The sequence below is a fragment of the Hyla sarda genome, chromosome 12, assembly GCF_029499605.1.
Source record: "Hyla sarda isolate aHylSar1 chromosome 12, aHylSar1.hap1, whole genome shotgun sequence".
In the NCBI taxonomy this organism is placed as follows: domain Eukaryota; kingdom Metazoa; phylum Chordata; class Amphibia; order Anura; family Hylidae; genus Hyla; species Hyla sarda.
This window is the reverse complement of record NC_079200.1, coordinates 45,150,652-45,294,830: the sequence shown is the minus strand read 5'-3', so window position 1 is coordinate 45,294,830 and position 144,179 is coordinate 45,150,652. Positions and strand designations below refer to the sequence as shown.

The 144,179-nt window shown below is 45.8% G+C and overlaps 3 protein-coding genes across 13 annotated transcripts in view; all 3 read right to left on the bottom strand.

Moving 5' to 3' along the window:
• The window catches only part of LOC130296828 (uncharacterized), a 1,727-nt gene extending 1,487 nt beyond the window's left edge, over positions 1 to 240 (bottom strand). For all 3 annotated transcript variants that reach the window (XR_008849302.1, XM_056548828.1, XM_056548827.1), the window contains exon 1: positions 87 to 240. Coding sequence is in view for 2 of the 3 variants with exons in the window: in XM_056548828.1 (XP_056404803.1) it covers positions 87 to 198 (112 nt within the window). In the remaining variant the exon portion in view is untranslated. The remainder of the gene's footprint in view (positions 1 to 86) is intronic.
• A 33,176-nt stretch (positions 241 to 33,416) lies between these two features.
• Positions 33,417 to 76,644, bottom strand: RDM1 (RAD52 motif containing 1). Of its 9 annotated transcripts, none has more exons than XM_056549185.1 (8): positions 63,850 to 63,868; positions 53,045 to 53,208; positions 52,416 to 52,595; positions 48,609 to 48,731; positions 37,572 to 37,734; positions 35,275 to 35,373; positions 34,169 to 34,257; positions 33,425 to 33,938 (listed from the first exon to the last, which is right to left on the bottom strand). In XM_056549185.1, the coding sequence occupies exons 3-8, from the start codon at positions 52,587 to 52,589 to the stop codon at positions 33,837 to 33,839; spliced, it is 750 nt and encodes a 249-aa protein (XP_056405160.1). In that variant the 5' UTR covers positions 52,590 to 52,595; positions 53,045 to 53,208; positions 63,850 to 63,868; the 3' UTR covers positions 33,425 to 33,836. The 9 variants fall into 9 exon arrangements, with proteins under 9 accessions (XP_056405156.1, XP_056405155.1, XP_056405162.1 ...); XM_056549184.1 differs by lacking the exon at positions 63,850 to 63,868 and adding an exon at positions 63,774 to 63,789; XM_056549182.1 differs by lacking the exon at positions 63,850 to 63,868 and adding an exon at positions 63,305 to 63,448.
• Positions 76,645 to 78,922: 2,278 nt separating this feature from the next.
• On the bottom strand, positions 78,923 to 111,288 carry LOC130297025 (ADP-ribosylation factor 1-like). Its single transcript, XM_056549177.1, has 5 exons — positions 111,150 to 111,288; positions 92,023 to 92,199; positions 90,482 to 90,592; positions 84,892 to 85,016; positions 78,923 to 83,893 (listed from the first exon to the last, which is right to left on the bottom strand). The coding sequence occupies exons 2-5, from the start codon at positions 92,168 to 92,170 to the stop codon at positions 83,732 to 83,734; spliced, it is 546 nt and encodes a 181-aa protein (XP_056405152.1). The 5' UTR covers positions 92,171 to 92,199; positions 111,150 to 111,288; the 3' UTR covers positions 78,923 to 83,731.
• Between the last annotated feature and the right edge of the window lie 32,891 nt (positions 111,289 to 144,179).

Sequence of the window (144,179 nt, the reverse complement as noted above, 5' to 3'; positions counted from 1 at the left end):
ACCTTAGGCCTGGAGATAAAAGTGGTCCTTGAACATAAAAAAGTTATGTGTCAATGCAAACAAAAGAAGCTCCATGATGAACTCACCAACTTCAGGGTCGATGTCTGACATCCTTAGGAATAGTTTCACTGCGTTGATTCCGTCATTATGGCGGATTGATGTGTACAGTGATTTCACGTCGCATGTGACAATGGTCATGTCCTCATCCAGATGTTAGTCTTGCATCCTACGTAGTACATCAGTGGTGTCTTTTATGTACGATGGTAATGTTTCAACAATACCGCGCAGGACCGAGTCAATTAGTTTACAGATAGGTTCACAAATATTGTTCCTACCTGAAACAATCGGTCGACCTGGAGGACAGGTGGGATGTTTATGTACTTTTGGTAACAGGTACAATGTTGCCGCTGTTGGGTTATCCACTGTAAGGTATCCCATCTGCTTTTGTGAGATGATGCCTTTGGATGTCGCTTGAGAGAGAATTATTTTGAGTTCCGCCTGAAGTTTAGAGGTGGGATTAAATGTAAGTTTTTGATATCATGTGGTATCTCTTAGTTGTCTCATCACTTCTTTTTCATATGCAGATGTTGGCCATAACACCACGTTACCACCTTTGTCAGATGGTTTAATCACTATATCTGACATTTGTTGTAACTCTCTGATAGCCTGCCGCTGGCTCAACGAACAATTGTGATGTAAGTGATCTCCACTAATATTCTCAATTTATTTTGTGGCTAACTGCACAAATAAATCAACGTTTGAGAATAAAGAAAGTGGAGGACACTTACGTGATTTGGGAGTGAGCGTCTTAGGGAACCAATCTGGGAGAGTATCATTCTGTTCATCCGTCAAATTTTCCAAGGCCTGTAAGGCTAAATATTCGTCCCTTGATGTGCAGAATGATGCTGATGATTCGTTGTAAAACATCTTTTTAAAAATCAATTTACGTGCGAATAAGTGTAATTCTTTGATGGTGTTGAAGTGGTTAATCCTAGAGGAAGGAGAGAATGTTAACCCCAGATTGAGGACTTCTAATTGTGCAGGTGTTAAGACCTTGTCAGAGAGGTTAATTACCTTTAGATTGGGACGTGCCGTATCCATGGTGTTGGTTCTATTATATCGACGTCTACCAGAAGGACCTCCTGCATTATCCTTTTTCCTCTTATAGGTTTGATTTCTGGAGCTTCTAGTAGATGTGGAAGATGTATCGGATTCCACTTTGACGGATGTCATGGAGGAGATGGATTGTGATCTGAGTCTAGATGTGATTCCTCCAAATTTCCATTTGTAGATTCGATCATTCTGGAAGTCCTGAGTATCTCTTTGGAATTTTCTAGTTTTTTGTGTTTGGATCTGTTTCTCCCAGATTTTGTATGAATCGTCCATTTCCTTCTGAAATGTTTCTATATCCTCCTTGGTAAGAATGTCAAATAATTGTTTCGTTGTTGTAGCAATCTCTACTGTAATTTTTTCTAGAGTCCGTGTATTTAATTCTGTAATAAGTTGGAGGAACATTGTAGAGCATTTGTTGCATACCTCTTCCCATTGCTTGCTAAAGATTTCATCATCACGGCCGTAGGATGGAAAAATCTGGATCCGAAGACCTCTTGTGATAAAGTTCTTACTAATGTATTGTTCTAATGAGGATCTGTTCCACCATATCTTAACTCGTCTATGCAGCAAATTGCTTCCACACATCACATCCACTGATGTTTATCTTCATGCACCTTATTGACATCTTCACGCATCTGTTTCATCCTTTCCCTTCACACCCACACCTCTACACACACATTTAGTCTACACACTTTCATACATTTATTTATTCTTCTGTGGGAGCTATACACTATGGGATATAAAATATATAAATAACTTTTTACACAAACGATTTTTGCACTGTACTAATAATTATTTGTGCCTTTCAGCCTGTTCGATACACATCCCAGGTGGGTATTCACACACACTGCATGCACACCATCACTGTGTGTTTTATTGCACTTTCACTTTGCATGATTTGTTTCACGTTTGTTCACTTCTGTGTGTGGGTCTCATTATTATGCCTTCACTTTAGTAATACCTCTGCGCCTTCATGCCATCACTAGGGCTATGCGTCCCCATATTCAGCAGGCTATGTAGCTCTGCTTTCATTCTGTAGGATGCTACTGTTACCATGGCAATGCGCCTTACCGTTTCTTATGCGGGGCAGTGCTCTCTTTCAGTTTGGATGACGTTGCCGTTACCACGGCTACGCATCCTATTCACTGCTATGCAGTGCAGCCTCGTTCCTATGCCACACACTCTTCGTCATCGTGGGGTATGCGCGGTCATGTGACCTACCCCGGGCACGTGTCCCTGCTTACTTCCGTGTTATTGCGCTGGGTCCAGCACGTTACACGCCTCTGTAGCGGCCATTTCTTATGAGGTAAGAGGTCACACACCTGATGTTCCACATGTATTTATCGGTTATTGGCTCTTTAGGATGTCAGTCAATATGTTCATGCTCCATGATTGGGTCCTTTATACAATAAATACAGCACCGGTAGTCAGTTATAGCCACGCCCCCTGACGAAGCGCAGTAGCGCGAAACGTACGTTGGGGTAAGTGCAGGTGGCATCTGGCTCTACATTGGTTTACTTTCATTCACTTACCTATGCATTTTGTAGTGCTCATTACTGTTATTCATGTGTATTTCACTATTGTTATGCAGCTCACTACATGTATGTGTTTTAACCAGGCTTTCCAATGTTTTTTTAGCCTATGCCCCTTGTATTTTCTCAGTCCTGTGCACCATGCTTGTCAATTTGGATTTTATTTTTGTTGATATATGTATTCAATAAAAATTTTGTCTTTTTTTGATACTTTTTGGCATTTATAAAAGGAACAAACACCACTTTTCCTACGCAGGGAATAGCCCAAGGCTTAGATTTAGAAGTATTAACTCCCTTCCATTTTTTTAACCACAGGGCTCTCCTAGATAAGTTAGAAAGTCCCGCAGACTTTGCTGCCATTCTAAATGATTCCAGAGATGGGTCAGCCAAAAAAAACCTGCTGCAGTTTCAGCAAGGGAATAGATTAGAGAAGGTCTTCCCTAGGGGTCTTATTCTCAATATGATCTTCCAGATGAGATAACCCTACATACAAGGCCCTAGCTACACTTGTAGCCGCAATATTTGGATTAGGCATAGCCGACGATGCCTCCAGGATTTTCCGCAAGAGAACATCTACTTTACGATCCATAGAATCTCTTAATTGAGAAGAATCCTCGAATGGTAATGATAACTTTTTCACAACCTTAGTAACTTGAACATCCATCTTTTGGGATCTCATTCCACAATTCTGTGTCTTTTTCATCAAAGAGAAAAGATTTTTGAACTCTCTGGGAAGGACAACTCTTCTCTTAGGTTCTTTCCATTCCTCAGGCAGAAATACTCGTGGAACACATTGCAGTCTATTGGAGACTGAAGTGTCCGCGCAGTCCTAGAGCCGACTGATTCAGTCTGCGCTGGCCATATTCGGAATCTCCGGGTGGAAATTTTCTGCCCAGAGATTCCATAGTCTGAACCTAGCCTAAGGCTATCCTTCATATAACATAGGGCCAAGGACTCTTGATAGGATTCAGATTATTGGTCAGACTAGAAGGGCCAAATGGTTCTTAGCTGCCCACACATTCTATGTTTCTATTTACTAAATACTGGTCCCTTACTGGTCCCCACAACTGAATGTATACTATATACTGACCCCCATATATGAATTAATACTATATATTGATCCCCATATATGAATTAATACTATATACTGACCCCATATATGAAGTTATACTATAAACTGACCCCCATTTATGAATTTATACTTTATGCTATCCCCATATATGAATTAATACTATACAGTGGTCCCTCAACATACGATGGTAATCTGTTCCAAATGAACCATCGTTTGTTGAAACCATCGTATGTTGAGGGATCCATGCAATGTAAATTATAGGAAGTTGTACCTGTCCCCGCCGCTCCGAACCGTCACCGCTGCCCTGGATGTCGCCCTCCATCGCTGTCGCCGCGTCCCCGTGGTGTCCCCGAGGCTCCGGACGTCTCTGCTTCTCGGGGATCATTGCTCTCAAGTCGACGCCATCACGTCACTATGCACGCCACTCTTACTGGATGACGCGACGGTGTGCGCGGCGACGTGATGACGACGATGGAGAGCGCCAGCGATGCAGGGAATCCCGAAGAGGACGCTCCAGAGCCCCAAGGACAGGTAGGAGACCATCACCGGAGCACAGGGGGCACCGTAAATGGCTGTCCGGCGGCAGCTGAAGCAGTCTGCGCTGACGGATAGCCGTTTATGCGATGGCCCCGACATACAAAAGCATCGTATGTTGATGCTGCATTAAACATGCGATGGCCTCTGAGAGGCCATCGCATGTTGAAATTATCGTATGTCGGGGCCATCGTAGGTCGGAGGTTCACTGTATACTGACCCCATACATGAAGTTATAATATATACTGACCCCATATATGAGTTTACACAATATTCTTTTCATCGGCATGGTTGATAAATATATATACCACATATTAGTGCACAACCCACTCCTGGTGGTCATTAATGTGAACTGTGCGCCAGTTCCCAATCTGTATACAAAGATTTACCCTACCTTAAATAATACTGTAACTGAATATCCCCACACCATGACTGGACAACACCGCCATAACAGCTGAACAATACCACCATACCAAGACTAGATAACACAACACTGCCATACCAGAACGCAGCGATACCACCATATCAAGACTGGATAACACCGCCATACCATGACTGAACAGTACCACCATACAAGCCATCATTTTGCATATGGGTACATTGATACGTGCATATTTTACTGTGTTTTGCTGCTAATTTTCATACCCATTGAAATTAAACAGCAGCTAAATCAGCTGCAGAAAATCAGCAAACGGCAGCAAAATATGTGTTCACATGGGCGGATTTGTTTTCAAACTCATAACATGTTTCCCGCTGCGAGTTTGAATGGGGTCAATAGGGTCTGTTGTGGATTTTCCACAGAGGAAATTCTGCTACAGAAAATCTGCTGTGGAGAGCTCGTCCCCATTCACACTCACAGCGGGAAACACGGTACGAGTTTGAAAACAAATCTGCTCGTGTGAACACAGCCTAAGGGACAGTTCACAGGTGAGCATTTTCTGTGGCAGATTTTGCTGCCCATTGAATTCAATAGGCCCCAAAATCTGCAGCATAATTGGATGAGTGAACTGACCCCAAGGCTGAGCCTCATAAGTCTACAGAAGCTGCAGAGTCCTAGGGGACTGTAAAAATTATAAAAGTACTACAACTCACAATGTGCTCTGTCTGTGCCCCCCTTAGGCACAAGGTTGGAGGAAGCACAGGCTGAACAGACAGATCCCAATGGGAGTTGTAGTTCTAAAGCTGAAGAAGATCCTGAAGGAAAAAACGAAACAATCCTCCTCCCTAAAAGGGGTACTCCACTGCTCAGCATTTGGAACAAACTGCCGTTACGCCCTCTCCCCCTCTCCCGTAGACTTAAATTGAGGGGGCGGGGCTATGATGTCACAAACTCCCGGCGCAGGCTCCAGCGTTCAGAAGTTTGTTCCAAATGCTGCGCAGCGGAGTACCCCTTTAAAATTATCATCAGTCTGCTGCTCTGCCACCCCCTCCCCTTATCAGACACTGTGTGAGTACTTACAGGGGCGGCAGTCACTTATTGTAGGATCAGGGCGGCGAGGAGGGGGTTAATCTTCTCCTTTACTGAGTGTCCTGAGCTCCGTGCAGGCAGATGACAGGCCTGTGTGTGAGGGAGAAGTCTCCACCAATCACAGCTCAGCTGGCAGAAGTCTCCACCAATAAGAGCTCAGCTGGCAAAGGGAGGGGGCGGGGTTAGCTCTTTCCTCTTCCTTTACAGCACAGAGGGCTCAGAAAAATACCGGCCATTGCATAGCCCATCTTTATATAGAAAACATACCAGCAGGGAGTCTAAAATACCAGCCAGGTGGCAATTCTAGCTGCACAAAAAGTTGGTAAGGTTGCACATTTTCACTTAAAACAAGCCTTGTGCAAATATATTTCACTTTTCTATGCCATGATACATTGTCCCCTAAGTATAAGACTTGGTAATAATGCAATAAAACACAATAACATATGATAAAAATATATATATTTTTACTATTAAATCTCAAAATGTAAGATGTTGTGAGATTTGAGCACAGTGATGTCATCTCTGCGTAGAGGCTGGAGGGCGCTGTATCTTCAAATGTTCTGAGATCGTAGCACAGTGATGTCTTCTCTATGGCGAGGCTGGAAGGCGCTGTATCAGATGTGCCGGCTGCTGCTAATCTACTACACTGAGGTCTCCTCACTGGATGAGTCTTCAGGAGAGTCTCAAATGTTATAGATGTTATTGGGAAACTACATAGAAAGCAAAGAAATAAAGAAATACTTAGTATTTGAGCAATAGTAGAAGAGTATGAGAAGAGATCATTGCAGTGAAGTTCTTACCTCAAGAGAGTTCCCCAATAGATGGTATAGATGATGTTCCTGGAGAAGTAGATCTAACGCCTTCTCTTCCAAATCCAGCTCATATCGGCCATGACACAAGATCCATCCGCATCATAGGTGAAATTACTCGTCTTTGGCTCCAGATCATACATGTCGATATCCTCAGGGAATTGTCTCCCCTCCACCTCCATGTCCTCCGGCTGAGATGTTAAAGCCGGGATTGATCTGGGAGCCAAAGCGGGCGGAGATCTTTTGGCCGGTGTTGGCTGGAATGTTATAGCCGCTTTGGTGGTGTCCTTGGTCACCTGGTCAAACTTGCGTTTTCCCGTTCGCTTTCCACTGCTCGCCATCACTGCTGTGATACAACTCCCTCAACAAAGTCAGGGCTGCAGCCGTTTTTGTTAGCCCCAAGATTCTATAGACTTATGACATCACATGTGTGACATCAGTGGGCGTGGCCACACCACACACAGATAATATCATCCTTAGTATCATGTGTATCTGCACTGGGTTTAGTATCTACATTATACAGATTATACATGTGACCTCCAATTGCTATATTAATACAGAACTACAGAAGATTTCATGTTGTGTAGAAACATACATTTCTTTTTTTTATATACATTTTCCAATATATTCAGATCAAGAATAAAATCAGAGAAATACCAATACCAAATACCAATACTCAATAACACTGCAAATACATTTCTTTGGAAGCTTCTTTCGTAAACATTACCGATTGTGGCCAATCCTGGGGAAATGATGGTACAATGTATATGACTTTAATCAGTGTCACTGCAGACCGGTTACTTATACAGTATCTGAGCCAAACAGGCCGACAACCATGTACGTGTGGCTGTGAGCTGCACAATTATATATGTATATATATATCTCAATGGGGGAGATTCATCACTTCACATGTAGAGGAAGAGTGGTGCATTTGCCTATAGCAACCAATCAGATCACTTCTTTCCATTTTCAAAATAAAGAAGCAATCTGATTGGTTGCTATGGGCAACTGCACCACTCTTCCTGTTCACAGGTTTTAATAAATCTCCCCTAATGCATGGGAGGGCTAGCCTCCATACCCAGGGAGGAGACCACTTTATTATTAACATTAAGTACCAAACTAAAATAAAGATGACCACACACTAAATTGGATAAACAGGCCGCGGTCCTCGTTTATTAAGAAAACCAATAACATAACATAATAAAAAACTCAATAATAAATATTAAACCAATGTGAATTTTACCACCTGTCCGCCCAGCCTAGCTGGGTGACACCCTGCTTAACAAACTCCGACCGCGACAAAAGGAACATTAAGAAAACAAGGGAGGGTGGGCGGGGGGTTCTTCTTTGCTTGACTCGCCGGCATCTGACTGGAACCAGGGGCAGCATCCTTATTTATAAACACAGCGAGTTCCCGCCGTTGCCCAGCGACCAATCCCATGCCATCTGAACATCTGGCCAGGAACATCTGCCCAGCTACAGGTGAGCAACCAATCAGCACCCACTGCATGTAAAACAACCATTTGATATCTATCATTTTTTTTTTTTTTTTTTTTTATTAACCCCTATTCCAACAACTCCCCGGGCTGGAGGCGCCTCCCATGTGGCCCTTCACTTAAGGCTCCAGGCCCTTAGCATGGGAGGGCTAGCCTCCATACCCAGGGAGGAGACCACTTTATTATTAACATTAAGTACCAAACTAAAATAAAGATGACCACACACTAAATTGGATAAACAGGCCGCGGTCCTCGTTTATTAAGAAAACCAATAACATAACATAATAAAAAACTCAATAATAAATATTAAACCAATGTGAATTTTACCACCTGTCCGCCCAGCCTAGCTGGGTGACACCCCACAAACATGGATAGCCTACTATCCATGTACCACCAGACCCGCGGCCATTTCAATCAGGGTCTGAAGACCCGTATTGAAAATATCATTTCCAACATCTGACAGGTGCGTAAAGTCATCACGATACAAACCAGGGATGAAACCTTCAAGCTCCACATGCCTAAAGGAAAAACCACCCACCCGTCTCATGAAGCGGGCCATACCTCTATTGACCCTTCTTCTGATGCGCTCCAAAAATATAAGTTCTTTGGACGCCCATAATAAGCGAGGGACAATTTCTGAGAACCCCACTGAGCAAGAAGGCCAGACCAACTGGAGCTCCAGAAATAAAGCCTTTAACTCAGAAAAAAGGACTGCCGTATTTACCTTCCCAATATCATTACCCCCAATATGTAGGATAAATATATCCGGGTATGGCCAGATAGCAGCACGCTTCAGAATAACGTCCCAAATATGACAAAGCTGCAACCCGCTCACACCGCACCAGAAGATGTTGAAGTTCTCCTCCTGAAAACCAAGATTCAACGTATACACTCGTGAAGCTGCTCTTTTAGCCGCCCACCGGATAAAAGAATGGCCTAAAATCCAAACCACTTTTGCAGAAGGACCTAAAAATTAAATCAAGACCAGGTTAGGGCGAACATAACTCAGATATCTATCCGACGACCACCTACCAATTGATTTAATAGCCCGCGGATCTAAACCCCATAAAGAGGCCTCGGTGGCAGCACCAATTCTAAAAGAATGCGAACTGAAATGAAAATTACCCAAACCCAAAAAACAAAGGCATTTCTTCAAGACCCCATTAAACTGACTTCTTGTCAATGGCGAACCATCCAAGTGAATGAAAAAATTTTCAAAACCAACAGGACGAATGGATAAAAACTTGGAAATAGTCCCCCATGGACAAAAGGAAATGCCTTCTACTTTGTTCAAACGTATAAAACATCCGTTACCTGCTATGTCAGTTTTTGAACGAGAAACATAAATAGAGACATGACAATCATACAAAAACACATCAGTATACAGCAAAGGGGACAAACTAACCTTGTTGGGAGAAACCAGCTCGCTAATCCTAAAAGCCCCAAAGAATGCAGTCACAAAAGCAGTCGAAAACAAATGCGCCTCAAAATCGGAAAAACAAACCTGAAAACAAGCAGCACATAACTTCTCTAAAAGACCATAATTAATAGGTCGTCGAACATCCTTCCTATATTTGGCCAACTTTAACCCCTTTAAAACCTGCTTAACCTGAAAAAACGACAAAATAGACTTAACCCCAAACCATTTCTGAAAAAAGGAAATACCCGACAACTGTTTATGGATGTGGCTATGCGACACGTCTTCAGCTAACAAACCTGACACGAAACTGATAGCCAAATCCCCATCTGATCTAAGGTAATCATGACCGTGGTCGACACAAAATTGCAACCAAGACTTCCACGCCTTACTATAGTCCGACCATGTCTTAGGAGCAATAGACTGATGTAGATAATGCTCAGCTAGTCCCAAACCAGCTCCCAAAGATGGTCCGGACAAGCTACCCCTTCTGGATCCGCATCCGGCACCAACTCCCGGAACCTGGAAAACTGAGAGCGAGACAATGCATCAGCTATTACATTGGACACTCCTTTAACATACTTGGCTTTTAACCATATATTTAACTTTAAACAAATCAAAACCAAATGCCTAAGAATTTTGATAACTGGGTCGGAAGCTGAAGACAAACAGTTGACTGCAAAAACGACACCTTTATTATCAGAATGAACAACTATCCTATGGTCCCTAAAGTGCTGACCCCAAATCACTAGTGAAACCAAAACCGGAAATAATTCTAACAAAACAATATTACTAACTAAACCAGCCCTAACCCAAGAATCATGCCAAGGCTCAGCGCACCAATGTCCTGAGAAAAAGGCTCCGAAGCCGAGAGACCCAGCTGCATCCGTGAAAACCCCAAGAGATCCATATTCAACAAACTCGTGCTGCCACACCGAAGCACCATTAAAAACCTGAAGGAATTCTGACCACAACAATAAGTCCTCTCTCAGACTTCTAGACAGACGGATATGCGCTCTAGGCGACTTAAGGCCCCTAGTAGCTAAGAACAATCTCCTACAAAACACTCTACCCATAGGAACCACCTTAGAAGCAAATACCAACAAGCCAAGCAAACTCTGAAGTGCTCTAAGGGTAGTCTTTTTTCTGCACAACATAAAATTAATCAACTGTAACATTCTTTGAATCTTTTCACCCGGTAAATAAAAAACCATGTCAACAGTATCAATTACGATACCCAAAAATTCTAACCTGCTACAAGGGAGAACAGTTTTCTCTGACGCCAAAGGTATGCCAAAATGCTGAGAAATGCGCAGGAAACAAGAAAAAATGTCTAGACAATCATTAGTGCCCTGTCTACCAAAAAACAAAAAATCATCTAAATAATGTAGCAAACCGCCCCCTATAAAAGAAGAAGAAACCACCCATTCTAAAAACGTCGAAAAACTCTCAAAATAAAAACAAGATAAAGAAAAACCCATAGGCAAAGCCTTGTCAAAATAAAAACAACCGTTAAACTGAAAACCCAACGAATTAAAACCCTTAGGACAAACCGGTAGTAGCCGGAAAGCAGATTTAATATCTGCTTTGGCAAGCAAAGCGCCCTGACCAAATTGTCTTAACAAAATTAAAGCAGAATCAAAGGACGCATACTCAACCGAGTATGCCCCAGGGTCAACAGAATCATTCAGCGAACCCTTCAGAGGGTAAGAAAGATGGTGAATCAATCTAAAAGAGTTGGGCTCCTTCTTTGGAACAAGCCCCAAAGGGGATAACCTAAAATTAGGAAAAGGAGGGGACCGAAACGGCCCCTCCACTCTACCTTCCTTGACCTCCTTGTCAATCTTCTCCTGCACTACTAACGGGTTCAGATTAACTGAACGCAAATTATCCACCCAGCAGCAGCCCCGACCAGTGAACTCCGGAACCTCAAAACCAACTGTAAAACCCTTAAATAGCAATTCAGCTTTCGCTTTGTCTGGGTAAAGCTCTAGCCAAGGACGCATGTTTTGCACCTTCACTGGCGTCCAAGCTCTTTGAAAGAGATTCTCTGACTGAGGGCTGCTGCTGAGAAGACAACGCGTTCTTCTTGAAACATCTGGAGAGTGAATGGGTACCCCCACAATGAGAGCACTCGTGCTTGTACTTACAGTTGGACTGCCACTTGCACTGCGACTCGTTGAAGGCAAAACACACCCCCTTCCGAAAGGAAGGAGGCGTGCTGCCCGGCACCTGTCTACTTCTTTGTGGGATCATCAAATTAATCCATAACCCCACATCCTTCTGACCCCATTTAACTGATGGGTGCACCGACAGCTTCTGCCTAAACATTTCGTCATAGATGTGCCATGCAGAACCACCGAAATTGCGGTACGCTTCTAAAATTATATCTAAGTGCTGGAACAGCAATGCACATCTATGTGGAAATTTCTCACCCATGACGGCAGAAAAAATACAAAATGCTTGCACCCAATTATTGAATGTCTTCATTGCCGCCATCCTTCTTCTATCCTCCTCCTTTTCCTTCTCCCCTTTATCTTTGACTGGCTCCTTGAAGGATGGAAGCAATGAAAACATATCAACAAAATCACCTTTCCAAATTTTTTCTTTTACAGATAACGCTAAATGGTACCCTAGTGGCGACACCTCACATGTAATCGCTTCTTTCAAACAAATCTCCGGGACAGATTGGGACATCACAAGAATATTAGAAACAGACGAGACTGACGCAACATCCTGTTTGGAAACAGAAGGATTAGTAACCGTGGCAACCACACTAACAGGACTCTCATTAGTAACAGACACGACTGAGTTAGCAACATCCAAGACAGATGCACTAGACAGCTGAGAGGAAACGGAACTAGACCTCGCAGGATCCCCCCCACTAGCTGTGGGTGGATTAACCCAAGCTGCGGCGCATGACTGCCCAGCACTAGCCTTTACAGCCCCGGTATTATTACCCGGAATGGCAGCCAACATATTAAATAAAGCCGCCATCCCAGATAACAATTGACTACCTGGCAAGTTTTTTAAAGCATCCATCCCAGTCTGAGCACTGTTACCCGCATTGCTGCACTCACCCATGGCCGGCCCAGCAGATGTGTCAGCCACTGGAAGTACAGGAGGCAGAGATCCAGGATTCACAGGGGGGGTGAAAGGAGACCAGCTCCCTGCCAGCGCCCAAAAGGGGGGCAGACCTGCGTAATGCAGAGGAACCCGCACTGGCATCACGGGCCGGGGGGGTGGGAGCTGCTGGACCAACTGAAGAACCCCCTACCGCCGCAGGCTGCTGCTGGGTAGCTACAGACTGGTGACCTGGAGCAGACAAAGAGGACACTCGGGGTAAGCAATCCATAACATTGGCAGCAGGGGCACTAGAAACATACATATTTACATTACCCCGTCCATCCCGACGCCTCTGTCCGCTCTGCCGACCCCTGTCTCCCGATCCTCTGCCCCCGCTGGCCACGGTCGGGGCATAGCGCTTCCTCTGCCGGCTGGCCTGCCTCTTTGAACGCCTCTCCACTATGGGCGCCGCCGGAACAGGCCCTGGGTCACCTCCGGTCACCGGCACCGCCCCAGCGTCACTTCCGGCCCTTGCGACGCCGACGTCAGACACCGGCGACGGAGCGACTTCCGGTCCAGGTCTCGCCGTCCCCAACGCTGCTCCCAGGGACGGCGCTTCTCCGGCAACCGCGCTGCCGCCCTCACCGGTGAGTGACAGGCTCAAGCATCTACGGAGCCATTCCTCTCCCCCGGCTGCTTCCGCTTTCTCCAGCAGCCGCACATACAGCTCTTGCACGGCGTCTGCTGGATTAGTGGCCGAGCTGGGTCCGGGCTGACTGAAATCCATATTCTCCATCCTTCAGGCCGCGGACAAGGGTTCTTCTTTGCTTGACTCGCCGGCATCTGACTGGAACCAGGGGCAGCATCCTTATTTATAAACACAGCGAGTTCCCGCCGTTGCCCAGCGACCAATCCCATGCCATCTGAACATCTGGCCAGGAACATCTGCCCAGCTACAGGTGAGCAACCAATCAGCACCCACTGCATGTAAAACAACCATTTGATATCTATCATTTTTTTTTTTTTTTTTTTTTATTAACCCCTATTCCAACAACTCCCCGGGCTGGAGGCGCCTCCCATGTGGCCCTTCACTTAAGGCTCCAGGCCCTTAGCATGAGTGTGTACATATGTATTTATGGGGAAGAGTTATCAAAACCTGTTCAGAGGAAGAGTTGCTGAGTTGCCCCTAGCAACCAATCAGATCACTTCTTTCATTTTTCACAAGCCGCTTTACAAATGAAAGAAGCGATCTGATTGGTTGTTATGGGCAGCTGGGCAACTTTTCCTCTGCACAGGTTTTGATAAATCTCCCCCTATGTGTCTATATTCCAGCATAACTTCAAATGCCTGAAAATATTTCTATGAAACATGTCACTTATGTCAACTAAAAATATAGTAGACTTAAATTTACCCTAACTTACACCCATTTGCGAGGGTCTGGGTTTTTGACTAAAGTCCCTTGCAAGGCTATGGGACTCCTACAGCTCCACTCTGCATCCTCGGGTGAGTGTGTCAGTCCAGCTTGCAAACCACACCCCTCCTGTAAGTCCCGCCCCTCCAGCAATCTACAACTCTTCTATTTTCAGCCATTTTTTTAACAGCTCAAGGCCCCAAGACACCATTTTCGCCCCATACAACCACATCACAGGCTCTTCAACACAATGGGTGAGATTTATCAAAACCTGTGTAAAGGAAGAAGTGTGCAGTTGCCCATGGCAACCAATTAGATTGCTTCTTAAATTTTTCATAGGTCTCTTTAGAAATGAAAGAAGCGATCTGATTGGTTGCCATTGGCAACTGCACCGCACTTCCTCTGCACAGTTTTTGATAAATCTCCCCCAATGTCTATATCACAGCCCAGCCCCATCTTACTCCACAACCTCCACATCTCCGGGTGAATGTGCCAATCCGACTATAGAGCCACAACCCCTCCCACAAGCCATCCCATCACAAAGCAAGACCCAATTTATTTTTTCGGCCTACAATCTCTTTATCACAAACCAGCCCCACATGAGGATGGGATATGAGATTGGGATATGAGGACGGGATATGAGGTCAGGATATGAAGACGAGATATGAGGTTGGGATATGAGGACGTGATATGAGGTTGGGATATGAGGACAAAGTAAGAAGTCGGGATATGAGGAAAGGATTTAAAGGACAACTGTAGTGCTAGACTTTTATATATTCCTGTGCCCGGGCCTCAAAAATAAACTTTAACTCACCTTCCTACGAGCCCTCGTTGGTCCGGCACAGGCCTCACTGTCCAGCGGGGTGAACCTCGTTCAACTTCCTGGGGATGGGAACGCCGCAGAGTCGTCGGCTTATCACCAGTCGTCGGCTTCGCACCGATGGACCGTGAGGCCTGTGTCGGACCAACGGGGGCTCGTAGGAAGGTGAGTTAAAGTTTATTTTTGAGGCCCGGGCACAGGGATATTTAAAAGTCTAGCACTACAGTGGTCCTTTAATGTCAGAATATGAGGGTGGGATATGAAGTTTGGGATATGAAGGATTTGTGAATATAAAGTCATGATACAATTAGGATTGCCACCTTTATTGAAAAAAAAAATACTGGCAATGATAATTTGCATAATTAATTATTTATTTATAGCTCCACCTATACAGGTCATGTAATGGCACAGGGGGATTAGAAGGAGATTAAAATGGCATGGGGGGTATCAGAGGGGGACAACTGAAATGCCACAGTGGGATCAGAGGAGGGCAATTAAAATGCCACAGGGGGATCAGAGATTGACAATTGAAATGGCACGGGGGGGGGGGATAAGAGGAGGGGGATTAAAATGGCACAGGGGGATCAAAAGGGGAGAATAAAAATGGAAAAGTGGAACAAAAAGGGATTAAAATGGCATGGGTAGAGTAGGGGGGATTTAAATGGTACAGGGGGATCAGAAGGGGATTAAAATTGCAAAGGGGGTTAAAGGGAACAATTGAAATTACATGGGAAAATCAGGGGGGATAAGAGGAGGGGGATTGAAATGGCACAGTGGGGATCAAAGGGGGGATTGAAATGATATCGGGACGTTGTGCCATTTCAGTCCCCCCAATCCTCCAATGCTATTTTAGTTGATCCCCCCGTGTCATTTCAACTGATCCCCCTGTGCCATTTTAATGACCCCCCCCCCCCCCCCCGATCCCCTGCCATATACATTTTAATTGATTTTCCCCTACAAGCCCCCCCCCACCCCTCATTTCTTCAGTCAATCATATGCATTTTAAAGGGGTACTCAAGTGAAAAACTATTTTTTAAGTCAACTGGTGCCAGAACGTTAAGCAGGTATGTAAAATACTTTTATTTAAAAATCTTAGTCCTTCCTATAGTACTTATTAGCTGCTGTATGCTCCAGAGGAAGTTCTTTTCATTTTGAATTTCCTATCTGTCTGACCACACTGCTCTCTGCTGACACCTCTGTCCATGTCAGGAACTGTCAAGAGCAGGAGCAAATCCCCATAGCAAACCTCTCCTGCTCTGGACAGTTCCTGAGACAGACAGAGGTATTACATCACACCATAATGGGTAGAGAGGAGGAGAAAAAACAGTGGGGCGCTCCCTGTGTGGTATTTTATGGAAGAGTAAAAAATGGAAATACCCGCCACCGACACCTATGGTGGCGTACTGACCTTAAGTCGATAGTACACAATGGTGGTGAGAAGGAAATGGCGACAGTCTGCTGCTCTTACCCCTTATTATTCCGTCTTCCCAAGGAGGACGGACAAACATGCAGAGTAGGAGGAGTGAAAAATGGGGGGTATGTTGAGAGCGCTGCTGTCAGATGGCGAAGGTTGAAGTCAAGAAACGGTATGAGCCAGCACTTATGCAGGACTAACTTTTATTGAAAAAAGACGTCAAGACAGTAAAAACAGGACAACGAGTTTCGGCGCTCGCTGGCGCCTTCCTCAGGTCCACAATTATAAACTTGTGCAGTCCTAGCCGGAGTCAATAAAAGTTAGTCCTGCATAATTGCTGGCTCATACCGTTTCTTGACTTCAACCTTCGCCATCTGACAGCAGCGCTCTCAACATACCCCCCATTTTTCACTCCTCCTACTCTTCATCACACCATAATAGGACTCGCTGTATGAACTCCATTCTCTTGACCGGGCGCTGTCCCTTCACAGATCATTACATGAATGTGTTACAATAAGTAAACCTGAGTCAGCTATACTTTACCCAGTTGCATCCTATAACCACGCTGACATATACCAATATATCAAAGGTTAGAAAAACTAAGCTGATTTCTTCCAAAAAACAGCACCACACCTGTCCTCAGTTTGTGTGTGGTATTGCAGCTCAGTTCCATTGAAGTGAATGGAGACAAGTTGTAATAAGATGAACAACCTGAGAACAGAGGTGGCGCTGCCTTTATTTCTGGACATCCTCTTTAAGGGTGTGTTCACACCAGCGTACTTTCTTTCATACTTGAAATTTGAAAGGGGGCGGGCTCTCCACCAGCTGTCAGTGGCAAATTTTTGGCTGCTGAATTTCCGCTGCAGAAAATCCGCCGCAGACCCCATTGAAAACATGCTGCGAGTTTGAAAGGAAATACGCTCGTATGAACGCACCCAGCAGATTTTTGACAGCAGAATCTCCGCTGTTAAAAATCCACCGCAGACCCTAGTGAATGTAATGGGGTCTGCGGTGGATTTTCGGTGGAGAGCCCGCCCATTTCAAACTTTCAAGTTTGAAAGAAAATACTCTAACGTTACATAGTTACATAGTTAGTACGGTCGAAAAAAGACATATGTCCATCAAGTTCAACCAGGGAATTAAGGGGTAGGGGTGTGGCGCGATATTGGGGAAGGGATGGGATTTTATATTTCTTCATAAGCATTAATGTTATTTTGTTCCATAAATGTATCTAATCCTGTTTTAAAGCTGTTAATTGTTCCTACTGTGACCAGTTCCTGAGGTAGACCGTTCCATAAATTCACAGTCCTCACGGTAAAGAAGGCGTGTCGCCCCTTGAGACTAAACTTTTTCTTCTCCAGACGGAGGGAGTGTCCCCTCGTCCTTTGGGGGGGTTTAACCTGGAACAGTTTTTCTCCATATTTTTTTGTATGGGCCATTAATATACTTATATACGTTTATCATATCCCCCCTTAAACGTCTCTTCTCAAGACTAAACAATTGTAACTCCTTTAATCGCTCCTCATAGCTAAGATGTTCCATGCCCCATATTAGTTTAGTCGCGCGTCTCTGCACCCTTTCCAACTCTGCAGTGTCCCTTTTATGGACAGGTGCCCAAAACTGAACAGCATATTCCAGGTGAGGCCGTACCAATGCTTTATAAAGGGGGAGTATTATGTCCCTGTCCCTTGAGTCCATGCCTCTTTTGATACATGACAATATCCTGCCGGCTTTGGAAGCAGCAGCCTGACATTGCATGCTATTCTGTAGTCTGTGATCTACAAGTACACCCAGATCCTTCTCTACCAGTGACTCTGCCAGTTTAATCCCCCCTAAGACATACGATGCATGCAGGTTCTTAGTACCCAGATGCATAACGTGTCCGGGTCTTGTCTATTTAAGGTTCGTATGTACGAGCTCTCCTATACAGTGGGCCACTGCAAAAAACAAAATGGCCGTTATATACCACTATATGGTTTTACAGTAAGGGGTATATGTCGGGGATTAACATGGGCGAATGTTATGAAATTTGCTATGGGTCAATATGCTGGAATTGGTTGTTGGGTTCTATGGTGCCTGATGGGAACAGGAACCCCCCTCCCCCCCATATGTACTTTCAGTGGCGCCCAACTTAATTGACATAGAGGGCCACCCTAATCGAGTCCCAAAATGCTCGGATTTAGATTAATCTAAAATTTTCAGGAAACAAAATAAGATCTGAGGGGGATATTTATCAAAATGTGAGCTGAGACAAAGTTAACATGTAGCCCATAGCAACCAATCAGATCCCTCCTTAATTTTTGAAAAATCCTTTAAAAAACGAAACAAGCCATCTGATTGGTTGCTATGGGCAACTGGTCCACTTATACTCTGCACAAATTTTGATAAAACTCAACCACACGCAGGGGCGGACTGACAACACTCAGGGCCCCCGGACCAAATAAAGCAAAGGCCGCCGGCAAGACTCTGCCCTGGCCACACCCCCATTCCACCCAAATCCCTCCTCATGTCTCACCCCTACACACAAAATATTATACTTACATTACACTAATGGGTCGTTACTGTACTTGATGATCATGAAGTACAAGCCCGCTAGCCACGTCATGGCCATCTGTACATAGCGGGTCCCTAACATCCCTAGCACAAAAGATGGGGGGGGGGGGGTAAATTATAAAATGCTACATACTATATGCCACCAGGACTTAACAGTGCCGCACATTCTGCCTCCTAGATATACCAGTGCTGCACACTGTGCCACCAGGCTTTAACAGTGCCCCACACTGTGCTGCATGGATATAATAATAGAAAAGAAATCCAGCACTTACCATATATTCAATGTAGTTTATTGCATATCATTGAACACATGGTGAGTGCTGGGATTACTTCTCTACTATGTTTTCATCATCCCTGCAGAACTTACAAGCTGATGGGACAGTCAGACTGAACACACAATGATATCAGTGACCTGAGTGACGTCTTCTCTGTTGTCTTTTCTTTTCTTCTTTATCTGGTCCAGATGCCAGGACTTCTTCCAGCTCCATCTTCTCTGCAGAGTCTGACGCCCGGATATCATACATTAGTCACTTTGTCCACAGATCCTCATCCTCCATAAGAAAACAATAATCATTATAACCCTGTCAGATACTGTGCCCCCTAAATATATCCCTTACAGACCCATCTGTCCCCTGCACCCCTAAATCCTCCTTCAGACCTCTCTATCCCCCCGAGACCACTGTGCCCTCCTCCAGACCCCTCTGTCCCGAGACCACTGTGCCCTCCTCCAGACCCCTCTGTCCCGAGACCACTGTGCCCTCCTCCAGACCCCTCTGTCCCGAGACCACTGTGCCCTCCTCCAGACCCCTCTGTCCCGAGACCACTGTGCCCTCCTCCAGACCCCTCTGTCCCGAGACCACTGTGCCCTCCTCCAGACCCCTCTGTCCCGAGACCACTGTGCCCTCCTCCAGACCCCTCTGTCCCGAGACCACTGTGCCCTCCTCCAGACCCCTCTGTCCCGAGACCACTGTGCCCTCCTCCAGACCCCTCTGTCCTGAGACCACTGTGCCCTCCTCCAGACCCCTCTGTCCCGAGACCACTGTGTCCTCCTCCAGACCCCTCTGTCCCGAGACCACTGTGCCCTCCTCCAGACCCCTCTGTCCCGAGACCACTGTGCCCTCCTCCAGACCCCTCTGTCCCGAGACCACTGTGCCCTCCTCCAGACCCCTCTGTCCCGAGACCACTGTGCCCTCCTCCAGACCCCTCTGTCCCGAGACCACTGTGCCCTCCTCCAGACCCCTCTGTCCCGAGACCACTGTGCCCTCCTCCAGACCCCTCTGTCCCGAGACCACTGTGCCCTCCTCCAGACCCCTCTGTCCCGAGACCACTGTGCCCTCCTCCAGACCCCTCTGTCCCGAGACCACTGTGCCCTCCTCCAGACCCCTCTGTCCCGAGACCACTGTGCCCTCCTCCAGACCCCTCTGTCCCGAGACCACTGTGCCCTCCTCCAGACCCCTCTGTCCTGAGACCACTGTGCCCTCCTCCAGACCCCTCTGTCCCGAGACCACTGTGTCCTCCTCCAGACCCCTCTGTCCCGAGACCACTGTGCCCTCCTCCAGACCCCTCTGTCCCGAGACCACTGTGCCCTCCTCCAGACCCCTCTGTCCCGAGACCACTGTGCCCTCCTCCAGACCCCTCTGTCCCGAGACCACTGTGCCCTCCTCCAGACCCCTCTGTCCCGAGACCACTGTGCCCTCCTCCAGACCCCTCTGTCCCGAGACCACTGTGTCCTCCTCCAGACCCCTCTGTCCCGAGACCACTGTGTCCTCCTCCAGACCCCTCTGTCCCGAGACCACTGTGTCCTCCTCCAGACCCCTCTGTCCCGAGACCACTGTGTCCTCCTCCAGACCCCTCTGTCCCGAGACCACTGTGTCCTCCTCCAGACCCCTCTGTCCCGAGACCACTGTGTCCTCCTCCAGACCCCTCTGTCCCGAGACCACTGTGTCCTCCTCCAGACCCCTCTGTCCCGAGACCACTGTGTCCTCCTCCAGACCCCTCTGTCCCGAGACCACTGTGTCCTCCTCCAGACCCCTCTGTCCCGAGACCACTGTGTCCTCCTCCAGACCCCTCTGTCCCGAGACCACTGTGTCCTCCTCCAGACCCCTCTGTCCCGAGACCACTGTGTCCTCCTCCAGACCCCTCTGTCCCGAGACCACTGTGTCCTCCTCCAGACCCCTCTGTCCCGAGACCACTGTGTTCTCCTTCAGACCCCTCTGTCCCGAGACCACTGTGTCCTCTTCCAGACCCCTCTGTCCCCCCAGACCACTGTGTCCTCCTCCAGACCCCTCTGTCCCGAGACCACTGTGCCCTCCTCCAGACCCCTCTGTCCCGAGACCACTGTGCCCTCCTCCAGACCCCTCTGTCCCGAGACCACTGTGTCCTCCTCCAGACCCCTCTATCCCCCCAGACCACTGTGTCCTCCTCCAGACCCCTCTGTCCCGAGACCACTGTGTCCTCCTTCAGACCCCTCTGTCCCGAGTCCACTGTGTCCTCTTCCAGACCCCTCTGTCCCCCCAGACCACTGTGTCCTCCTCCAGACCCCTCTTTCCCGAGACCACTGTGCCCTCCTCCAGACCCCTCTGTCCCGAGACCACTGTGCCCTCCTCCAGACCCCTCTGTCCCGAGACCACTGTGTCCTCCTCCAGACCCCTCTATCCCCCCAGACCACTGTGCCCTCCTCCAGACCCCTCTGTCCCGAGACCACTGTGTCCTCCTCCAGACCCCTCTATCCCCCCAGACCACTGTGTCCTCCTCCAGACCCCTCTGACCCCATCATACCCCTAAACCCTCCTGACTCCTCTGCTCATGGCCCCTTATTGTGGCCTCTCACATGGCCTCTAATGCTTAATGGCCAGTCCAGAGCACAGCAGACAGTATCACACATGACAGGATTAGATACAGAGCACAGCAGACAGTTACACACATGACAGTTTTGCAGACATATGACACATGGCACAGGGTCTCACCAGGTCAGTGTTTCTTGTCTTCTCTCTCCTCTGCCCAGGCGGCTCCAGGAATGTCCGGGGGTTGTGGCTGAACCTTTCCTCTAAGAAGCCTCAGAAGACGGTGCGGAGCACAGGAGCTGAGGCAGGACACGTCAGACGTGCGCACGGTGTGAGGTGTTTTTATTTTGCCCCCGTGAATCCTTGCGTCGGCTCCTCCCCCAGCTCTCCAAAGATTTCCGAAGCTAGAGCTGGGGGAGGGCAGAGCAAGGGGAGAGAGAAGTACACGCCCCCTCCTTCCTCTCCCCTCCCTGAGCTCAGGACGGACGTAGATCTCCACGGGGAGAAGTACACGCTCCCTCCCTCATCTCCCCAAACTGAGGACGTAGATCTCCACGGGGAGAAGTACATGCCCCCTCCCTCATCTCCCCAAACTGAGGACGTAGATCTCCACGGGGAGAAGTACATGCCCCCTCCCTCATCTCCCCAAACTGAGGACGTAGATCTCCACGGGGAGAAGTACATGCCCCCTCCCTCATCTCCCCAAACTGAGGACGTAGATCTCCACGGGGAGAAGTACATGCCCCCTCCCTCATCTCCCCAAACTGAGGACGTAGATCTCCACGGGGAGAAGTACATGCCCCCTCCCTCATCTCCCCAAACTGAGGACGTAGATCTCCACGGGGAGAAGTACATGCCCCCTCCCTCATCTTCCCTGCTTGAGCTCTGTCTGTTTTTACTGTACACGGACTGGGGATGTACTGCAGGGACTGGGAATAAATCTCTGACTGGGGATGATTTCTATGTGAGGAGGAGGGGGTCCCTGTTATGTGTGTGCGTGTGCTGGGAGTTGTAGTCTCTGTTATGTGTGCATGTAGGCTGAGAGTTGTAGTCCCTGTTAGGTGTGTGTGTATGCTGGGAGTTGTAGTCCCTGTTAGGTGTGTGTATGCTAGGAGTTGTAGTCCCTGTTAGGTGTGTGTGTATGCTGGGAGTTGTAGTCCCTGTTAGGTGTGTGTATGCTGGGAGTTGTAGTCCCTGTTAGGTGTGTGTGTGTGTATGCTGGGAGTTGTAGTCCCTGTTAGGTGTGTGTGTATGCTGGGAGTTGTAGTCCCTGTTAGGTGTGTGTGTGTGTGTGTGTATGCTGGGAGTTGTAGTCCCTGTTAGGTGTGTGTGTATGCTGGGAGTTGTAGTCCCTGTTATGTGTGTGTGTGTGTGTGCTGGGAGTTGTAGTCCCTGTTAGGGGTGTGTGTGTGTGTGTGTATGCTGGGAGTTGTAGGCTGGCTTCTGCTATTTCATTGGGTGTTCATTAGCCCCATAAAGAGGACATAGAAATGAATGGGGTTTGTACAGGACATGAATATCATTGTGTGAACCCTGTGCATTTATATGTCAGAGTTCATACAGGGAAGCAGAGATGCAGGGGGTTCATATAGGGAGCAGAGATGCACGGGGATCATACAGGGAAGCAGAGATGCACTGGGTTCATACAGGGAAGCAGAGATGCACAGGGTTCATACAGGGAAGCAGAGATGCACGGGGATCATACAGGGAAGCAGAGATGCACGGGGTTTGTACAGTGGTCTTCATGTCAGCGTTCATTGTACTGCAGCTTTTAGAGAAAATCATGTAGGAGGGATGTACAGGAGAAATAACACTGTAGCATGTACAGCTTCATCCAGGGGAAATTGAGAAGGAGGGGAAAACGGATTTTGGCGGCAGCCGCCAATTGAAATCTACACTTGCAGAATTCTGTGAGTGGAGTTTTAGATTAAATCATTAACCTGTCTAGGTCCAAGGGCGTACCTGTACGGCCTCAGGGTTTCTCACCACCGGTAACTGGGCGGTGAATGGCACGTGATGCCTGCTGAAATCATTCAGCAGGCATCCCGTGCCAATGCCTGGGGGGCTCCTGAGGGCCCCCCCCCCCCCCCATGTTGGTCAATTCAGACCGGAGATTTGTGGCAATTCCAGATCATATGTGTCTCCGGTGACCCGGTAAATAAGGGTGTTCAGGGCTGTCCAAGACAGGTTCAATCACCCTGAAGTGATAGGAGAGAAGTGGCAGGGGTGCCACCCCTCCTATCTCTGCTATTGGTCGGTCAGAAGGGACCGACCAATAGCAGATCGTGGAGGTGGCGCATGGGTTAAAATTCAGTTCCTCCGCTCTGCCCACCCACGGTAGTCCGGGCAGAGCGGGGGAACTGTGATGTGAGAAGCGGTGGAGGTCCCTTACCAATTGCGGGCAGCGATCCTCCTCTAAGTGAGGCGGGCAGCGAACGTGCTGTTGACGGGAGCCAGGAGGTGAGTACTTTCCTAGCAACATCTGGAGGGCCACAGTTTGGAGATCACTGTGCAGTGGTCTCTAAATGGTAGCCATCCAGATCTTGCTTAACTACAACTCCCAGCATGCACGAACAGCAAATGGCTGTCTGGGCATGCTGAGAGTTGTATTTGTGTACCTCCAGCTGTTGCATATCTACAACTCCCAGCATGCCCTTCGGTTAACAGTGCATGCTGGGAGCTGTAGTTTTGCCACAGCTGGAGGCCCACTGGTGAGGAAGCACCCAGTTAGGTAACAGAACCTAACTCAGTGGTTCCCCACCAGTGAGCCTCCAGCTGTTGCAAAACTACAACTCCCAGCATGTATGGTCTGTCAGTGCATGCTGTGAGTTGCAGTTATGCAACATCTGGATGGCCACAATTTAGAGACCACTGCACAGTGATCTCCAAACTGTGGCCGTCCAGATGTTGCTAGGCAACTACTCACCTCCTGGCTCCCGTCAACAGCACGATCGCCGCCCGCCACACCTAGAGGAGGATCCTCGCCCGCAGTCAGTAAGGGACCGCCACCGCTGCTCACATCACAGTTCCCCCGCTCTGCCCGGACTACCGTGGGTGGGCAGAGCAGAGGAACTGAACTTTAACCCTCGCGCCACCTCCCCAATCTGCTATTGGTCGGTCACTTCTGACCGGTCAATAGCAGAGATAGGTGGGGTGGCACCCCCGCCACCTCACTCCCATCACTTCAGGGTGATCGAAGCCGTCTTGGACAGCCCCAAACACCCTTATTTACTGGGTCACCGGAGACACATATGACCTGGAATCGCCACAAATCTCCGGTCTGAATTGAACAACATGTGGGGCGCTCAGGAGCCCACCAGGCACTGGCACGGGATGCCTGCTGAACAATTTCAGCAGGGATCCTGTTCCATTCACCGCCCAGTTACTGGTGGTGACCGGAAACCCTGAGGCCGTACAGGTACGTCCTTGGTCCTAGACAGGTTAATTGTGGTGTCCCGGTACCGTATTGCATACCATACCTTGTATGGTGGTCCCCAAAGTCAGTGAGTAACTACGCTCAGGTAGGGTCCCCCAGGTGGAACAGCCCCTAGTCGCCTCTCCTCTACTCTAATTCTGTAATGTTTATACATGGACATATTTAATACAATGTATACTATACTTACCTTGCTAGCGTCGCAGGACCCATAATCCTCTGTGAAGGTGAATGACATCAGTATGGACAAATTAGCACTAGTCCAGCCCCTGCCCATATAAGGGAGCTGTAGCCAATGATCGCTCTCTTGGGTTACTGCTCTCGTGGATGCCAGACTAGCAGGATGGATCTGGACAACTTTCAAAGACGCTCTAGGCCTAACAACCTAAACGGCCTAAGCAGAACCTAAACCGTGAGTCCTAAACTAATCCCCGCTAAAGCTAGCGTGACTACTGGACCGCAACTAAATCCCCTAAATCCAGTGGAACAGCGCATATTCTGCAAGTGTAGATTTCAATTGGCGGCTGCCACCAAAATCCGTTTTCCCCTCCTTCTCAATTTCCCCTGGATGAAGCTGTACATGCTACAGTGTTATTTCTCCTGTACATCCCTCCTACATGATTTTCTCTCAAAGCTGCAGTACAATTAACGCTGACATGAAGACCACTGTAAAAACCCTGTGCATCTCTGCTTCCCTGTATGATCCTCATGCATCTCTGCTTCCCTGAATGAACCCTGTGCATCTCTGCTTCCCTGTATGAACCCCATGCATCTCTGCTTCCCTGTATGAAATCCATGCATCTCTGCTTCCCTGTATGAACCCTGTGCATCTCTGCTTCCCTGTATGGACCCCGTGCATCTCTGCTTCCCTGTATGAACCCTGTGCATCTCTGCTTTCCTGTATGAACCCTGTGCATCTCTGCTTCCCTGTATGAACCCTGTGCATCTCTGCTTTCCTGTATGAACCCCGTGAACCTCTGCTTTCCTGTGTGAACCCTGTGCCTCTCTGCTTCCCTGTATGAACCCCGTGCATCTCTGCTTCCCTGTATGAACCCCGTGCATCTCTATTTTCCTATGTGAACCCCGTGCATTTCTGCTTCCCTGTATGAACCCCATGCATCTCTGCTTTCCTGTGTGAACCCTTTGCATCTCTGCTTCCCTGTATGAACCCCGTGTATCTCTGCTTCCCTGTATGGACCCTGTGCATCTCTACTTCCCTGTATGAACCCTGTGTATCTCTGCTTCCCTGTATGAACGCTGACATATAAATGCACAGGGTTCATACAGTGATGTTCAGGTCCTGTACAAACCCCATGCATTTCTACGTCCTCTTTAAGGGGCTAAAGAACATCCAATGAAAACGCATAAGCCAGCCCGTGCAGTTCTATGTATATAAAAAGCAGGCGGGCTCAGCATCATACACAAAGGGGTGCTATTAAGCGTACCAAATAACAATAGCTACACAAAAAAAGAGAAAGAGATACGCAATATGATGCACACCCACAATAACTGTAATCCAAAAAGTATATCTTTATTACATATAAATAGTACAAAAAGCAGACAATACAGTTAAAACCAATTAAAAAAGGCCCAATTGGCCACTGCACAAACGAGGGGGGGGGGGGGGGGGAACCCCCTACCAAAAAAGGAGGGGAGAAACCCCACCCAGGGCACCTGCCTCCACAAATAAACAGGTTATCAACCTATCATACAACAAGAATGTTTAATCAATACAGTCCTGTCCCCGCAACACCAATAATATATATACAACCTGAGTATCCTTAATATATAGCACAGGGGACTGGTAGTAGAGGACAATAGATGGAGGAGTAGTACGGCAGGTGCCCCCCTAGAGACCCCACACGTTCCGTTGCCTGTCAGCAACTTCCTCAGGGGTACTATTTATATGTAATAAAGATATACTTTTTGGATTACAGTTATTGTGGGTGTGCATTATATTGCGTATCTCTTTCTCTTTTTTTGTGTAGCCCGTGCAGTTCGTCCCCCCCTTGCATCCCGAGGAAACCTGCGTTATACACAGCACACTAACATAACTCAGCCCTGGTTGGGAAACACTGGTATACACACAAAAGGGACTACAACTCCCAGCATGTGTCATTCAGGAGTCTTCAGTCTGTGGTATAACACCAGCATGCTGCCTCTGTAGTCTCCTGGGAGTTGTAGTTCACCACACCTCTACAGGGCATACACCAGTGTTTCCCAAACAGGGTGCCTCCAGGTGTTGCAAATCTACAACTCCCAGCATTACCTGGTTGGGAAACACAGGCATACACACAACTAACAGGTACTACAACTCCCAGCATACACACACACATAACAGGGACTACAACTCCCATCATACATACACACACACCTAACCGGGACTACAACTCCCAGCATACACACACCTAACAGGGACTACAACTCCCAGCCTACACACACACACACACCTAACAGGGACTACAACTCCCAGCATTCCTGGTTGGGAACCACTGGCATACACACACCTAACAGGGACTACAACTCCCAGCATACACACACCTTACAGGGACTACAAGTCCCATGATACAAACACACCCTACAGGGACTACAACTCCCAGCATACACACACACCTTACAGGGACTAGGAAAGCAGAGATGCACGGGGTTCATACAGGAAAGCAGAAATGCACGGGGTTCATACAGGGAAGCCGAGATGCACGGGGTTCATACAGGGAAGCAGAGATGCACCTAACAGGGACTACAACTCCCAGCATACACACACAAACCTAACAGGGACTACAACTCCCAGCATACACACACACACACCTAATAGGGACTACAACTCCCGGCATACACCCACACACACACCTAACAGGGACTACAACTCCCAGCATTTCCTGGTTGGGAACCACTGGCATACACACACCTAACAGGGACTACAACTCCCAGCATACACACCCCTTATAGGGACTACAACTCCCAGGATACACAAACACACACACACCTTACAGGGACTACAACTCCCTGCAATTCCCTGGTTGGGAACCACTGGCATACACACACCTAACAGGGACTACAACTCCCAGCATACACACACCTTACAGGGACTACAACTCCCAGCATTTCCTGGTTGGGAACCACTGGCATACACACACCTAACAGGGACTACAACTCCCAGCATACACACACACACAGAACAGGGACTACAACTCCCATCATACACACACATACACACATAACAGGGACTACAACTCCCAGCGCACACACACACACACATAACAGGGACCCCCCCCTCCTCCTCACATAGAAATCATCCTCAGTCAGAGATTTATTCCCAGTCCCTGCAGTACATTCCCAGTCCGTGTACAGTAAAAACAGACAGAGCTCAAGCAGGGAAGATGAGGGAGGGGGCATGTACTTCTCCCCGTGGAGATCTACGTCCTCAGTTTGGGGAGATCAGGGAGGGGGCGTGTACTTCTCCCCGTGGAGATCTACGTCCGTCATGAGCTCAGGGAGGGGAGAGGAAGGAGGGGGCGTGTACTTCTCTCCCCTTGCTCTGGGGTAATGAATTGGCACAGGGGGAGGGGGGAAATTAATTGGCACAGGGGGAGGTGGGGTAATAAATCGGCACAGGGGGAGGTGGGGTAATGAATTGGCATGGGGGTAATGATCTGGCATGGAGGGGAGAGGTGGGGTAATGAATTGGCACGGAGGGAGAGGTGGGGGAATGAGTTGGCACAGAGGGGGGTTAATGAATTGGCACGGGGGGGGGGGTTAGCACAGGGAGGGGGGAAGTTAATGAAATGGCTGACAGGAGGGGGAGGTTAAGGAAATGGCACAGGGGATTGGGGGGGTAATTAAAATGGCACAGCACAGGAGGATCTTTGGGGGGGGGGTAATTAAAATTGCACAGGGGGATCAGAGGTGCCACCAATTCCTGATCCCTCTATGTCATTTAAATTCCCAGTCCCCCCTCCCCTTTGATTCCCTGTGCTATTTCATCCCCTCCCCCTATCAGAAGGGGGGATTGAAATGGTACAGAAGAGTGGAGAGCACTGGAAAAATGCAGGGTCTAACATGCTTGTCCCGCAGATGCTGAAGAGATGAAGTTTTGGCTGGAAGAAGACATCATGGCGGTATGAGCCAGATGGAGAAGAAAAACATATCATGCGTAAAAAAAACTTTCATAAATATGTTAATTATATATATCTATCTATACAGGCTGTATTTGTGCGAGGGGCGGGAGTATTCTCCACCCCTGCACTTCTAGGAGGGGTGTTGGGAGTTGTGTGTAGGGGGCGGGGGTATATAACGCCCCTGCACCTACTGGCCAGGCGTACGTGACGTTTTGCGGATGGGCGTTTTGAATCTCCCGCCTAAAAATCCTGTGGGGATCTGGTTGCTGCTCGCTGCCGGAGTCTCGCTGATCCAGAGCCTAGCTTAGGTAGTGCAGGCTGCTGTCAGGGTAAGGTATAAGCGATCTCTGTGTTCAGGCACTGCCCGCAGCGTTGTCTGGGTCCGCGAGCAGCAGTAGCATGTGGGTAAGTTGAGTTGTCGCTGGGGGTGGTGTGGACTCCCCGTCTCGCACAGTACCGCCAGCTGCATGGCATGCGGGCCGTTCATCACTTATACAGCTACAGGTATCCCTGACTCTGGTACTGAGGTTGCGACCGGTGCCGCATGTTGGCCGAGGTTTTATGGGTTTTGGGACAGGGCCTGTATCGGGGGGTAGCTGTGCGGGCAGTGCAGCTAAGGTGGGAGTGTCAGTGCCAGCACTGTTGGGCTTAGCTGGGTTGCACTGTGTCGGCACGGGCAGTTTGGTTAGTGATTTGCATTATACTTTCCCAATGTCCATATGGCTACATTGATTTCCCTGTGTACAACGTCCGGCAAAGCTGCAATTTGTTTCCCTTCGGTCATAGTTTGTCTGCATCCTTGCTGAAAAAAGTGGTTTCATATTAATTATGTCATATCACTGTGATTATGTCATTACAAGGATATTAGTTGTGGTTCAGCAAGGCTGCAGGACATTTTAAGTCATATAATTTGATTGTAGGTCATAGGTTATGTTATTTCCCTGCTATACCTAACACTTTTTCTAGTCAGACACACTCAGTTCAATTATCAAGTAACATGTTTTTACAGCAATAACAATCGTTATCTTGGCATGGGTGCTTATACCCCACGGTTCCTAACACGTTTTATAGGGGCAGGCCCTATTTTGAATTACCATACGGACGATTTGGCATGTATGTACGGTTATATCATCCTACATTTGCAGCAGTTCTACAGGGCATGCGCTTGTGGCTTCGGTGCGGTGCATGCACTCTTGCCGTTGGTATCACGTTTTCGCTTATAGCGGTTCATTCGCTGACAGCATTTAATACTATAATGGTTGTAGCTTATATGCCATGTACACTTGTAGTCTCACACTCGTAGCGTTTTATTCTGTCGTCATACGGTTATAGTATATTTTTTTTTTAAACTATACGCTCATGAAATTTATACTGTTCATTCGCTCATTGCATTTACATTGCTCATATGCGGTGGCTTATATTTTGGTTATATGCTCATGGCTTTCATACTGTTTGTACACTCATGACATCTATACTGGTTATACACTCATGACATTCATACTGTTCATACCTTTTATACTGCTCAAACATTCATGGCATTTATACTTTTTACATGATTGTGTCTTTTTCACACGCTTTTACACTGTTCATACGCTTATGGCATTTATATTGTTTCATACGCTCACTGCATTTATACTGTTCGTAAGCTCATGACATCTACACTGTTTATACGCTCATGGCAGTCATACTGTTCACACATTCATGGCACTTATACTGCTTATGTGTTGTGGCATTTATCCTGGTTATACGCCCCTAGTATTCATACTGTTTCTTACGCTCATGCCATCTGTACTATTCAAACACTCTTGGCATTCATACGGTTCATACACTCATGGCATTTATACTGTTCTCAAGCTCATGGCAGTTGTACTATTCATACGCTCATGGCATTCACACAGTTCATACGCTCTGGCATTTATATTGTTCATACACTCATGACATCTATGACATGAGATATTACATTGTTCATACATGCAGTTCATTCTTGGACCCAGGCAGCACAATGTCTATGGATAACCCCTTTAAATTAAACCACAACTTTATTCAATCCATTAAAAGTAATAGCAGGGATGTGGAATTTCTATTGCCCGATGCCCAGGACATGCAGTTCCAGGCGCCGGGCAGGTGAATTTTTCCGGCCCTTAGTATAGCTTTGGGCAAGCAGGGCCGGACCTGACAAGCGCGGGGGCGCTCAGCAGTATGTATGGAGGGGGGCTTCAGACTCCTGCCGCTCCATATTTCAGTAGCCGGGGGCTGCCGCTAATAGCCAACATTCAGCGATCGCGTGGCTGGCTTTTAAGCCTTTAGATCGCCGCTGTAAAAGCTGACTGCGGCGTCTAAATGGACATGTGAATGCTCCCTGGTGGGCTAGTGGGGTGGATCGCCCCCCGCAACGCGATCCCCAGGGGGCGATCCACTAAAGAGGTAGCCGGAGGGCTTACCTCTGTTCTCTGGTGTCTGTAACTCTGTCATTGATAGATCCTGGCTGGACCAGGCTCTATCAATGGATCACAGAGCACACAGATCAATGGAGTTCAATAGAACTCTATTGACCTGTATGAGGCATCTGATTCCTCCTAAAAGTCTAATAAAGTGTAAAAAAAAAGTTTGAATAAAAGTTTTAAAGACACACATTAACCCCTTCCATGTTGAAAGTTAAAATCTCCCCCTTTTCCTATATAAAAACATGTAAACATAATAAAAATAAACATATTTGGTAGGGATGTCCCGATACCATTTTTTTAAGACCGAGTACGAGTACCGATATTTTAATTCTAGTACTCGCCGATACCAAGTACGAGTACTTTTATTTTAAAGGGAATCTGACAGCAGGGTGACCCGGTTTCTGGTGCTGCTTACCGTATGATATGTGGGTCCTTGTTGTGTACAATGGAGGCGGCTGCTGTAGTATGAGCCAAGATTTCTCTCTTCTCCATTGGACAGAACAGGGAATTTGCATTGGCGGTAAGACTGATGTACACATGGTGAGCAGCGGTAGAAACCGGGTCACCTGCACTATCTACCTATAAATTCAAGTTAGTGCAGGTGACTCTGCTGTAAGATTGTCTTTAATAGTAGGTAGTATCCCCCTGCAGACATTAGCAGCAGCCCCCTGGTAGTCATTGGTAGCAGCCCCCCCTGTAGACCGCTGCCCCCCTGTAGACATAAGTAGCAGCCCCCCTGTAGACCACAGCCCCCCTGTAGACAGTGGGTCCCCATTTAAAAAGCAGCAGGGCCCCCCTTTAGACAGCAGCAGTGCTCCCCCCCCCCCATTAAACAGCAGCAGGCCCCCCCCCTTTAGACAGCAGCAGCCCCCCCCCTTTAGATAGCAGCAGGGCCCCCCTTTTAGACAGCAGCAGGACCCCCCCCCCCCCTTTAGACAGCAGCAGGGCTCCCGCCCACCCGTTTAGACATTAGTAGCAGCTCCCTCTTTGCAGGCAGCTCACCTCCTCTGTTGGGTGCTGGTGCTCCACTGCCCCGTTCTCCCGTCCTCCGGTCCGTATCATGGCGTCCTATGGAGGAGCATGTGACATACAGGTCACTCTGCTTCCTCCATAGCGTTACGCTGGGCGCAAGGGAGGAGGCGGAGTGACGTGTGTGTCACATGTTCCTCCATGGAACACTATGATGCGGACGGGAGGATGGAAGAACGGGGCAGCAGAGCGGCAGCAGGTTATCGGGCATGGTATCGGGGACATTAAATGAGTCCCCGATACCATGCAAATGGCTAGTATCTGCCCCGATACCGATACCAGTATTTGGACATCCCTAATATTTGGTATCGCTGCGTGTGTAATTGTACGAACTATTAAAATATAACATTATGTATCCCAAACGGTAAATGACGTAAATGTAAAAAAAAAAACAACACAGAATTGCAATTTTTATAATATCCCAGAAAAAAATGAGTTAAAAAGCGATTAAAAAAGTCAGATCAATACCAAAATGGTACCGATACAAAAAACAGATTATGTCGCAAAAAATGTGCCCTCATACAGCCTGGAAAGTGAAAAAATAATAAAAAATAAATTAAAAAAAAAGGTACAGGGGTCAAAAAATGGCAATTAAAAAAATTCGGAAAAGCTCAGAATTTTTTTAAAATTTGTAAAACATGACGGAAACGATACAAATTTGGTATTGCTGTAATTAGGCGCCCTTAAGTATCAAACTAACATGATACCTCAACCACAAGGTAAATGGCGTAGAAAAGAAAACCACCACTTTCACAAAATTATCTTTTACTATTTCAATTTCACTTCTCTGATATATTTTATATATTATATATATATATATATATATATATATATATATATATATATATATATATATATAATTTTTTTAAATTTTTTTTCGGTTCGGAGAAAAATTATAAGGTATCGTTATAGTAGGTAATTATGGCTATTATAGGACGAGGAGGAAAAAACGAGAGTGTAAAAGCGAAAATTGGCCCGGACAAGTGGATCGTCATGAGGGACAAGTAGATTTTGCTCCGTTTTAGTCCCGTGGACAAGTAGTTATTTATTAAATTTCCACACCCCTGTATAGACAACACACTAATGTGCTACTATTCCTGGACAAAGCATCAAGGGACTTGTAGACCCATTACTACAGTGATGTTACTACTAAAACAGTGGACATGAGTCAAACGGAGTCTCTTTCTAAAAAAAAGGGCACTTGCATATACATTTTCTGGAGAAGAAACTAAACAGTCACAAAATAATATATTTCACAAAATAACATTACACATTAATAACAAATACAAAGTGCAAAAATACAGTGTGCAAAAGCTAAAAAAGTCTATGAGTCTATCAAAGTGTCTTCATGGAAGGAGATTTCTGCCCAGTCCTCCTCGTCTTCTCCTCCTCCCGCATCCATCGGCGCCCACGTGAAGTCATTCACCTGCGTTACAGAACATGTAGAACAAACTTATGAGAAGACTAGAATTATACGATCTGCAGAGAAAATCACACAATCTATACATAAGTCATTCATTGATAAAACCGAGCACTCCAGGTGTCTGTAGTAAAGTGCAGGTAGAAGCACTTTTTATGTTACATGGGACTGCAGCTAAAACATATACTGACAGCTGGAATTACTAGTTCAATACCTGGTGGTGCATTCTTTCATACCTGAATTAGTCCTTTCAGTTCTTCCTCTGATAGGCAATCCACATTATCCTCTTCTCCAGACACATATTCCACAGCAACTTTACCACTGTCTGTATTAAAAGGAAGAAATATAAAGCCTATATATATTGCAGCCACATTATTCTTCATGGGATCAGTAACCAAATTGACTAGACCTAAATTATCTTCCTGGGGGTCACTATAAGGGATATGTAAGCAATGGTGGGCCTTGCTGCAATATTTGTACACACTAGTAGAGAACATTTCACAGCAGAAAGTTTACCCCCAACTTTGCCACTTTTGATATCCTAAAAGCAGTGTCTCTCCGGTAGTAGCAAAACTACAACTCTCAACATGCCCTGACAGCCGAACGCTGGAGAACACTGCTAGGTAGAGGAATTTTAGGCTGGGTTCACACTACATAATTTCCAAGCAGAAATCTGCTTTTGAAATTCTAACACAGTAGAGTCTCAATGGTGTTAAAGGGGTACTCCAGCACTAAGACATCTTATCCCCTATCCATAGTCCGCCGCTGGGGACCCCTGTGATCTTGCACGCCGCACCCCGTTATAATCAGTCCCAGGAGCGTGTTCGCTCTGGGTCTGATTACTGCCGATCACGGGGTCGGAGCGTTGTGACGTCAAGGCTCAGCCCCGTGTGACGTCACACTCCGCCCCCTCAATGCAAGCCTATGGGAGGGGGCGTGGCAGCTGTAACAGGGTGCCGCGTGCAAGATCACGGGACTCCTGCGATCAGGCATCTCATCCCCTATCCTTTGCATAGGGGATAAGATGTCTAAGCGCCGAAGTACCCCTTTAATGGGATTTCACTGCAAATTGCCTATTACGGAATTTCCACAGCGCAGCGTTCCGCCTCAGAAGTTCATCTTTCCAAATAATGTTCCTTGTTGATTCTTCCGGTGGAATACATTACCTTCTATGCAGACGCCAATGTCTGTGTGGTTGTAGCTCTGACTGATTCAGTTGGCGCTAACTGCCCTGGGAATTTCCGGACGATATATTTAATCCATAAAGTGAACATAGTCTGACCAGAAGTGCCAAGAAGACTGGAATACAACACATACAAAAATAAGGGGTGATAACCATTACCTAAAACCACCAACAGGATCTTCTGGAAAGCATTAGATAGAGCCTTTTGCTCAGCATATTTCTGTACCTTCCCAGACTTTAATATATATTCCAGCGGATCTGGGGGGGGGGGAAAAAATTATGTATTTAATTTACAACACTTAAAGGGGTTCTCCGCCCATTAACATCTTACCCTTATCCATAGGGGATAAGATGTCTGATCGCGGGGGGGGGGGGGGGGGGGGGGGGGGTATGACCACTGGGGACCCCTGCAATCTCTGGGCCGGCACCAGCGATGCCCTGAACACAGAAGCCTGGAGCTTCTGTGTTCTTGACATGACGCCAGGCCCCCTCCATTCATGTATATGGGAGGGGGCGTGATGACTAGTTCACAGCCGTCATGCCTCATCCCATAGACATGAATCAAAGGGGGAATGGTGCTATGGTCGCTCCATCAGACTCCCATAGACTTTAATGGGTTTTCCGCTATTCTGTGCACAGAGGAAGTTCCGCACAAACATTTCTGACGTGGAACCAAATTACAGCGGAAAAATTAACATGTTCATTCTTCTGGCAGAGTCCACTAGTCAAAGCCCATTAAGCCAATAGACCAATAGACTTTTGCATTTCATCGCTAAATTTCGCTGCAAATTCCAATGAATATAAGGGACCATTCCACATAATGTCAGCTGCATAATACCATAGAGCACAAAGAGGATTTCAGTTAAAAGTATCCTCTCTGAATTCCATAGTGTGAACATACCCTAACATAATACGAAATATGAACAACCTCTGCAAAAGGTCTTATGGGTCAAATTTTTAACGGAAATAGAGCCGTAGAAACAAAGTGATAGAAACTTTTTAGTAATACTCTCTTTAATAATTGTTCCCTTGTTCTTCCTTAAAGGAGAACTCCAGCAAAAATAAACTTATTCCCCATCCACAGGGATAAGTAGAAGAGAGTCAGAGCGCTTCAACCCCCAGCAATCTCCTGAACGGGACCCCATCTTGCTCAGTGAGTAGATGTGTTGTCTACCGCTAGAGCCGGGTCCCGTTCAGGAGATTGTGTGTGTGGGGAGGGGGGGGTGGGGGCTCAGTGGTTGGAACCCCCCCCCGCAATCAGCTACTTATTCTCTATCCTGTGGCTGCAGTACCCCTTTAACTGGCACATCAACGGAGGAGAAGGATGAAAAGAGGCAATGCTGCACTGACCATTAAAGAGTACTTATCATAAAATAAACTTTCCTTAACTCCCCCACAGGTGTCCCTGACTCTCTCTGACACTATCCCTGTTTTTTTTTTTCCCATTAAAAACTGCTTAAAAATACCTTATTTCCTATGAGCTCTGCTGCTCATTCTGCCGGCCTTCTGTGATAGAGGAAGGGGGAGTGGCCCGGCAGGCGTGACGTCACATGAAGCCTGGCTGGGCTAACTTCCGCCCTTTCTCTTCTATTCCTCCTCTGTGCTGCGTTTCTCCTGGCTGTGCTGCGTATCTCCTCTTTGCTCGTGCTGCACTGAGGTTACGTGCAGCAGGATCTATATTACAGGAGGAGAAGGGGGAGATGCAGGAGGCGGGGATACTCAGAGAGTGAGCTGTGGCCTGATGTAATTTCCTGGGATGGGACCTCTGCCCGGCCAGCAGTGGTTCGAACATGCTGTGCGTGCGGGGGGTTTTGGGGGGGTAATTGGGAAGTGCATTCTGGACCCAGTAGGGAGACCCCCTAGTGGCCAGCATTTCAAAAATAAAAAACAGTTATAATTACATTTTTTTTTAAACAAATATATTGGAAAGATATATATTTTTTTTGTAAGCTATAACATATCAAAAGTTTAGTTTAATGAGAGTGCCCATTTGATAACAGACTTCTTTATTGTTCAGATCATAGCAGGAATAACGGTCAGAAAAGCAGTGGCGCCTCAATGGCGGAGGCACCCCTGCTTTTCTGACTGTTGTACCTGCTATGATCTAAACAATAAAGAAGTCTGTCATTAATGGTGAGTGCGGCATTGCCTCTTTTCATCCTCCTCCTCCTACGCACCACCACTTGGCTCAATAAGGATAGTGTTCACTTTGCTTCCAGCTAAAGCCTTAAAGGGACAGTGTATCTATGTCGAGGTGCTTGAAATCTCTAATTGTACCCTTTAACTGGCTCTTGTACATATGCTAATGCGGTATTCCCCGTCATGGAGGGAGCGAGGCGGATGTACTTAATTGTACAGTGAGAGCACCATCTATTACTGCAATGTTTAAATTGTGGTAAGGTTGTTGCATAACAGAGTTTCTATAAAGATCTTCAATCCTAAAATGTAATTGTTACCATTCTGCTTCTCAAGACACTCTTCTGCGACTCCGACTCCTCTGCTGCAAACTCCATGATAAGGAAGGATCACTTCAACAACACACAGGTATCTCAGTTTCCCCAGTTCTTGTGGATCCGATTCCATCTCTGGATTATCATCCAATCCAGATATATTCTGTAGCTGAAAGGAGAACAAACAGTATTGTGAGAATACTTACTCTACATTCAAGCTAGGTTAAGGGTATACAGTGATCCCTCAACTTACAATGGCCTCAACATACAATAGTTTCAACATACAATGGTCTTTTCTGGATCATTGTAACTTGAAATTAGACTCAACATACAATGCTACAGACAGTCCAGATCTGTGAAACGCATCACAAGTAGATGAACTGACCAATCAGAATGGGCATTTACTGGTAAATCACCTCTATTACTAAAGTGTATGCACTGACTGGTGTCTGGTAGCGCCCCCTACAGTACAGGAAGGAACTACAAGTTCTGTACTACTCTCTACCTGTGCCAGGGTTAGCTGCTCCTTTGGACACCAAGTAAGGGTGGCTCCATTTGGGACATTGCGTGTACTGTATAGGACCCTGAAGAAGCTCATGTCCTCTACATAAACCATTGTTTCCCAACCAGGGTGTCTCCAGCTGTTGCAAAACTACAACTCCCAGCATGCCCGGACAGCCAACGGCTGTCCGGGCATGCTGGTAGTTGTAGTTTTGCAACAGCTGGAGGCACCCTAGTTGGGAAACACTGAAATAGACAGTGATTACAGCTCCCAGCAGATCTTTATTACTTTTATATATAAGGATTTGCTTTATCTATATTAGTTATCTACTTATTTTTCTTTAATCCTCACTTTTTCCTATTTTTGGATGACATTTTGGGGCTTCAGAACCAATTACCAGGTTTCCATAGAGTTATGGTCTCAACATACAATGGTTTCAACATACAATGGTCATCCTGGAACCAATTAATATTGTAACTTGAGGGACCACTGTATTCACATGTAACGTATCTGCTCCGGCTCTGATGCAGCTATTTATGAAGATTTAACAGCAGCAAATCTGCAGCTGATACGGTGCGGGAGGGGGGTGTATGGAGCAGCGGTGGGGTACCACTAGTAACTTTAAATCTTTGCGTTCATTGTTTTATGATATCTATATAAATTTCCGATATTAGAATGAAATGCATTATATACACTTACATTGTTGCACTTGATACGTATTAGCACTTATGTATGATAAAGTGGATACAAATTTGCCCACATACTTGTTATATATTATTATAGGTTGATGTAATATGTATTTATTTGGCACTAGGAATGTAAATGATTTATGCACTTTAATTACAAGATACAGTGGGGGAGATTTAAAAAAAATCTATGTAGGGGGAAGAGTGGTGCAGTTGCCCATAGCAACCAATCAGATCTCTTCATTCATTCTTAAAAAGGCCTCCCCAATATTGCACAACAATACAAAGAGTGTCACAATGTCACAACAGAGATTGTTTAACCTCTTAAGGACCAATGACGTTGTGGAACGTCATGGCACCCTGGGCTTTAAGGACCAATGACGTTCCACAACGTCATGGCATTTTCCGGTCTCTGCCGCTCGCCGGGCAGAGATCGGAACTGGATGCCTGCTGAAATCCTTCAGCAGGGATCCAGGGCAAACGCCGAGGGGGTCCATGTAGGCCCCCCATGTCGGCGATTGCCGCAAATCGCAAGGGAAATCGCCCTTGCGATCTGCGGCGATACCGGGCTGATCGGGTCTCTGGGACCCGACCGCCCGGTAATTTCGCATGATCCCGGCTGTCACAGACAGCCAGGACCATGCTGGAGCCTAGGAGCGAGGTGGCAAGCCTGCCACCTCCTCCGATCCCCTGCGATCTGTCGGTTAACTAACCGACCAATCGCAGGGGGGGGGGGGTTACTTCCTCCCGTCCCCTTGAAGTCCGGAGAGGACGGGAGGAAGACCGGAGGACGCGGCGGGGGACGGGGGAGTGCTGGGGCCCGGCCCCGGTACTTACCTCGTCCCTGAAGACCCGGATCCCGGCGGCGGCGACAGGTGAGTATATCTTCAGCCGCGGTCGGGCCCTTTACAGCAATGCACGTCGCCGTAAAGCGACATGTATTGCTGTAATGGGACCCTGTAAACTACAACTCCCAGCATGCCCAGACAGCCCTTGGCGTCTGGGCATGCTGGGAGTTGCAGTTTTGCAACATCTGGAGGTCCACAGTTTGGAGACCACTGTGCCCTTCCAGATGTTGCAAAACTACACATCCTCAGCATGCCCTTACTGTCCAGGCATGCTGGGAGTTGTAGTTCTGTAACATCTGGCCCTTCAGATGTTGCAGAACTACAACTCCCAGCATGCCTGGACAGTTTTGGCATACTGGGAGTTGTAGTTTTGCAACATCTGGAAGGGCACAGATTGGGAACCACTGTATTAGTGGTCTGCAAACTAGTCCTCCAGATGTTGCAAAACTACAACTCCAAGCATGCTGGGAGTTGTAGTTCGGCAACATCTGGCTCTAAAGATGTTGCCGAACTACTACTCCCAGCATGTCTGAGAATGCTGGGAGTTGTGGTTTTGCAACAACAGGAGGCACACTGGTTGGGAAACATTGTCTGTTTCCTAACTCAGTGTTTCCCAACCCGTGTGCCTCCAGCTGTTGCAAAACTATAACTACCAGCATGCACTGATGGACTGTGCATGCTGGGAGTTGTAGTTTTGCAACAGCTGGAGGTCCCCCCCTGTGAATGTACAGGATACATTCACATGGGCAGGGGGCTTACAGTGAGTATCAGGCTGCAAGTTTGCGATGCAGCAAATTTTGCGCGCCAGCTCAAACTCGCTGTAATCCCCCGCCCGTGTGACTGTACCCTAAAAACACTACACTACACTAACACAAAATAAAATAAAAGGTAAAAAACACTACATATACACAAACCCCTACACAGCCCCCCTCTCCTCCCAATAAAAATGAAAAACATCTGGTACGCCACTGTTTCCAAAATGGAGCCTCCAGCTGTTGCAAAACAACTCCCAGTATTGTCGGACAGCCGTTGACTGTCCAGGCATGCTGGGAGTTTTGCAACAGCTGGAGGCACCCTGTTTGGGAATCACTGGCGTAGAATACCCCTATGTCCACCCCTATGCAAGTCCCTAATTTAGGCCTCAAATGCGCATGGCGCTCTCACTTTGGAGCCCTGTCGTATTTCAAGGCAACAGTTTAGGGTCACATATGGGGTATCGCCGTACTCGGGAGAAATTGCCTAACAAATTTTGGGGGGCTTTTTCTCCTTTCACCCCTCATGAAAAGGTGAAGTTGGGGGTCTACACCAGCATGTTAGTGTAAAAAAAAATTTTTTTTACACTAACATGCTGGTGTTGCCCCATACTTTTCATTTTGACAAGAGGTAAAAGGGAAAAACACCCCCCAAAATTTGTAATGCAATTTCTCCCGACTACGGAGATACCCCATATGTGGGCGCAAAGTGCTCTGGGGGCGCACAACAAGGCCCAGAAGGGAGAGTGCGCCATGTACATTTGAGGTGATTTGCACAGGGCTGGCTGATTGTTACAGCGGTTTTGACAAACGCAAAAAAAACTAAACCTCACATGTGACCCCATTTCGGAAACTACACCCCTCACGGAATGTAATGAGGGGTGCAGTGAGAATTTACCCCCCCCCCCCCCACTGGTGTCTGACAGATCTTTGGAACAGTGGGCTGTGCAAATTAAAAATTTTGTACATCCCACTGTTCCAAAGATCTGACAGACACCAGTGGGGGGTAAATGCTCACTGTACCCCTTGTTACGTTCCTCAAGGGGTCTAGTTTACAAAATGGTATGCCATGTGGGTATTTTTTGCTGTCCTGGCACCATAGGGGCTTCCTAAATGCGACATGCCCCCCGAGCAAAATTTGCTTTCAAAAAGCCAAATATGACTCCTTCTCTTCTGAGCATTGTAGTTCGCCCATAGTGCACTTCAGGTCAACTTATGGGGTACCTCCATACTCAGAAGAGATGGGGTTACAAATTTTGGGGGGTATTTTCTGCTATTAACCCTTGCATACATGTGAAATTTGGGTGGAAACACACATTTTAGTGAAATTTTTTTAACATTTTTTTTACATATGCAAAAGTCGTGAAACACCTGTGGGGTATTAAGGCTCACTTTATTCCTTGTTACGTTCCTCAAGGGGTCTAGTTTCCAAAATGGTATGCCATGTGGGCATTTTTTCCTGTTCTGGCACCATAGGGGCTTCCTAAATGCAACATGCCCCCCAAAAACCATTTCAGAAAAACGTACTCTCCAAAATCCCCTCGTCGCTCCTTCGCTTCTGAGCCCTCTACTGCGCCCGCCGAACACTTTACATAGACATATGAGGTATGTGCTTACTCGAGAGAAATTGGGCTACAAATATAAGTATACATTTTCTCCTTTTACCCCTTGTAAAAATTCAAAAATTGGGTCTACAAGAACATGCAAGTGTAAAAAATGAAGATTGTGAATTTTCTCCTTCACTTTGCTGCTATTCCTGTGAAACACCTAAAGGGTTAAAACGCTGACTGAATGTCATTTTGAATACTTTGGGGGTGCAGTTTTTATAATGGGGTCATTTATGGGGTATTTCTAATATGAAGACCCTTCAAATCCACTTCAAACCTGAACTGGTCCCTGAAAAATTGTGATTTTGGAAATTTTGTGAAAAATTGGAAAATTGCTACTGAACTTTGAAGCCCTCTGATGTCTTCCAAAAGTAAAAAATCGTAAATTTAGTAGACATATTGTATATGTGAATTAAAAAAAATTATTTGGAATATCCATTTTCCTTACAAGCAGAGAGCTTCAAAGTTAGAAAAATGCTAAATTTTCAATTTTTTCATCAAATTTTGGAATTTTTCACTAAGAAACGATGCAAGTATCGACAAAATTTTACCAATAACATAAAGTAGAATATGTCACGAAAAAACAATCTTGGAATCAGAATGATAGGTAAAAGCGTCTTAGAGTTATTAATGCTTAAAGTGACAGTGGTCAGATGTTCAAAAAACGCTCTGGTCCTAAGGTGTAAAATGGCCTGGTCCTTAAGGGGTTAATGAACATATGGTGTGAGGCTCAGATAAGTACATTGTATTCAAAATGCCCCCGTTATCTTGCCAAAAATCCAGCTGAGGCATACACAGGTTCCATACCATATGGGAATTACCTGCTTTAACCCCTTCCCACTACAGGACATATGCATACGTCCCAGCACCCAACATGTTCGCGCACTGGGACGTATGCACCCGTACTGCTGATCTCCTGCTCTGCTGTGCGCAGCTCAGGAGATCGGCGGCGGTATCCGGCTGTCAATCACAGACAGGGCCCGCTGCAGCTGCCGGGGCTGCAATTGCGCCGGTCCCGGCAACATTAACCCCATAGAAGCCGTGATCAATCCTGATCATGGCATCTATGGTGTTGACAGGGGGAGAGTGCTCCCCTTGTTCACCAACGGCGGCACCGCGATACACCGTATTTGCTATGGCAGCAGAAGTATACTATTGCAGCATAGTATCACCTGTAAAAAGTGAAAAAATCTAATAAAAGTATGTAAGTAAGTGTAAAAACATAAAAATAAAAGCCCAATAAAAGCCCTGTATTATCACAAAAAAAAATTATCATATAAATACTAGGTGTTGCCACATCCATAATGACATGTACTATAAAGCTATAATGTGAATTATCCCGCACGGTGAACGCCGTAAAAAACAACAACAAAAAAAGCGCAAAATTCACCAATTTTGGTACAAATAGCGGAATAAAATAAAATAAAAAAAAGGTAGCATGTATCACAAAAATGATATATATATATAAAAAGTACAGTTTGTCCCGCAAAATGCCCTCACTCAATGGCGTCAGACAAAAAAGTTATGGCTGTTGGCAAATGATAACACAAAAAAAAGGGAAAAGAATTTTGCTCAGAAAAGGAAAAAAGAACATAAAAAGCTACATAAAATGGGTATCGTCATAATCGTACCGGCCCACAGAATAAATATAACATCCCTTTTGCCACACAGTGAACACCATAAAAAAAAAAAAAAAAACACCAGAAATTTTAAATTTTCAAGTTTTTCACAATATTTGGGAGTTTTCCATAAAAAATGCTTCATGTGTCAACAAAAATGCACCATTTATATAAAATACAATACGTCACAAAAAAACAATCTCAGAATCGCTCCGCGTTCTAAAGTTATTACCATTTAAAGAGACACATGTCAAATAAAAAAAATAAAAAAAGAGCCTGGTCATTAACCCCTTAAGGAACATTGGTTTTTCCACTTTCATTTTTTCCTCCTTACCTTTAAAAAACCATAACTCTTTCAATTTTGCACCTAAAAATCCATATGATGGTTTATTTTTTGCGCCACTTGATTGATCTGACTTTTTGATCGCTTTTTATTCATTTTTTCATGAAATAAAAAGCGACCAAAAATACGCAATTTTGGACTTTGGAATTTTTTTTTCACATACACTTTAATTTATGTTTAATTAATGATATATTTTTATAATTCGGACATTTCCGCACCTGGCGATACCATATATGTTTATTTTTATTTACACTCAGGTTTTTTTTAAATGGGAAAAGTGGGATGACAAACTTTAATTAGGGAAGGGGTTAAATGATCTTTATTTCTTTTTTTTTTCCATTTTTTTTGCAGTGTTATAGCTCCCATAGGGGGCTATAACTCTGCACACCGTGATCTTTTACATTGATAAATGGTTTGTCATTGGAAACCATTGATCAATGATTCTGCCGCTTGACTGCAATTGGACATAAGGTCACACCAAACTCCAAAAATGGGCTGGACAAAATTATTGGCACCCTTAACCTCTTAAGGACCCATGACGTATGCATACGTCATGAGTCCCGGTCCTGCGATATAACGCGGGGTCACACGGTGACCCCGCATCATATCGCGGCGGGCCTGGCGTCATAGTGAAGCCGGGACCCGCCTCTAATAGCGCGCGGCACTGATCGCTGTGCCGCGCGCTATTAACCCTTTAGCCGCGCACTCAAAGCTGAGCCGCGCGGCTAAAAACGAAAGTAAAAGTGCCCGGCTAGCTCAGGGAGCTGTTCGGGATCGCCGCGGTATAATTGCGGCATCCCGAACAGCTGTAGCACAGGAGGAGGTCTTCTTACCTTCTCCTGTTCTGTCCGATCGCCGAATGAATGCTTCATGTCTGAGATCCAGGCTTGAGCATTCAATCGCCGAAAACACTGATTGATCCATTCCTATGGAGATGGATCAATCAGTGTAAAAGATCAGTACATGCAATGTTATAGCCCCTTATGGGAGCTATAATGTTGCATAAGAAAGGTGTAAAAAAATCATTAACCCTTTCAATTATCCCTTCCCCTAATAAAAGTTTGAATCACCCGGCATTTCCAAAAATAAAAGAAACATTATGTAAATAATAATAAAAATAAACATATGTGGTATCGCCGCGTGTGGAAATGTCCGATTTATAAAAATATACCGCTTTTTAAACCGCTCGTTCAATGGCGTACGCGCAAAAAAATTCCAAAGTCCAAAATAGCGCATTTTTGATCACTTTTTATACCACAAAAAAAGTGAATAAAAAGTGATCAAAAAGTCTGATCAGAACAAAAATGGTACCGCTAAAAACTTCAGATGACGGCGCAAAAAATGAGTCCTCAAAGCGCCCTGAACACAGAAAAATAAAAAAAGTTATAGGGGTCAAAAGATAACCATTTTAAACGTATAAATTTTCCTGCATGTATTCATGATTTTTTTCGGAAGTGATACAAATTCAAACCTATACAAGTAGGGTATCATTTTAACTGTATGGACCTACAGAATAAATATAAGGTATCATTTTTGACAAAAAATGTACTGCGTAAAAATAGAAGCCCCCAAGACTTACAAAATAGTGTTTTTTCATCAATTTTGTCGCACATTGATTTTTTTCCCCGTTTCACCGTAGATTTTTGGGTAAAATGACTAATGTCATTACAAAGTAGAATTAGTGACGCAAAAATTAAGCCATTATATATAATTTTAGGTGAAAATTTTTAAGAGTTATGATTTTTTAAAGTTAAGGAGGAAAAATTGAAAATGAAAAAACGGAAAAAGCCCGGGTCCTTAAGGGGTTAAATTAATATTTGGTTGCACACCCTTTGGAAAAAAATAACTGAAATCAGTGGCTTCCTATAACCATCAATAAGCTTCTTACACCTCTCAGCCGGAATGTTGGACCACTCTTCCTTTGCAAACTGCTCCAGGTCTCTCTTATTGGAAGGCGCCTTTTCCCAACAGCAATTTTAAGATCTCTCCACAGGTGTTCAATGGGATTTAGATCTGGACTCATTGCTGCCACTTCAGAACTCTCCAGTGCTTTGTTGGCATTCATTTCTGGGCGCTTTTTGACATTTGTTTGGGGTCATTGTCCTGCTGGAAGACCCAAGATCTCGGAAGCAAACCCAGCTTTCTGACACTGGGCTGTACAGTGCGACCCAAAATCCATTGGTAATCCTCAGATGTCAAGGTGCCTTGTACACATTCAAGGCACCCAGTGCCAGAGGCAGCAAAACAACCCAAAACATAATTGAACCTCCAACATATTTCACTGTAGGTACTGTGTTCTTTTCTTTGTAGGCCTCATTCCGTTTTTGGTAAACCGTAGAATGATGGGCTTTACCAAAAAGCTCTATCTTGGTCTCCTCTGTCCACAAGACATTTTCCCAGAAGGATTTTGGTTACTCAAGTTCATTTTGGCAAAATGTAGTCTTGCTTTTTTATGTCTCTGTGTCAGCAGTGGGGGGCCTCCTGGGTCTCAACATTTAAATTAAATGAAGCGCTAAATGCAAATAAAATCCATTTATTTGAGGACAAAGTAGGAACAAGAAGGGTAGTTACGTGTTTCAAGCGCCAAGCGCTCTTAGTCATACCAGGTAGATATGACTAAGAGCACTTGATTCTTGAAACGCGTAACTACCCTTCTTGTTCCTACTTTGTCCTCAAATAAATGGATTTTATTTGCATTTAGAGCTGGATCCTACCTTCCTTGTTTTTCTCCATTGTTTGGTGTTGTCCAGCACCTGGATCCGTGCTCCATCTGTTCCAGGCGGGGTGAGCTGGCTGGAGTCTTCTCCTTCCCTTCCTCCAAACCTATTAGTATGTTTTGAAGTGTGGGAGGAAACCGGAGTACCCGGAGGAAACCCGCACAAACACAGAGAGAATATCCTAAAGGGGCCTTATTGTAGTTTAGTCCTATAACGTGTTCTGGCTATAGTCTCTAACCTTTCAGATGCCCCTATGTTTCTGTGTGGGGACTTTAATAACTGCAAAGTAAAAAGGAGAATGAAGCTGGCACTACCTCAAATGCTGTATCCCCCAGTGATGCACTGCTACTGCTAACTCTCTGTCTGTGGAAATGGCGGTGCAACGTCCCATAGACGAAGACAACAAATCCAAACGGAAGGAGTAAGTCGGACGGCAACTCACTGTATTCCACAGAGCTTTATTCAGAGATCAAGGGTGCAAGTGATAAACAGGTAACAGTAGAGCGACGTTTCGTGGTATACGCTTCTTCCGGCTCAATACTGTGACGCGGCGGTGGCGCTGCTGATATATACGTCAGCACTGTTGTAGTTCTCTTTGTATTTTTATAATGTTTTTATTCTGCACTTACCTGTTTAACAATTATCTGTCAGTAGCGCTGATGTGCGCATGCGCCGACATATGTTATGCTGGTTGCCGCGGCGACCACACAGTGCTGACTTCTATCAGCAGCGCCGCCGCCGCGTCACAGTATTGAGCCGGAAGAAGCGTATACCACGAAACGTCGCTCTACTGTTACCTGTTTATCACTTGCACCCTTGATCTCAGAATAAAGCTCTGTGGAATACAGTGAGTTGCCGTCCGACTTTCTCCTTCCGTTTGGACTTTAATAATCTATTAAATAATGGGGTACAAGGGCTACAGGGAACTTCTTATTATTACTGTTGGTACAGCACCTACACCTCTAGTCTGGGACTCTTTGAAAGAGTTCTTGATTGGTCTTTTTATCTGGGATATTAGTACCCAAAAGACATGTACTCAGGAGCAGGGTGAATGGGTACGTCAAGGGGTGTTGAGTGTGGAGTGCCATTATCTTTCTGTTCTACTGTATGGTATCTACCCAGGAGGTTTGGGATGTGGCGCTACAAGAGTATAAGTCGTTGTTGGTAAACTCCTTACTTCCATAGCAAGGGCTCAGCAGGATATCTCTTATATTAGTCATCTTCAGGATCCTTCTGGACAGGAGGTCACGGACAAAGTGGGGACAGCATTTTTACTGCACTGGAGTACTCCTTTAAATTGCTGACTTGAGCATTGGTGAATAGACTGGGGAAAGTGATTCACTCACTTTGATCATGACAGGAACGTCTAATGTAGACAACATCTTCTGCCTTTTTAATCTGTAGCTGCGATCTTTGTGCTCATAGGCGTTGTGCCCTGAGTACAACCCTTTCAGTTAAAGGGGTATTCCAGGAAAAAACTTATATATATATATATCAACTGGCTCCAGAAAGTTAAACAGATTTGTAAATTATTTCTATTAAAAAATCTTAATCCTTTCAGTACTTATGAGCTTCTGAAGTTAAGGTTGTTCTTTTCTGTCTAAGTCCTCTCTGATGACACCTGTCTCGGGAAACGCCCAGTTTAGAAGCAAATCCCCATAGCAAACCTCTTCTAAGCTGGGTGTTTCACAAGACAGGTGTCATCAGAGAGGATTTAGACAGAAAAGAACAACCTTAACTTCAGAAACTCATAAATACTGAAAGGATTAAGATTTTTTAATAGAAGTAATTTACAAATCTGTTTAACTTTCTGGAGCCAGTTGATCTATATAAAAAAGTTTTTTCCTGGATAACCCCTTTAAGGGGCACTAACATACCACTCCATATCACTGACCTCTACACTATGCACTCATCTTTTTCTCTCTTCAGCAAATGGTGATTAAATGGATGTAAGATGGCGATTACTCACAGCTATGATCCTCTTGCACCAGCCATTAAACCCCAGGTAATAGTTCGCCAGCTCCTGACACTTTTGGCTGTACAGTTCCAGAGACTTGTATGGAAATCCTTTCTGTTTGATGCATATTTGTACCTATATGAAAAAAATAAAAAATAAATAAAAAAGAAGAAGATCAGGCTCATCTACATAATGCAGCACTATATTCAGACTCCTGTTAGCAGCAATATATTTCATTGTGTTCACCATCCAACAATTTACAGATGGAATTCACCTACTACATCTTATATTATACTCCAGAGCTGCGCTCACTATTCTATAATGAACCATCGTTTGTTGAAACCATCGTATGTTGAGGGATCCGTGCAATGTAAAGTATAGGACAGTGGTCTACAACCTCCGGACCTCCAGATGTTGCAAAACTACAACACCCAGCATGCCCGGACAGCCAACGGCTGTCCGGGCATGCTGGGTGTTGTAGTTTTGCAACATCTGGAGGTCCGGAGGTTGAAGACCACTGTTAGAGGAAGTTGTACTCACCTGTCCCCACCGCTCCAGACTGTCACCGCTCGTCACCGCTGCCCTGGATGTCGCCTTCCATTGCTGTCGCCGCGTCCCCGGGGTGTCCCCGACGTTCCGGCAAGGCCTCTGCTTCCCCGGCATCCGCGCTCTCCGTCGCCGCCATCACGTCGCTACGCACGCCGCTCCTATTGGATGACGGGACAGCGTGCGCAGCGACGTGATGACGTCGATGGAGAGCGCCGACAATGCAGGGGATCCCGAAGAGGACGCTCCGGAGCCCCGAGGACAGGTAAGTGATCGTCAGCGGACCACACGGGGAACCGTATACGGCTATCCGGTGGCAGCTGAAGCAGTCTGCGCTGCCGGATAGCCGTTTATGCGATGGCCCCGACATACAAAAGCATCGTATGTTGATGCTGCCTTCAACATGCGATGGCCTCTGAGAGTGATCGTATGTTGAAATGATCGTATGTCAGGGCCATTGTAGGTCGGGGGGTCACTGTATATCTACTTGTATATGGGTGAAGGCAAACATACCCTTTAAATTAGAGGTGCACCGAAATGGAAATTTCAGAACCGAAACGAAACCGAAATAAAAAAAAACGTCCGGCCGAAACCGAAAATTACTTCTCCCCGTCTTCTGGTAAAATGCAGCGCTCCGCTCATTAGATTAGATTCCCCCACATTAGATTGCCAGCTCCCCCACATTAGGTCGGGAGTTCCCCCATATTAATAGGCAGCTCCCCCACATTAGGTCAGCATTTCCCCCACAATAGTAGGCAGTTCCCCCACAATATTAGGCAGCTCCCCCCAACAATATTAGGCAGCTCCCCCCAACAATATTAGGCAGCTCCCCCCAACAATATTAGGCAGCTCCCCCCAACAATATTAGGCAGCTCCCCCCAACAATATTAGGCAGCTCCCCCCAAACAATATTAGGCAGCTCCCCCCAAACAATATTAGGCAGCTCCCCCAAACAATATTAGGCAGCTCCCCCAAACAATATTAGGCAGCTCCCCCAAACAATATTAGGCAGCTCCCCCCCACATTAGGTCAGCAGTTCCCCCACAAAAGTAGGCAGGTTCCCCACAATAGTAGGCAGTTCCCCCACAATATTAGGCAGCTCCCCCCAACAATATTAGGCAGCTCCCCCCAACAATATTAGGCAGCTCCCCCCCACCAAAAGTAGGCAGTTCCCCAACAATATTAGGCAGCTCCCCCCACATTTGTAGGCAGCTCCCCCCACAATATTAGGCAGCTCCCCCCACAATATTAGGCAGCTCCCCCCCACAATATTAGGCAGCTCCCCCCCACAATATTAGGCAGCTCCCCCCCACAATATTAGGCAGCTCCCCCCCAACAATATTAGGCAGCTCCCCCCCACAATAGTAGGCAGTTCCCCAACAATATTAGGCAGCTCCCCCCACATTTGTAGGCAGTTCCCCCACAATAGTAGGCAGCTTCCCCCCACCCCACAGACATACAGCTTCCAGCCATATACAGTGTACGGCTGGAGGCTGTATGTCTGTACTGCTGCCCCCACAGTGATCCGGTCACCGCTCCTCCGGCCCGGGGTCACATCTACTGCTATGGCCTATGGACCATAGCAGTAGGTGCCGGGACCGGAGGAGCGGTGACCGGAACACTGAAGAAGATGACGCGGTCACTTACCAGGCCCCGGCCGGCGCGCGTTCTCCTGCGACGATCCTGCGGTCCTCCTGAGTCTCTATGGTTGTACGCACGGGACGTCAGTGACGTCCCGTGCGTACGACCATAGAGGCGGAGAAGCGAGGGACCGAAGGAGGATCGCAGGAGGACGCCGGGGAATGGTGAGTGACCGGCGGACATCCTTATGTCCCGAAAAGATTTTTCGGGACACAGGGATGTCCGGGATAGGAATACTTCTTTTTATGTGCCCAGGCCAACTCCCGTGTGTGGCTGCAGGCGGGGGCCGGCCAGAGCATATAAAAACTAATACTGGCTTTGCCAGTCTGGGCATGCTGGGAGTTGTAGTTTCACAACAGCTGGAGGCCCCCTAGTTTTTAGTATACAGTATTAGTTTTTATATGCTCTGGCCGGCCCCCGCCTGCAGCCACACACGGGAGCCGGCCCGGGCACATAAAAAGAAGTATTCCTATCCCGGAGAGCGCCCCCCCCTAGATGTTGCGCCCGGTGCGGCCGGCCCCCCCTGCACCCCCCCACACTACGCCTCTGCCACTGGCAGTGTTTGTAACTTGTGCTGTGGGCGGGCAGGGGAGGTGGGTCATTATCGGCACATTTTTTGTTGTTTCGGCATTTCCCCAAAATAGCTATTTTCGGCCGCCGATATATCGGTGCATCCCTACTTTAAATGGTATATTTTATTATTACAAAGTACTGCATATAGCAGCCTTAGGCTGCAAAGGATTGTAAACTATAGATTGGCAAACTCTTCAAGGGTTCGGTTAGGTGGGCTGGCCGAACTTTCTAAAAAAAAGAGCAGGTTCTCCATGAACTGGCAATGAAATAAGCCTCAAAACATGCATATAATACTGCGTAACACACTGCACTAGTGGAATTTGTATGCTCTAACTAAAATAAAGCTGCATAAAGTACCCCTGTTGGCAGATGCCTGCCAGTGTTAAAATGCACACAAAGGTATCAGAAGACGCAGTGGAAAGGTATCAGAAGACGCAGTGGAAAGGTATCAGAAGACGCAGTGGAAAGGTATCAGAAGACGCAGTGGAAAGGTATCAGAAGACGCAGTGGAAAGGTATCAGAAGACGCAGTGGAAAGGTATCAGAAGACGCAGTGGAAAGGTATCAGAAGACGCAGTGGAAAGGTATCAGAAGACGCAGTGGAAAGGTATCAGAAGACGCAGTGGAAAGGTATCAGAAGGCGCAATGGAAAGGTATCAGAAGACGCAATGCATTTTTCAAAGCATTCCAAAAATTCTCCCTTTTTGAAAGATGCAACAGTGTTAAGAACTTGTAGATAGTGAAGAAGAAAAAGCTTTTGTAAACAGTAAAAAACTGGAAAAAAAATTTTTGAGCTAAAGTCAGAAGTGGATCCATAAGGGAGGAGAAGTATAAGTCCTTCCTTTATATGTCCTATTCCTTTTGAATACACTTCTGGCTTTGGCTCAAAAACTGCAGTGGCAGATATCCAAAAACTGCCAGAGAAAAAAACAAGTGGAAACTTAGCCTTAGAATGTAAAGGAGGAAAAAAATGTGAGCCAAAAAAAAAATTTGCTGGGTCATGAAGGGGTTAAGCAGGTCAGGTTACAGACCACAACCAAACTCTTAGATCGGATATTACCTTCACAGGGGTGTCCTGGAAGAGGTTCTTCTTGTCGCAAGCGGCCTGGGCTCTTCTGGCGCTTTGGGAGGAGTAGTATTTGAGGACGGCATAGTAACCAGGCCCTGCCACGCTAGCATTAGGGACAAGCTTCAGCGAGTAGAGAGGCCCAAACTGAGAAAACACTTTTAGCATAGAGCACTAGAAAAAGAGAAACGCGAGAACAGGTCACCACATAAACACATTACACAAAGACATCCAACACCTGTAATTCATTACTTCCGAAAACATGACGCCCGCCATTAACCAGGGCCCTGCAGGTGAGTGACACAACATTTAAAGCAGTGGTCTCAAACTGTGGCCCTCCAGATGTTGCAAAACTTCAACTCCCAGCATGCCCGGACAGCCAACGGCTGTCCGGGCATGCTGGGAGTTGAAGTTTTGCAACATCTGGAGGGCCACAGTTTGAGACCACTGCTTTAAAGGAACACTGCTGGCAAAATTGATAACTGCGCAAGGCGTGAAGGGGCGGAGAATGACATGGATTCAGCATACACAAATGACAGAATGCTGGTTTCAACAAAATTGCTAGATTAAAAAAAAAATGCAAAAAATTTTTATAAAAAAAAAACAAAAAAAAGCATATTTACCTCCCATGGTTCAAAAGAGGCCTCCAGTGCTGACGTATCATCCCATGTGACTACTGCAATGGTCAAATGTGAGTGTTGAAATGTCTCTGCTGTTGGCAGACCTGTATCTTTAACTAGACCAACAGGGCCTAAGCCTAGGGCGGCACTTTATCAGGGGGCAGCAGCTGGAGAAAAGATTATCATTATTTTTATTTTTTTACGGCTGCCACTAACTTGGCTCTGAACAGGTTATATGTGTTTCAAGATTTGCGCCCTCCCCCAATGACCCCGGTAAACAGTGGGACCCCCAGACTAGCATGAACCCCCCCCCCCCCCCCCCCCAATGGGCCAGGCAGCACAAAACCTAAATACACGCTGGATATTGGCCAGGTGTACAAAGACGATGGGGGACCAAGAAGTGTTGCCATGGCCACGCCAAGTAAGGCGAGTGTTTTTATTTTTAGATTTGTTTGTTTTCCACAAAAAATCTGCACCAATTACAGCTTGATTGTTTTTTTTTGTTTTTTTTACAGTAAATTCCACCTTTTTGAACCTCATTCACATGTCGCGGAGGAAAATCTGCAAGAAAATCCAACTAGTGTCCTAGATTCTCAAATCTTTAGGGTAGAAAACATGAATTGACAGCAGTATTAGTTTTGCACAAATAAGTAATTTCCAACCTGTGACTCTCTAGAGGCTTCAACAAAAAAGGAAAAAAAAAAAAACCACACCCAGCATGCCCTGACACCCACATGCTATCAGGGCATGCTGGGAGTGATAGTTTTACTACACCTGGAAAGCCAGACATTGTGGAACAGTAGTGTCTAGGTGAATACTGACATCTCCTGGAGACGTGGTGTAATTACAAGTCGTACTCTGTAAGTATGTGGATGTATGCAATGCGCATCCGCGTGGGGAAAGCCGCCTCCGAGAAGGCGCATTCCATCCGGTGATGTAAAGATTTTCTCGATCCGTAGAAAACTTAGAGAGCATGCGCAGCACTACGCTGACAGCGTAGGGCTAACGTAGGCAGCGTTAGGAGTGTACCCAACTGCACATGCGCAGTTGTCCGTACCGTGCAGAGCGCATGCACAGCTTTCCTCCGCTATGCAGTTAGCGGAGGGAGGCTAGTGTATGTTAGCACATGTGCAGTTATTCAGAGTAGTCCGTAGAAAACTTTGAGCGCATGCGTATGTAGTTAGTGTAGGTAGCGTAGTGCAGCAGGCAGGGAGAGAGGGAAACCTGCATAGGCTTAGGGTAGTTTAGCATTAGTGTAGTGTAGCTAGCTTAGATTGTAACGTAGATAGCGTAGCTTAGGTTTTATAGTGAAAGGAGGTAGGTTGTAGGTTTTAAAGTAAAGAGACTACAACTCTCAGCATGCCCAGGCATGCTGGAAGTTGTAGTTTTGCATGTTTTACAGTGAAGGGACCACAAATCCCAGCATGCCCAGACAACTAACGGCTGTCCAGGCAGGATGTAGTTTTACACAGGTATAGAGTAATTAGTGTAACGTAGTGTTAGCGTAGTTAGTGTAGCGTAGTGTTAGAGCAGAATAAGCATAGTGGGTGTAACGTACTGCTAGCATTGTTAGTGTAGCGTAGTGTTAGCGCAGTTTTAGAACAGTTAGCGTAGCGTAGTGTTAGCGCAGTTTTAATGTGGCTATCATATCGTAGTGTTAGCGTAGTTAGTGTAGCGTAGTGTTAGCGCAGATTAAGCATAGTTAGTGTAACGTAGTGTTAGAGTAACATAGTGTTGGCGCAGTTTTAGAACAGTTAGCATAGCGTAGTGTTAGCACAGTTTTAACGTGGCTATCGTATCGTAGTGTTAGCGTAGTTAACATAGTGTAGTGTCAACAGTTTTAGCGTAGTTATTGTAGAGTAGCTAGCGTAGCGCAGCGTTAGAGCAGTTTTAGTGTAGTAGTGTTAGTGCAGTTTTAACAGTTAGCATAGTGTAGTGTTAGCGCAGTTTTAGCGTAGTTATTGTAGAGTAGCTAGCGTAGCGCAGCGTTAGAGCAGTTTTAGCGTTGTTAGCGTAGCAGTGCTAGTGCAGTTTTAACACAGTTGGCATAGTGTAGGGTTAGCGCAGTTTTAGCGTAGTTAGCGTAGCGCAGTTTTAGCACTTAGCGTAGTGTTAGCACAGTTTTAGGGTAGTTATTGTAGCGTAGTAGTGTTAGCACAGTTTTACACAATTGTAGTGTAGTTAGTGTAGCGTAGTTTTACACAGGTGTAGTGTAGTTAGTGTAGCGTAGTGTTAGCACAGTATTACACAGGTGTAGTGTAGTTAGTGTAGCGTAGTGTTAGTACAGTATTACACAGGTGTAGTGTAGTTAGTGTAGCGTAGTGTTAGCACAGTATTACACAGGTGTAGTGTAGTTAGTGTAGCGTAGTTTTACACAGGTGTAGTGTAGTTAGTGTAGCGTAGTGTTAGCACAGTATTACACAGGTGTAGTGTAGTTAGTGTAGCGTAGTGTTAGTACAGTATTACACAGGTGTAGTGTAGTTAGTGTAGCGTAGTGTTAGCACAGTATTACACAGGTGTAGTGTAGTTAGTGTAGCGTAGTTTTACACAGGTGTAGTGTAGTTAGTGTAGCGTAGTGTTAGCACAGTATTACACAGGTGTAGTGTAGTTAGTGTAGCGTAGTGTTAGTACAGTATTACACAGGTGTAGTGTAGTTAGTGTAGCGTAGTGTTAGTACAGTATTACACAGGTGTAGTGTAGTTAGTGTAGCGTAGTGTTAGTACAGTATTACACAGGTGTAGTGTAGTTAGTGTAGCGTAGTGTTAGCACAGTATTACACAGGTGTAGTGTAGTTAGTGTAGCGTAGTGTTAGCACAGTATTACACAGGTGTAGTGTAGTTAGTGTAGCGTAGTGTTAGTACAGTATTACACAGGTGTAGTGTAGTTAGTGTAGCGTAGTGTTAGTACAGTATTACACAGGTGTAGTGTAGTTAGTGTAGCGTAGTGTTAGCACAGTATTACACAGGTGTAGTGTAGTTAGTGTAGCGTAGTGTTAGCACAGTATTACACAGGTGTAGTGTAGTTAGTGTAGCGTAGTGTTAGCACAGTATTACACAGGTGTAGTGTAGTTAGTGTAGCGTAGTGTTAGCACAGTATTACACAGGTGTAGTGTAGTTAGTGTAGCGTAGTGTTAGCACAGTATTACACAGGTGTAGCGTAGTTAGTGTAGCGTAGTGTTAGCACAGTATTACACAGGTGTAGCGTAGTTAGTGTAGCGTAGTGTTAGCACAGTATTACACAGGTGTAGTGTAGTTAGTGTAGCATAGTGTTAGCACAGTATTACACAGGTGTAGTGTAGTTAGTGTAGCATAGTGTTAGTACAGTATTACACAGGTGTAGCGTAGTTAGTGTAGCGTAGTGTTAGCACAGTATTACACAGGTGTAGCGTAGTTAGTGTAGCGTAGTGTTAGCACAGTATTACACAGGTGTAGCGTAGTTAGTGTAGCGTAGTGTTAGCACAGTATTACACAGGTGTAGTGTAGTTAGTGTAGCGTAGTGTTAGCACAGTATTACACAGGTGTAGTGTAGTTAGTGTAGCGTAGTGTTAGCACAGTATTACACAGGTGTAGCGTAGTTAGTGTAGCGTAGTGTTAGCACAGTATTACACAGGTGTAGCGTAGTTAGCGTAGTGTTAGCACAGTATTACACAGGTGTAGCGTAGTTAGCATAGTGTTAGCACAGTATTACACAGGTGTAGTGTAGTTAGTGTAGCATAGTGTTAGCACAGTATTACACAGGTGTAGTGTAGTTAGTGTAGCATAGTGTTAGCACAGTATTACACAGGTGTAGCGTAGTTAGCATAGTGTTAGCACAGTATTACACAGGTGTAGTGTAGTTAGTGTAGCATAGTGTTAGCACAGTATTACACAGGTGTAGCGTAGTTAGTGTAGCGTAGTGTTAGCACAGTATTACACAGGTGTAGCGTAGTTAGTGTAGCGTAGTGTTAGCACAGTATTACACAGGTGTAGCGTAGTTAGTGTAGCGTAGTGTTAGCACAGTATTACACAGGTGTAGTGTAGTTAGTGTAGCGTAGTGTTAGCACAGTATTACACAGGTGTAGTGTAGTTAGTGTAGCGTAGTGTTAGCACAGTATTACACAGGTGTAGTGTAGTTAGTGTAGCATAGTGTTAGCACAGTATTACACAGGTGTAGTGTAGTTAGTGTAGCGTAGTGTTAGTACAGTATTACACAGGTGTAGTGTAGTTAGTGTAGCGTAGTGTTAGCACAGTATTACACAGGTGTAGTGTAGTTAGTGTAGCGTAGTGTTAGCACAGTATTACACAGGTGTAGTGTAGTTAGTGTAGCGTAGTGTTAGCACAGTATTACACAGGTGTAGTGTAGTTAGTGTAGCGTAGTGTTAGTACAGTATTACACAGGTGTAGTGTAGTTAGTGTAGCGTAGTGTTAGCACAGTATTACACAGGTGTAGTGTAGTTAGTGTAGCGTAGTTTTACACAGGTGTAGTGTAGTTAGTGTAGCGTAGTGTTAGCACAGTATTACACAGGTGTAGTGTAGTTAGTGTAGCGTAGTGTTAGCACAGTATTACACAGGTGTAGTGTAGTTAGTGTAGCGTAGTGTTAGCACAGTATTACACAGGTGTAGTGTAGTTAGTGTAGCGTAGTGTTAGCACAGTATTACACAGGTGTAGCGTAGTTAGTGTAGCGTAGTGTTAGCACAGTATTACACAGGTGTAGCGTAGTTAGTGTAGCGTAGTGTTAGCACAGTATTACACAGGTGTAGCGTAGTTAGTGTAGCGTAGTGTTAGCACAGTATTACACAGGTGTAGCGTAGTTAGTGTAGCGTAGTGTTAGCACAGTATTACACAGGTGTAGCGTAGTTAGTGTAGCGTAGTGTTAGCACAGTATTACACAGGTGTAGCGTAGTTAGTGTAGCGTAGTGTTAGCACAGTATTACACAGGTGTAGTGTAGTTAGTGTAGCGTAGTGTTAGCACAGTATTACACAGGTGTAGTGTAGTTAGTGTAGCGTAGTGTTAGCACAGTATTACACAGGTGTAGCGTAGTTAGTGTAGCGTAGTGTTAGCACAGTATTACACAGGTGTAGCGTAGTTAGTGTAGCGTAGTGTTAGCACAGTATTACACAGGTGTAGCGTAGTTAGCGTAGTGTTAGCACAGTATTACACAGGTGTAGCGTAGTTAGCATAGTGTTAGCACAGTATTACACAGGTGTAGTGTAGTTAGTGTAGCATAGTGTTAGCACAGTATTACACAGGTGTAGTGTAGTTAGTGTAGCATAGTGTTAGCACAGTATTACACAGGTGTAGCGTAGTTAGCATAGTGTTAGCACAGTATTACACAGGTGTAGTGTAGTTAGTGTAGCATAGTGTTAGCACAGTATTACACAGGTGTAGCGTAGTTAGTGTAGCGTAGTGTTAGCACAGTATTACACAGGTGTAGCGTAGTTAGTGTAGCGTAGTGTTAGCACAGTATTACACAGGTGTAGTGTAGTTAGTGTAGCGTAGTGTTAGCACAGTATTACACAGGTGTAGTGTAGTTAGTGTAGCGTAGTGTTAGCACAGTATTACACAGGTGTAGTGTAGTTAGTGTAGCGTAGTGTTAGCACAGTATTACACAGGTGTAGTGTAGTTAGTGTAGCATAGTGTTAGCACAGTATTACACAGGTGTAGTGTAGTTAGTGTAGCATAGTGTTAGCACAGTATTACACAGGTGTAGCGTAGTTAGTGTAGCGTAGTGTTAGCACAGTATTACACAGGTGTAGTGTAGTTAGTGTAGCGTAGTGTTAGCACAGTATTACACAGGTGTAGTGTAGTTAGTGTAGCGTAGTGTTAGCACAGTATTACACAGGTGTAGCGTAGTTAGTGTAGCGTAGTGTTAGTACAGTATTACACAGGTGTAGCGTAGTTAGCATAGTGTTAGCACAGTATTACACAGGTGTAGCGTAGTTAGTGTAGCGTAGTGTTAGTACAGTATTACACAGGTGTAGTGTAGTTAGTGTAGCATAGTGTTAGCACAGTATTACACAGGTGTAGTGTAGTTAGTGTAGCATAGTGTTAGCACAGTATTACACAGGTGTAGCGTAGTTAGCATAGTGTTAGCACAGTATTACACAGGTGTAGTGTAGTTAGTGTAGCATAGTGTTAGTACAGTATTACACAGGTGTAGTGTAGTTAGTGTAGCGTAGTGTTAGTACAGTATTACACAGGTGTAGCGTAGTTAGCATAGTGTTAGCACAGTATTACACAGGTGTAGTGTAGTTAGTGTAGCATAGTGTTAGCACAGTATTACACAGGTGTAGCGTAGTTAGCATAGTGTTAGCACAGTATTACACAGGTGTAGCGTAGTTAGCATAGTGTTAGCACAGTATTACACAGGTGTAGTGTAGTTAGTGTAGCATAGTGTTAGCACAGTTTTACACAGGTGTAGTGTAGTTAGTGTAGCATAGTGTTAGCACAGTATTACACAGGTGTAGCGTAGTTAGCATAGTGTTAGCACAGTATTACACAGGTGTAGCGTAGTTAGCATAGTGTTAGCACAGTATTACACAGGTGTAGCGTAGTTAGCATAGTGTTAGCACAGTATTACACAGGTGTAGTGTAGTTAGTGTAGCATAGTGTTAGCACAGTTTTACACAGGTGTAGTGTAGTTAGTGTAGCGTAGTGTTAGCACAGTATTACACAGGTGTAGCGTAGTTAGCATAGTGTTAGCACAGTATTACACAGGTGTAGTGTAGTTAGTGTAGCATAGTGTTAGCACAGTATTACACAGGTGTAGTGTAGTTAGTGTAGCATAGTGTTAGCACAGTATTACACAGGTGTAGCGTAGTTAGCATAGTGTTAGCACAGTATTACACAGGTGTAGTGTAGTTAGTGTAGCATAGTGTTAGCACAGTATTACACAGGTGTAGCGTAGTTAGTGTAGCGTAGTGTTAGCACAGTATTACACAGGTGTAGCGTAGTTAGTGTAGCGTAGTGTTAGCACAGTATTACACAGGTGTAGTGTAGTTAGTGTAGCGTAGTGTTAGCACAGTATTACACAGGTGTAGTGTAGTTAGTGTAGCGTAGTGTTAGCACAGTATTACACAGGTGTAGTGTAGTTAGTGTAGCGTAGTGTTAGCACAGTATTACACAGGTGTAGTGTAGTTAGTGTAGCATAGTGTTAGCACAGTATTACACAGGTGTAGTGTAGTTAGTGTAGCATAGTGTTAGCACAGTATTACACAGGTGTAGCGTAGTTAGTGTAGCGTAGTGTTAGCACAGTATTACACAGGTGTAGTGTAGTTAGTGTAGCGTAGTGTTAGCACAGTATTACACAGGTGTAGTGTAGTTAGTGTAGCGTAGTGTTAGCACAGTATTACACAGGTGTAGCGTAGTTAGTGTAGCGTAGTGTTAGTACAGTATTACACAGGTGTAGCGTAGTTAGCATAGTGTTAGCACAGTATTACACAGGTGTAGCGTAGTTAGTGTAGCGTAGTGTTAGTACAGTATTACACAGGTGTAGTGTAGTTAGTGTAGCATAGTGTTAGCACAGTATTACACAGGTGTAGTGTAGTTAGTGTAGCATAGTGTTAGCACAGTATTACACAGGTGTAGCGTAGTTAGCATAGTGTTAGCACAGTATTACACAGGTGTAGTGTAGTTAGTGTAGCATAGTGTTAGTACAGTATTACACAGGTGTAGTGTAGTTAGTGTAGCGTAGTGTTAGTACAGTATTACACAGGTGTAGCGTAGTTAGCATAGTGTTAGCACAGTATTACACAGGTGTAGTGTAGTTAGTGTAGCATAGTGTTAGCACAGTATTACACAGGTGTAGCGTAGTTAGCATAGTGTTAGCACAGTATTACACAGGTGTAGCGTAGTTAGCATAGTGTTAGCACAGTATTACACAGGTGTAGTGTAGTTAGTGTAGCATAGTGTTAGCACAGTTTTACACAGGTGTAGTGTAGTTAGTGTAGCATAGTGTTAGCACAGTATTACACAGGTGTAGCGTAGTTAGCATAGTGTTAGCACAGTATTACACAGGTGTAGCGTAGTTAGCATAGTGTTAGCACAGTATTACACAGGTGTAGCGTAGTTAGCATAGTGTTAGCACAGTATTACACAGGTGTAGTGTAGTTAGTGTAGCATAGTGTTAGCACAGTTTTACACAGGTGTAGTGTAGTTAGTGTAGCGTAGTGTTAGCACAGTATTACACAGGTGTAGCGTAGTTAGCATAGTGTTAGCACAGTATTACACAGGTGTAGTGTAGTTAGTGTAGCATAGTGTTAGCACAGTTTTACACAGGTGTGGTGTAGCTTACTTAGTTTTACAGGCAGATAAAGTAAAGGGGCTCCAACAGTGAAAGGGCTACAACTACCTGCATGCCCAAACAGCCAAAGGCTGTCCAGGCAGGATGGAAATTGTAGTTTTGCAAAAGTAGCAGAGGCCATTGTGCTCTGCTACGTCAACGTAGTAGAGGCAAGTACATCCTTGTACGTTAATGTAGAAGAGGCGAATGCGCCCTAAGAAGCGCTAGCTAGTTCATTAGGGGTATACAGCCATCTATATAGATGACTGTATACGGTGATCAGAAGGCCACTTACCTACGTCCTTTCCTGCTCTGTCACTAGACGTGGAGCAACACAGGAAGATGACAGAGCTGGAACGGGGGTGGTAAGTTAGGCTCTACAGGGGAAGAACCCCCAAAAATGTATCAACCCTTTTTTTTTGCATTTTTCTTCTCTTCTCGTTTCAGATACGTGAATGCTGAGGACTACCTTGGATTCTCGGACTATGTTACGCTAACTACACTATACCTGTGTAAAACTATGTTACGCTAACTACACTATACCTGTGTAAAACTATGTTACGCTAACTACACTATACCTGTGTAAAACTGTTACCCTAACTACACTATACCTGTGTAAAACTGTTACCCTAACTACACTATACCTGTGTAAAACTGTTACCCTAACTACACTATACCTGTGTAAAACTATGTTACGCTAACTACACTATACCTGTGTAAAACTATGTTACGCTAACTACACTATACCTGTGTAAAACTATGTTACGCTAACTACACTATACCTGTGTAAAACTATGTTACGCTAACTACACTATACCTGTGTAAAACTATGTTACGCTAACTACACTATACCTGTGTAAAACTGTCACCCTAACTACACTATACCTGTGTAAAACTGTCACCCTAACTACACTATACCTGTGTAAAACTGTCACCCTAACTACACTATACCTGTGTAAAACTGTCACCCTAACTACACTATACCTGTGTAAAACTATGTTACGCTAACTACACTATACCTGTGTAAAACTATGTTACGCTAACTACACTATACCTGTGTAAAACTATGTTACGCTAACTACACTATACCTGTGTAAAACTGTTACCCTAACTACACTATACCTGTGTAAAACTGTTACCCTAACTACACTATACCTGTGTAAAACTATGTTACGCTAACTACACTATACCTGTGTAAAACTATGTTACGCTAACTACACTATACCTGTGTAAAACTATGTTACGCTAACTACACTATACCTGTGTAAAACTATGTTACGCTAACTACACTATACCTGTGTAAAACTATGTTACGCTAACTACACTATACCTGTGTAAAACTGTCACCCTAACTACACTATACCTGTGTAAAACTATGTTACGCTAACTACACTATACCTGTGTAAAACTATGTTACGCTAACTACACTATACCTGTGTAAAACTGTCACCCTAACTACACTATACCTGTGTAAAACTGTTACCCTAACTACACTATACCTGTGTAAAACTATGTTACGCTAACTACACTATACCTGTGTAAAACTATGCTACGCTAACTACTCTATACCTGTGTAAAACTACAACTCCCATCCTCCCTGGACAGCCTTTAGTTGTCTGGGCATGCTGGGAGTTGTGGTCCCTTCACTGTAAAACATGCAAGTCTACAACCTGCCTCCTTTCACAAAAAAAACTTAAGCTACACTATCTACGTTACAATCTAAGCTAACTACACTACACTACACTACACTACTGTTAAACTAAGCTAAGCCTACGCTAGTTTCCCTCTCTCCCTGCCTGCTGTACTACCGACTCTAACAACGTACGCATGCGCTCAAAGTTTTCTACGGACTACTCTGAATGACTGCATAGCGGAGAAAATATACGCTAGCGCTACGCTCCTAACGTTGTCAGCGTTGTGCCGCGCATGCGCACTAATTTTTATACGATGGAGGAAATCTTTACATCATAGAGCGATGAGGTACAAGGTAGAGGAGACTCACGTAGATTTCTCCCTCCGGTAGCCGCGCAGTGATATTCCAAACGAAGACGATCTTATTGTTTTCTATAGGGATCGTAAAGGTCACAACCTCAGGATCCATCCTCCAGGAAAAAAAAAGTCCCGGTGCATTGCCGTAGACTCGTAAACGCCGCGAAAACACTCAGTCCCGCCCACTTTAACTTTTAGCCAATCATAAGAGAGATTTGAAATGTCATGTGATATCTTGCTGCGTTGCGTCAATCAAAGACAATTCTAAGCTTTAGCGGCCATTTTTGTTTTGGGCACCGCATCTGTATTACAGTTCATTTAGGTGTTTTTCCCCGTGGAGTGCTGTCAGGGTAATTTCAGACACTTGAGGGATTCAGAGGCCAAATGAGAAATTAAAATGAGATGTAACTGTTTTTTTGACATCATACAGATATTTTCCTTTTTAAAGGTTTAGAGCCCTGCTATCTAAACAGTAGACCTACAGAGGTGGCAAAACTACAACTCCCAGCATGCTTGGACAGCCAACGGCTTCAAAACTACAACTCCCAGCATGCTCACATAGACAAAGGCTTGGAGCTGTTGTCTCCAAACTGTGGACCTCCAACTGTTGCCAAACCACAACTCCCAGCATGCCCGGACTGCCAACGGCTGTTCAAGCATGCTGGGAGTTGTAGTTTTGCAACAGCTGGAGATCCACAGTTCGGAGACCACTGTCTTAGGACAACAGGTGCGTCATATTATTACACTGTCCAGTTGATTGAAGTTCCTTATGGCTACTTGAGTTATCTTAACCCCTTAGAGGACAACTGCAGCACAATTTACACTTATCCCCTATCTACAAGATAGGGGATAAGTGTTTGATCACGGGGGGTCCAACTGCTGGGACCCCACTCGATCTCCCTAACGGGGCGCTGCCATTAGCGCTCATGGTGATGTAGCGTCGACCTAGAGGTCGACGGTGACGCCCCGTCTCCTCCCCGTCTCCATACAGTTCTATGGGGAGGCACGAACGCTGCCTCCCCGCCTCTCCCATAGAGATGTATGGAGGAGGCGTGCCGGCTGCAACGTCATGCCGTGGCCGGCACGCCCCCTGCACGGGAGAGCCGCGGCCCCGTACAGGAGATCACAGGGGATCCCAGCGGTCGGACCCCCGTGATCAAACACTTATCCCCTGTCCTGTGGGGATAAGTGTTAATCACGCTGCAGATGTCCTTTAAGGACCAGGCCAATTTTCACTGTAGGACCAGAGTATATTTTGCACATCTGTCCACTGTCACTTTAAGCATTAATAACTCTGGGATGCTTTTACTTTTCATTCTGATTCCGAGATATTTTTTTTCGGGACATTTTCGCCTATACTAGCATAATTTCTTGGTGAGCCTTAACACCCCACAGGTGTTTGACGACTTTTCGTTAAACTCGGATGTGTAAATGAAAATAAAATGTTTTTCACAAAAGTGCAGTTTTCCTCCTCAAAATTAACATTTTACAAAGGGTAATGGGAGGAAATGCCCCCCAAAATTTGTAACTCCATCTCTTCTGAGTATGGTAATACTCCATGTTAGGACGTAAAGTGCTCTGCGGGCGAACTACAATGCTCAGAAGAGGAGTCACATTTGGCTTTTGTAAAGCAAATTTTGCTGAAATGGTTTTTGGGTGGGATATGTCGCATTTAGGAAGCCCCTATGGTGCCAGAACTATTTTGGAAACTACACCCCTCAAGGAACGTAACAAGGGGTCCAGTGAGCCTTAACACCTCACAGGTGTTTGACAATGTTTTGTTAAAATTGGATGTGTAAATGAAAAAAATTTTTTTTTTTACAAAAATGCTGTATTTTCGCTAATTTTTTTATTTTTACAAGGGGTAATAGGAGAAAATTATCCCAAAATTTGTAACCCCATTTCTATGGAAATACCCCGTGTGTGGACGTCAAGTGCTCTGCTGGTGCACTACAATGCTCAGAAGAGAATTTGTTTGGAATGGAAGTCAGGGGCCATGTGCAGTTACAAAGCCCCCCGTGGTGCAAGAACAGTGGACCCCCCACATGTGACCCCATTTTGGAAACTACACCCCTCACAGAATTTAATAAAGGGTGCAGTGAGTATTTACACCCCACTGACGTTTCACAGGTCTTTGGAACAGTGGGCTGAGCAAATGAAAAATAAAATTTTTCATTTTCACGAACCGCTGTTTCAAAAATCTGTCAGACACATGTGGGGCGTAATTTGCTCAATGCACCCCTTATTACATTACATGAGGGGTGTAGTTTCCAAAATGGGGTCACGTGGGGGGGGGTCCATTGTTCTAGTTCGCCCTCAGAGCACTTTACATCCACATATGGGGTATGTTCTTACTTAGAAGAAATGAGGTTACAAATTTTGGGGGGCTTTTTTTCCTATTTTCCCTTGTGAAAATGAAAAATTTAGGATAACACCAGCATTTTAGTGAAACATTTTTTTTCATTTTCCCATCCAACTTTAACGAAAATTCGTCAAACACCTGTGGGGTGTTAAGGCTCACTATACCCCTTGTTACATTACGTGAGGGGTGCAGTTTCCAAAATGGGATCACATGTGGGTATTTATTTTTTTGCGTTCATGTCAGAACCGCTGTAAAATCAGCCACCCCTGTGCCAATCACCAATTTAGGCCTCAAATGTACATAGTGCGCTCTCACTCCTGAGTCTTGTTGTGCCTCCGCAGAGCATTTTACGCCCACATATGGGGTATTTCCGTATTCAGGAGAAATTGCGTTACAAATTTTGTTTTTGTTTTTTTTCCCTTTTACCGCTTGTGAAAATAAAAAGTATGGAGGCAACACCAGCATGTAAGTGTAAATTTGTTAACTCTTTTACACTAACAGGCTGGTGGAACCCTTCAACTTTTCCTTTTCATGGGGTAAAAGGAGAAAAAGCCCCCCAAAATTTGTATTGCAATTTCTCCCGAGTTCTGAAATACCCCATATGTGGCCCTAAACTGTTTTCTTGAAATACTACAGGGCTCCGAAGCAGTGGCGTTGCTAGGGTTGGTGTCACCCGGTGCGGTCCGGTGTTTTACCCTTTATTTTGTGTTAGTGTAGTGTTTTTAGGGTACATTAACACAGGCGGAGGTTTACATTGAGTTTCCCGCTAGGAGTTTGCCATGCGGCAAAAAATTTGCCGCAGATCATACTTGAAGCAAGAAACTAACTGTAAACCTGCCCGTGTGATTGTACCCTGTATATTCACATGGGGAGGGGGGCAGACCTCCAGCTGTTTCAAAACTACAACTCCCAGCATGTACTGACAGACTGTGCATGATGGGAGTTGTACTTTTGCAACAGCTGGAGGCACACTGGTTGGAAAACCTTCAGTTAGGTAACAGAATCTAACTGAAGGTTTTCCATCCAGTGTGCCTCCAGCTGTTGCAAAACTACAACTCCCAGCATGTACTGATCGCCGAAGGGCATGCTGGGAGATGTAGTTATGTAACAGCAGGAGGTACGCAACTACAACTCCCAGCATGCCAAGACAGCTGTTTGCTGTGTGGGCATTCTGGGATTTGCAGTTTTGCAACATCTGGAGGGCTACAGTTTAGAGACCACTGCACAGTGATCTCCAAACTGTAGCCCTCCAGCTGTTGCTAAACTACAAATCCCAGCATGCCCACACAGCAAACAGCTGTCTGGGCATTCTGGGAGTTGTAGTTTTGCAAAATATGGAGGGCGACAGTTTAGAGACCACTGTATAGTGGTCTCAAACTGTAGCCCTCCAGATGTTGCTAGGCAACTCACCAGCTTGCGTAGGACCCAGGTAGCCGCATCACCGCCTGCTGCCGATGGGTAAGTGGACTTTGGCGCCGGTCCTCGTCGGTTTCCCCGTTCTGCCCAGCCAATTGTGGGTGGGCAGAATGGGGAAAACGAAAAATAACAACCCCCCGCGATCTGCTGTTGGTCGTCACTTCTTTAGAGCACTTTTTGTTGGTACTAACTAGGGATCGACCGATATTTCCGTCCGATAATCACGATTTTGGGCATTATCGGTATCGACAATTACCTTGCCGATAATGCCCCCCCCCCGACCCGTCGCACCCCCCACCGCACCGCCCCGACCCCATTGCCTCCCCCATCCCCGGTTTTATTATTACCTGTTCCCGGGGCCCACGCTACTTCTGGCTCCTGCGAGTGACGTGACGTGCGAGACGTGACTTCACAGTCAGTGCGCACAGTGACAGCTCAGGACGACGCCACCGGAGCCAGATGTAGAGTGGACCCCGGGCCCGGGTAATTATAAAACCGGGGATGGGGGAGGCAATGGGGCCGGGGCGGTGCGACGGTAGGGGGCGCAGAGCGGTGCGGCGGTGATAGGACTCAGGACCCCTGGACAGGCAGGGGGAGAGAAGCGGGTGGCGGCGGTCTATGGCACCGCAAAAGCCACTGCAGTGCATTGATTTAAAGTGCCCGCTTTAAATCAATGATCTGCAGCGGTGTCGCGGGGGGATAAGTGTTAAGCCTAATTGGCTTTATTTGTGGGAGTGGCGTGGGGTATATAATCACCCCTCTCCCACACCTGGGGGCGTGTGTTACGTTGGCGGTAGTTCTCTAGTAGTCTACCGTGTTAGTGCATACGTCCCCCCCCCTGGAGTGTCGTTGGTAGTGTGTAACGGTTCTATCCCCCGTCCTCGCAGAGGTTGGTTAGGTAAGTGCCAGTGTGGCTCTATGTTGTTCAGCCCGGGTTCGTAGTGCCGGAGCAGGCTCACCCCCAGCTGGGTCGCTTGCCTCCTCGCGCTCCCCCAGGTTTTTTGTACCCCGGTTTTTCTTGCATGTTTTCCCCTTCCCGTGTTCCCTCACCGCTCACCTGGCCCGCCCGGTCCCCGGTCCCGAGGGAGTGGAGTTGCGCCTGCTGCCGGGCTCGGGGATCCCGTCCCACGCTCCAGATTGCGGCGTGGGGCTGCGGGGGGCGGGGTCCCCATTCGCCCCGGCGGTCGGCGTCGCTTCCGGTCACTCCTTCCCACAATACAGAGGGCGAGAGTACGCGTCCCGGCGTCCCGCGTCATCACCCGGCGCCGCGTCGCCACGGGGGGGGGCTCCGTTCCTGCACCCAGCTCTGCGGCGACACGGGCTGCGGGGGCGGGGCCCCGCCGTTGAGGGGGGCGGCGCCACTCCCCGGAGCCACACCATCCCTGTCATGGGGGCCAGCCGGGACGTGCGCAGGGTGCCATCCCACAGTCGGGTCCGGGCGCTCTCCCCCCTTTCCTGCTAGCTCCCGGCGTGCTTATGCATGGTCGGGTGCCGCGAGGGGGGGAGGCGCCCGGGGTCTGGGCTGTCGGGCCGTGAGCGTCGGCATCACCCAGGTTCGGCCACCATGTCACACCTGCCCCCCCCCCCTTCCTTCTCAAAAAAAAAAAAAAAAAAAGGGGGGGGAACCAGCCCTATGGCCAGGCACATGCTGTCCCTCATCATTAATGACTATAGTATTTGTCTTACCCTTCAGGTTCCACTGTCGTTCCTAAGCCCCACAAGTGGCTTCGCCTCTCAGCTTTCAGCTCGAGGTATATAAAAAAAAAAAAAAAAAACGCATATACTGATTTCACTTCTTCTCACATAGCCATCAGTTCTCACTTCTGCACGACATTCAATCATTTTGGCCAACACATTTCACGCGCTGGACCCGCCGCTGACGCGGCCCAGGGCCTCGGGCGGCCGACACCCCCGTTCAGCCTGGGCCGTTCGCGTCAGTGGGGGCCTTGGTGTAGCCCGTTGTTCCTGACTTGCTTCAGCACAACGCAACTCGACACACACGAACACTGGGTCATCCGTTATCTGACACACCCCAAAAAAAAAAAAAAAAAAAAAAAAAAAAAAAAATATATATATATAGGGGGAAACTCATTTTTAGCCCACCACGTCACGCACTCATCACGTCAGGCACTCAGCTGCCACCCATTTTCACTATTTGTTGTCTGTCTCTGTGTATCCCCTCAGCCGTGAGCCGGATCGTGCCTATTCAGGCTCCTTCTATTCCCACAACTCAGGATACAGCAGGTCAGTGTTACAAGATAGCAGCCAGAGTTGTTCAGGTACCATCCCTGTTCTCACTAGCATCCAACTTTGTCTACCGGCACCCGTTACTGGCCCGGACAGGTTCCGACGCAGCATGTCGCAACCCTCTGACATTGAGGACACCCTCTCCGTCCCCGAGACCCCAGCAAGAGCTTCGGACCGGGGTAGCATGTCCTCCTACCGTACCTGGACAATCCCCAAACTGATGCAGGAACTCAGGAGGAGGGGCACCCCCTTTCCAGCCTCAGCCAAGAAAGGGGAGCTGTTCAACCTGCTGGGCACAGACCGGGCCCCCCCGGCGAGGCAGGCAGCAGCATCGGACCAAGCGTCCAGTGCTTCACTTTCGCAGCTCCACACCATGATGAGCCAGGTGCTCACATCAGTGTCCGGGCTACAGGATAGACTAGAGGACATGGAACGCGCCAGGGTCACGGACACAGCCCCAGGCCCCGCTGTTCCTGTTGCTTCTACCTCTCAGGCTCCGCCTTCAGGTATGCTTCAGCCTCCCCCGAATGTTACACCCGCACACTTTATCCCGGCAGCAATTAAAAAAGACATTCTGGAGGGCAAGAATGTCAACTTGGCTCTTCTGCTGATAGCCACCACGGACATCAATGACACCAAAACCGTTGCCTGTGGCGATCTCGCTGTCACCTTCAAAAGCAAAGATGCCAGGCTTAACAGGAAACTAACAATTAACGAGTTTGTCATAGCCTTTGGGCTATATAGAGACGTCATTTGCTCAGTTAGTCCCAGTCGCAGGGAGGAACTTGATTTGTACCTCCACAAGATCGCACAAATGGCGTACAAACACGGAGGGTCCACTTTCTACGAGTACCACAAATCTTTTGCTGCTAAGGCAGCTGCTTCTTTCGAGCAATTCAATTACACGACCAACTGGGGAGCCGTTGACACTGAACTTTACTGCGAGCATTTCGCAGGTCTAAAAGCCCCCTCCTGCAGCTGGTGCGGGGTCACTGCACACACCACTAATTGGTGCCCCCTGAGCAAAGATCAGGCGGATACAAGCACCAACAGGAGCCAAAATATCTCCTTAGGCCCCAGTCAGAGGAACTCTCCTGCTCTAGACAGGCTAGGTAGGCCGGTCAGGTTTCTGGGCAAGACTCAGATATGTAACAATTTCAACCTCTCTGCATGCACCTACAGCAACTGCAAGCTTCTCCATGTGTGTTTTCTCTGTTTCCGGGCCCACCCCAGCTCCATCTGTTCTCAAAAAGGCAACCAGGCGTAACTAGGCGTGGTGCGGGTTGACGCCCTGGCCCGCATTTTAGCCAGCCACCCTGATCCCTGCTGGGTCAGATGGTTAGTTGGGGGGTTTCGCGAAGGCTTTCACACAGGGTTGGTCGCGTTGCCTCAAAGCACGTATGAATGCCTTAACCTTCAGTCAGCACTCGCTGAACCCACGGTGGTGTCAGAATTAATACAAACCGAACTTCTGAAAGGCTTTATGATCGGCCCTTTTGATGTACCCCCTTTTTCTGTCTGGAGGGTTAGTCCGTTGGGGCTAGCCACTGGGAAGTTTTCTAATAAAAGAAGGTTAATCTATGACCTCTCCGCGCCTTACTCTTCTAACATCCCTAGCATCAATGCACTGATCCCTTCCGATCAGTTCAGTATGAAATATTCCACTATCGATCAAGCCATACAGGCCATACTACAGCTGGGCAGGGGCACGTGGCTCTCCAAAGCTGACATTACCGACGCCTTCAAACTTCTCCCCATCAAGCAAGACCTGTGGCAGTGGCATGGTGTAAAATGGGCAGGCAAGTATTACTTTGCCACTAAACTCACCTTTGGAGCCAAAAGTAGCCCCTGGCTTTTTGATCAACTAGCCACGGCCTTACACTGGGCCTTACAACATGTCTCCAACTGTCACTACACTATCCACTATCTGGACGACTTCCTGTTGCTGGAACACCCTGGTCACAGTCCCTCTAATCTCAGGTCACTGCTGAGGCTGTTCAAGGAAGTTGGGGTCCCAATCGCACCCCATAAGACCGAAGGCCCGTCCACTCAGCTCACCTTCCTAGGCATCATCTTAGACACAGAGGAAATGCAAGCCAGGCTTCCCCAGGAGAAACTGGCTAGGATCCGTGAGGTTATCCAAAAAATTACAAAGTGCCACACAATATCCAGGGTGGAGCTCCAAAGCCTCCTAGGCATGATGGCCTTTGCGATGAGGATCATTCCGCAAGGTAGGTCATTCATATCCAGACTCCTGGACTTACTTCCTTCAGTTTCCGGGCAGAGGCATGTCATTCGAATTGACAGCGAGGCAATGTCAGACCTGGCCATGTGGGGTCACTTCCTGAATAACTGGAACGGAATCTCGCTCTTTGTCCCCTCAGCCACGGAAACATCCCCCTCCGTGGTTTCTGACGCCTCAGCCGTCGGTTTCGCCGCTCTCCATGGCGCACACTGGCTGGCCAGTCCTTGGCCTCAGGACATACTGCTTATCCCGAATTTTCACGAAACTTCGGCCTTATTTGAGATCTATCCAATAGTAGCAGCCGCTGCCGTATGGGGTGATTCGTGGGTCAACTCCACTGTCCGCTTCAGATGCGATAACATGGCCACAGTAGACATCTTAAGGAAAGGGCGTTCTAAGTCCCCGCATATCATGCGTTTTGTCAGGAAGTTTGTCTTGATCGCTCTTCAGCACAATTTTCACTTTTGTGTTGAGCACATTGAGGGTACTAAAAACACAGCAGCTGACGCTCTGTCACGAGGTAACATGAAGCTGTTCTTTCAGGTACACCCAGAAGCAGACATCGTCGGGGTCCCAGTTCCTTCAACACAGTATCTCCAGATGGACTAACAGACTTCATCACAGTGGCAAATTCTTTAATCAGACAGTCCCTTGCACCCAGCACCAAACGGGCGTATGACGCAGCTCTAGCCTCTTTTTCCCCGTTCATGCACAAACAAGGTCTCCCTGCCACAATTTCGGTTCGTTCCTCTCTTGCTTATGTCGGTTTCTGCCATTCTTCTCTTCACCTCTCCCACAACACCATCAAGCTTCACTTAGCAGGGTTACAACACCATAGATCCTTCTCACATCCCGACGCACTTTCTCTACTGTCCACTAACCCTATTAAGGCGGCACTCAAAGGCATCCTTGTCCTGTCACGTCCCAAACCACCCTCCCGTGCACCAGTCACTGGCGACCTTTTCCGATCCATGTCCTCACTCCTGGACACTCACCCGTTTGGTCCCAGACTCAGCACTGTCATCAAAGCAGCGATCTACTTGGCCTTCTACGGATTCTTGAGGCCGGGGGAGTTCACACGCTGCGGTCGAAGGTCACGGGGTCTTCTCCTGAGCCAACTATCACCGCACGGGGCAGGGTTTGCACTCACTCTGTCTTCCACCAAAACCTGTAGATGGGGAGCCACCATACGCTATTTCCCCACTTTTCACCAATGGTGTCCGGTCCTGGCCCTCACACAACTCCTTTCCACGTTCCCTGGACAGCCAGCGCACAGCCCTCTTCTGCCGGTCAATGGGTCAGCACTCTCCTCTTCACAGTTCACCAAACACGTGCGGTCCCTTGTCAGAGTCCTGGGACACGAGCCTAGTGGCATTTCAGGTCACTCGTTTAGGATCGGAGCAGCCTCTGCAGCGTCTAAACACAATGCCCCTGCACACGTCATCAAGAAGTTGGGGCGCTGGAATTCTGGCTGTTTTGAGCGCTACGTCCCTGACCCGTCAACCGAGATGGCGGGGGTGTTTAAAGTGTTGGCTCTGTAAATTCAAATAAAACTCAGTTGTACCCTACCTCCGACTCTTTGCCCTCTATCAGGCATACCCACGGTCGCGGTAATTGGGCACACCTCATCCGCTAGTTTTCCCTCTTAGGTCCTCTAGATGGTCTCCTGTTTCCAGGTCGGTAAGTACGGTCAGTATTATACAGTTTGTACAGTTCCCACTCTAGGCTCTTGGAGCCATGACCACAAGTGTTAAGCCTAATTGGCTTTATTTGTGGGAGTGGCGTGGGGTATATAATCACCCCTCTCCCACACCTGGGGGCGTGTGTTACGTTGGCGTCACCCACCCAGCCCTCCCTCATTTCTCATAATTCCCACTAGGGTATGCCCTCTATCAGGCATACCCACGGTCGCGGTAATTGGGCACACCTCATCCGCTAGTTTTCCCTCTTAGGTCCTCTAGATGGTCTCCTGTTTCCAGGTCGGTAAGTACGGTCAGTATTATACAGTTTGTACAGTTCCCACTCTAGGCTCTTGGAGCCATGACCACAAATAGCCGATAACTTATACCGGAATATTGGTATAAGTTATCGGCTATCGGCCCTAACCTCCACCAATTATCGTATCAGCCCTAAAAAAACGATATCGGTCGATCCCTAGTACTAACCACATACACTCTAAGAACACCTCACAAGAACTGCTATTTTGGAGATGTACTGACCAAACTCATCTAACAGTCTGGCCTTTGCCATTAGTTTTCCTGCTTCCAACACATTAAGGGGTAGTTCAGTTAATATTTTTTTATCTATTATTAGTTTCCTCCTTCATAGTTTTTTTTATTTTTTGCAATAAACATCCATTAGAACGTACACTCCTTCCACCACTATTCCTATGGTGAAATGTCATCAAAATCCTTTTCTGCCTCCCTGTTCTGGCATCTCCGTCTCGGCTGCTGTCCCTCCTCCTTCAGCCCCCACCTTCCAAGACGGAGACCACCTGACTCTCAATCTGCGAGGGAGAGCAGGAGACTTCTGCCTAACAACACCCGGGAGGCAACGAGTCTGGTCCCTTACGCTCCAAACACTGATGATGGAGCGCAGAGGAGGGAGATGAGGGGCCGCAGAAACTCGGGTGAGCCACGGCAGTCACACTGACCAGAGCAGTAATAGTGGTGGTGAGTATGACTTTTTTTTTTTTTTTTCCTTTGCAGCTCCCACTCCCCTGCTACAGCGCGCAACTCACCAGGTCTGGACATCAGTGTGTGTGTGTGTGTGTGGGGGGGGGGGGGGGGGTGTGTGCTGAAACTATGCTCCAAATGTGGGGGAACTATGTCCCCTAATATGGGGGAACCGCAGCAAACCTAACTCCAAGCATACACTGACAGCCGAAGGGCATGCTGAGAGTTGTAGTTATGCAACAGCTGGAAAGGCTCATTTTGGAAACCACACTCTAGTGGTCTCCAAACTGTGCCCCTTCAGATCTTGCAAAACTGCAATTCCCAGCATGCCCAGACAGTAGATGCCGAACTACAACTCCCAGCATGCCTGGACTGTGAGCATGCTGGGAATTGTAGTTGTGCAACATCTGGAAGAGTGCATTTTGTTGACCACTGCACGGTGGTCTCCAAACTGTTGCCCTCCAAATGTTGCAAAACTAAAACTCCCAGCATGCACTGACAGCTGTAAATGCTGAGAGTTTTATTTATGCAACAGATGGATGTGCACGGTTTTGAGACCACTGTGTAGTGGTCATTAAACTTTTGCCCTCCACATGTTGCAATACTACAACTCCCAGCATGTCCACACTGTACAGGCATGCTGGGAGTTGTAGTTCGGCAACATGTGAAGGGCCAAATGTTGCAGAACTACAACTCAAAACATGCATGGACTGTCTTGGCATGCTGGGAGTTGTAGCTATGCAACATCTGCAGGGGCATAGTTTGTAAACCATTGCACAGTGGTTTCCAAATTGTGGCCCTTCAGATGTTGCAAAACTACAACTCCTAGCATGCCTGGTTAGCACAATTACTTGTAGGAAAAAAATACATACGTGTATATGTTTTTTTATTCAAATATGTGTGTGTGTGTATGTAATGTGTGTATATATATATATATATATTATATATATATATATATATACACACACACACACATACATATACACACACACACACACACAGTATATATATTATGCTTTAGTAGAGCTTTATTGGCGAGATATATCTCTCTACACTTCTCAAAAAAAATAAAGTGAACACTTAAACACCTCAATGTAACTCCAAGTCAATGACACTTCTGTGAAATCTCACTGTCCACTCAAGAAGAACACTGATTGACAATCAATTTCACATGCTGTTGTGCAAATGGAACAGACAACAGGTGGAAATTATAGGCAATTAGCAAGACACCCCCAATAAAGGAGTGGTTCTGCAGGTGGTGACCACAGACCACTTCTCAGTTCCTATGCTTCCTGGCTGATGTTTTAGGTCACTTTTGAATGCTGGCGGTGCTTTCACTCTAGTGGTAGCATGAGACGGAGTCTACAACCCACACAAGTGACTCAGGTAGTGCAGCTCATCCAGGATGGCACATCAATGCGAGCTGTGGCAAGAAGGTTTGCTGTGTCTGTCCAGAGCATGGAGGCGCTACCAGGACACAGGCCAGTACATCAGGAGACGTTGTGAGACCATATGCTGGTGCGGTTTGCCCTGGGTTCCTCCTAATGCAAGACAATGCTAGATCTCATGTGGCTGCAGTTCCTGCAAGAGGAAGGGATTTACGCTATGGACTGGCCCGCCCGTTCCCCAGACCTGAATCCGATTGAGCACATCTGTGACATCATGTCTCGCTCCATCCACCAACGCCACATTGTACCACAGACTGTCCAGGAGCCACCTCATCAGGATCATGCCCAGGCATTGTAGGGAGGTCATACGGGCACGTGGAGGCCACACACACTACTGAGCCTCATTTTGACTTGTTTTAAGGACATTACATAAAGTTGGATCAGCCTGTAGTGGGGTTTTTCACTTTGATTTTGTGTGTGACTCCATATCCAGACCTCCATGGGTTGATAAATTTGATTTCCATTGATCATTTTTGTGTGATTTTGTTGTCAGCGCATTCAACTATGTAAAGACGAAAGTATTTCATGCAATTAGTTCATTCATTCAGATCTAGGATGTCTTATCTTAGTGTTTCCTTTATTAGTGTTCCCTTTATTTTTTTGAGCAGCGTATAAATACTTTGTAGCAATGTTTCCCAAAAGGGATCGAATAAAGAATTGAAGTTTTAGGAAGCTGGATTACATACATCTTCTTCTATTATTGAACGTCTGGGATGCGGGGCCCATTCCTCTTTCGTGCTTCCTTGGAAGGATCCTCCAGGACTAGAGGACTGATAACACATGGTGAGCTGACTCTGCTTTTTCCCAAAAAAGGTGCCTTCAGTTGTTTAAAAACTTTAAAACTTCAACTCCACAGATGGACTGACTTTTTGGGCATGCTGGGAGTTGTAGTTTTTCAACAGATGGAGGCAACCATTTTGTGAATCATTGCTATAGAGTACAGCAGATGAAAGCAGGATGGGAATGGTTGCCTAGTAACATTCCGAGTGCTGGGACTGGTCAGGTGACTTGGGCAGAAAACGGCAGTTAGAAGGAAGTGAGCACAGAGTGGCAGCAAAGAATGCTGGGATCTGTAGTCTAAAGACAGCGTGCGGGGAAGGGAACAAGCAGGTGGGCAAAAAGGGTGTATTAGAGCCATGTACAGGCGATACAAAGGTCACAGTAAAATAATAGATGCAAGGTTAATGTCCTACGCTGATCTGTTTTTTTTTTATTACGTTCGTTGGATAACCCCTTTAACTTCTAGAAACGACTGTTCACTTGCTGTCTATTATTACCCAGCCCTTGACAGATGTCATTGTCACAGGATGTTATTCATTTCACTTGTCAGTGGTTTTATTATGGCTTTTCAGTGTACGCCATGTAAAAAGAGACCTAAATCACTCAATGGTACATTTCAGATTATGCTGATCCAGAAGGTAGTCAAAGGTTATATGAAACTTGCATATCAAATGGATAGACCAGTGTTTCCTAACCAGGGTGCCTCCAGCTGTTGCAAAACTACAATTCCCATCATGCCCGGACAGCCATTGGCTGTCCGGGCATGTTGGGAATTGTAGTTTTGCAACAGCTGGAGGCACCCTGGTTGGGAAACACGGGGATAGGGCATGTGTCTAATCGTGAGCCTCTCTCTTACTGCCAAGTGCCCCCCAGCTCTAACCTTCAGAAATGAACTGGTCTTGGCTGTGACACCCTGCTTAGCCAATCCCAGGCTGAGGCGGTACACCACTGCTGCTGGTGATTGAATGAGCAGCCTATACTCTCCTAAACCCTATCTAGAAGTGTTTTAGCAACTCCACTAGATTTCCACCAGAGAAACACATCTCTCCATTCTCGTATGTATCATTCCATGACTTAAGACAGAGGGCAAACTACATACAAAATCCTGATCTTAGCCGAGGACTCACCCACAGGATGTAACCAAGCCCTTATAATAAAAAAAGGGATTTATATAGGATAGCCTTTTTTTATATAACGTTAAAGCACAATTCTAAAGTTTTATGAAAAATTACAAATGTGCAGTACTGTGCACTATAGTAATTTTTCATAATTTAAAAACTGCCATCTTAATAGCAGCCTTAGAGTGCGCTCCTGCTCCTTAGGATCGCATGAAGCATGCGCTAGGTACAGCTACTATGAAGGAGCCTCGTTCAGAAACTTGAGTTGTTTCTGTTGAGTTGTGCAGGGATGGGGAGTTGATGAAACTGGCAAAATTTACGGTATTTGTTTTGAAAAGGTATTTAGCAGTAGATTTGACTTAATGTCTTACTCTTAATAATGAAAAATAACTAAATGAGATTATATATATATATATATATATATATATATATATATATATATATATATATATATATATATATATATATACACACACACATACATACACACACACACACACCTACAGACACATATACACACACACACAGCTGCACTGTTGTCTTTGTTTTTAAATAAAACTTTGGATTTGCACTTTAAGGGTCTATTCACACGTACAATATTCTGCACAGATTTGATGCGCAGGATTTAAAGCTGTGTTCAGTTTACAGTGAAATATGCAGCAGAAAATCCTGTGCAACAAATCTGCACAAAATACAGTACGTGTGAATAGACCATAAAGGGGTATTCCGGCCATAGATATCTTATCCCCTATCCAAAGGATAGGGGAGAAGATGTCTGATCGTGGGGGGCCCGCCACTGGGACACCCCCCTTGATCTCCGTGTAGCATCAGACATTGTGTGCTGGGCTGCTGCTCCAGTCTCTGAAATTTCTGAGTTTCCGGGACTGAAGACGTCATGTACCCTCCTTTTATATCCAGCAATGGTCCCCCCACAATCAGACATCTTATTCCTTATCCTTTGTATAGGGGATGTAGTCTGTGGCCGGAATACCCCTTTTAGCCATGGGCAGCCTTCTCGTCACTAAATTTACTGACAAACTCTTATGGTGGATAGGGATGAGCTAACTTTTACAGCAATGTAACCAAGGCTGTTCCCGTAACACAGAACAATGACACACTGGTAACTTTAATACAGAACTCTTAATATAGAGTATTTCAGACAAATTACAACATGGTTAGAAAACAAACAAACAAAAGAAGAAGAGAAAAAAAAAAAAGTAAAAACGTAATTTCGGTCCAATTGTACATCACATAGTTCACGCTTTTGAATCAGTTTTATACAGGAAAAGAAAATATTTGCTTTAAAGCTCCGATGCCGTTGATGTATGATATGACAACTGTCTCATTTACAGAATGAAGTATATATAGCTAATTAAAATTAGATAAGAGCTACAACCCATTCCCCACAAAAGAAACCAAAAAAGATTTAGATGCAGATAAAAACAGAATGCGATCCCGCCAAGTCCTTCACACGCGCAATACAGTTATAACTAGCTCCCAGGGGTGACGCTTCAGGAGACAAGCAGTTCATTTGGGAGATTTAGAGTCTCTTTGCTGGTGAGTACCCCCTCTTTTTAAATGTCAGGGTACACGAAGACAGGATACAATGTTGTAAAGGATTCTCTTGTTTCCTTTGATCGATTTTCAAGCGATGCCATATTAACTTAATACTACTCAGTGTACTTACAAAATTGTATTTTCTTATAACTTAAAGGACTCCTCCTACATTCAAAAAAAACATCCGAGCGATGTAACGTTCTCGGTCCTTGTAGTCTATTCTGTACGGCTGAGTCCATGACTACAACAGGTGGACCCAGGTCAAGATATATATTTTATGCCAGTATAAAAGCCTAGTCACTTGCAGTGTCTGGAAACCAGACAGCTCGGTAAAGAAAAGTAGATTTTTTTTTTATGCTTACCGTAAAATCTCTCAGAGGATCCATTGGGGGACACAATGACCGTGGGTATATATTGCTGCCACTAGGAGGCTGACACTAGGCAAAAGAAAGAAAGTAGGCCCCTCCTGGCAGGATATACCCGGGCTACTGACTCTGAGCTAATCAGTTTAGTCCCAAAGCAGTAGGAGAGGACCACCAGAAGAGGAAAAACAGTAACAGTCCGAGGGAAACCAGACAAAAATTTACCGAACCAACCCCGGACAGACAACCAAACCAAAGACACCAGAACAAATGGGTGGGTGCTGTGTCCCCCAATGGATCCTCCGAGAAAGATTTTACAGTAAGCTCCATTGGGGGACACAGTCCGTGGGACGTACCAAAGCAGTCCCCTGGGTGGGAGAGAACCCAAGCAAAATCGGGTGGAAGGCTGGACCACAGCCGCATGCAACACCTTGCCACCCAAGCCGGCGTCAGCAGACACAAGTGTTTACCTGGTAAAATTTGGTAAAAGGTCTGTAGGAACAACCAGGGGGCCGCCTTACAGACCTGCAAGGCTGAAGCCCTGTAGCGGAGAGCTCAGGAGGCCCCAAAAGGAAAGAGTGAAATGAGCTGAGACCTGAAAAACGGTGTCTTCCCTTTGCAGCCGTAGGCTTCCGAGATGGCTGAACGAATCCACCGTGAAATGGTCGCCTTGGAAGCGGGAAGTCCCTTACGATGACCCTCCGGAAGTACAAAGAAAGCGTCACACTGACTGAAAGAGGAAATGACCGAAAGTTGTGTAAGATACGCGATTCATCCAGGAGTTTTCCAAAAAGCCAGGTCCCGGAGAAGGGAAGTTCCGTAAGAGACTTCTTAGAAGTGGCATCGGCATCCCAAGTCTTAAGCCACATGGAGCGGCGAATCACTACCAGGTTACTGGTAGCAAGGGCCGTACAACGGGCAGACTCCAACTAAGTAGAACACAGGAAGTCACCAGCACTAGAGAGTTGAAGTGCAAGATCCGCCAAATCTTCCGAAGGAGCACTAGATAAAATGCCTTGACTGAGTTGGAAAGCCCAAACCGATAAGGCTTTGGAGACCCAAGCAGAAGGGAAGGCGGGAAGGACAAACCCGCCGCTTCAAAAGCAAGAGGATTTCCAATCCTCTTGTTTGCCGGATCCTTAAAAAGGAGGCAGCATCTGCCAATGGAAGATTAGTCAATTTCGACAAGTGGGAGACCGAAGGATCCACAGCAGGCGGTGTAATACATTTCACAATCAGATCCTGGGAAAACGGAAACTGCGCCTGAATCTTCTTGGTCCCTTGGAAGAGTTTATCTGGATGCTTCCATGCCGCTTCCAGGAAGGCGTCAAATTCTGCATGAGAACTGAACACCTTAGCAGAGCGACAGGAGCAATCGAAATCCACCTCTGGAGTTGGGTCTGAGGTTCCGGGGTCCTCTAGGTGAAAAGTGTACCCAATGGCTGACACCAAGACGTCCACCATGTCGGATACACTGGTTCGGTCCTCTGGATCAGAGGAAGAACCCGACGCCTCATTCTCCAGCTCCCCAGGAGAACGGGAGTGGCTGGAAGTAGCCTTAGATGAAGGCGAGTCAGGCCTGGGCCACAGGGTCGGAGACCGCGGATGGCAACTAGGGGAGCGGCCCCTGGAACTAGAGCATTGCCGGGGCGCTGGGGAGAGGAGTGAGACCCATTTGGGGGGGGGCACCTGTCAGGAGAGACTGAGCGAGCGTGGACGCAAGGAAGATCGTTCCAAGGCTGTAACCACTGAACGGGAGACCCGGGTTAGGTCGGAATCCACTGCGAGAGGGAGGAGACCCATTCCGGAGGGGGAGCACAGCACACGGTCCGGAGGGACATCCTGGGAAGAAGGACAAGGAGGGCTGGGGTGTGCGGTAGTGCAAGAGTAATAGGTGACTAGGGCTGCAGTGACCTGTCTGGAGGATGGTTCGTGTCTGGAGTCGTGCATAAGTGCAAGTAAGACAGACAGTCAAAGAAAATGGAGCAGTCTCACCTGGTTTCTGTGTCCCTCAGATGGAGAGGAGATGCATGATGCAGTTGTTAGGAGCATGTACTCGGTCCAGGCAGAAGAAGAGATGGGGCTGGAAACTCACAGAAGGAAGAGGAAGGCGTCACAGGACCTGGCCTGGTCCCCACTGGAGGAGTGGGAGCAGGCACCTGATAGGAGGACAGTGACCCCAAGTGCGTGCTGATAAACTATACAAGGGGGTGGGAGCCGCCGAAAAAAAAGCAAAGTGAGAGGAGGGGCGGAGCTAAAAGCCGTGAGCAATTAATAGTCCCTCCCCCGAAGCACCGGCAACTGAATTACCCCTTCAGGATAGTCGAGCAACGTCAGGATGGCTGAGCAGGGAGAGAGGAAAAACTGTCTAAAGTGCTGAAGCATGAAGAAGTGTGCCCTCAGTCTGAAGAGTAAGGAAGGTATGCCACCAGCCATAAAGGAGCCCCGTAGGGAGGAAGGAGGGAGAGGGGAGGGTTAAAATACTCACCTTCTCCAGTGGAAAACTTACTTATAGAAGTCTTCAGCCAGCCATTTGAATGCCTGCATTATGCCGGGCTGAAACAGCGAGATGAGCAGGTAGGGTAGGGAGACCCAAGGTACAACCCCAGGTGCTGTATGGTGGAGAGAGGGGGGTTAACAGCATACTCTATGCCTGTGCCCCTTCAGCGCATATGGGGGGGGGGGGGGGGGTGAACAGGTAGCACCATGCTCCTGAACCCCCACCTGAAAAAAAGAAAACTAAAGGAAGAAAAAAAAGAAAAAAAAAAAACTAAGCACACATCCCTATTCTAAAAAATAAAAATGTAAAAGACCAGGTCTGGAGAACTACAGACCTGTGTCTGCCTCTTACTAACTGTAAGCTAAAACTGATCAGCTCAGAGTCAGTAGGCGGGGTATATCCTGCCAGGAGGTGCAGACTTTCCTTTCTTTTGCCTAGTGTCAGCCTCCTAGTGGCAGCAAGATAAAACCCACGGTCTCTGTGTCCCCCAATGGAGCCGACCAAGAAATGTTCCCTTTCATGTGTATACCCCTCACCTCCCTCTGCACCTTCATTCTTACATAACCAAACGCTGATCTATCAAGGGGATTATGGTAGGGATGTGAGTGGATGAATAAAAAGTGAAGTTAGTAAATTAAAATAAAATATTACTGTACAGACGTCCTTCAAGGTATGGAATATCACGATCGATACCCCTAAATAAAGGGGGGAAAAATAACAAAACCAAAAAAAATCTAGGAGTGGGAGCAGACATCTCAGGGGCCTCCGCAAGCCAGGCTGGTGATGTTACATGCATGTCAGTACAAGGGGGTGGGGGGAGAAATGACAGCGGCCATTGCCTGAAATGGCTGTGTGATGTGCAGGGTACAGGTTGAGGTATATAGAATAGATATGAATCACAGGTTTATCCAGAATGATTTGCCAGCCCTGTGCCAACATATGCCTTCCCCTCATCCCTGTAACATTTCTCCGGTGTTGTCTTTTTATGGATGTGTCATATATCCATCAGTCCGGTCTCCGTAAAATAACCGAGAATTAAGAACAAGAAAATAATTTCACAAATAAGTGGACTATTAGCAATTCTATTAAGGTTATACAAAACCTCGCCATAATGCTAAAATACAGACTACAATCCCCCCCTCGAGCTCAGGAATACCATGAGAAACCCAAAGGCTCGGATACAAGATATAATTTGTCAACTGTATATTGTGACAGACAACATTCAGTCCTAGGAACCTTCTTGACTGTTGCACTATATAACCTATAGCAGCACAATAGAGCTGCTATGTAATACTAGTAGCACATGGATCAGCCATATTCACTCTAAAAGTCATACACCAAGCCTGTTCCTTATGGAATCTAGATATGTATGTCCATCAAACTGCATGACAGCTCTGAAGGTGGTTAATTCGACTACCTAGTGCATATCATAAAGCCTTTTTTTCATGTCACGATCAGGAGGGTGGAAAGATGCGCAGGCTGTTTACGTGGAGGATAGTGTTTTGTTCAGGGGATATTAATACTGCTAAGCATGTATAAGGCACAGTGTGAGATTGCTGCTCCCACTCGCACAGGCGTGCAGACAGACACACGACACAGATGTGCTCGGAAATGACATGCCCGCCTGGGAGGCAGCAGAGGCGCTGGCCAGCCCTGCCAAGATGCTGAACAGGATGGGAGTTTAGGCGGAAGAGGGGGCGGAGGGAGGGCGGTGTTCACTCAGGGTGGGATCACTTCTGGTTCTTCAGCTGATTGGACAGCCAGTCCAAGCCTTCATACAGACCGTCCCCGCTGGTTGCACAGGTTGCTTGAATGAACCAGTTTCTCTGACGTAGAGAATGCAGACCCAGTTTGTCTGTGATTTCTGCAGCGTTCATTGCGTTTGGGAGGTCCTAAAAAATAGAAGGATCAATGTTAATATTTGGAGGATTTGCTACACTGGTTACACAATTTTACCTATGCTATAAAATGTAGCTACACTGTGGCTCAGTAATAGCAACTAAACAATTAATTAAAATTCGAAAAAATTATTATTATTGTCAGAGTTCAGTTTGACAAAACTCTCCTTAAATGGGGTACTCCACTGAAATTTTTTAAAATTTTTTTTTTAATCAACTGGTGTCAGAAAGAAAACAGATTTGTAAATTACTTCTATTAAGTTTTTTAAATCCTTCCAGTACTTAGCTGCTGTTATGAACCATAGGAAGTTCTTTTATTTTTGAATTTCCTTTCTGCCTGACCACAAGTGCTCTCTGCTTACACCTCTGTCCATTTTAGGAACTGTCCAGAGTAGGAGCAAATCCCCATAGAAAGCCTATGGACAGTTCCTAAAATGGACAGAGGTGTCAGCAAAGAGCACTGTGGTCAGGCAGAAAGGAAATTCAAAAAGAAAAGAACTTCATGTGGAGCATAACAGCAGCTGATAACAGTTGATTTAAAAAAAAAATAAAAAAAAAAGTGTTTTCCAATGGAATACCCCTTTAAGGGTAGATATACACAAACTACTGGAGATTATCTGTTGTACAAATTCCCTAGTGGAGTATGTCGATACCCATTGACTTCAATATGCTGCTCAGAAATTCTGCTTTCAAGTTCTGTAGTGTGAATGTAGCCCATAGCAGTGTTACCCAACCTGTGACTCTTCAAGGTTTACAAAACATCATGCCCTGATCATTTGAGAGCCATAGCTTGGGGAAAAGTACCTTAAAAAGGGACAATAAAACCTAGAAAAAGCCACAGGTAGCAAAATATATTCATCTAATTTCCTGTAATCTTATTTTATCTCACAATCAATAGTGAGAAATATACCAAGGAATTTGCTGTGTGTTCCAGAAGCTCAGTCAGATTCTCTAAACCATTTGTTACGTTGGATGATTTGATTGTAGATTACCTGTTTGTTAGCAAATACTAGTAGCACAGCATCTCTCAGCTCATCCTCAGCCAGCATCCTTGTCAGCTCTTCTCTTGCTTCATTCACTCGCTCTCTATCATTACTGTCAACCACAAAGATGAGACCTGTGTGCAAGAGAAAATTGTCAGAAAGTCTGTAATTACTCACCGTTAATTTTCCCCAAGCCATGACAGCACCAACTGAGGAAGAGGGACTCCGCCCCTAAGGACAGAAAACCTAGAGGATAAAAGGCAGGTCCCTTCTCCCCAGCCTCAATTAATTTCCGAAACAAGAAGGGCCTACCATCAGTTAGTATACAAAAAAAACAAAAAGAAAGTCTGCTTCTCCCAGCAGGATATACCCGTCTCCTGGCTCTGAGCAACTCAGTTTAGTCCCAAAGCAGAAAGAGAACCGACCAAGAAAGAATAGTCCGAACACAATCCCAGACAAGAAGGGAACAGACCACAAAAATAACACACCCCCGCACCACAGCAGCGGAAACTGGCTGGCCACAAACAAACCAATGGATGGGTGCTGTGTCTCCCAATAGAAGCTCAGAGAGAGTTTTTACAATAAGTAAAAAAATTTTTTTTTAAATATCTACTTTCCGAGGTCTTCATTGGGGCACACCGGACCATGGGACGTTCTAAAGTAGTCCCTGGGGACGGACGACCACATCTCAACCACAAAAGAACTCAGACGGACATCTGAAGTGCCACCTGCAAGACCCCAGGCCCGCGACGGAGGACGCAAAAGGTATGAACACTGTAAAAACTTGGCAAAAGTATGCAGCGACGACCAGGTTACCGCCTTGGAAACCTGTAGAGCCGAAGCCCCATGGCTGACCGCCCGGAAGGCCCCCACCACTCTTGTGGAGTGAGCAGTCACTCGAAAGGGGGGCACCTGACCCTTGCAACGATACGCACCCGGAATGGCGAAACGTATCCACCGGGAGATAGTGGCCTTAGAAGCCAGGAGCCCCTTGCGCCACCCATCGGGAAGTACATACACGGAATTACACCGCCGGGAGGAGGAAGTGACCAAGTAATCGGTCCGAACCAGGTCCAGCTTGTGAAGCTGGCGCTCCCGCAGATGGCAAGAAGATGGGCAGAAAGAATGCAATACGATTTCCTCGTTCAAGTGAAAAGAAGTCACAACCTTGGGTTGAAAAGAAGGGACCGGCCGAAGGACCACCTTGTCCTGGTGAATCACCAGACAAGGGGAACAGCAAGAGGGCAGCCAGTTCTGATACACGGCGAATGGACGTGACTGCAACAAGGAAGGCCACCTTCTAGGAAAGGAAGTGAAGGGAAACCTGACCCAGAGGCTCAAATGGAGCGCCCTGAAGAATATCCAAAATGAGGTTAAGGTCCCAAGGCACAGTGGGGGACCGGAATGGAGGGACCTCATCAGCCACGCCCTGCAAAAAGGTGCAGACATGAAGGTTGGACGCAAAAGGGCATTGGAAAAGGACAGAAACTGCCAGGTACGGTGGTAAATCCTGGCAGACGAGGCTTTCCGGGCACGGAGCATAGTCCGGATCACATTAGTAGAGAATACGAACCCTCAAAACTGCAGTTTCAACCGCCACGCTGTCAAACATAGCGGAAGTAAATTGGGGTTGCCGAGGGGCCCTTGGGAGAGGAGGTCGGGACGATCCGGAAGACAGAAGGAAAGTCTGGGGACACCAGAATCTCCGAGACGCCCTCCGCCTTGAGCTTCCGGACAACCCTGGGAAGAAGCGGCGGAAAGAGGTAGGGGAGAGCAAAGTGGGTCCAAGGGACCACAAGAGCCTCTTTGGCCAGGGGATCCTGCGACCTGGACACCAAGCGAGGGACTTTCCTGTTCCAGCGAGATGCAAACAAATCCACGTCTGGAGTCTCCTAGTGATGACAGATTTGATCCAAGACCTCAGGGTGAAGGGACCACTCGCCCTAGTTGTGAGAGGAGCGACTCAGGAAGCCCACTTCCCAATTGTTGATCCCGGGAATGTGCACCGCCGATATGGCTGGAACATGAAGTTCCGCCCAAGAAAGGATCTTCGACACCTCCCTCATGGCCGCTGAGCTGCGGGTGCCGTCCTGGCAGTTGATTTATGCCATGGCAGGGGCATTGTCTGTCTGCACCTGGACCAGAAGCAGGAGACTCCAGCGAAGAAGGCACAGGAAGATCGCCCGGAGCTCCAGGACGTTGATGGGGAGACCGGACTCGAGTCCAAGGGCCCTGGACCGTTTGGTCCCGAAAGACACCTCCCCAGCCGAGGAGACTCGCGTCCGTGGTCAGGACATGCCAAAAGAGAGGCAACCCTCCCCGAGGAGAGTAGGCCGAAGCCACCAAAGGAGGGAGCCGGATCCCGCGGTGAAGAGACAAGGGAGATTTGTCCCACTGAGATAGGATGGCCCACTTGAGGACGGTACCGAAATTGGGCAAAGGGGACTGCTTCCATGGAGGCCACCATCTTGCCCAACACAGACATGCAGGTGCGGACGGGAATCAGACCCAGCCACCGAAATAAGCGAATCCCCGACAAGAGCTCCCGGAGCTTGTCCTCCAGAAGAGATAGGCAAACCAGGGATTGGGATGGAGACATCGATTATTCTGTTCCAGAGAGGGCGCCCTGATGAGCAGGTTGTCTAGATAGGGCAGAACCGAGACACCCCGAGAGTGGAGGAGAGCCACCACCACTGCCGCCAGAGTCTTGGTGAAGACCTGGGGTGACAAATTGAAAATGACCCGCAGGAACAGTGAACCTGAGAAAACGCTGGTGGGCCGGAAAGATAGGGATGTGCAGGTAGACATCCCTTATGTCCACGTAAGAGAGAATCTCCCCCGGATCCATGTAGGTGGCTACTGACCGTAGGGATTCCATCCGGAAATGCAGAAGCCGCATATGACGGTTCAAGATTTTCAAATAGAGAATGGGACAAACAGTACAGTCCTTCTGGGGAACTACGAAGAGATTTGAGCAAAACCCCGAAAACCGTTCCCGAGGAGGGACCAGCACAATCACGCCCTGGGATAGGAGGGTGCGAAGGGCCACCTGAAAAGCTGCAGCAAGAGCGGGGGATTGAAGAGGGCAGCACCAGGGGGGGGGGAATAAATTAAAAAAAAAAAAAAAAAAAAAAAAACGAGGAATAGAAGAGAATTCTATTAGATAGCCCTGGGAAACGACCTCTCGAACCCAAGCATCCTGAACTTGCACCAGCCAAACGTCCCAAAAGAGGGACAGGAGACCCCCACCCGAGGGGGAAGACTGATGGGAGCGCACCCTCGGGCAGAGGGAAGTTTGCGGGTCACAGATTTGGAAGAGGGGCGGTTGGAACGGGAACCCGACTTCCAGGAAGGGCGAGCCTTGAAAGATGGAGCCCTCCTATCCTGCGAGGATGCTGGCTTGTCCGGGCGGACGGAGAAACGAAAGGGGCGAAAATAAATCTTCCATTGGGAGAAGCCGATGGGGCAAGAGCCGATAGCCTCAGAGATGTTTTCATCTAGGCGTTTGCCAAATATGCGAGACCTCAGAAAAGGAAGTTTAGTGAGGGAACGCTTAGAGGCTGCATCAGCGTTCCAAGCCTTAAGCCACATGGAGCGCCGAAGAGCCACTAGATTTTGCTGCACTAGAACTGCCAAATGGGACACCCCTGTCAAAATCCCCTGGCGAAATTGACCGGCCCAAACTTGGAGGGTTTTGGATACCCAAGTGGAGGCAAAGGCTGGTGACAAAGCCAAGCCCGCCGCCTTAAAGGCAAATTTTGCCAAATTTTCAATGCGCTTATCTGAGGGGTCTTTGAAGGAAGCTGCCAGTGGCAAGGTGATGGATTTAGACAGCCACGATACAGGAGGATCCACTGTAGGAGGAAGAGACCACTTTAACCAGGTCCTGAGGAAAGGGAAAGAACACGGAGCTTCTTAGACCAAGAAGCCTCTAACAGCTCATCAAAATCAGTGTGGACTGAAAACTTGGGATGTCCGACGACCCCGGCGGAAGGACACTTCAGGGGCTGCGCTTGAGGTTCCTGGGTCCTGTAGATTTCCCTGACTGCAAACACCAGACTGTCCACTATGTCAGACACGCGGGAAGTCTCCTCGGAATCAGAGGGAGGATCCGAATCGGAATCCAAAAGCTTCCCTTGGGACTGGGAGTGCACCCTAGGAGTGCTGAACTGGCGGAGGTGGACCAGGAGTGGTGGCGCGGACGACCAGTTGCGGCGGCGCCTGGAGAAGGTGGAGGGAGAGAGGGAGCGCAGCGCGACCACCGGCAACTGGAGAACAGCTCTGGATTCTGCCATAAGCACGCAGGCCACAACCAGCCAGAGCTGTCCAGGTAACAGGAGCAGGTAGTGTGGTCTTCCCCAGACTAGGGGAGCCTGCTAGGGAATAGAACCCTGAGACTACAGGGTGAAGATCTATTCCCTCAGAATCCAACAGGGACAGGAACTCCTGCCCAACTATGCTTCCCAAGGACAGCCAACCACTGAGGCTATGGAATAGAAACCTGTCCTGTCCTTAAGGGCATAGTCCCTCTCTCTCAGTTGGTGCTGTCATGGCAAAAGGGAAATATGAGGGTCAGTGGTAAATTATAAATCCATTCAAAGTACTGACAATGACAGCTATGAGGATTTGCCCCTAAAATTATATATTTATTTTAACACTTTCTCACATTAGAAAATACAGGAAAAAGGAAAGAGCATGGATTACACATTATTTAAAATAAATGTTACAACACTTGTTATGCAAAGCCAACAAGATAAACATGGTCAGTTTAACACAATTACCGATGTATGTTGCTATTAGTGATGATCACACGGGTAATAGAAACCTCGCTGTAGTACAGAATGAGAAAAGAAACTGTATTTATACTCATTCCATACAGTGTGAGACAAGTATATGTTTAAGTAATGAATTACTTAAAATGTTCCATAAAATATAGTATTGAGACAAGTGTCTGATATTCCAAGTTCGTAGAAAAAAAAAAAAAAGTTTCATGTGGGAACAAAATTATATCTATATCACAGAGAAAAGAAACTGGACTACATGAAATAAGGTTTAAAAAAGGAAAAGCAATGAATCCAGATAAAAAAAAGTAGAAGATTGGGGGATACTTATCCCAGGGTTAGACAAAAGATGATAGTAAAGATAAAAGTAGATCTACCCGTGTGTTATAACCGCTCAAACCATCCTATATAGATATTCCTCTTTCCGTAAATTCATCCCAATCAGACCAAACCTTGAGATAATGTAAAAGGCAATATTTTATTTGAAGGGGGCTGCATATGATAAAAACATGATAACAGCGCACCTCTTGTCCATGTCACATGACTGGAAGCAAACAAACACCAAACCATAGCCAACATGGTGCTATTTGAAAAGAAAACAGCCAAATTTTTCTTATGTCAAACTGCTTCTTTGATGGAAGCTACATCATTCAAAATGCTAGGTGTCTATCAATCAGTCTTTCAAATGTGACTTGGCTGTTCATAGAGAGCTGGTCAGTCAATGACAATAGCAAAGATGGAGACTGCAGCTTAGCAGCAGTTACATAGTGTCAAGGATAAAATAAATGGTCATAGAAGGTGGTAAAATATATATATACCCTGAGTGTTCTGGAAGTAATGGCGCCACAGAGGTCTGATTTTGTCCTGGCCACCGACATCCCACACAGTGAAGCTGATGTTCTTGTATTCTACAGTCTCAACATTAAAACCTGGGGGGAAAAAAAATAAATAAAAAAAATTTATGTTAGGAGTGAGCACCTCACCGCAATACATTAGTTTTTTCTAAACTGTGTGTCTAAACTACAACTCCCAGTATGTCCAGAAAGCCTTTGGAAAACACTGCATGAAGGACAGATGCAGGAAAGATCTCATTGCAAAGCTGAGGCAAATAACCTATGGATATCACCCCTGCTACAATGAAATGGATGGAATGTGTGACAAATCAGCAATATAGGAAACAAGAGGAGACTGATCCAGCTCGTATGATGCATAAAATCCAAGGATTTATTCTTAACTACAGACCCATAAACAGCAGGTAGATGGAAATTACGCGTTTCCAAATCAGCAATATAGGTATAGTTCAGATGTGAAAGTCCATAGAATGCTCAGTTTTCCATGCAGAAAGTCTTCACCACATATAGGCGACATTTGTACAATTAAAATCAACTGCTGCTAAAAAGTTAAACAAATTTGTAAATTACGTCTTTTTAAAAGTCTTAATCCTTCCAGTACTTGGCTGCTGTATGCCCCACAGGAAGTTGTGTAGTTATTTTTTGCCTGACCACAGTGCTCTCTGCTGCCACCTCTGTCTGTGTCTGGAACTGTTCAGAGCAGGAAAGGTTTGCTACAGGGATTTGTTCCCGCTCTTGACAGTTCCCGACACAGAAAGAGGTGTCAGCAGAGAGCACTGTGGTCAGACAGAAAATAACTACATAACTTCATCTGTAGTATACAGCAGATGATAAGTACTGGAAGGATTAAATGGGCACTGTCAGATACAAAAACTTTTGATATGTTGTAAAGCATGTATAACCAATAGGTTTTGCAGTTGCTTTCATTAGAAAATGTTCAGTATTTCATACTGAAAAAGCCAGTCAAACAGCTGCCCCCCTGCCTGCTTGGACACATACTAGTCCTGCTGTGCCCATGCGTCATCACTTATGTCATGGACACACTTCCTTGATTGACAGCTGTGAGCGCAGGGCTCAGAGCTGGAGGAAAAATCCTCCCACTGTCAGCTTGTGTCCCGCTACTGTCAGTGAGGATAAGCTGGGAGTTGTAGTTTTGCTAATACTAGGGGAGATGTGAGCAGACAGCATACTGAGGGAGGGGGCGGAGACCTGCACAGTGAGGCCACGCCCCCTCCCTTTGAGAGGAATTCAGACTAGTGAACTAAATTAAAAGTGTAATAAAAAAATAAATAAAAAGGTGCTAGACACAAAAATGAGATGTACATGATCAGGATTAGGTACTGAGTGATATATTAATGTTTTTTGTTGGATCTGACGGGTATGCTTTAAGTTTTTTTAAATTTGAAGTTATTTATAAATCTGTTTAACGTTTTGGCACCAGATGATTTTAAAAACACTGTTTTCAAGAGAGTACCCCTTTAATGTAGAAGGTAATGAGAGCTGTATACCTATTGTAGGAATGGTGGTCACAATCTCGCCCAGCTTCAATTTATAAAGGATTGTAGTCTTTCCGGCAGCATCCAGGCCCACCATAAGAATCCTCATCTCCTTCTTGCCGAAGAGGCCTTTGAAGAGGTTTGCAAACATGTTCCCCATTGTAGTGTTTGTGTGTTTTTCTTTTTTACCTGATGGGGAAAAAAAAATAAAAATAGATGATGATCTTCGAGTTAGAAAAGATTAAAGACATCCAGTGATCTAAAACTTATCCTGCGGATAGAGGATACGTTTTTCAGTATGACATCTCTCCTTTAAGAAAATCCTGCAGTACAGTGACCCCCCCGACCTACGATGGCCCAGGCATATGATCATTTCAACATGTGATGGCCTCTCAGAGTCCATCGCATGTTGAAGGCAGCATCAACATACGATGCTTTTGTATGTCGGGGCCATCGCATAAACGGCTATCCGGCAGCGCAGACTACTTCAGCTGCCACTGGATGGCCATTTACGGTGCCCCGTGTGGTCTGCTGATGATCACTTACCTGTCCTCAGGGCTCCAGCGTGTCCTCTTTGGGATCCCCTGCATCGTCGGCGCTCTCCATCGTCGTCATCATGTTGCTGCACACGCTGTCCCATCATCCAATAGGAGCGGCGTGCGTAGCGACATGATGGCGGCAACGTAGAGCGAGGATGCCGGGAAAGCAGAGGCCTCGCCGGAGCGTCGGGGACACCTCGGGGATGCTGCGACAGCGATGGAAGCCGTCATCCAGGGCAACGGTGACGGTCCGGAGCGGCGGGGACACGCGCGTATACCCTCCAGTATACCAGTGGTCTTCAACTGATGTTGCAAAACTACAACTCCCAGCATGCCCGGACAGCCAACGGCTGTCCGGGCATGCTGGGTGTTGAAGTGTTGCAACATCTGAAGGTCCGCAGGTTGTAGACCACTGTCCTATACTTTACATTGCACGGATCCCTCAACATACAATGGTTTCAACAAACGATGGTCCATTTGGAACGGATTACCATGGTCCCATGTTGAGGGATCACTGTTCATGGAATCCTTCAGGAAAATGCTTTTCATGAGAAAAAGTATGCATATGGGCTCTTGCGTCGTGTAAAATGCAAGTCTGCATTGAAATCATTTTATGTTCAGCATTTGCAACTTTTATTTCTGGAAAGGAAGATAAATTATATAAAAATAATTCAAAAGCTCCGAGTCCGTCCTCACTTCCTGCACAGAGATCCAGCCTGTGGTCTGCTGACAAGTAACTGTGTCCTTCACTGTCCATTAAAAGCCAAGATACTGAAGGAGGAGGAAGGAACAGTCGCCATGGCAACTTCAGACATCTGACAGCATACTGCGCTATGGGGCGGGAGGGAGGGTGTGAGATAAAGCTGGTGTAAAGTGGAGCCAAACAATTACAGCCTAATATTACATTAACACAAAGGGTCAGGGCCAGGCAAGGCACATAGGACGCTCTATGCTTTACAGGATCGATTGGCTCGTCTGCATTTACCTGCAGAGTATTTCACTGCAGAATATTTGCACGGTCAGGGTAGTAAAATATTTGCAAGCTGCGAGGATATAGAGATAGAGTATATATATATATATATATATATATATATATATATATATATATATATATATATATATATATATATACACATATATATATATACATATATATATACATATACATATACATATACATATACACACACACATATATACACACACACACACATATATACACACACACACATACACACACACACACACACATACACACACACACACACACACACATATATACATATATACATACACACATATATACACATACACACATATATACACATATATACATATACACACACACATATATACATATACACACACACATACATACATATACACACACACACACACACACATATATATACACACACACACACACACACAAATATATATACACACACACACACACACACACACATATATATACACACACACACACACACACATATATATACACACACACACACACACATATATATACACACACACACACACATACACACACACACACATATATACACACACATACATACACACACATACATATATATATACACATATACACACACACACACACATACACCTCCCAGGAAAATGTCAGCTACGTTATGCTGATGGCACCTATCTATTGGGGGGTTCATTGGGCTCTATGGGGGAGATTTATCCAAACCTGTCCAGAAGAATAGTGGCCGAGTTGTCCATAGCAACCAGTAGGGCCGGGCGGTATACCGGTTCATACCGAATACCCACATTTTTGTGCTGCACGATATGGATTTTAACCCATACCGCAATACCGGTTTGGCCCTTCCCCCTCGGGAATCAATCAATGAATGAATGAATCAGCCCAGCGCTGAGCTGTCCCCACATCGGGGAACTAATCAAATGTGACCCGCGAGCGCTGTTCTGCCCCCCCCCCAATTAATTATCAGCCCAGCGCCACTACTCAGTCACCACCAAGCGCTGCCCTCCTGTTTGTTGTCTATACCAGTGGTCTTCAACCTCCAGATATTGCAAAACTACAACTCCCATGATGAGAGTTGTAGTTTTGCAACATCTGGAGGTCCGCAGGCTGAAGACCACTGCTCTATACTGTATCCCTATGCCCGGGCTGCAAAAGGTAAACAAAAATAAACTAACTCACCTTCCACGTCGGTCCGGATCAGCTTCCCAGGGAATGGAACGTCGGAGAGCCGTCAGCCTATCACCGGCTGCATCGATGTTCCACCTCGGCTGGTGATAGGCTGAGTGCACTGTCACGTAAGAAGCCGGCTTCTGCTGAGGCGGAACATCGCTGCGGCCGGTGATAGGCTGACGGCTCTCAGACGTTCACGTCCCCAACATAAGGCCGACGTCGGAACATGCATTAGTTTTATTATGTTTGACTTTTGCAGCCCGGGCATAGGGATACCACACAGTATAGTGTCAGCGGCCGCAACAAACAGGAGGACGAGGAGGGCAGCGCTTGTGGGTGACGTGGGTAGTACCCTGATGGGGACAGTGCAGCGCTGGGCTATTATCTTGAGGGGGGGGGGGGGGAATATCATTATATACCGTGGAACCGCCATAAGTTACAAAAATACCGCGATACACATATTTGGACATACCGCCCAGCCCTAGCAACCAGATTGCTTCTTTCATTTTTGAGAGGCCTTTTCAAAAATGAAAGAAGAAATCTGATTGGTTGCTATGGGCAACTCTGTGGGGGTCAGACAGCCCCATCAATCATGCGAATGGAGAGTCCTTTTTCCCCTGAGTGAATCAAGAGGCAGCACGCATGCATGGCCACCACTATTCAGTTACTGGCAATGATTTTGTGGTGCCCCTGTGAGAACAGGCTGGGTAATCCATTACTCCAAATTGTCTAACTACAGAATTCGCAGCAGTTGCACTTAGAAGACAGAGTCCATTAACTTGGTGCAGTGTGCAACAGCATTGTAAGCGAAACCAGGTGGTGATACTGCTAAGCTGACCCGTCACCACTCCCTCATGGGAGCTCCTGCCTTTAGAAAATGATATATTAGGTTTGAACCTCAGTGAATGCAGCAGTGGTCAAGCATGTGTGCTGCCTCTTCATTTACTTCATGGACAAGGGCCCCATTCTTATGTTCAGTGGGGAATGGATGCAGCAGACAAAAGTTCTCACCTATCCACAAGATAGGTGTGGGTCTAACCTTGGGATAACTCCTTTTAAGGGGGTACTCTGCCCTTAGGGGATAAGATGTCAGATCGCCAGGGTCCTGCTGGGGACCCCCGGGATCTACCATGCAGCACCCACCTGTAGCGGCTTCCGGAACAGCTGTAGGTCCTCAGGCTGAGTCCATCTCGACCATTGGGACGGAAGATCGTGATGTCACGACTCTGCCCCGTGTGACGTCACACCCCGCCCCTCAATGCAAGTATATGGGAGGGGGCGTAGCAGCCTCCCATAGACTTGCATCGAGGGGCAGGGTACTGACGTCACAATCTTCCGTCCCGGTAGTCGAGATGGACTCAGCCTGAGGACCTCCAGCGGTTCCGCAAGCCGCTACAGGCGGGTGCTGCATGGTAGATCCAGGGGGTCCCCAGCACCTTTGGATAGGAGATAAGATGTCTAGGGGTGGTGTACCCCTTTAAGTTCAGTGGGGAATGGATGCAGCAGACAGACCCACACCTATCTTGTGGATAGGTGAGAACTTTTAACCTTGGGATAAATCCTTTAAAGATTAATGATGTACAAAGCCAATATATCCCATTCAAAGTAGGCTGGGGTAGGCCTATACTATACCTCTGCTTTCCTCCAATACTAAAGGGGATTTTGTTGGTAAAATTATATTTTGAGATATATATTTTTTATTTATTTTTTTGATATTCCCTGAATTTGTATCCATCTATCTTTCGTCTAACCAAAGATGGTGTTGGCCAGTTTTTTCTAGTTTCCGTTAACCCTTCTCTTAGTTCTGGCCAGTGATGCTTGAAACTCTTCAACTGACCTTGGTAGAATAAAGAAGCTTTTGTAGGAGAATGAACCTTTTCCTACATTAAGGAAAAACTGTAAAAAAGGACACTGTGATTGGTAATAAAGTTATACACCATGAGCCATCAGTGTTCCTTAGGGCCGTAATGTTAATTTGGGTATGATTTTCTTCTGCGGAGATGTTTTTCCGCATGTAAGAGAAGATCCACCGGTGTCGATACATGTGTATTAAATCTGTCTGCTAATCAACACGGCTGCAGTTGACTGATCACAGGAAGAATCTGTCCTAACAATCCCTGCGTCTATCTCTATTGAAAACAGGCAACAGCTGGAGGCACCCTGGTTGAAAAACACTGGTGTATCGCTAGCTATTGTCTACCATACTGGATCCATCCCTGGAATAATACCCACAGTAATCTGAGCCACGTCTTTAATATAGTTGACACAAAGCAAGCATTTTCCTATCCAGCAAAAAGCTAACACTGACCGAACACAGAGCCTAATGTATGAAAACCATCTAGATAAAGGCATCTTGTTGGCCAAGCACAGTTGAGAAGAAGAAGAGGTTGCTGTGGGGCAGTGTTCATACATAAGACCACTGATTCTGAAGCACAGAGCAGTAGCTGTCAATAGCACAGACCTCTCTCAATGATCACACAGAACGGTATATGGAGCAGACCCGGTGACTCAGGGAACACGCGCTTCTACATGAAGTTATGTACGCTACACAGGGTCAGCATACAGCGAAGACCTATCAAGCAGCGGTTACAGGTTCTTAATGTATCTTCGGACATTTATACAGCAGATTGACATGTGGAAATATCATGGTGTGACTGCTGCTAAGCTGCTTTCTTCGTCTCTGCTGTCAGCACAATGCCAATCCAGCTTTGAGCCAAACTGCTGAGTCATGTCTGACATGCAGGTTGCTAGGGATAAGCTGCCTAACAACCAGAAGCTGCAATCCAGCTGTCATGCAGCACTTTCCTAGCAACCATTGTATGTCAACTAGATTATCTGCAGACTAGTGCTAGGGTCACATCTACAGGTGAAACTCGAAAAATTAGAATATCGTGCAAAAGTCCATTGTATTATATTAATGCAACATAAAAGAAAAGGAAGCATGAAGTGCTCCAAAATCTCCTGGTAGACAGATGCGCTGACCCTGGACTTAAAGGACATCTGCAGCCTAAATACACTTATCCCCTATCCACATCATTCAGGAGGCATCCTGGCTCATCGCCGGAGGGGGTCCTGAGACCCCCTCATATTGGCGATCCTCACAGTTCGCCGGTAAATACTCACCGGCGGTCTGCGGCACTTCCAGGTCACATGTGACCCCATGACCCAGATAAGGATGATCATCCTCCATACAGTACTGGGAGGTGGCAGTGTTGCCACCCCCCCCAAGTACAGCTATGATTGGGGGGCCGTAGTGACCGCACCAATCACAGCAGTATGGGGAGGTGTGTGTAGGAGCATGTTGCGCTGTTCTGACCACCATTTCTGAGAGATCTGGTGTGCAGGACAGAGCCCACTTTCTGTGGCCTCTTGGCACAGAAAGCAGTCAGGGAAAGCTTTAGATTAGGTGGGGACCGTTAGGCGTTTAACCTGTTTAAGACCCAGGGCGTACCTGCACGCCCTGAGTCCGCTCCCGTTCTATAACGCGGGGCCCCACGCCATAGCGGTTCGGGCCCGGCCTCTAACAACGGCCGAGAACCGTGGCTAAAAGCGCGCTGCACTCATCGCGGTGCCGCGCGCTATTAACCCTTTAGACGTGGCGTTCAAAGTTGAACACTGTGTCTAAAGTAAAAGTAAATCACTGCCAGTTAGCTCAGGGGGCTGTTTGGGATCGCCGTGGCAGCATCCTGAACAGCTTACAGGACAGCCGGAGGATTCCTACCTGACTCCTCGCTGTCAGATCGCCAAATGACTGCTCAGTGCCCGAGGTCCGATCAATACAAAAATGGTACCGCTATCACGGCGCAAAAAAAAAAAAAAAAAAAAAAAAAGAGCCCTCATACTGCCCCATACACGGAAAAATAAAAAAGTTATAGGGGTCAGAAGATGACAATTTTAAACGTATACATTTTCCTGCATGTAGTTATGATTTTTTCCAGAAGTACGACAAAATCAAACCTATATAAGTAGGGTATCATTTTAATCGTATGGACCTACAGAATAATGAGAATGTGTCATTTATACAGAAAAATGTACTGCGTAGAAACGGAAGCCCCCAAAACTTACAAAATAGCTTTTTTTTCAATTTTGTCTCACAATGATTTTTTTCCCCCCATTTCGCCATAAATTTTTGGGTAAAATGACTGACGTCATTACAAAATAGAATTGGTGGCGCAAAAACTAAGCCATCATATGGATTTTTAGGTGCAAAATTGAAAGAGTTGTGATTTTTTTTTAAAAGGTAAGGAGTGTACCATCCGTAGGTGTCTAAGGGTCCGTAGCACCTTCAGCTGCATGACCCTGGCCCTACTGGGTCGCTGCAGTCTGCCGCCAGCGTCTTTTTTGGCGATAATCTGTTTTTTTCCTGCTAATCGTGTGGCCGGAGCCTCTTAGCTATAAAGAGCGGTCCGTTACCGTTAGCTAAAGCCCACCCGACAAAGATCAGTCCCATAGTACTGATCCGCTGTAGCTTTGTCAAACTTCAGAGAGCGAAGGGGAGGGGCGGTCGGATTTTTTCACGGGTTTGAATTTATCACCTCACACCGGCCCTGCTTGCCCGAAGCCGGGCTAAGGGCCGGAAAAATTCACCTGCCCAGCGCCCGAAACTGCATGTCCCAGGCGTCGGGCAATAGGAATTCCACATCCCTGGGATGTATTTCCATAGTCAGGGGAAAAAGCCCTCCAATATATGAACCCCAATTCCTCCAATTACCCCTTGTAAAAAAAAAAATAAAATTACAATTTATGGCCCACTTTTCAAAAAACCTGTGAGGTGTAAGTACTCACTGTACCCCTTGGTACCTTCCTAGAGGGGTGTAGTTTCCAAATTTTTTTTTTTTTTATGATTTTAGGTCAGAACCTCAACCATTGCAGTGCAAATCACCACTTTAGGCCTCAAATCTCATTGTTGCTGTCTCACTCCTAAGCCCTGTTTTGCACCCGCATAGTGCTTTACTGCCATATATGGGGTATATCCTTTTTCTAGAGAAATTGGGCTACAAATTTTGTGAAGCTTTTTTTCTCTTACTACTTTTTGGTTAATACTAAAATTTTTGTTTAATACCAGCATTTCAGTGTTAAAAATCAATTATTTCACTTATAAACTGTTAAAAAAATTTGAGGTGTAAGTACTCACTATAACCCTTGTTACGTTCCTTGAAGGGTGTAGTTTCTAATATGGTGTCACATGTGTGGGGTTACTGCTGTTGGGGGCTTTGTAAATGCACATGGCCCCCGACTTCAATTCCAACAAACTTTTCAATCCAAAAGCCCAATGGCGCTCCTTCTATTCTGAGCATTGCAGTGCACCCACAGACCTCTTTACATCCACATATGGGGTATTTTCTTGCTTTTTGCCCTATTACCCCATGTGAAAGTGAAACATTTGGGGTAACATTATCAACAAAGTCGCATTTTTCACTTTTACAGCCCACTGTTCAAAAAAAACTGAGGTGTAAGTACTCACTGTAACCCTGGTTACATTCCTGGAGGGGTCTAGTTTCCAAAATGGTCTCACATGTGGGGGGTTTCTGCTGTTCTGGCATCATGGGAGGTTTGTAAATGCACATGGCCCCCGACTTCCAATTCCAGAAAAAATTCTCTCTCCAAAAGTCCAATGGCAATCCTTCTGTTCTGAGACCTGTAGTATGCCAGCAGAGCACTTAACGTCTACATATGGGGCGTTTTCTTAATCGGGAGAAATTGGGCTTAAAATTTTGGGGTCCATTTTCTCCTAATACACCATGTGAAAATGGAAAATGTGGAGTAACACCATAATTTAAGTGTTAAAAATCAAATTTTCCATTTTCACATCCAACTTCAATGCAAAGTCGTCAAACACCTGTGAGGTGTTAAGGCTCACTATACCCCTTTTTACGTTACTTGAGGGGTATAGTTTCCAAAATAGTATGCCATGTGTTTTTTTTTTTTTTTTTGTTATAGCACCATGGGGCCTTACTAAATGTAACATGTTCCCCAAAAACCATGACAGCAAAAAAAAAAAAAAAAAAAAAAAATTTAAAAACCCCACAGTTGCTCTTTCCCTCTTGAGCCATATCGTGAGCCAACATGAGGTATTTCCATACTCTAGAGAAATTGGGCTACACATTTTGGGGGGCTTTTTCACCAAATACCACTTTTAAAAATGAAAAAAAAAAAAAAAAAAAAAAATGGGGCTACAAGAACATGTTAGTGTAAAAAATACAGATTTTGATTTTTCTCCTCCACTTTGCTGCTATTCTTGTTAAACACCTAAAAGGTTAAACTTTCTGAATGTCATATTGACTACTTTGAGGGGTGTAGTTTCTATAATGGGGTAATTTGTGGGGTATTTCTCACATAAAGGCCCCTCAAATCCACTTCAAACTTAACTGGGCCCTGAAAAATTCAGATTTTGAAATTTTTATGAAAATTTTGAAAATTGCTGCTGAACTTTGAAGCCCTCATGTCTTCAAAAAGTAAAAACATGTCAACTTTATTATGTCAACATAAAGTAGACATTGTATTTGTGAACCAATTTATAATTTATTTGGAATATCTATTTTCCTTACAAGCAGAGAGCCTCAAAGTTAGAGAAATGCTAAATTTTGGACTTTGGAATTTTTTTGCACGCACGCCATTGACCGAGCGGTTTAATTAATTATATATTTTTATAATTCGGACATTTCCGCATGCGGTGATGCCATATATGTTTATTTTTGTTGTGTTTTTTTTTTTTATTGGAAAAGGGGGGTGATTCAAACTTTGGGGAGGAGGGGAGGAGTTAAATGATCTTTATTCACTTTTTCTTTTCACTTTTTTTTTGCAGTGTTATAGGTCCCATAGGGACCTATTACACTGCACACACTGATCTTCATTGATCACTGGTTTCTCAGAAGAAACCAGTGATCAACGATTCTGCCGCATGACTGCTCATGCCTGGATCTCAGGCACGGAGCAGTCATTCGGCGATCGGACAGCGAGGAGGCAGGTAGGGGCCCTCCCGCTGTCCTGTAAGCTGTTCGGGATGCCACGATTAGCCGCGGCTATCCCAAACAGCCCGACTGAGCTAGCCGGCAACTTTCAATTTCACTTTTAGCCGCGCGGCTCAGCTCTGAGCGCGCGGCTAAAGGGTTAATAGCGCGCGGCGCCGCGATCGGCGCTGCACGCTATTAGAGGCGGGTCCCGGCGTCATAGTGACGCCGGGACCCCCCTCTAATAGCGTGCAGCGCCGATCGCGGTGCCGCGCGCTATTAACCCTTTAGCCGCGCGCTCAGAGCTGTGTAACCCCACGTTATATCAGGAGAGCAGGACCAAGGACGTACCGGTACGTCCTTGGTCCTTAAGGGGTTAAGGTGAAAATGAGCTGCATCCTTAAGGGGTTAACACAAACTACAAATGTATCAATAAAGCTAAACCATTACCCAGAAGCAGCCCACTCATGAATGAGACATGGCTCCTGCCCACACACTTCTATAGACATGATAAAACTGCCTATAAAACACAATGTAACTAGCCTAACCTTTATTTTTTTTTATAATTCAGACAGGAGAACGTGATGAAGATGTGAAATGTAGGAGGATTTCTGTAACACAAAGATTTTATGCTTCAAACGTATGAACAGTTATTTCTTTACAGTCACCAGACAATACATGAGATTTCCTAACACCACTATAATAGTAGGCAAAGTAACATCTACTGAACACCAAACTCCTTAAAAAGACACAACTGCTTTCATCCAGAAATAGTGCCCCACCTGTCTACAGGTTGTGTGTGGCATTGCAGCTCAGTCACACACACCTTAAGTGCAGCTAAACTGCAATACCAGATGCAGGACCTATCTGCTCAGCCAGTCACTGGCTAAGACAGGACACCACTATGGCCAGTGAATGGCCGAGCGGGCAGGTCCTACTCCAAGCTTTCACAATTGGCAGGGCTGTTTTTACAGCATTTAGTGATATGCTTTACAGCAATCCCCATGAAAAGATAAACAACGAACATCTCCAGACCCTATTCTTTGTATGGGGCAGGCTCTCTACAGGGGAGAGGGAGGCTGGGCTGCTATTGTCTTCTCTGTACACTGTTGTCACTTTACTGTACATATTACTTTCCAGTAGCCTCACACCAGGAAGTCTCAGCTTAATAATAGGCCTACTAGCCAGACAGAAAACTACAAGATTTCAGGATAATATTTCCGTATATACTCGAGTATAAGCAGAGTTTTTCAGCACGATTTTTCGTGCTGAAAATGCCCCCTCGGCTTATACTCGAGTGAACTCGCCGCCTGTCAATCCCTTCTTCACTGGTCTTCAACCTGCGGACCTCCAGATGTTGCAAAACTACAACTCCAAGCATGCCCGGACAGCCATCGGATGTCCGGGCATCCTGGGAGTTGTAGTTTTGAAACATCTGGAGGTCCGCAGGTTGAAGACCACTGCGGCCTTCGTCATCATCCAGACCCCCCTTTAAGTTTTCACTCACCTCCCGTCAGTGTGAAGGAAGGGTGAGCTGGTCCGGGCCATCTATGCTGCAGGGACTGTCCGGTGGGGGGGGGGGGGGGGGGTTAGTCGTTCCGGGCTGTCCATCTTCACCGCTCCTGGCTGTCCCCGGACTAGTGACGTTGCCTTGACGACAACGCACAGGGACGTCCCTGTGCGTCATTGTCAAGGCAACGTCACTAGTCCAGCCCAGAGCGGAGAAGAGGGGCTCCCGGTGAAAATGGACAGCCCGGAACGACTAACCCACCCCACCGGACGGTCCCTGCAGCATAGATGGCCCTGACCAGCTCACCCTTCCTTCCCACCGAGGGGAGGTGAGTAGAAAACATATATATTATATAAATAAGAAAATATTGTTTTATATATATATCTAACATTTTTTTTATATAAAATGTATATAAAAATATATTTCGATAAAAATTTTAAAAATTATATACATTTTTTTTAAATATATATTAAAATGGGTAAAATGGAAAATTTTAAAAATTGTTTTAAAGTATGTTGAACAAAATCTTGATTAAAACAGGTCATTTCCTGATGACAAAAGCCCTTTATAAAAAGGAAACCCTCATTGTGGTTTTCAAGCAGCTGCTGACTTGCGTTTGGCACGTTGCTTAGCAACAAATGACGTGGCTGGTGGGTGACACAGGTCGGATCTGTACAGTCGTCATGGGGGCTTACAGCAATAAATACTGTGGAGACACACTTTAGATGGCAGATTTCTGTCACTCTTCTTATTCTGAATATGGCCTGTAGGAATCCATGGGCTTGCTGCAGAAGCTACGCCGATTTTCCGTCATTTAAATTTCTGCAGAAGTACTGCTGTGTGTGAATTCACCCAAGAAATAAAAAAAGGCCACGATGGTACAACGCAACAATAGGAGCCAAGCTTAGGCAGCTGCAGGCAGGACCTGTTCTGCTCTTCCTGAAACTCATTTCCTGGACGGTCCCGCACGTGACCAGCAACTGCTGAGAGAGCACATGACCCGGACGTCAGGCACAGCAAGCCGGAGAGACAGCATGCAGCCACAGAGCAGTTCCTTAACCCCTTAACGACGCAGGACGTAAATGTACGTCCTGGTGATGTGGTACTTAACGCACCAGGACGTACATTTACGTCCTGAGCATAACCGCGGGCATTGGAGCAATGCCGGCATCATGCGCGGCAGGTCCCGGCTGTGGATCGCAGCCAGGGACCCACCGGTAATGGCGGACACCCGCGATCCCGTGGACGTCCGCCATTATCCCCTCAGATGCCGTGATCAATACAGATCCCGGCATCTGCAGCATTGCAGTCACTTAACAGGATGATCGGATCGCCCGCAGCGATCCAATCATCCTGCACGGCAGACGGAGGTCCCCTCACCTGGCTCCGCTGTCTACCGGGAGTCTTCTGCTCTGATCTGCCTTCCCGCAGACCAGAGCAGAAGATGACCGATAGCACTGAACAGGATTAGCAATCGAATGGTTGCTATAAATAGTCCCCTATGGAGACTATAAGAGTGTAAAAATAAAAGTTAAAGTTAAAAAAAAATTTGAAAAACCCCCTCCCCCAATAAAAACGTAAATTGTCCCATTTTCCCTATTTACCCCCAAAAAGTGTCCAAAAGGTCCAAAATAAAAAAATGTATAACATTTTATTCCAAAATTTTTTTAAATAAAAAATGTAATAAAAGTTTTGTATAAGCAAATATGGAATCAATAAAAAGTACAGATCACGGCGCAAAAAAATGAGCCCTCATACCATCACTTATACGGGAAAATGAAAGAGTTATAGGTCTTCAAAATAGGGGGATCTTAAATGTACTAATTTGGGTAAAAAGTTTGCGATTTTTTTTTTAAGCGCAACAGTAATAGAAAAGTATGTAATCATGGGTATCATTTTAATCGTATTGACCCAAAGAATAAAGAACACACGTCATTTTTACCGTAAATTGTACGGCGTGAAAACAAAACCTTCCGAAATTTGTAAAATTGCGGTTTTCTTTTTAATTTAACCACACAAATAGTATTTTTTGTTTGCTCCATACATTTTATGGTAAAGTGAGTGATGGCATTACAACGGACATCTGGTTGCACAAAAAACAAGCCCTCATACTAGTCTGTGGATGAAAATATAAAAGAGTTATGATTTTTTGAAGGGGAGGAGTAAAAAACAAAAAGCATAAAAATAAAATTCTTTGAGTCCTTAAGGTCCAAATGGGCTGAGTCCTTAAGGGGTTAAAGCAGTGTTTCTCAACCAGTGTGCCTCCAGCTGTTGCAAGACAACAACTCGCAGCATGCCCGGACAGCCGTTTGCTGTCCCAGCAAGTTGGGAGTTTTAGTCTTGCAACAGCTGGACGCACGCTGGTTGAGAAACACTACCTTAAAGGGGTTATCCACCATAAGGTGATTTTTAGTACATACCTGGCACCTGGGGCTAAATGGCTATGTTGTGAGATTACCATGACATTCATTTTGTGAGCTGGGTATTTCCTGTTTGAGTTAGTTCTCTGAAACTACACATCCCATAATTCCTTTTTTGTAAGCGTGAGCTCACTTTACTCCTTCCCACACATCAGCCACCCCATCCATTGAAACCAAAATGAGTTGCATTCCATTGAAAAAGACCAGTGTTTTCCAACCAGGGTGCCTACAGCTGTTGCAAAATTATCTTTCACCCAGCAGTCACTCCACCCATTCAACAGGACAGGCTCCCTATGCACACCTGACTAGTGATGTCATGTCTCGACGCACTGCAACCTGGGAAAACCCGAGACCTGAGTAATTGCTGTAATGCTGTTACATACTGATATGCAAATCACAGAAGAATTGCGAGACCACCGTCATACACAGGGACAGAAATTATATTACGAACTACACTAACTTTACAGTCACTGTAGCATAGTCAAAAAATAATAATCCCCTTTAGGGTAGGGTCACACGTAACGGATCTGCAGCGTATTTTATGCTGCGGATCCGCTGGTGACACGACCCATTTTGTGCCTCCAGCTGTTGCCACCCCCGCCACCTAGCATGCTCGCAGTGGCAATCCACCCCTACGAGCAGATACACAGTGCTGAGTCCACTCAGACATCGCAGTGCAGCTGCAATGTCCGAGTACACTGCACAAGTGTAGTGCACTCAGGCATCGAGGCTGCTCCGCCAACACTCAGGCCCCCCAAGATTGCCGCTGTGAGCAGGACAGGGGTGGGGGGAAAAGGGGGTGGCAACAGCTGGAGGCACAAAATTGGTCAGTTCACTGGCAAATCTGCAGCGTAAAATACACTGCGGATCAATTACATGTGATCCTACTCTTAAAAAGGAATGTCTGGTCAAGGGTCAATGCACAACATTGCCGGATCCATGCCTAATCCCATTCAACCCAATGAGAAGAACAGAGTCAGCTAGTGACACCAATTGGCTCATTTTCCAACCATATGTGGTTTTAGACCTGGACTGAAAACCGCAGCAGACCGCAGGTTTCAGTCCAGGTCAAAAGCCGGATATGGTCTGAAAATAAACATACCGGAGTCTATAAGCACACATTCAGCTCATTGGATTGAATGGGTTACAGCCCAAGATGCAAAAATGCACAAAACGTGGCGTGCATGTACCCCTAAAAACCCCATTTACAAAGATCCTATTAGAAAATTGGAGGAGGCGGCCTTTCTATTCTCTTTAAAATGGTAAAGAAAGATTTTCCTGTATTATAAAGAAAACACAATGATATGAAGAGACCTGTGTAATGATCAACTTCCCCTGCAAGAATACTGTACACCTACTGCCAGCTGATCCCTTGGGAAGTAGGGACTGCCAAAGCGAACAACCCCTTTAAAGGTTTAGACAGTTTAACGAGAATCCCAAGTCGTCTCAGCGCTCTTATTTAGTAAGAAGTCCATTGTATACATGTGCAGTGGTCCCCAACTTTTGGCCCTACAGCTGTTGCTTAAAGGGGTACTTCACCACTAGACATCTTATCCCCTATTTAAAGGACACCCTGGTGTTCTGAACATTAATGGTCAGAATGCTGGTTTCGGGCAGCCGTAGTCGTGACATGCCATTCATGTCGGGTCGGAGATTGCGGGGGTCCCAGCTCCAGAGAAAAAGTTGACCATAGCAACCAATCAGATCACTTTCATTTTTCAGAGGCCTTTTCAAAAATGAACGAAGCGATCTGATTGGATACTATAGGCAAGTCAGCAACTTTTCATCTGGACAGGTCTTTATAAACTTCCCCCAATATCTCTAGGCGTGGAGTACCCCTTTAACTATTCTGTTAGCCTCTGCCACGGATCCTAGCAAAAATCCTGGACCAAAGAGTGCTGCATGCAGTGCTATTATGTCTGGTAAATTGCCAGAAACCAGACACACCCCATTCATTGTCGAGAATAGCATTCTCTTGGTTCTTCTGCTCCTATGATGGAGTAGAACAGAAAGGACGAGCGGAGACATGACTAAGGCCTAAGGTGACCACACACGTCAGACATCTCTCCTCTTAGTTTACCATGACCAAAAGGATTGGGCAATTGAAATTTTCACCATGCCTGATCTTACTCTTCCCCCAACATCTGCAGTCCAGGGATACTTGAGAAACTAACCCGTACAGATGATCGCCTGGTCCCACAAATTAGGGTGTTCAGGCGCCACACCTTATGTGTAAGCGGCCCTTCAGGTCCCTTGGGAATAAAGGATCCTCTCAAGATCAGAGACCGACATTTAGTGCCGTCACCAGGGAATGCCACCTCATATGACTGTTCTGACAAGGTAGCCTAGATTTTTCTTAGGCTGCATTCACATCACGATTTCTCCATCCAACCTGAGTACACGATTTGTATAACTTAAAATCGTATGAAATCGTATAAAGTCGGATCAATTGATCTCCATTAAAAAAAATAATAAAAAAAATAAATCTCATTTATTACACACATCCGACTTCACATGATTTTTGTTCAGTTCTGAAATCATGGTCAACCCCGATTTCAGACCTGAAAAAAAATCGTGTGATATCAGATGCAGATCAAATCGGATGTGTGTAATGGATCCGATTTTTTAATGGAGGTCAATGGATCCGGCTTTATATACGATTTTAAGTTCAAAAAATCGTGTACTCAGGTCGGATGGAGAAATTGGAGAAATCGTGATGTGAACGCAGCCTTATTCTCACACAGTGGTCTCCAAACATGTAGCCCTCCAGCTGTTGCAAATCTACAACTCCCAGCATGCCCGGACAGCCGTTGGCTGTCCGGGCACGCTAGGAGTTGTAGATTTGCAACAGCTGGAGGGCTACATGTTTGGAGACCACTATTCTAGGCACAAATCTGATTTGCAGAACTATTTTATTACAGCACAGTAAAAAGTCTTCCTTCCAGACTGGTAATAAATGACCAGATAATCTATAAGGGCATCTGAATGCTGGTTATATATTACCTAACTCTGGGAAGTGTATTCAATAAGTACCACAGTTCTAATGGGGCATTAAAGGGGTACTCCGGTGGAATTTTTTATTTTATTATAATTTTTTTAATCAACTGGTGCCAGAAAGTTAAGACAGATTTGTAAATTACTTCTATTAAAAATTCTTAATCCTTCCAGTACTTAGCTGCTGAATACTACAGAGGAATTATTTTCTTTTTGGAACACAGTGATCTCTGCTGACATCTCTGTCCATTTTAAGAACTGTCCAGAGTAGGAGATAATCCCCATAGAAAACATATGCTGCTCTGGACAGTTCCTAAAATTGACAGAGATGTCAGCAGAGAGCACTGTGTTCCAAAAAGTAAAGAATTTCCTCTGTAGTATTCAGCAGCTATTAAGAACTGGAAGGATTAAGTTTTTTTTACAAATCTGTTTAACTTTCTGGCACCAGTTGATTTAAAGAAAAAAAAGTGTTTTCCACCGGAGTACCCCTTTAATACTTCTAGGGAAGGTCTGCAGGCCTCAATATGGGGATGACCGATTGTTTTCTATCGTCACATACACAGTTCGGCCTCATCTGCCAAGTCCAAAGTCTGGGAAGCATGTGGAGAAGATGAAGGACTGAAGGCGAGTATAGGGAAATATGCAGTGTGGTAGAGATCCAAGCTTCTCCACTGCAAAGACTCGAAACGCATTAAGATTTTTATTGCCGTCCCAAATATATGTTATAGTTTACAAGCACCTTCCGATCTCTATGCTCATGTCTAACCAACTTACCAGGGCCAAATAAAACCAAGACGCTTTAAAAAAAAAATTTAAATAAAAATCCACGCCCAAACGTGAATAGACTTCAATGACTGAAACTCAATCCAGGTCATATGAAAGAGACCACATATCGATGTTACCTGAGGGCGAGCAAGAAGAACCTGACTGACAGCTGCCTATGGCCGGGCATGGAGGCCATCATCAGGAATGTGGTAGCAAACCAATGGGGTCCTTCATGGACAAAGATACCTATGATGTGATCAGATTATGCGCTGGAGGCAGCATTATCTCTATCAACCAGGGGGACCCCCAGAGATCTCCGGACCCTGGATCAGTGAGGACCGCGTGACGCATCAAACTCCATTTCTATAGGAGTGCGGAAAAGACCCAAGTACAGCGCTCGAGTATTATCGGTGCTCCCATAGAAATGAATAGAGTGTGCGCCGTATAACAGAGGACGACACATGCTTCTCAGAGAGTAGAGGCCCCGTTTCGGAGATCACGGGGGGGTGCAGGCATGCAGAACCCCGCAGTCAGCTACTTATCCCTACTGTGGAAAGGGGATAAGTTCCGTTTTGCTGGAGTTCTCCTTTAAAGGGAACCAATCATCAGATGTTACCTTATATAACGCTTGGCAATATCTTTATCCTCACCCTCCTCGGAGAACATTCCTGCCCACAGTGATGGTGAACATATGAAGTTATAAACTAGTCACCGCCACAGCCCTAAGAAGTCACCTGGGCAGGGAGCTCCTCTTATCTAGTCCCGTTACTGCGGACAGCAGCAATGACAAGTCGCGTCATCGCTCTGCTCACTGAACATACGGAGCAGAGCGATGACACGGCCCGTCAATGAAGGGGAGGGGGCATCGCTGCCGGCAGTAGTAACGGGAGTGGGTAAGAGGAGCTCCCCGCCCAGGGAACTACTTAGAGCCATGGCGGTGCCTAGTTTATAACTTCATATCTTCACCATCCATGGGGGGCAGGAGCGTCACCCGGGGGCTGGTGAGGATAAAGATTTATACTCTATATAACGCTTTGCCAAGAATTATATAGGGTAAAATCTGATGATTGGTTCCCTTTAATGGACCAGCTTATTTTGTCACCCCCACCTCCCAATCACACGCATGTTCAGTTTGGCCAAGCGTGCATGTGCTCTCTGTGGGGAGAGGAAAGAAAGCCATTGCTCTAAAAGACAGCGCCGGCGCTCACCCACCCCAGGACGGCGCCGGCGCTCACCCACCCCAGGACGGCGCCGGCGCTCACCCACCCCAGGACGGCGCCAACGCTCACCCACCCCAAGAGGGCGCCAACGCTCACCCACCCCAGGACGGCGCCAACGCTCACCCACCCCAGGACGGCGCCAACGCTCACCCACCCCAGGACGGCGCCAACGCTCACCCATCCTAGGACGGCGCCAACGCTCACCCACCCTAGGATGGCACCAATCACATATCTAAGGACTGTGCCAACGCTCACATATCTAAGGACTGCACAAAATCTCATATCTAAGCAAGGACAGCACCAACTCGCATTTAAGAATGGCCACCGCCACCACTGAGGTACAGCCTGGATATCTATTTGATAGACATCTCGTTGGTAAAGGCCGTGACATTACAATACATGAAGGATAATTCCGCCCTAGACACACCTGATAGACCATACAGGAGCCGCATTATGCTGGCTGAGCCCCCATTACCTCCTGACAGCGCACGCGCACACCCTCACTACACACAGACCCATCTACAGCCCGGTAAATCACGGTTTCCCCCTGTCCATTTCTCACCACAGCTTCTCCTTCACCGACTTCCTGCTCTCGCCACCTCTTCCTTGCCGATCGGTCACACGAAATGGCGGCTGTTGCTGACGTCACCGAAGGAAGAGTGCCGGAACTACTAGGGATTGCGCATGCTCAAATGCCAGCCAATCACAAGCTTCCACTCTTAACCCGTGGGTGTGCTCTGGTCACGTGCCCTCGACCAAACCAATAGGAATCCTCTGCGCCTCTCACAGGAAGCAGTAAGAGTGGCCATATTACTAATATTAACAGCGTTCCTTTACGATAGCTCATCCGGGTAACGGGAGTTATTACGTTTTCCCTCCTCGGCTCATGCTGAGGACGTTACATTAGCAGCTCCGCTCTTCTGGCTGCAGTCATATAGTCAGTAACAATGTGTCGTACAGTTTCCATGGTTACGGCTCGCCATTCATTGCTATAGGGTGAAGTAAAAGAGAGAGTTCCGCATTTTGGCCAATCTTGATTTAAAACGTCATAGTTCCGGTTACGCCCAACCGGTCCGAGTACCAATCGGGTTCTGATTCGTTTGACATACAAGGTGGGCGTGGCCTCTTCCTTAGGACTATATAGTTGTGGAGGTTCCGCCTTACTATATTTAGCCTATGGACTCACGGAGCGTTGCTTAATAGGGTGTGTAGGGCCTGCACCACAGAGAACGCATACTGGCCCAATAAACCTTCTGCACCTTCTCGTTGGTCAGTCTGGAGGAAGATTGCCAACTATACAGGAGACAAATGACCTATGGTGGGAGGCTAACGTACAGGGGTACCTACCTACAGGGGTCAAGTTACCTTCAGGGGGTCCTAACTACCTTCATTGAGGTCCTACATACAAAGGGAAAACTACATATAGGGGGTCCTACATACAAAGGGCTAACTACCTATTGGGGTGTCTTAACAGGGGCAGACTACCTTCAGGGAGGTCCTACGTACATAGGGCAAACTACCTTCAGGGGGGTCCTACGTACATAGGGCAAACTACCTTCAGGGGGGTCCTACATACAAAGGGAAAACTACCTTCAGGGGGGTCCTACATACATAGGGAAAACTACCTTCAGGGGGGTCCTACATACATAGGGCAAACTACCTTCAGGGGGTCCTACATACAAAGGGCAAACTACCTTCAGGGGGTCCTACATACAAAGGGCAGACTACCTTCAGGGGGGTCCTACATACAAAGGGCAAACTACCTTCAGGGGGTCCTACATACAAAGGGCAGACTACCTTCAGGGGGGTCCTACATACAAAGGGCAAACTACCTTCAGGGGGGTCCTACATACAAAGGGCAAACTACCTTCAGGGGGGTCCTACATACAAAGGGCAAACTACCTTCAGGGGGTCCTACATACAAAGGGCAAACTACCTTCAGGGGGATCCTACATACAAAGGGCAGACTACCTTCAGGGGGGTCCTACATACAAAGGGCAAACTACCTTCAGGAAGGTCCTACATACAAAGGGCAAACTACCTTCAGGGGGGTCCTACATACAAAGGGCAAACTACCTTCAGGGGGTCCTACATACAAAGGGCAGACTACCTTCAGGGGGGTCCTACATACAAAGGGCAAACTACCTTCAGGGGGTCCTACATACAAAGGGCAGACTACCTTCAGGGGGGTCCTACATACAAAGGGCAAACTACCTTCAGGGGGGTCCTACATACATAGGGAAAACTACCTTCAGGGGGGTCCTACGTACATAGGGCAAACTACCTTCAGGGGGGTCCTACATACAAAGGGCAAACTACCTTCAGGGGGTCCTACATACATAGGGAAAACTACCTTCAGGGGGGTCCTACATACAAAGGGCAAACTACCTTCAGGGGGTTCCTACATACATAGGGCAAACTACATATTGAGGGTCCTACATACAAAGGGCAAACTACCTTCAGGGGGTCCTACATACAAAGGGCAAACTACCTTCAGGGGGTCCTACATACAAAGGGCAAACTACCTTCAGGGGGGTCCTACATACATAGGGCAAACTACATATTGGGGGTCCTACATACAAAGGGCAAACTACCTTCAGGGGGTCCTACATACAAAGGGCAAACTACCTTCAGGGGGGGTCCTACATACAAAGGGCAAACTACCTTCAGGGGGGTCCTACATACATAGGGCAAACTACCTTCAGGGGGTCCTACATACATAGGGAAAACTACCTTCAGGGGGTCCTACATACATAGGGCAAACTACCTTCAGGGGGTCCTACATACATAGGGCAAACTACCTTCAGGGGGTCCTACATACATAGGGCAAACTACCTTCAGGGGGTCCTACATACATAGGGCAAACTACCTTCAGGGGGTCCTACATACATAGGGCAAACTACCTTCAGGGGGTCCTACATACATAGGGCAAACTACCTTCAGGGGGTCCTACGTACATAAGGCAAACAATTTTTGTGCTGCACGATATAAATTTTAACCCATACCGCAATACCAGTTTGGCCCCTCCCCCTCGGGAATGAATGAATCAGCCCAGTGCTGCGCTGTCCCCTCATCGGGGAACTAATCCTATGTGACCCGCCAGTGCTGTTCTGCCCCTCCCGCCCCCAATTAATTATCAGCCCAGCGCTGTCCCCATCGGGGTAAATACTCTCGTCACCCGCAAGCGCTGCCCTCCTCTTCCTCCTGTTTGTTGCGGCCACCGGCGCTGACACTCTATACCAGTGGTCTTCAACCTGCAGACTTCCAGATGTTGCAAAACTACAACTTTCAGCATGCCCGGACAGCGCTGTCCGGGCATGCTGGGAGTTGTAGTTTTGCAACATCTGGAGGTCCGCAGGTTGAAGACCACTTCTCTATACTGTGCGGTATCCCTATGCCAGGGCTGCAAAAAATAAACAAAATAAACTTTACCGGCCTCATCTGCTTCCTGGGGACGGGAACGTCGGACAGCGGTCAGCCTATCACCGGCCGCAGCGATGTTCCGCCTCGGCCAGTGATAGGCTGAGCTCACTGTCATGTAAGAAGCCGGCCAGAGCTCCTTACATGACAGTGTGCTCAGCATATCACCGGCCGAGGCGGAACATCGCTGCGGCCTGTGATAGCCTGACGGCTGTCCGATGTTCCCGTCCCCAGCGTAAGGCCGACGTCGGAACATGCGTTAGTTTATTTTGTTTACCTTTTGCAGCCCGGGCATAGGGATACCGCACAGTATGGAGTGTCAAGCCGACTGCCCGCAACAAACAGGACGAGGAGGGCAGCGCTTGCGGGTAACATGTGAGTATTTACGCCGATGGGGGCAGCGCTGGGCTGATAATTAATTTGGGTGGGGAATACCGTTATATACCGTGGAACACACATTTGATCATACCGCCCAGCCCTAATAGGGGGTCCTACATACAAAGGGCTAACTACCTATAAGGGGGTTCTTACAGAGGTCACGCTATCCTTCCGGGGTTTGGCCCTACGTACAGGGAAGCGGGCAAACTACCTTCACGGAGGGGGGGGGCTACCTTCAGGGAGGGTCCAATCAGCAAGGGTAAGCTACATAGGGCTTGCCCGAAGTTTCCTTGGCCCTGTAGGTAGTTTGCCCACCCACCCCGATGTAGATTGCCCCTGTAGGTAGGACCCCTTGAAGGCATCTTGCTTTTGTAGGTAGGACCCCCAGAATATTAAACAATAAAAACTCTCCACAGCTCCCCCGCAGTCAGCGGCATCTTCTCATGCTTCCTCCTGCAACCACTGGAGGTCGGATGCGTCTCTATCATCTGGACATGCACAGTGATGTCACTCATTTCGTGCATCCCGGAGTAAGAGACGTTCTCCGCCTCTAATGGCCACTATTTCATATCCTAAGACACATGTGGTGGTGCTAAGCCTAAGTGTGTCCTGTCAGCATCTTTCTCATCGGTTTGTGTTTCACCAACCGCTGGTCTATGGCCATGGAAGGCCCAACCTAATGGTGTTGCGGGCTGGAATCTCCCCTCCCCTGTTGTAGACCAATGTTCCTCAAGCTGTGGCTCTCTAGATGATGCAAAAATAAAACTCCCATCATGCCCTGACAGCCAGAAAAATCAACAACAGTGGGAGAGATTCAGGTTGCGAATACTGCAATAGAGGCTTCACAAATGGCAAAAACCAGACACAGGAATGGGGGTTCTGTGAATCCAGATAGAAGTGGTAGTCAGACATACCTCCTGCTGCTCCATTCAAAGCCTATGGAACTGATGAAGCAAGCTGAACATTGTAGTCTGTAATTGTTGTAGCACTGAGTGTGCTTACCTGCCGCTCCCATCCAACTTTTTTTCCTTGCAAACGTTAAGCGAGGGGCAAATATGACCTCCATTCATAAGATCAGCAGGAGGAGTCCCAGTAACCAATCCTATAATGTGGATTGGTGGTGAGTGTTGGTTCTGAGAAAATCTTTTTAAAGGGGTTATCCGATTTCAAGATAGGCCATCAATAATTGATCAGCAGGAGTATGATGCTGTTTAAAGAGGCCTAGAATAAGGTAAATAACCCAGCTCACCTTTGGTATATTGCACCAACCAGAACCCTTCTCATAGTCATTTAAAGGGGCAGCTGCACTCATTCACAGCCTCTATAGTGTTTACCAGTGCTTGTGCCTGCATCACCATATAGCTACTAGAAGTGGTGCAAGGTACTGAAGAGTTGCTCCATTCAGGTAAACAGAACAATGCTGCAGTACCTTGCACCACATTTATAGCAGTAGACAAGGTAATGACTGTAGGCTTTCTGGAGCGGTTGGGATTGCCCAGGGTCACGGCAGAAGAGGTGAAAATGTTGAATTCCCCAATCTCGCTAGAGGAAATTAGGATGGCCATTCAAACTGCTCCAGAGAGGTCCTCTCCAGGCCCAGATGGTTTGCCCTTTTGGGTGTTTAAAAGGTTAGGTACTGTGCCCAATATTATTAGAATTGTTTCATGGATCCTGAAGGGGGGGCATCTTATCTGATGGAGGTCTATATGGTTTTGATCTAAAAAAAAAAAAAACAAAGACCTGTAAAAGTGGAATCATTTCAACCAATATCTCCTCTCAATTCAGATGTCAAGATCTGAAAAACCCTTGCTAAAAAACTGGGTAGAGTGGTAGATGGGCTGATAACAGAAGTTCAGACAGGCTTTATTCCCCAAAGATCATTATTGTCAAATATTGAGTGGGCATACCTGGGTATACAGAGGGGGGGGGGGGGGGTGAACTCCGCTCCATCCTGTCCCTGGATGCTACCAAAGCATTTTACAGGGAGAAGTAGAGGTACCTTTGGTCTTCTCTTAGGGCATTTGGTCTCGGAGAGACTTTTATCAGTTGGATCCAACTCTTATATCAGGACCCAAGGGCATGTATCTCATTGGGCAACTCATGTTCGGAGTGGTTTGAAATGTCTAGGGGAACCCGTCAGGGGTGCCCCCTCTCCCCTTTACTCTTCGCTCTGTATATAGAGCCGCTGGCTACACTGATTAGAGGGTTGGGGGGGGATTATGGGGTTCACCCATGGAGACAGTGAGGCTCGAATTTTATTATACGCAGACGATCTCCTCATGTTTGAACAGGATCTGGTCAAAACTGCCCCAATTATTATTCAGTCCTTTTTGGAATTTGGTTACCACTCCGGGCTAGAGATAAACTGGAGTAAATCCTATATCCTTCACCTATCGAACCAGTAGGTTTAAGAGGACACTCCATTTAAAATGATAGGTGATGAAAATGGGTTGAATTATCTGGGAGTAACTATCACAGCCGACCCTAATAAGTATTCAGGATTTCACCTTAAGCCCCTGATAAGGAGATTGGAAAAAAAAAATAGGAATATGGGCGAGGATTAATTTATTGATGGCGGATCGTATGTCGCTTATGAAAATGATTGTATTACCCCAGGTTCTGTTCTATCTTAATGCCTCCCAGGTGTGGATTCCTCTGTCATGGTTTAACAGACTTCATACAACTTTAAATACGTTTATTTGGGGGAAGAGACGCCTCAGAATGAAATATGAAAACCACCAACGGGGGAAGGAGGGATGGCACTGCCAAACTTTAAGTTATACTACTTGGTTAGGATCATTAGGATTATCATCCAAGGAAGTAACTCTATAGTAGGTCCATACTGCATCCCTGTAGGGATGGGAGGTATTGCCCTGTTAAAAGGTTTAAAATCAAATCAAATAGTACAGTCCCTCTCGTATGGTAAAATGTTGAGCAAAGGGTGGGCTTGCTTTAAGAAATTTATTAAAGGGGTACTCCGGTGGAAAACTTTTTTTTTTATCAACTGGTGTCGTAAAGTTAAACAGATTTGTAAATTACTTCTATTAAAAAATCTTAATCCTTCCAGTATTTATTAGCTGCTGAATACTACAGAGGAAATTCTTTTCTTTTTGGAACACAGAGCTCTCTGCTGACATCATGATCACAGTACTCTCTACTGACATCTCTGTCCATTTTATGAACTGTCCAGAGTAGGAGAAAATCCCCATAGCAAACCTATGCTGCTCTGGACAGTTCCTAAAATGGACAAAGATGTCAGCAGAGAGCACTGTGGTCATGATGTCAGCAGAGAGAATTGTGTTCCAAAAAGAAAATAATTTCCTCTGTAGTATTCAGCAGCTAATAAGTATTGGAAGGATTAAGATTTTTTAATAGAAGTAATTTACACATCTGTTTAACTTTCTGGCACCAGTTGATTTAAAAAAAATATGTTTTCCACCGGAGTACCCCTTTAATACACTGCTCAAAAAAATAAAGGGAACACTATAATAACGCAAGCACTGACGTAGTGAGATTATAAAACTTGACTTTTATTCGGTCATTTAAAAGTTGTAGAAAACTCGTGAAAAATGTGGAAAAAAGTAAAGCATAAAATACTTTAACAGGCCACCATCACTATGTACACTGCTCCAAAAAATAAAGGGAACACTAAGATAAGACATCCTAGATCTGAATGAATGAACTAATCATATGAAATACTTTCGTATTTACATAATTGAATGTGCTGCCAACAAAATCACACAAAAATGATCAATGGAAATCAAATTTATCAACCCATGGAGGTCTGGATATGGAGTCACACTCAAAATCAAAGTGGAAAACCACACTACAGGCTGATCCAACTTTATGTAATGTCCTTAAAACAAGTCAAAATGAGGCTCAGTAGTGTGTGTGTGGCCTCCACATGCCCGTATGACCTCCCTACAACGCCTGGGCATGCTCCTGATGAAGTGGCGGATGGACAGTCTGTGGTGCAATGTGGCGTTGGTGGATGGAGCGAGACATGATGTCCCAGATGTGCTCAATCGGATTCAGGTCTGAGAATAGGCGGGCCAGTACATAGCATCAATGTCTTCCTCTTGCAGGAACTGCTGAGACACTCCAGCCACATGAGGTCTAGAATTGTCTTGTATTAGGAGGAACCTGGGGCCAACCGCACCAGCATATGGTTTCACAAGGGTAATCGTTGGTTTCATATCGGTAACTAATGGCAGTCAGGCTACCTCTGGCAAGCACATGGAGGGCTGTGCACCCCCCAAAGAAATGCCACCCCACACCATTACTGACCCACTGCCAAACCGGTCATGCTGGAGGATGTTGCAGGCAGCAGAACGTTCTCCGCGGCATCTCCAGACGGAAACCACACATCTCCGAAGTGGTCTATGGTCACCACCTGCAGAACCGCTACTTTATTGGGGGTGTATTGCTAATTGCCTATCATTTCCACCTGTTGTCTGTTTCATTTGCACAACAGCATCTCAAATTGATTGTCAATCGTTGTTTACTGAGTGGACAGTGTGATTTCACATAAGTGTGATTGACTTGGATGTTGCAGGCTGCAGAACATTCTCCAGGGTGTCTCCAGACTATGTCACATCTGTCACATGTGCTCAGTGTGAACCTGCTTTCATCTGTGAAGAGCACAGGGTGCCAGTGGCGAATTTGCCAATCTTGGTATTCTCTGGCAAATGCCAAACCTCCTGCACGGTGTTGGGCCGTAAGCACAACCCCCAACTGTGGATGTCGGGCCCTCATACCACCCTCTCTTTCTAACCATTTGAGTAGACACATGCACATTTTTTGCCTGCTGGAGGTCATTTTGCAGGGCTCTGGCAGTGTTCCTCCTTGCACAAAGGTGGAGGTCCTGCTGCTGGGTTGTTGCCCTCCTACGGCCTCTTTTACGTCTCCTGATGTACTGGCCCGTCTCCTGGTAGCGCCTCCATGCTCTGGACAGTACGCTGACAGACACAGCAAACCTTCTTGCCACAGCTCGGATTGATGTGCCATCCTGGATGAGCTGCACTACCTGAGCCACTTGTGTGGGTTGTAGACTCTGTCTCATGCTTCCACTAGAGTGAAAGCACCGCCAGCATTAAAAAGTGACCAAAACATCAGCCAGGAAGCATAGGAATTGAGAAGTGGTCTGTGTTCACCACCTGCAGAACCACTCCTTTATTAAGGGTGTCTTGCTAATTGCCTATATTTTCCACCTTATGTCTGTTCCATTTGCACAACAGCATGTGAAATTGATTGTCAATCAGTGTTGCTTCCTGAGTGGACAGTGTGATTTCACAGAAGTGTCATTGACTTGGAGTTACATGATGGAGGTGATGGATACGATTAATAGGACACTTGGACAGAACTATGCATTGTCAGTTCGGGAAGCGGTTTTCAGAATCTGTGGGGACTTTGGGAGACACAAGATTTTATTGTCTAAGCTCTTATTTCTTGCTAGGCTGCTGGATAGGGTATATTATGGAAGTTGAAGATTGTATACTGTATTTATTGTTTCATTATAAATAAAAACATTTTTCAAATCTAAAAAAAAATATATTGAAGAGGCTGTGGCACTTAGTTGTGCACCGTGGCCCCCTCAAAAAAAAAAAAAATTGATGGGGTTGCCAGAAGCTGGAAGTTTGATCTAGAGTTTTAAAGTTGCTTTCCAGCAGCTGTAATGTTAATGTTCGGCAACATGGGCAATTTCCCTGGGCCCTCACCTGTAAGAGGGTTCCCAGAACAGAAAAAGGACACATATTACATTTTCCCATGATTTGTGTATAGTTGTTTGGACTGTACAGTGCCCGTAGAGCAGCAAAAAACACTCTTACAGGACCTTTCAGGTCCTGTGATGACATCATCGTTCCTGAAAGGTCCTGCAAAAATGCACAGAGGGAGAGGAGGTATAGGGATAGTATGGAGGGGTGGTGGTATAGAAATCAATGTATTTGGAATTGGGGGGGGGGGGAGCTTAGAGAGCAGTATATGTGAGATAGGGGGGACATAGGAACCTGTATATAGAAGTTATAGGAAGCTGTATATAGAAGTTGTAGGAAGCTGTATATAGAAGTTGTAGGAAGCCGTATGTACACAGTGCACGCTGCTGTGGCAAATACACAGTATACAAATAGGTTTGCAGCAGCATTCTTGGTCAAAAAATTAAGGCTCTTCGCGCACTCCTTGATCAAAACATGTCCCCATCCACCATGCAAAGGTGGCCCCACTCTGAATAGGACCATAAACTTGTTCACTCTACTCCCCTTTGCTGGGCAAAGAGCCTCTGACTGGATAACATGCAGGACCATAATAAAATTTAAAATCCTCGTGTAAACATAGAGGGGTGCACAACTACCTAATACACGGGTGCAAGCTGCTGTTAAAAGGCTATTAAAAAGTCCCATCAAAGCAAAAAAATGGTACAAAAAAAATGGTGCATCATACCAGGTGGGTCCCGGTTGCTATAGACAACTAGGACCCATGGCTAATGCCGGACATCGCCAATCCGCCTGATGTCTGGCATTAACCCTTTAGACGCGACGATCAAGTAAACATTGCCAGTTAGCTCAGTGGTGCTGTTCGGGACCGCCGTGATGAAATCGCGGCGTCCCAAACAGCTTGCGGGATGCAAGAATGATCCCTACCTGCCTCTTCGCTGTCTGATCGCCGAATGACTGCTCCATGCCTGAGATCCAAGCAGGAAAAGGAGAGCGGCGATAACACTGATCAATGCCAAGCTATTGCATGGCAGTGATCAGTATAGGAAATAAGTGTGCAATGTTATAACACTGTAAAAAAAAAAAGTGAAAATAAAGTGTTAATAAAAGTTTGAATCACCCCCCCTTTTCCCATTTAAAAAAAAAAAGTGTAAATAAAAATGAACATATGTGGTATTGCCGTGTGCGTAAATGTCCGAACTGTAAGAATATATCATTAATTAAACCACACGGCCAATGGTGTACACGTAAAAAAATTCCAAAGTCCAATGTGTATTTTTGGTCACTTTTTATACCATAAAAAAATGAATAAAAAGTCCAATCAAAACAATAATGGTACCAGAAAAAACTTCAGATCACGGTGCAAAAAGTAGCCCTCATACCACGCCTTATACGGAAAAATAAAATGTTTTAGGGGTCAGAAGTTGACATTTTTCAACATATTAATTTTGGTGCATGTACCGTATATACTCGAGTATAAGCCGACCCGAGTATAAGCCGAGACCCCTAATTTCAACCCAAAATCCCAGGAAAAGTTATTGACTCGAGTATAAGCCTAGGGTGGGAAATACCTCATCCCCCCCTGTCATCATCCAGACCCGTCATTAACATCCTCATCATCATCCCCTTGTCATCATCCCACACATCCCCCCTTCATCATCCCCTTATCATCCCACACATCCCCCCTTCATCATCCCCTTGTCATCATCCCACACATCCCCCCTTCATCATCCCCTTATCATCCCACACATCCCCCCTTCATCATCCCCTTGTAAAAATCCCACACACCCCCTTCATCATCCCCACCCCCCTTCATCATCCCCCCCCCCCTTCATCATCCTCTTCTCATCATTCGCCCTCAGTGGTCTTCAACCTGCGAACCTCCAGAGGTTTCAAAACTACAACTCCCAGCAAGCCCGGGCAGCCATCGGCTGTCCGGGCTTGCTGGGAGTTGTAGTTTTGAAACCTCCGGAGGTCCGCAGGTTGAAGACCCCTGCGGCCTTCAACATCATCCAGACCCCTCTCACCCCCCTTTAGTTCTGAGTACTCACCTCCGCTCGGCGCTGGTCCGGTCCTGCAGGGCTGTCCGGAGAGGAGGTGGTCCGGTGAGGAGGTGGTCCGGGCTGCTATCTTCACCGGGGGCGCCTCTTCTCCGCGCTTCCGGCCCGGAATAGAGGCGTTGCCTTGACAATGACGCAGAAGTACGTTGGCAATGAACGCACCTCTGCGTCGTTGTCACGGCAACGTGACTATTCTGAGGCCGGGCCCAAAGCGCTTAGAAGAGGCCTCCCCGGTGAAGATAGCAGCCCGGAACCACTATCCCACCGGACCACCTCCTCTCCCGACAGCCCTGCAGGACCGGACTAGCGCCGAGCCGAGGTGAGTATTCAGAACTAAAGGGGGTGAGAGGGGGCTGGATGATGTTGAAGGCCGCAGTGGTCTTCAACCTGCGGACCTCCGGAGGTTTCAAAACTACAACTCCCAGCAAGCCCGGACAGCCGATGGCTGCCCGGGCTTGCTGGGAGATGTAGTTTTGAAACCTCTGGAAGTCCGCAGGTTGAAGACCACTGCGGGTGGGGGAGTTCACTCGAGTATAAGCCGAGGGGGGTGTTTTCAGCACGAAAAATCGTGCTGAAAAACTCGGCTTATACTCGAGTATATACGGTAGTTATAATTTATTTTTAGTAGTAACATAAAAGCAAACCTATATAAATTGGGTATCCTTGCGACCGTATAGACCTACAGAATAAATATACGGTGCAATTTTTACCCAAAACTGCACTGCGTAGAAACGGAAGGCGCTAAAAATTACAAAATGGCTTTTTTTTTCAATTTTGCCCCACAAATAATTTTTTTCTGGTTTTCTCGCGTAGATTTTGTAGTGAAATTATTAATGGTATTATGGATTTTTAGGTGGCAAATTAAAAGTGTTATGATTTTTAGAAGGTGGGGAGGGAAAAAACAAAAGTGCAAAAATGAAAAATTGCCAAAGAGGGAAGGGGTTAAAGTAGTACAATAATAGAAAAACAATATAAATTGTGTATCATTTTAATCGCATTGACCTACAGAATAAAGATAATGTAAATTTTTTACCATAAAGTGCACTGCATAAAAACCCCATAATTTTCAAAATTACAGTTTTATTATAAATATTTTGGTTTCATGGTACATCTTATGGTAAAATGAAAGATGTCATTACAAAGTACAATTGTTTGCACAAAAAAACAAGCCCTCATATGGGTCTGTAGGTTAAAAAAAAATAAAAGTTATGGATTTTAAAAGGAGAGGAGGAAAAAACAAAAGTGCAAAAATGAAAATTGGCCTGGTCCTTAACCACTTAAGGAGTCAACTAATTTTAACCTTAGGGACCCGAGCACTTTTTACACTTCTGACCACTGTCACTTTAAGCATTAATAACTCTGGGATGCTTTTACTTTTCATTCTGATTCCGAGATTGTTTTTTCATGACATATTCTACTTTATGCTAGTGGTAAATTTTAATCGATACTTGCATCATTTCTTGGTGAAAAATTCCAAAAATTTTTGAAAAATCAGAAAATTAAGCATTTTTTTTTACTTTGAAACTCTCTTCTAATAAGGAAAATGGACATCCCAAATAAATTATATATTGATTCACATACAATATGTCTACTTTATGTTTGCATCATAAAGTTGACGTGCCACACCCCTACCCTTCAATTCCCTGGTTGAACTTGATGGACATATGTCTTTTTTCGACCGTACTAACTATGTAACTATGTTTTTACTTTTGGAAGACATCAGAGGGCTTCAAAGTTCAGCAGAAATTTTCCAATTTTTCACAACACTTTTGAAATTTTTCAGGGACCAGTTCAGTTTTGAAGCGGATTTGAAAGGGCCTTCATATTAGAAATACCCCATAAATTACCCCATTATAAAAACTGCACTCCTCAAAGTATTCAAAATGACATTCAATAAGTGTGTTAACCCTTTCGATGTTTCACAGGAATAGCAGCAAAGTGAAGGAGAGAATTCAAAATCTTAATTTTTTACACTCGCAAGTTCTTGTAGACCCAGTTTTTGAATTTTTGCAAGGGGTAAAAGGAAAGAAATCCCTCCAAAATGTGTAACCCAATTTCTCTTGAGTAAGGAAATACCTCAAATGTGTATGTAAAGTGTTCGGGGGGCAGTAGAGGGCTCAAAAGGGAAGGAGCGACAATGGGATTTTGGAGAGCAAGTTTTTCTGAAATGGTTTTTGGGGGGCATGTCATATTTAGGAAGCCCCTATGGTGCCAGAACAGCAAAAAAACACACAAAAAAAAAAACCCATGCATACTATTTTGGAAACTACACCCCTCAAGGAATGTAACAAGCGGTACAGTGAGCCTTAACACCCCACAGGTTTTTGACTACTTTTCGTTACAGTTTGATGTGTAAATGATTTTTTTTTTTTTTTCACTAACATGCTGTTTTCTTTCCCAAATTTTTAATTTTTACAAGGGGTAATAGGAGAAAATGCCCCCCAAAATTTGTAACTCCATCTCTTCTGAAATTGGAAATACCCCATGTGTGGATGTCAAGTGCACTGCGGGCACACTACAATGCTCAAAAGAGAAGGAGTCACATTTGGCTTTTGACAATTCAGGAAAAAACAACTTGAGCTTTTGCTGGGCACTGGTTCACCAAGGTAAAAATGTGGACACAGGTAAAAGGTTTTTTATTGCACTAAAACAATGCGTTTCTGGTCCGAACAGGACCCTTCCTCAGGTAAGGTGCTGGCAGGTAACAGACAAGTGAGACACTGAAATACCCTTGCAGTGTCTGGCAAAAAGACTCTCATACCAATAGGAACACAAAAAAAAACCTACACAAACAGAATCTATCAAGATTTGCAATCTCTCACAATACCATCTGAATCCTTATGAATTAATCCTTTTAAAAAAGGGACTATCATTTTGCCCTACATACCAGTCCGATCAGTTCCAATTATTTTTGGATTTACACCGGTTCACTCGCAAAATAACTCTGAAAAGACACTTTAATATATTATCCAAAGGAGGACATAAAATAGAAGAGATTGTACCATCAGCCAACATTAATATTATCCATCAGCCAGTTAAAGCACCTTCCACTTTTTACCCTGTATATTCACAAGGGCCTTTCATCAGTACATTCCATAAAATGATATCCCGCAAATTAAAAAGTCTCACCACTACCACAAATACCCAAAGCAAACCCAACTTGAGCAAACCAGAAAAACAAGCCCTGAGAAAACAAAAAAAAAAAATCCAGAACTGGTATTTCGCCCAGCGGACAAAGGAGGAGGGCTGGTGATTTTGAGCTACCAACAATACCATGAAGAAGCACAAAGAATTCTATCTGATTTGGAATTCTACCAGACAGTCCATTCGGATCCCTTCAACAAAAAAAAATGATTGGAGAATTAGAGACCTTCTTCAAACAAGCTCATCAGGACCACATCCTAAACAAACAAGAATTCCAGTTTCTCACCACCAACCATTATAACCACCCGCATTTTTACTACCTACCTAAAATTCATAAATCACTAACCCAACCACCTGGTAGACCTATTATAGCATGCACCAACTATCCCACTAGCAATCTGGCTCACTTCATTGACCTGTATCTACAAAAATATGTACTCACTTTGCCAAGTTTCCTACGGGATTCCTCTCAGCTCATCACCCAATTGTCGAGTTTAACTTGGGTCCCTACATACATCATGGTTACTTGCGATGTCACATCTTTATATACCAATATTGCCCACCAATTGGGCCTCAACGCAGTCCAATCCTTTTTGGATAAAGATGACGAGCTACCAGAAACACAAAAGCGTTTCCTTCTACAAGGACTAAGATACATCTTGGAAAATAACTTTTTCACATACAATGGGGCCACATACCAGCAGAAGAAGGCACCGCTATGGGGGCCAAAGTGGCCCCTGCCTATGCAAATCTATTTATGGGAGCCTTTGAAACCGAACATATCTGGCAAAATCACCATCTCCTGGAACATATGTTATCATCGGCATATTGACGACTTGATATTCATCTGGCGAGGACCACCAGCCACCACCAACATCCTGCTGGAGCACCTAAATAAAAATAATTGGAGTATAGCATTCTCCCTCCAGGCCAGCAACGAAAGCATTGAATTCCTCGATCTGGTCATTACTCATGACCAAGAAAAATTTATTACATTGACTTGTTTTGTTTAAAAGTCAATACAAATAGTTATATTGACACTACTAGTGGCCACTACAAAAAGCCGCTGGAGAATGGGCCATACTCCCAGTATAAAAGGGTTAGAATTTATTGCACCAATAACGAAGACTTCCGAGAACAAGCAGGAATTTTAAGAAAACGCTTCAAAGCAAAGAAATATCCCAAACAGCTACTCACTAATGCGTTTGAAAAAACTAAAAACCTGACACAGGAAGACTGTCTTAAGCCACGGACGGGGCCCCCGAAACCACCAAATGAGAATTACAATCTCAATTTTATCACCACGCGCAAGCTATCAAGAATTTATTGAAAAAGCACTGGTACATTTTAGAAAACTACAACTTTCTGAAAGGAATAATTCCAAAACATCCTATGGTTACCTTCAGAAGAGCACCATCCTTGAAAAACCTATTGGCCCCCAGTCAACTCAGGAGACAACACCTGAAACCGAAGGACTGCAGAAAACCAGGAAGTTACCAGTGCGGGAAGAATCGCTGCCTATGTTGTAAGGAGATCGAACATGGGCGACAGTCTTTTCAATCCCAAATTACAGGAGAAAACTTTGAGATAAAATCTCATTTTACATGTGAATCCCACCATATAATCTATCTCATACAGTGGGCTGTGGCCAGAATCAATAAACATCGGTTCAATATTAAAACCGGTTTTCTCCTACACAGCCTGTCGAGGCACTGCAGCCAGGCCCATCAGGGGACCGCGAAACCCTTCACCGTCATCCCAGTAGACACCGTCCCGGAGAACAAGTCAAATCGTTTTGAGGTCCTAAAGAAACTGGAAGTCTTCTGGATCTATAAGTGCAATTCTTTGCAACCACTTGGCCTGAACGAGATCTCAGAAACCATCCTGGTTTAAGTCTATGTCTCCATCAGAACCCCCCGCCCGATAACATCCATATATCAAGGGATAATGCCCAGTAAACTAACAATAAATAATCCTATATTCAATGCACATTAATAAAATATAAAATTCCTCCCCTCTGAGACTATCGTTAACCATATGACAGGTTAATTATTCCTATGGAAAATAATATACGTATTATCCCAAACCATACAACAAGCCAACTGTACATCTCTTGTAATTGTATAACCACCCCTTCATAACATACACAAAATATATCCCGCTCTAACAGGTGGGGATACCACAAATTTCAGTATAGCTAGTTCCAGGTGAATGACTACGCTATAGTTACAATACAAGTCACTCAAAACACTTACTAGGTTTTGCTGATATGTCTTAATACATGTTTTAATGTCAACACTTGTCTTAATGCAATTGATACATTTTGGATGTTTTTATTATTTTAACAAAAATCCTGAATTGTCTGTGAATACCCTAATTGATGTGACCTTTACCAGACACTGCAAAGGTATTTCAGTGTCTCAATTGTCTGTTACCTGTCAGCACCTTACCTGAGGAAGGGTACTGTTCGGACAAGAAACGCGTTGTTTTAGTGCAATAAAAAACCTTTTGGACCGTAACTGTGTCCAAATTTCTACATTGGTGAACCACCGCCCAGAAAAAGCGCAAGTTTGTTTTTCCTGCATTGTCTGTCTACCGGGCTAGCGAAGCTAATACTGGACGAGCCAAGGCTGCAGGTTCCCAGCTATACCCTAGATGTCTTCTTAGGTGTTGTGCTCTGAGCGCAACCCTACTCGGTAAGTGTTTTTCCATCTACCTCTATTATACCACCGTGACATACTTCACCAGGGACGCGTATTGCCTTTTTCCCTTATTTATCTGCTACATTTGGCTTTTGGAAAGCAAATTTTGCTGAATTGGTTTTTGGGGGGCATGTCGCATTTGGGATGCCCCTATGGTGCCAGAACATAAAAAAACACATGGCATACTATTTTGGAAACTACACCCCTCAAGGAACGTAACAAGGGGTCCAGTGAGCCTTAACACCCCACAGTTATTTGACGACTTTTCTATAAATTTGGATGTGTAAATGATTTATACATTTTTTCACTAAAATGCTGGTTTTGTTCCCAAATTTTTCATTTTACAAGGGTTAATAGGAGTAAATGCCCCCCAAAATTTGTAACCCCATCTCTTCTGAGTATGGAAATACCCCATGTGTGGACGTCAAGTGCACTGCGGGCGCACTACAATGCTCAGAAGAGAAGGAGTTACATTTGGCTTTTGGAAAGCATATTTTGCTGAAATGGTTTTTGGGGGGCATGTGGCATTTACGAAGCCCCTATGGTGCCAGAACAGCAAAAAACAAAAACCCACATGGCTACTATTTTGGAAACTACACCCCTCAAAAAACATAACAAGCAGTACAGTGAGCCTTAACACCCCACAGGTGTTTGATTAATGTTCATTAAAATGGGATGTGAAAAGGAAAAATTAGATTTTTTACACTAAAATGCTGGGGTTACCCCACATTTTTCATTTTCACAGGTGGTAATAAGAGAAAATGTCACCGTAAATTTGTAAATAAATTTCTTTGGAGTAAGGACATACCTCATATTAGGACGAAAACTGCTCTGCGGGTGCACATCAGGTCTCGGAAGAGCAGGAGCGCAGTCAGGGGCAACCACAAATAGTAAAAAATTACACTTAACCATAGGGTAGATATCTTAATGATCTTTCTTTAGAATTTCATTTTCATGATACAAAAATAGATCCACAGACCTCCATAGTCTCGTTTATAAATGAATACAAAAGTAACATCACCCAAAGTGCTCACTATACATGCTCTACAGTCCTCATTTAGCAGCCAGAGTAGCTTCACCCTTCCTCGGGCATACTGTTGCTGACATTCCTTCCTCTCACAAAGGGGTAGCCAGGTGAGTAGTTTCGGAGGACACGCCCCCTTTCTAAAATGTTTAGCCACACCTGTCTCTCCAAATTTATTGATAATTTCTGTTTGGCTCTAGGACCCTACAGCTTTCATATTCTGGATTGTGCAAAGATGTTCACTAATCCGGCACTTCACGCTCCTCATTGGCCGACATTAATTCGTCCGCACGGGCATTTAATCAAATAGACAACTTGTTTAGAATTGCAATAGAACCAACCCTTGAGGGGGATTTTTTTACCCCTCAATGGATGGCAAATGTCATCTGTTCTAATAATGTTATTGCAGTTCTGACACCCCAAACACGGAAAGGTCCCTTTCTTTTTAGTTTTCAAAAAAGTCTGTCTAGATTTTTTCATATTTTTCATATCAGCCCGAACTAGAAAATTAGCTAGTGATTTTGCCCTTTTGTAAATAAATATTGGAGGTCTCCCAAACACTTTGCCATATTTGGGATCAGCCCACAGCAACCCCCAATATTTATTAACAGTCTTTTTAATTAACTGAGCATGACAATCATAGGTAGATATAAAGGTAATGTTATCCTCACTCTTTTCATTTTCATTTTTATTTTTATTCTTCTTCTGTCTCAAACTGTCCCTCTGAATTTTCTGTACCGCATTACCTACATTCCTCACTGTATCTTCATTGTACCCTCTTTCAACAAATGTTTTAATTAGCATTTCTTTATTGTTAACATATTCTTCCACATTACTACATATTCTCCTCGCTCTTATAAACTGTCCTCTGGGTATCCCTTTAAACATTTGGAGGGCATGTTGGCTTTGTCTCAGTAGCAAATTATTTATTATAACTGTATCGGCTTCTTTTTTATATAACGTAGACTCCATTTTTTGTACAGTTCTATGTCTAGGTAATGGATCCGCTGGTGATGAGGTTTTATTGTAAATTTGATAAGGGGATGACGAAGGATACATTGTTATGTACATTAGATATTAAAAGTCTCTACACTAACATTGTACATTCTATAGTAAATTCGATAACTGGATGGCATCTATTCAACAATTTTACATACAGTCATGGCCATAAATGTTGGCACCCCTGAATTTTTTTCTAGAAAATGAAGTATTTCTCACAGAAAAGCATTGCAGTAACACATGTTTTGCTATACACATGTTTATTCCCTTTGTGTGTATTGGAACTAAACCAAAAAAGTGAAGAAAAAAAGCAAATTGGACATAATGTCACACCAAACTCCAAAAATTTTCCCGACAAAATCATTGGCACCCTTTCAAAATTGTTTAAAAATAAAACTATTCAAGCATGTGATGCTCTTTTAAACTCACCTGGGGGCAAGTAACAGGTGTGGAAGATATAAAAATCACACCTGAAAGCAGATAAAAAGGAGAGAAGTTCACTTATTCTTTGCATTGTGTGTCTGTGTGTGCCACACTAAGTATGGACAGCAGAAAGAGGAGAAGAAAACTGTCTGAGGACTTTGTGGAAAAATATCAACAATCTCAAGGTTACAAGTCCATCTCCAGAGATCTGGATTTGCCTTTGTCCACAGTGCGCAACATTATCAAGTAGTTTTCAACCCATGGCACTGTAGCTAATCTCCCTGGGCATGGACAGAACAGAAAAATTTATGAAAAGTGTCAATGCAATATAGTCCGGATGGTGGATAAGCAGCCCCAAACAAGTTCCAAAGATATTCAAGCTGTCGTGTAGGCTCAGGGAGCATCAGCGTCAGTACGAACTATCCGTCAACATTTAAAGAGGCACTGTCATTGTTAAAAACTTTTCATATATTGCAGGACTCGTTATAGTATGACATTTCTCAATATACACCTGTTAAAAAATTTTTTACTTTTCCCCTGAAATTCAAGCTTAAAATAGCCACCACTAGGGGTCGCCTGTCTTTTAGCCAGACAGACTAGTCTAGATTTTACTTCATACTGGATACCGGCCTTAAAGCATACCGGTATCCAGTATAGGAGATTTCTATTGAGTGTATGCAAAACTACAGATAAAGGATGTGTGGACATGCTGGGAGCTGTAGTTTTAAAACAGCTGGAGGCAACACTGCTCTAACACAGTTATTTACAAACATTGCAGCTTCAGTTGTTACTAAACTACAACTCCCAGCATGCTGAAAGAGTCAAAGCTTTCTCGGACTCCTGAATGACAAAGAAGTTGATCAGACATTCAGGAGTCTGTGAAAGATGAATGACACACATAGTGACAGCTATGCTGATTAGCATCCAGCTTTACTAGGAGAAGATAAAACAGATAGAACATGTATTCATAAAAATGCTGTATTCATAAAAATGCTGTACTTTTATCTAAAAAATCCTTGCACTAATTTTATAAAGATCTATTCTTATATTTATACATTTTATCCTGTTATGAATTCACCAAAGTAACTCACCAGCAGATAAATGCTTATATCTCTGGATATATAGGTCCGAGACACATACAAATTATATGCACATGATCAGGATTGGGTCCTGAGTAACATATCACTTTTTTCTTTTTTTTTGCACTATGACAGTTACGCTTTAAATGAAATGAAACGCTATGGCAGGAGACCCATGAGGACCCCACTGCTGACACAGAGACATAAAGCAAGACTACATTTTGCCAAAATGAACTTGAGTAAGCCAAAATCCTTCTGGGAAAACGTCTTTTGGACAGATGAGACCAAGATAGAGCTTTTTGGTAAAGCACATCATTCTACTGTTTACCGAAAACTGAATGACGCCTACAAAGAAAAGAACACAGTACCTACAGTGAAATATGGTGGAGGTTCAATGATGTTTTGGGGTTGTTTTTCTGCCTCTGGCACTGGGTGCCTTGAATGTGTGCAAGGCATCATGAAATCTGAGGATTACCAACGGATTTTGGGTTCACTGTACAGCCCAGTGTCAGAAAGCTTGATTTGCGCATGAGATCTTGGGTCTTCCAGCAGGACAATGACCCCAAAAGCACCAAGAAATTGATGGCAACAAAGCGCTGGAGAGTTCTGAAGTGGCAGCAATGAGTCCAGATCTAAATCCCATTGAACACCTGTGGAGAGATCTTAAAATTGCTGTTGGGAAAAGGCGCCTTCCAATAAGAGAGACTGGGAGCAGTTTGCAAAGGAAGAATGGTCCAACATTCCGGCTGAGAGATTTAAGAAGCTTATTGATGGTTATAGGAAGCGACTGATTTCAGTTATTTTTTCCAAAGGGTGTGCAACCAAATATTAATTTAAGGGTGCCTATAATTTTGTCCAGCCCATTTTTGGAGTTTGGTGTGACATTATGTCCAATTTGCTTTTTTTCCTCCTTTTTTTGGTTTAGTTCCAATACACACAAAGGGAATAAACATGTGTATAGCAAAGCACGTGTTACTGCAATCCTTTTCTGTGAGAAATACTTAATTTTCTAGAAAAATTTCAGGGGTGCCAACATTTACGGCCATGCCTGTATTCCTCCAGCTGTTCAAACGAACCTGACCATAACAAGAAAACATCATCCACGTATCGAATCCATTTTTTAATGTGGATACTTGTTGGAAAATAATTAACAAATAAATCCTCGAACTTTGACATAAAGATATTTGCGACACTATGTGCGACAGTGGACCCCTTCGAAGTCCCCTTTACCTGTAAATAAAAATCTTCGCCAAACCTAAATACATTTTTCAAGAGCACCATCTCCAGCAAATCCATAATAAACCCAATTTTCGAATTGCACAACGTGGGATCTTTTATCAATTCTTCTCTTACTGCAATAAGACCTTCCTGAGTAGGAATGTTAGTGTAGAGACTTTTAATATCTAATGTACATAACAAAATATCCTTCATCATCCACTTATCGAATTTACTGTAGAAGCACATCACCAGCGGATCCATTACCTAGACGTAGAAGTGTACAAAAATGGGACAAAACTGGAGTCTACGTTATATAAAAAGGAAGCCGATAGAAATAATTTGCTACTGAGACAAAGCCAACATGCCCCCCAAACATTTAAAGGGATACCCAGAGGACAGTTTATAAGGGCGAGGAGAATATGTAGTTACAATACAGGAATATGGGTGCACTACTGTGGTAGATATAAACAATACATTGGCTATCCCTCAACACTGATGTTAAAATTGAGACATTCGCCAGTGTATCCTTATATGAAGGACACACCAGAGCCCGCACACCAACGCCAAGGTTTCTCAAATTGGTGCGAGACCTAACGCTAATCCTACCTGTGCTTGATAAGCAGTACAGGGGCCAGTGGGCAATTACGGCAGCATTCGGTTGACTCACAACTACCTTCCAGATACCCTCCAGCGTGACTGAGCACACATGCAATGGGAGGAGGGAGGCAAGCTGCAAGCCCCACCTGAGTTGGCTAATATGGGTGCCTGGCCTCACAGGTGCTACCTTAATGCTGCCTTGTAGATATTCAAGGCGTTTACACACCTCCAAATATAAAATTTAAACAAACAACAAAAAACGTGGTCTCAAATGGCTGGAGGTGCTCAACCCCAAATGCGGTTGTGCATTTATACTGGGGGAGCAGATCCTGCCCTTGTAGTCCGTTGCTAGGGGCGATCCCCAGCATAAAAATGCATACAATGGAGGATGCCTACAGCGGACTACAAGTGCCACAATAGAATCCTACACCAGATAAACGGTGTGGATATGTAACAATTGGAATACAATACAGGAATATGGGTGCACTACTGTGGTAGATGTAAACAATATTTGGAGGTGTGTAAACTCCAACATTAATGCGCCTTGAATATCTACAAGGCAGCATTAAGGTAGCACCTGTGAGGCCAGGCACCCATATTAGCCAACTCAGGTGGGGCTTGCAGCTTGCCTCCATCCTCCCATTGCATGTGTGCTCAGTCACGCTGGAGGGTATCTGGAAGGAAGTTGTGAGTCAACCGAATGCTGACGTAATTGCCCACTGGCCCCTGTACTGCTTATCAAGCACAGGTAGGATTAGCGTTAGGTCTCGCACCAATTTGAGAAACCTTGGCGTTGGTGTGCGGGCTCTGGTGTGTCCTTCATATAAGGATACACTGGCGAATGTCTCAATTTTAACATCAGTGTTGAGGGATAGCCAATGTATTGTTTACATCTACCACAGTAGTGCACCCATATTCCTGTATTGTATTCTAATTGTTACATATCCACACCGTTTATCTGGTGTAGGATTCTATTGTGGCACTTGTAGTCCGCTGCAGGCATCCTCCATTGTATGCATTTTTATGCTGGGGATCGCCCCTAGCAACGGACTACAAGGGCAGGATCTGCTCCCCCAGTATAAATGCACAACCGCATTTGGGGTTGAGCACCTCCAGCCATTTGAGACCACGTTTTTTGTTGTTTGTTTAAATTTTATATTTGGAGGTGTGTAAACTCCAACATTAATGCGCCTTGAATATCTACAAGGCAGCATTAAGGTAGCACCTGTGAGGCCAGGCACCCATATTAGCCAACTCAGGTGGGGCTTGCAGCTTGCCTCCCTCCTCCCATTGCATGTGTGCTCAGTCACGCTGGAGGGTATCTGGAAGGAAGTTGTGAGTCAACCGAATGCTGCCGTAATTGCCCACTGGCCCCTGTACTGCTTATCAAGCACAGGTAGGATTAGCGTTAGGTCTCGCACCAATTTGAGAAACCTTGGCGTTGGTGTGCGGGCTCTGGTGTGTCCTTCATATAAGGATACACTGGCGAATGTCTCAATTTTAACATCAGTGTTGAGGGATAGCCAATGTATTGTTTACATCTACCACAGTAGTGCACCCATATTCCTGTATTGTATTCTAATTGTTACATATCCACACCGTTTATCTGGTGTAGGATTCTATTGTGGCACTTGTAGTCCGCTGCAGGCATCCTCCATTGTATGCATTTTTATGCTGGGGATCGCCCCTAGCAACGGACTACAAGGGCAGGATCTGCTCCCCCAGTATAAATGCACAACCGCATTTGGGGTTGAGCACCTCCAGCCATTTGAGACCACGTTTTTTGTTGTTTGTTTAAATTTTATATTTGGAGGTGTGTAAACGCCTTGAATATCTACAAGGCAGCATTAAGGTAGCACCTGTGAGGCCAGGCACCCATATTAGCCAACTCAGGTGGGGCTTGCAGCTTGCCTCCCTCCTCCCATTGCATGTGTGCTCAGTCACGCTGGAGGGTATCTGGAAGGAAGTTGTGAGTCAACCGAATGCTGCCGTAATTGCCCACTGGCTCCTGTACTGCTTATCAAGCACAGGTAGGATTAGCGTTAGGTCTCGCACCAATTTGAGAAACCTTGGCGTTGGTGTGCGGGCTCTGGTGTGTCCTTCATATAAGGATACACTGGCGAATGTCTCAATTTTAACATCAGTGTTGAGGGATAGCCAATGTATTGTTTACATCTACCACAGTAGTGCACCCATATTCCTGTATTGTATTCTAATTGTTACATATCCACACCGTTTATCTGGTGTAGGATTCTATTGTGGCACTTGTAGTCCGCTGCAGGCATCCTCCATTGTATGCATTTTTATGCTGGGGATCGCCCCTAGCAACGGACTACAAGGGCAGGATCTGCTCCCCCAGTATAAATGCACAACCGCATTTGGGGTTGAGCACCTCCAGCCATTTGAGACCACGTTTTTTGTTGTTTGAGAATATGTAGTTATGTGGAAGAATACATAAAAAATAAAGAAATGCTAATTAAAAAAATTGTTTAAAAAGGGTACAATGAAGATACAGTGAGGAAAGTAGGTAATGAGGTACAGAAAATTCTGTGGGACAGTTTGAGACAGAAGAAGAATAAAAATGAAAAGAGAGAGGATAACATTACCTTTATATCTACCTATGATTGTCATGCTCAGTTCATTTAAAAAACTGTTAATATATATTGAGGGTTGCTGCGGGCTGATCCCAAATATGGCAAAGTGTTTGGGAGACCCCAAAGATTTATTTACAAAAGGGGAAAATCACTAGTTAATTTTCTAGTTCGTGCAGATATAAAAAATAAGAAAAAATCTAGACAGACTTTTTTGAGAAGTAAAAAAGAAAGGGACCTTTGTTTGGGGTGTAAGAACTGCATTAGCATTATTATAACAGACATTATTACATTTGCCATCCATTGAGGGGTACAAAAATCTAAACAATTCTAAACAAGTTGTCTATTTGATTAAATGCCCGAATTTATGTCGGCCAGACAATGAGGAGCTTGAAGTGCCGGTTTAGTGAACATGGTTGCACAATCCGGAATATGAAAGCTGTAGGGTCCCAGAGCCAAACAGAAATTATCAATAAATTTGGAGAGACAGGTGTGGCTAAACATTTTACTGACTTTGGACACCAAGCCAGCGAATTACATTGGATGGTAATTGAAGAAGTGAAAGGGAGTTCAGAAGAGAGTATAAAAAGGAGATTGCTACAAAGAGAAGTCTTTTGGATTGAAACACTGAATTCATTGACCCCAGATGGGCTGAATGAAAACTGTAACTTTTCAGTATTCCTGTGAACTAACATCTTTATATTGCTGCGAAAGGAATTCATATAATATATGTTTTTAATTGCTAAGCGCTATGTACTTTGGTTTTAATATGTAATCTCTCGTTTCAGAATTGAGTTCAGGAGAGATGTGAATTACTATGTAAATGGTGGTGGCAGCACGATAGGGTCACTTGAGAAAGGGGGCGTGTCCTCCGAAACATCAGAAGTGTCTACGGCAACTACTCACCTGTCTACCCCTTTGTGAGAGTAAGGAATGTCAGCAACAGGATGCCCGACCGAGGAAGGGCGAAGCTACTTTGGCTGCTGAATGAGGACTGTCGAGCGTGTCTAGTGAGCACTTAGGGTGATGTTACTTTTGTATTCATTTATAAACAAGACTATGGGGGTCTGTGGATCTATTTTTGTATCATGAAAATGAAATTCTAAAGAAAGATCATTAATAAATCTACCCTATGGTCAAGTGTGATTTTTTACTATTTGTGGTTGTCCTTTGACATGGAGTTGAGTCTCCATTGTGTCACACTCACACCCTAGTGCACTATAAGGTTCAGTCATTTTTTCTATATGGCGCAGTCTGGGGCCTTGAGCATTTATAGAGCTACCTTTGGAGCCAGAACAGCGAAACCCCCCTCAAGGAACGTTACATGGGGTACACTAAGTTAGTAAAGTGGGGTACAGTGGGCTGTAAAATGACAAAATAGGTTATGTTCCCAGAATGATGACCCAGAGCATGGCTACAACTAAAAAATATGCCCACCCCTATGCTCTGAATCATCTTTCTGGGAATGTGATGTGTGTCGTCGTCCCTAACCTGTTACCTCAAATGCGTAGACCGCTCAGCGCTGTGCATTTGAGACAACATAAAAACGTCCCCAATGCTAGTAACTCAGTGACTCATGACCCATTTTTGGAAAAAATACCCCCAGAGGACTTATCAGTTTGTTGTTGTTTTTTTTAATTTTTTTTTATAAAACAGTTTTTTGGGCAATTTAGTGGTTTATGGGGTTAAAATTTGGAATGTACTCTGGACTTGGTACATTGGGGTCCAATTATGGGAAATTAAAATGAATTGGGAAAATTTAGTACTCCATGGAAGTGTGATACTCCCTGAAGCAATTTTTAATGCAGATGATCGGGGCAAGTTTCACGTTGAGTGGTGGTGTCCATCCGTATCCCCCTCTTGTGACACAATCTGCATTTTTTCTGGGATCGTCCCTTCTTTCCATTGTGGGGGACCTCACCTGGAAAGTGCTGGCCTGGGACGATCCTGGCACCTACAACTTCAGTTCCCTGGGAACTCCAACCTGCTCTTTCCCGGTTGCCAAAGATCAGGACCTTTAGGACTTCTTCTCAGAACTGGAGGTATGTCCCTGTGTTGCCAGCGAACTGGGACAGTACAAAAGAATTGTACATGGCAACCTGTACTAAGTAGACCGCAACTTTTTTGTGCCATACCCGTGTTTCCGCATGGCATTATATGGCTTGAGGATTTGATTAGAGAGATCAACTCCCCCCATTTACTGATTGTAGCCCAGAATACAATCAGACTTGACGACCGTTGTTGTGGTACCTCGCACAGGGACAGGTGAGCTGCCGTTACAATGAATTGTGGTCAGCATAAGGACATCCCTCTTATCCTTATACCTGATCAGCAACAGGTTTTCATGGGTAAGGGCTCGGGACTCTGGGCATAGGTGTCGGGCCCTTGGGCATAGGTGTCTGGATCAAATTTAGAGGGAGGCCTCTCTGGTTCTTCCACATGGTCCCACAAGCGGACATTGATCTGGCGGCGAGGGATGTGAACAGAGGGATGCTGGTATAAAAGTTATTCATGTAAAGGTGGTAACTCTTATCCAGCAATGGGTGCAAAAGGTCCCAAACAATTTTCCCGCTAACCCCCAGAGTTGGGGGACATTCTGGGGGTTCAATACGGGAATCTTGTCCCTCATATACTCTACACTTGTAAGTTTACCCGGAGGTACTCTCACAAAGTTTGTAGAGTTTCACGCCAAACTGCGCCCGCTTCAAGGGAATATAATTGCGGAAGATGAGTCTGCCCTTAAAACTGATAAGAGACTCATCTACCGAGAGCTCCCTGAGCAGTATGTAGGCCTCCAAAAATTTGGCCCCAAAGTGATCTATGACCGGCCTCACTTTGTAAAGTCGTCATAGGCGGGATCACTTCTGGGGGGACATACCGCTTTATCAGTGTAATGCAGGCATTTCCGAATGGCCTCAAACCACTTCTGTGTAGCGGACGTCCCCGCTCCAGTACTGCCTGACACTTTGTTTTTTAACTAGGCCCATATGCAGCACGAAGCCCCAAAATGGGAAAAAACAACACAGTGTGTAGTGTATGTGCTTGGTGTATACTATATATAACAGTGTGTGTGATGCATATTCATTATCTTCAACTCCTTGTCCTAGTGATGTGGAGTTACAGGTCACTTGAGCGCAGTGCTCTGTTGCATGCACATACGCTGGAAGATTTCAAACAGCAGAGCTCTCTCCTTACGCAGAGCTCTCACGTCATCAGTACGTAAGAGCTGTTTGAAATCTTCCGGTGCATGTGCTCTGCAGACAGAGTGCTGCGCTCACGTGACCTGTGACTCCACTAGAATGTGGAGTTGAAGATAATGAATATGCTAATAGCGGGGGCGGGCTTAGGACCTTCACTCGGGAGGCAGAGGAGGTCAGCCGGCTGGGGCAATGCCTTCAAATTGCTAGTCATGGATGAAATACAGGAAATTTACAAGCAAATCTCGGCAGCCAGTGGACCAAAATAAGTAAGTGACCCTTTGTTAGAATTCCATTCACCCACACTATAACCCAGTGTATTGGGTTTAGTGTGGGTGAACCTGGCTGACAGTTTTCCTTTAAGGCCAAAATGGCCCATGTCCTTAAGGGGTTAAGTGTCATTATTTCTACACAGGATAGGTAATAAGTATCTGATCTGTGGGTTACGACCACTGATACCCCTACTTGATAATGAGAATAGAAGTCCTATGTCCACCGGGTGAATGGCGCAGCAGGACATGATCACCCACCACTCTATTCATTCTCTATAGGACTTATAAACATTGCTGAGCGCAGAACATGTCATGTGCGTAAATCCAATAGAGAATGAATGGAGCAGTAAGGGATCATGTGCTGCTTCTCCATACACTCGGGGGACAGGGATCTATGTTCTCATTATCAAAGGGGGTCCCAGTGGTCAGACCACACTGATTAGATACTTACAGTGCACCCAGTTCCGTGGATTAGTGATTAGTTTAAATCTTGGGAGATTTCTTTAATTTTACACTTTTGTATGGATTCCATTATTTTGTAGCTACCCCAGGGCCAGATTAAAAACATCATGGGCCTGGTGCTGAGAATTCTGATGGGTCTACAAGTGGCAGCGACCCGAAAGCTGGGCCGTGGCCATTTGTGGGTTGCAGTGAGCCTTCATTTACTTACATTATGTGTGACATAGTGTTACGCCGAGCGCTCCGGGTCCCCGCTCCTCCCTGGAGCGCTCGCAACATCCTCGCTACGGCAGCGCCCCGGTCAGATCCACTGACCGGGTGCGCCGCGATACCGCCTCCAGCCGGGAAGCGATTCGCGATGCGGGTGGCGCCCGCTCGCGATGCGCAACCCGGCTTCCGTACCTGACTCGCTCTCCGTCGGTCCTGTCCCGGCGCGCGCGGCCCCGCTCCCTAGGGCGCGCGCGCGCCGGATCTCTGCGATTTAAAGGGCCACTGCGCCACTGATTGGCGCAGTGGTTCCAATTAGTGTGTTCACCTGTGCACTCCCTATGTATACCTCACTTCCCCTGCACTCCCTCGCCGGATCTTGTTGCCCTTGTGCCTAGTGAAAGCGTTCCCTTGTGTGTTCCTAGCCTGTGTTCCAGACCTCCTGCCGTTGCCCCTGACTACGATCCTTGCTGCCTGCCCCGACCTTCTGCTACGTCCGACCTTGCTTCTGTCTACTCCCTTGTACCGCGCCTATCTTCAGCAGTCAGAGAGGTTGAGCCATTGCTAGTGGATACGACCTGGTCACTACCGCCGCAGCAAGACCAACCCGCTTTGCGGTGGGCTCTGGTGAACACCAGTAGTGACTTAGAACCGGTCCACTAGCGCGGTCCACGCCAATCCCTCTCTGGCACAGAGGATCCACCTCCTGCCAGCCGGCATCGTGACAGTAGATCCGGCCATGAATCCCGCTGAAGTTCCTCTGCCAGTTGTCGCCGACCTCACCACGGTGGTCGCCCAGCAGTCACAACAGATAGCGCAACAAGGCCATCAGCTGTCTCAACTGACCGTGATGCTTCAGCAGCTACTACCACAGCTTCAGCAATCATCTCCTCCGCCAGCTCCTGCACCTCCTCCGCAGCGAGTGGCCGCTTCCAGCCTACGACTATCCTTGCCGGATAAATTTGATGGGGACTCTAAGTTTTGCCGTGGCTTTCTTTCACAATGTTCCCTGCACTTGGAGATGATGTCGGACCAGTTTCCTACTGAAAGGTCTAAGGTGGCTTTCGTAGTCAGCCTTCTGTCTGGAAAAGCTCTGTCATGGGCCACACCGCTCTGGGACCGTAATGACCCCGTCACTGCCTCTGTACACTCCTTCTTCTCGGAAATTCGAAGTGTCTTTGAGGAACCTGCTTGAGCCTCTTCTGCTGAGACTGCCCTGCTGAACCTGGTCCAGGGTAATTCTTCCGTTGGCGAGTACGCCATACAATTCCGTACTCTTGCTTCTGAACTATCCTGGAATAATGAGGCCCTCTGCGCGACCTTTAAAAAAGGCCTATCCAGCAACATTAAAGATGTTCTGGCCGCACGAGAAATTCCTGCTAACCTACATGAACTCATTCATCTAGCCACTCGCATTGACATGCGTTTTTCCGAAAGGCGTCAGGAGCTCCGCCAGGATATGGACTTTGTTCGCTCGAGGCGTTTTTTCTCCCCGGCTCCTCTCTCATCTGGTCCTCTGCAATCCGTTCCTGTGCCTCCCGCCGTGGAGGCTATGCAAGTTGACCGGTCTCGCCTGACACCTCAAGAGAGGACACGACGCCGCATGGAGAATCTCTGCCTGTACTGTGCCGGTACCGAACACTTCCTGAAGGATTGTCCTATCCGTCCTCCCCGCCTGGAAAGACGTACGCTGACTCCGCACAAAGGTGAAACAGTCCTTGATGTCAACTCTGCTTCTCCACGTCTTACTGTGCCTGTGCGGATATCTGCCTCTACCTTCTCCTTCTCCACTAAGGCCTTCTTGGATTCCGGATCTGCAGGAAACTTTATTTTGGCCTCTCTCATCAACAAGTTCAGCATCCCAGTGACCAGTCTCGCCAGACCCCTCTACATCAATTGCGTTAACAATGAAAGATTGGACTGTGCCGTGCGTTACCGCACGGAACCCCTCCTAATGTGCATCAGACCTCATCACGAAAAAATTGAGTTTTTGGTCCTCTCCAATTGCACTTCCGAAATTCTCCTTGGACTACCATGGCTTCAACGCCATTCCCCAACCCTTGATTGGTCCACAGGAGAGATCAAGAGCTGGGGTACCTCTTGTTTCAAAGACTGCCTTAAACCGGTTCCCAATACTCTCTGCCGTGACCCTGTGGTTCCCCCTGTAACCGGTCTCCCTAAGGTCTATATGGACTATGCTGACGTATTTTGCAAAAAACAAGCTGAGACTTTACCTCCTCACAGACCTTATGACTGTCCTATTGACCTCCTCCCGGGCACTACTCCACCCCGGGGCAGAATTTATCCTCTGTCCGCCCCTGAGACTCTTGCTATGTCCGAGTACATCCAGGAAAATTTTAAAAAGGGGTTTATCCGCAAATCCTCCTCTCCTGCCGGAGCTGGATTTTTCTTTGTGTCCAAAAAAGATGGCTCCCTACGTCCTTGCATTGACTACCGCGGACTTAATAAAATCACGGTAAAGAACCGCTACCCCCTACCTCTTATCTCTGAACTCTTTGATCGCCTCCAAGGTGCCCACATCTTTACCAAACTGGACTTAAGAGGTGCTTATAATCTCATCCGCATCAGGGAGGGGGACGAATGGAAAACGGCATTTAACACTAGAGATGGACACTTTGAGTATCTGGTCATGCCCTTTGGCCTGTGCAACGCCCCTGCCGTCTTCCAAGACTTTGTTAATGACATTTTTCGTGATCTCTTATATTCCTGTGTTGTTGTGTATCTGGACGATATTCTGATTTTTTCTGCCAACCTAGAAGAACACCGCCAGCATGTCCGCATGGTTCTTCAGAGACTTCGTGACAATCAACTTTATGCCAAAATGGAGAAATGTCTGTTTGAATGTCAATCTCTTCCTTTCCTAGGATACTTGGTCTCTGGCCAGGGACTACAAATGGACCCAGATAAACTCTCTGCCGTCTTAGATTGGCCACGCCCCTCCGGACTCCGAGCTATCCAACGTTTTTTGGGGTTCGCCAATTATTACAGACAATTTATTCCACATTTTTCCACCATTGTGGCTCCTATCGTGGCTTTAACTAAGAAGAATGCCAATCCTAAGTCATGGCCTCCTCAAGCGGAAGACGCCTTTAAACGGCTCAAGTCTGCCTTTTCTTCTGCTCCCGTGCTCTCCAGACCTGACCCATCTAAACCCTTCCTATTGGAGGTTGATGCCTCCTCAGTGGGAGCTGGAGCGGTCCTTCTACAAAAAAATTCTTCCGGGCATGCTGTTACTTGTGTTTTTTTTTCTAGGACCTTCTCTCCGGCGGAGAGGAACTACTCCATCGGGGATCGAGAGCTACTGGCCATTAAATTAGCACTTGAGGAATGGAGGCATCTGCTGGAGGGATCAAAATTTCCAGTTATTATTTACACCGATCACAAGAATCTCTCCTATCTCCAGTCTGCCCAACGGCTGAATCCTCGCCAGGCCAGGTGGTCTCTGTTCTTTGCCCGGTTTAATTTTGAAATTCACTTTCGCCCTGCCGACAAGAACATTAGGGCCGATGCTCTTTCTCGTTCCTCGGATGCCTCGGAAGTAGAGCTCTCTCCGCAACACATCATTCCTCCTGACTGCCTGATCTCCACTTCTCCAGCCTCCATCAGGCAAACTCCTCCAGGGAAGACCTTCGTCTCTCCACGCCAACGCCTCGGAATCCTCAAATGGGGTCACTCCTCCCATCTCGCAGGCCATGCGGGCATCAAGAAATCCTTGCAACTCATCTCTCGTTTCTATTGGTGGCCGACTCTGGAGACGGATGTTGTTGATTTTGTGCGGGCCTGCACTGTCTGTGCCCGGGATAAGACTCCTCGCCAGAAGCCTGCTGGTCTCCTTCATCCTCTGCCTGTCCCCGAACAGCCTTGGTCTCTGATTGGTATGGACTTTATTACAGACTTACCCCCATCCCGTGGCAACACTGTGGTTTGGGTGGTCGTTGATCGATTTTCCAAGATGGCACATTTTATTCCTCTTCCTGGTCTTCCTTCAGCGCCTCAGTTGGCAAAACAATTTTTTGTACACATTTTTCGTCTTCACGGGTTGCCCACGCAGATCGTCTCGGATAGAGGCGTCCAATTCGTGTCAAAATTC

Excerpts from the sequence above, each read along its gene's own strand:
- RDM1 (XM_056549178.1), bottom strand. The coding sequence starts at position 63,403 with ATGGATCCTGAGGTTGTGACCTTTACGATCCCTATAGAAAACAATAAG. Across the intron at positions 48,732-52,415 it reads TCCAGGACACCCCTGTGAAG|GTACAAATATGCATCAAACA; the intron begins GTAATATCCGAT and ends TTTTTCATATAG. Across the intron at positions 34,258-35,274 it reads GATCCTGTTGGTGGTTTTAG|ACAGTGGTAAAGTTGCTGTG; the intron begins GTAATGGTTATC and ends CTTTTAATACAG.
- LOC130297025 (XM_056549177.1), bottom strand. The coding sequence starts at position 92,170 with ATGGGGAACATGTTTGCAAACCTCTTCAAAGGCCTCTTCGGCAAGAAG. Across the intron at positions 90,593-92,022 it reads GACCACCATTCCTACAATAG|GTTTTAATGTTGAGACTGTA; the intron begins GTATACAGCTCT and ends TTTTCCCCCCAG. Across the intron at positions 85,017-90,481 it reads TTACTTCCAGAACACTCAGG|GTCTCATCTTTGTGGTTGAC; the intron begins GTATATATATAT and ends TCTTGCACACAG.